Source organism: Nomascus leucogenys, chromosome 16, assembly GCF_006542625.1.
Source record: "Nomascus leucogenys isolate Asia chromosome 16, Asia_NLE_v1, whole genome shotgun sequence".
Lineage (NCBI taxonomy): Eukaryota > Metazoa > Chordata > Mammalia > Primates > Hylobatidae > Nomascus > Nomascus leucogenys.
Window position 1 is genome coordinate 41,756,059 of NC_044396.1, and position 144,179 is coordinate 41,900,237.

The 144,179-nt window shown below is 40.0% G+C and overlaps 1 pseudogene; it reads right to left on the reverse strand.

The window, feature by feature from the left end:
• Positions 1 to 18,306: 18,306 nt before the first annotated feature.
• LOC100598850 lies at positions 18,307 to 101,629 on the reverse strand (annotated as a pseudogene).
• Positions 101,630 to 144,179: the final 42,550 nt, after the last annotated feature.

A 144,179-nucleotide genomic window follows, 5' to 3' on the forward strand; every position in this document is an offset into this window, starting at 1 on the left:
TCATACAAGAATTATTTCTTTGGCCTGCTGGTGTGTATTAAAAACTGTTTTTTTCCTTGCCATTAATATGTTGAAATATAAATAATCTCCCAAAATAAACATTTTCTCTGTGAGTAATAATTTATGCCCTGTAAGTAAACAAGAAAACTAGTTAAATTAATTCTATTTGTTATTCTCAGTAGGGGGAGAAAAACTGATAAAATAAATCTGCAAGAGTTATTGTATTTTCTATTTAAGGTGTTGGTAAAAAGTGGACTTGCTGCCACCTTAAGGATGACTGGTGCAGAAAAATAGAGCTTCGCAGTTGCAGCCATGCTAGTTTTTTTTAATAATAATGATAATAATCTTGACTTTTTCCCCACTTGCTGGGTTGCTATCATAACATTCCACAGAAAGTGAAAATGTAATAATAGTCTTTGCCATTTCTCTACTGCAGTTTGTTCCTTTACTATTGCTATTTTATTTTATCTTATTTTATTTTTTGGAGATGGAGTCTTGTTCTGTTGCCCAGGCTGGAGTGCAGTGGCACTATCTCAGCTCACTGCAACCCCTGCCTTCCAGGTTCAAGGGATTCTCCTACCTCAGCCTCCTGAGTAGCTGGGATTACAGCTGTGCTCCACCACACCTGGCTAATTTTTGTATTTTTAGTAGAGATGGGGTTTTTCCATGTTGTCCAGGCTGGTCTCAAACTCCTGACCTCAAGTGATCCACCCGCTTTGGCCTCCCAAAATGCTGGGATTACAGGCATGAGCCACCTCCCCCAGACTACTATTGCTATTTTAGACATTTTTTTCTTATTACTGTAATGGGATCTTCACACATGTGTTTTAGCTTGTTTTTAAAATCATTTCCTTAGGGTATGCCTAAATGTGGAATTATTCCTTCACTTTCTCACAGTGAAGACTCTAAACCCCACATCCCCCTCCACCCTTTTGTCATATGAAAGAGATGTCTCTCCAACCAAACATCAACTGCATTCGGTGGCTCTTGATTCCTTTTCTTCTCACCTTCTCAAGGGCTTCTTTCTTTTGGCTCCCTCTTCTCTTCTAAATTATACACATCCACATACTGCATAATATTTATTAGCATTTGTAGGAGATCAAAATATACCACTCCAAAATATGGTACTTTTATTATTTTATTATTTTTTGTTTATTTATTTTTTTGAGATGGAGTCTTTCTTTGTTGCCCAGGCTGGAGTGCAGTGGTGCGGTCTCAGCTCACTACAACCTCTGCCTCCCCAGTTCAAGCAATTCTCCTATCTCAGCCCCCAAGTAGGTGGGATTACAGGCAGGCGCCACCATGGCCAGCTAATTTTTGTATTTTTAGTAGAGATGGGATTTCATCATATTGGCCAAGCTGGTCTTGAACTCCTGACCTCAAGTAATCTGCTGCCTCAGCTTCCCAAAGTTCTGGGATTACAGGTGTGAGCCACTGCGCCTGGCCTCAAAATATGCTACTTTGGCATGAGGATTATTTTGAGCTGAAGACAACTGAGAAACATTGGATACCAATTCAAAAAGGGTCTCTGGCCGGGCACAGTGGCTCACGCCTGTAATCCCAGCACTTTGGGAGGCCGAGGCAGGCAGATCACCTGAGGTCAGGAGCTCAAGACCAGCTTTGCCAACATGGTGAAACCCTGTCTCTACTGAAAATATACAAACTAGGCAGGCATGGTGGTAGACGCCTGTAATCCCAGCTACTCAGGAGGCTGAGGCAGGAGAATTGCTTGAACCCAGGAGGCAGAGGTTGCAGTGAGCCGAGATCGCGCCATTGCACTCTAGCCTTGAGGACAAGAGCAAGACTTCGTCTCAAACAAAACAAAACAAACAAACAAAAAAACACAACTCTCTGCCTCCCCTCCCATTTGCTTAAAAGCAGGCTGTCCCTTAATCACCGGAGACAACAGTAGACTCGTAGCCCAGAAATGACACCAAGAGGAATCTGCACAGCAAACCTTGCTTAAACAAGTCTTTTCTTCCATTAGTTTCCCTCTTATATTTACTTTCCCATAGTTTACTGCCCCTAAAAGCCTAAACTCATTTTTTTTTTTTTTTGAGATGGAGGCTGGCTCTGTTGCCCAGGCTGGAGTGCAGTGGTGCAATCTCGGCTCACTGCAAGCTCCGCCTCCCAGGTTCATGCCATTCTCCTGCCTCAGCCTCCCCAGTAGCTGGGACTACAGGCCCACGCCACTACGCCCGGCTAATTTTTTTGTATTTTTAGTAGAGAAGGGGTTTCACTGTGTTAGCCAGGATGGTCTTGATCTCCTGACCTCGTGATCCACCCGCCTCGGCCTCCCAAAGTGCTGGGATTACAGGTGTGAGCCACTGCGCCTGGCCGCCTAAACCCATTTTTTAAATCTTGTCACTTCTCTGTAAGTTTATTGTTCTTTGTTGAGATGGTACGTAAGCCCAAGTTCTAATCACCCTTCAGTTACTCTTCACTGAGTTTCTCCACATGTATGCATGCTGCACGTGTTAATAAACTCTATTTTTCTCTTGTTAATCTGTTTTCCGTTGGTTTAATTTCCAGGGCCACATTCAGATAACCTAGGAGGGTAAAAGAAAAGTGCCCCCTCCCTAAACATTCAAACACTCTAATATATTCAACTTCAGTGGTTAATTAAAAAGAACTCCTTAAACTCTCCTCTGCAGATGAATGCCAGCTAATAAATGTAGAAACAAATGAAAGAATTTGAAAAATCACCATTTTGCTGTTAGAATATCAACCACATTGTAATAATTGATTTAAGGAAGGTTTATCAATGGATACAAAACTATTGGGTGGAAGGTTTACTGGGAGCAAGGATATTTGCATAGTGCCAAGATAGCACACCAAAGATCATTTGCTAATTGTAAGGGTAAAAGATATACCTTTATAAAATATAAATCTGGTTGGATTACCAAATAATCCAATGTAATGTGACTAATGACAAGGCAACCTGGGATTATGTGCCATCTGGTATCATGTAATATAACATATATGGTACCACATATGGGATGTTCTTGCCCAAGATGTTTAACTGTAACCTAATCAAATATTTGACTAATTTCTGGTTAACAGAAAATCTGGGGATATAAGAATAAGAAAAAAAATGAGGAAACAATAAACACAAATCTAGAATGTGAGCAATTCCATTAAGACTGAGAGGTGACAGCGTGCTGGCAGCCCTCGTTTGCTCTTGGCATCTCCTCGGCTTCGGCTCCCACTCTGGCCCACTCTGGGCTGGCCGAGGCTGGAGCTGGCTTCCTCTGCTTGTGGGGAGGTGTGGAGGGACAGGTGTGGGTGGTAACTGGGGCTGTGTGCAGTGCTTGTGGGCCAGAGCGAGTTCCAGGTGGGCCTGGGCTTGGCAGGCCCTGCACTCAAAGCGGCCGGCTGGCGCCCACAGCCCTGGGCAGTGATGGGCTTAGCACCCGGGCCAGCAGCTGCGGAGGGTGTGCCGGGTCCCCTGGCAGTGCCGGCCCACCACGTTGCATTCGAATTCTCACAGGGCCTCAGCTGCCTCCCCACAGGGCAGGGCTCGGGACCTGCAGCCCGCCATGCCCGAGCCTCCCCCCTGCCATGGGCTCCTGAGCAGCTGAGCCTCCCTGAAGAGCACTGCCCCCTACCCTGTGGTGCCTGGTTCCATCAACCACCCAAGGGCTGAGGAGTACAGGCACAGGGCATGGGACTGGCGGGGGCTGAGGAGTGCAGGCGCATGGCGTGGGACTGGTGGGCAGCTCTGCCTGTGGCCCTGGTGCAGGGATCCACTTGGTGAAGCCAGCTGGGCTCCTGAGTCTAGTGGGGACTTGGAGAACCTTTATGTCTAGCTAAGGGATTGTAAATACACCAATCAGCACTCTATGTCTAGCTCAAGGTTTGTCAATGCACCAATCAGCACTCTGTATCTAGCTAATCTGGTGGGGACTTAGAGGACCTTTATGTCTAGCTAAGAGATTGTAAATATGCCAATCAGCACTCTGTGTCTAGCTCAAGGTTTGTAAATGCACCAATCAGTGCTCTGTGTCTAGCTAATCTAGTGGGGACTTGGAGAACTTTTGTGTCTAGCTCAGGGATTGTAAACACACAAACAGCACCCTGTCAAAACGGACCAATCAGCTCTCTGTAAAATGGACCAATCAGCAGGATGTGGGTGGGGCCAGATAAGGAAATAAAAGCAGGCTGCCCAAGCCAGCAGTGGCAACCCGTTTGGGTCCCCTTCCACACTGTGGAAGCTTTGTTCTTTTGCTCTTAGCAATAAATCTTGCTGCTGCTCCCTCTTTGGGTCTGCACTGCCTTTATGAGCTGTAACACTCACCATGAAGGTTTGCAGCTTCACTCCTGAGGCAAGCGAGACCACAAACCCACCAGAAAGAATAAACAACTCTGGATGGGAGGAATGAACAACTCCAGACGTGCCAACTTAAGAGCTGTAACACCCACCGCAAAGTTCGGCAGCTTCACTCCTAAAGCCAGCGAGGCCACGAACCCACCAGAAGGAAGAAACTCCGAACATGCCCAAACATCAGAAGGAACAAACTCCAGACACACCGTCTTTAAGAACTGTAACACTCACTGCGAGGGTCTGCAGCTTCATTCTTGAAGTCAGTGAGACCAAGAACCCACCAATTTTGGACACATTTTGGCGACCACGAAGGGACCATCACCTATCGCCAAGCAGTGAGACTATCACCAAGTGGTGAGACCATTGCCTATCGCTGAGCAGTAAGACTGTTGCTTATCGCCAAGCAGTGAGTACCATCAGACCCCTTTCACTTGCTATTTTGTCCTATTTTTCCTTAGAATTTGGGGGCTAAATACCGGGCATGTGTGGGCCAGTTAAAAGTGACTAGCATGGCCACTGGACCTAAAACATGGGTGTCAGGCTTTCTGGGAAAGGGGTCTCTAACAACCCCTGACTCTTCAGAGTTGGGAGTGTTGGTTTGCCTAGAACAAGCTTCAGCTTTTCCTGTACTTCTGGGCTGAGCTGAGGGTCGACAGAGAGGAAAGCCATGCAGCTCCAGGGTCCCGACAACAAGTTGGTTGACCCTGTGGCCATGAGTGGAACTCTCAAAGGCATGTCAACCAAGTGAGACTCACCCATCTATCCTATCTATCCTGACCCTTGCCCCCTGGGTCCTAATGCCTGCCAGACAAACTTCCTCTTGCCTCTCTTCTCCAAAGTTGGTTGCACTTCTAAAAATTGCTCCCTGTCTCTGGTGCTTTTCTAGTGTCTCCTATAAGAATGACTTCTAGTATAAACTCCAAAACTCTGTTACCTTTTTTGGCACCCTGGCTCACCAATCATAAAGACATAATTTTTGCCCAAAGCCCCATCATAGGGGGTACTACCTGGAATTTTAGGATCCCTCCTCAGACTAACAGTCCTGACAAAAGCTATTCCTGAAGCTAGGATATGGGGAGCCTCAGAAATTGTATCCTTCCTATTCATGTAAGTGAGGAAAAAAGGAGTCACTATTCCAACCCTGGAGATCCCTTCCCTCCTTCAGGGTATGGCCCTCCACTTAATTTTAGGGGTATAATATCTTTATAGGACAGGGGTAAAGTCCCATTACTAACAGGAAAATGCTTAGGACTCTAACATGTTTTTGAGAATGCATCAGTAAGGGCCACTAAATCCGATTTTTCTTGGTCCTCCATGTGGTCTAGGAGGACAGGCAAGGGTGCAGGTTTTTAAGAATGTGTTGGTAAAGGCCACTAAATCTGACCTTCTTTGGTCCTCCATGTGGTCTGGGAGGAAAACTAGTGTTTCTGCTGCTGTGTTGGTGAGCACAACTATTCTGATCAGCAGGGTGCAAGGACCCTTGCAGGTTCTTGGGCAGGAGGAGAAACAAAACAAAACAAAACCACAGGCGATTTTGTCTTTCAGATGGGAAGCACTCAGGCATCAACAGGCTCACTCTTGAAATGCATCCTAAGCCATGGGGACCAATTTGACCCACAAACTCTGAAAAAGAGGTGGCTCATTTTTTTCCACACTGTGGCTTGGCCCCAATATTCTCTCTCTGATGGGGAAAAATGGCCACCTGAGGGAAGTACAAATTACAAAACTAACCTGCAGCTTGATCTTTTCTGTAAGAGGGAATGCAAGTGGAGTGAAATACCTTATGTCCAAGCTTTCTTTTCATTGAGGGAGAATACACAACTATGCAAAGCTTACAATTTACATCCCACAGTAGGACCTCTCAGCTTACCTCCATATCCTAGCCTCCCTATAAATGATAATCCTCCTCTAATCTCCCCTGCCCAGAAGGAAATAGGCAAAGAAATCTCCAAAGGACCACAACCCCCCCACCGGGCTATCAGTTATGTCCCCTTCAAGCTGCAGGGGGAGAGGAATTTGGCTCAACCCAGGTACATGTCCCTTTCTCCCTCTCTGACTTAAAGCAGATCAAGGCAGACCTGGGGAAGTTTTCAGATGATCCTGATAGGTACATAGACGTCCTACAGGGTCTAGGGCAAACCTTCGACCTCACTTGGAGAGATGTCATGCTACTGTTAGATCAAACCCTGGCCTTCAATGAAAAGAATGTGGCTTTAGCTGCAGCCTGAGAGTTTGGAGATACTTGGTATCTTAGTCAAGTAAATGATAGAATGACAGCCAAAAAAAGGGAAATATTCCCTACCAGTCAGCAAGCCATCCCCAGTATGGATCCCCACTGGGACCTCGACTCAGATCATGGGGACTGGAGTCATAAACATCTGTTGACCTGTGTTCTAGAAGGACTAAGGAGAATTAAGAAAAAGCCCACGAGTTATTCAATGGTGTCCACCATAATTCAGGGAAAGGAAGAAAATCCTTCTGTCTTCCTTGAGCAGCTATGGGAGGCCTTAAGAAAATATACTCCCCTGTCACCCGAATCACTTGAGGGTCAATTGATTCTGAAAGATAAGTTTATTAACCAGTCAGCCGCAGCTGCAGATATCAGGAGAAAGCTCCAAAAGCAAGCCCTGGGCCCTGAACAAAATGTGGAGGTATTAGTAAATCTGGCAACCTAGGTGTTCTATAATAGGGACCAAGAGGAATAGGCCCCAAAGGAAAAACGAGATCAGAGAAAGGCCACAGCCTTAGTTATGGCCCTCAGACAAACAAACCTTGGTGGTTCAGGGAGGATGGAAAATGGAGCATGCCAATCACCTGGTAGGGCTTGTTATCAGCATTGTTTACTAGGACACCTTAAAAACGATTGTCCAATGAGAAACAAGCTGGCCCCTCGTTCATGTCCACTATGCTGAGGCAATCACTGGAAGGTGCACTGCCCCAGAGGACAAAGGTTCTCTGGGTCAGAAGTCCCCAACCAGATGATCCAACAACAGGACTGAGGGTGCCTGGGGCAAGCGCCAGATCATGTCATCACCTTCACTGAGCCCTGGGTACGTTCAACCATTAAGGGCCAGGAAATTGACTTCCTCCTGGACACTGGCAAAGCCTTCTGAGCGTTAATCTCCTGTCCTGGACAATTGTCCTCAAGGTCTGTTACCATCTGAGGAATCCTGGGACAGCCTGTAACCAGGTATTTCTCCCACCTCCTCAGTTGTAATTGGGAGACTTTGCTCTTTTCACATGCCTTTCTTGTTATGCCTGAAAGTCCCACACCCTTATTAGGGAGGGATATATTAGCCAAGGCTGAGCTATTATCTACATGAATATGGGGAATGAGTTACCCATTTGTTGTCCCCTACTTGAAGAGGGAATCAACCCTGAAGTCTGGGCTTTGGAAGGACAATTTGGAAGGGCAAAAAATGCCCACCCAGTCCAAATCATGTTAAAAGATCCCACCATTTTTCCTTATCAAAGGCAATATTCCCTAAGGCCTGAAGCTCATAAAGGATTACAGAATATTGTTAAACATTTAAAAGCTCAAGGCTTAGTAAGGAAATGCAGCAGTCCCTGCAACACCCCAATTCTAGGAGTACAAAAGCTGAATGGTCAGTGGAGACTAGTGCAAGATCTTAGACTCATCAATGAGGTAGTAATTCCTCTATATCCAGTTGTACCCAACCCCTATACCCTGCTCTCTCAAATACCAGAGGAAGCAGAATGGTTCACTGTTCTGGACCTCAAGGATGCCTTCTTCTGTATCCCCTGCACTCTGACTCCCAGTTCCTCTTTGCCTTTGAGGATCCCACAGACCACACATCCCAACTTACGTGGACGGTCTTGCCCCAAGGGTTTAGGGATCGCCCTCACCTGTTTGTTCAGGCACTGGCCCAAGGTCTAGGCCACTTCTCAAGTCCAGGCAGTCTGGTCCTTCAGTAGGTGGATGATTTACTTTTGGCTAACAGTTTGGAAGCCATGTGCCAGCAGGCTACTCTAGATCTCTTGAACTTTCTAGCTAATCAAGGGTACAAGGTGTCTAGGTCCAAGGCCCAGCTTTGCCTACAGCAGGTCAAATATCTAGGCCTAATCTTAGCCAGCAGGACCAGGGCCATCAGCAAGGAATGAATACAGCCTATACTGGCTTATCCTTGCCCTAAGACATTAAAACAGTTGTGGGGGTTCCTTGAAATTACCAGCTTCTGCCTACTATGGATCCCCAGATACAGCGAGATAGCCAGGCCCTTCTATACTCTAATCAAGGAAACCCAGAGGGCAAATACTCATCTAGTAGAATGGGAACCAGAGGCAGAAACAGCCTTCAAAACCTTAAAGCAGGCCCTAGTACAAGCTTCAGCTTTAAGCCTTCTTACAGGACAAAACTTCTCTTTATACATCACAGAGAGAGCAGGGATAGCTCTTGGAGTCCTTACTCAGACTCGTGGGACAACTCCACAACCAGTGGCATATCTAAGTAAGGAAATTGATGTAGTAGCAAAAGGCTGGCCTCACTGTTTATGGGTAGTTGCAGTGGTGATCATCTTAGTGTCAGAGGCTATCAAAATAATACACGGAAAGGATCTCACTGTCTGGACTACTCATGATGTAAATGGCATACTAGGTGCAAAAGGAAGTTTATGGCTATCAGACAACCACCTACTTAGATACCAGGCGCTATACCTTGAGGGACCCGTGCTTCAAATACACACGTGCTTGGCCCTCAACCCTGCCACGTTTCTCCCAGAGGATGGGGAACCAATCCAGCATGACTGCCAACAAATTATACTCCAGACTTATGCCGCCTGAGATGATCTCTTAAAAGTCCCCTTAGCTAATCCTGACTTTAACCTATATACTGATGGAAGTTCATTTGTGGAGAATGGGATATGAAGGACAGGTTATGCCATAGTTAGTGATGTAACCATACTTGAAAGTAAGCCTCTTCCCCCAGGGACCAGTGCCCAGTTAGCAGAACTGGTGACACTTACCCGAGCCTTAGAACTAGGAAAGGGAAAAAGAATAAGTGTGCATACAGACAGCAATTATGCTTATCTAATCCTACATGCCCATGCTGAATATAGAAAGAAAGGGATTTCCTGACTTCTGGGGGAACCCCCATTCAGTATCACAAGGAAACTGTGGAGTTATTGAACGTAATGCCAAAATCCAAGGAGGTGGCAGTCTTACACTGCCAAAGCCAACAAAAAGGGGAAGGAGACAGGAGAACAGCAGCATGAGCAGCTGGCAGAAGCAGCAGAAAGGAAAGAGACAGAAAGTCAAAGAGAGAGAGGAAGAAACAGACAAAGAAAAGGAGATAGAGAGAGACAGACACAGAAAGTCAAAGAGAAAGTCAAGGAGAGAGTCAAAAAGAGAGAAAGAGACAAAGAAGAAGTCAAAGAGAAATGTACCCCTCAAAGCTCAAGTCCATCAGCGCAGGGCCATACAACTAATACCCCTACTTATAGGGTTAGAAATGGCTACTGCTACAGGAACTGGAATAGCTGGCTTATCTACTTCATTATCCTACACACTCTCAAAGGATTTCTCAGACAGTTTGCAAGAGATAATAAAATCTATCCTTACTCTACAATCCCAAATAGACTCTTTGGCAGCAGTGACTCTCCAAAACTGCCAAGGCCTAGATATCCTCACTGCTGAGAAAGGAGGACTCTGCACCTTCTTAGGGGAAGAGTGTTGTTTTTACGCTAACCAGTCAGGGATAGTATGAGATGCTGCCTGGCATTTACAGGAAAAGGTTTCTGAAATCAGGCAACGCCTTTCAAATTCTTATACCAACCTCTGGAGTTGGGCAATGTGGCTTCTCCCCTTGCTAGGTCCCGTGGCACCCATCTTGCTGTTACTCACCTTTGGACTCTGTATTTTTAACCTTCTTGTCAAATTTGTTTCCTCTAGAATTGAGGCCATCAACCTACAGATGGTCTTACAAATGGAACACCAAGTGAGTTCAACTAACGACTTCTACCGAAGACCCCTGGACTGACTCGTGGGCACTTTCACTGCCCTAGAGAGCTCCCCTCTGGAGGACACTACAACTGCAGGGCCCCTTCATCACCCCTATCCAGCAGGAATTAGCTAGAGTGGTCATCAGCCAAATTCCCAACAGCAGTTGGGGTGTCTTGTTTAGAGGGTGGATTGAGAGGTGACAGCGTGCTGGCAGCCCTCGCTCACTCTCATGCCTCCTTGGCATTGGCACCCACTCTGGCTGCACTTGAGGAGCTCTTCAGCACACCGCTGCACTGTGGGAAACCCTCTCTGGACTGGCCAAGGCTGGAGCCAGCTCCCTCTGCTTGTGGGGAGGTGTGGAGGGAGAGGCATGGGCGATACCAGGGCTGCGCACAGTGCTTGTGGGCCAGCGTGAGTTTGGGGTGGGCATGGGCTCGGCGGGCCCCACACTCAGAGCAGCCGGCCAGTGCCACTGGCCCCGGGCAGTGAGGGACTTAGCACCCAGGCCAGCAGCTGCAGAGGGTGCACCAGGTCCCCCAGCAGTGCCGGCCTGCTGGCGCTGTGCTTGAATTCTCACTGGGCCTCAGCTGCCTCCCCACAGGGCAGGGCTCGGGACCTGCAGCCTGCCATCCCCAAGCCTCCCCCCTGCTGTGGGCTCCTGCAGGGCCAAGCCTCACTGATGATCACTGCCACCTGCTCCACGGCGCCCGGTCCCATCAACCACCCAAGGGCTGAGGAATGCGGGTGCACGGCGTGGGACTGGTGGGCAGCTCCACCTGCGGCTCTAGTGCGGGATCCACTAGGTGAAGCCAGCTGAGCTCCTGAGTCTAGTGGGGACTTGGAGAACCTTTATGTCTAGCTAAGGGATTGTAAACACACCAATCAGCACCCTGTGTCTAGCTCAAGGTTTATAAATGCACCAATCAGTGCTCTGTGTCTAGCTAATCTAGTGGGGACTTGGAGAACTTTTGTGTCTAGCTCAGGGACTGTAAATGCACCAATCAGCACCTTGTCAAAATGGATCAATTAGCTCTCTGTAAAATGGACCAATCAGCAGGATGTGGGTAGGGCCAGATAGGGGAATAAAAGGCTGCCTGAGCCAGCAGTAGCAACCTGTTCGGGTCCCCTTCCACACTGTGGAAGTTTTGTTCTTTTGCTCTTAGCAATAAATCTTGCTGCTGCTCCCTCTTTGGGTCCGCACAGCCTTCATAGGCTGTAACATTCACCGTGAAAGTCTGCAGCTTCACTCCTGAGGCCAGCGAGACCATGAACCAACTAGGAGGAATAAACAACTCCGGACGGGAGGAACGAACAACTCCAGACGTGCCACTTTAAGAGCTGTAACACTCACTGCGAAGGTCTGCAGCTTCACTCCTGAAGCCAGCGAGACCACGAACCCACCAGAAGGAAGAAACTCTGAACACGTCCGAACATCAGAAGGAACAAACTCCAGACACACCATCTTTAAGAACTGTAACACACACCACGAGTGTCCGCGGCTTCATTCTTGAAGTCAGTGAGACCAAGAACCCACCAATTTTGGACACAAGACAACTGTCTTGCTGATCTCTCCAAAAAAGTCCATGTAACACACATATACCCAAAAGAGATGGAGGAAATGTTAAAATAGACTAGAGAAAAATAATAACCAAATGCAATGCATGCACCTTGACTGCATCCTGATTTGAAATGCCAGCTCTAAAAGAGCTTTCAGAGACAACTAGGGAAATCTGAATGTGGATTAGATTTTAGAAGTTATTAAATTTTTTTGGTAAATTTTTGCTTATAGAAAAGATATTTTGCTATATAGGAGATTTTCTCTATTAGGATATGAAGGTGTAAATGCAAGGGGTGAAGTGTTACGATATTTGTAGTTTACTTTTAGATTATTTGGCAAAATATATGTGTATTTATCTTTAGAAAGCATGTACATCAAAAGAGTTAAAATTAGAGGAAATACAGGTGCTCTTCGCACTTTTCTTTCAACTTTTCTCCATGTTAGAACACTTTCTTAATAAAATTTGGAAGCAAAATTAGAAACTTATAAAGCAGAAATAGTCCTTGACCACATGTTTCCCCTAAATCTTTAGATGTAGATTCTTTATCCACATCTTTCTATGGTCAAAGACTTGAGAGAATTGTACCATTTTGTCTCCACTTCCTCCCTGTTGTCTACTCTGCAGGGCATTCAAATCTTCCCTGTCTTTGTCTGCCCAGGCTGCTAAAACAAAATACCATGGGCTGGCTGGCTTGTAAACAGCAGACATCTCTTTCTCACCATTTTGGAGGCTGGGAAGATCAACATAAGGGAATGAGACATTTGGTGTCTGGTTGAGGTTCATAGACACCTGTCTTTTTTTTTCTGTGCTCTCATTTGACAGGAAGAGGTGAGGTGAGGGAGCTCTCTTGGGCCTTTGTTCTTTTTTTTAAATAGAAAGGCACTAATTTAATTCACGACATGGCCTAATCACCTCCCAAAGACACCACCACCTCTTGATATCATCACCCTGGGGGTTAGGACTTCAATATTTGGATTTGGGGGAGCCATAAACATTTTGACCGTGTCATCCTCACAACTGCTAATCAACTCAAACAAGCTTTGTGTTTCTACCAGGATAACAACATTCTCATCTTACCCAACTTCTCAGCAGTTCCACCTGAAAAAGGATCTTCTACGGTATCAGTTTTTCCCTCTATCTCACTCATTGTCTCTTTTTAGGATTCCTGATTCCTCCTCCTTTATTGGACCTCAAAGTGTTAGTGTTCCTCAGTTCTGGCTTCTCTGTCTTTCCACATCCTCTGTGGGTGATCTGAACAGATCTGAGGTGTCTACCTTGAATTCACTGATGATGCCTCGATTTCCTGTCCAGAAAACATTTCCTCTAATCTTTAGACCTGTGTGTCTAGTTTCTACTTAACATCTTTCCTTGGATGTCCCAAAGCCATCTCAAGTGTGACAAGGCACTGTAGGAGACCAGAATATGCTGTCCCAAAATACGAAGTATTGCTGACCTGAAGACAATGAAGGAGCATGTGCAGGAAAGCTCTCTGCTCTCCCTTGATTAGCTGAAAAGCAGGATATAGATTTACAAGGGCAAAAGGTATCCTGCACCCCTTCTACCAGGGAGAGCAAAGGTTAACTACTGAAGACAATATTTTTTAAAAATTATTATTTCAATAGTTTTTGGGGTACATATGTCTTTTGGTTACATAAATAAATTCTTTAGTGGTGATTTCTGGGATTTTGGTGCACCTGTCAACTAAGCAGTGTACACTGTACCCAATATGTAGGTCTTTTATCCCTTACTCACTTCTACCTTTCCCCCGAGTCCCCAAAGTCCATTATATCATTCCGATGCCTTTGCATCCTCATAACTTAGCTCCCACTTAAGTGAGAATATACAATATTTGGTTTTCTTTTCTTGTCTTTTTTTTTTTTTTTTTTTTTTTGAGACGGAATCTCCCTCTGTCACCCAGGCTGGAGTGCAGTGGTGCGATCTCGGCTCACTGCAAGTTCCGCCTCCCGGGTTCACGCCATTCTTCTGCCTCAGCCTCTCCGAGTAGCTGGGACTACAGGCGCCCGCCACCACGCCCGGCTAATTTTTTTTTGTATTTTTAGTAGAGACGGGGTTTCACCGTGGTCTCAATCTCATGACCTCATGATCTGCCTGCCTCGGCCTCCCAAAGTGCTGGGATTACAAGCGTGAGCCGCCGCGCCCGGCCTCAATATTTGGTTTTCAATTCCTGAATTATTTCACTGAGAGTAATAGCCTCCAGCTCCATCCAAATTGTTGCAAAAGACATTATTTTCTTCCTTTTTATGACTGAGTAGTACTCCATGGTGTATATATTTCACATTTTCTTTATCCACTCATTGGCTGATGGGCACTTAGGTTGGTTCCATATTTTTGCAATTGTGAATTGTGCTGCTATAAACGTGTGTGTATGTGCCGAAGGCAACTTTGGATGCTTGTTGGCCTGGAGATGATACCAGAGGAAACAACATGAGCAAAGCCTTACTAACTAGTTTTTATCTGCCAGTTACTTGACTTTCTGCAAACTGCCAGCCCAAGAGACTCCACGTCCTTTTCCTTTAACTTGTCACTTCTCTAAACATTTACTGTTCTTTATTGAAGATGCTATATATCCTGGAATTCAAAGCCACCTGTTGGAGAACTACTCATTTCCTGGGTGGCTCCCATAATATATGAAATATACCCATTAATAGACTTCTGTATTTTTCTCTTATTCCACATTTTATAATGGGATCAGTTGCCAGTAAGAGCCTATAGGAGTTATTCCCTCGCCGCACTAAACAGAACATTTGTTCTCTCCTAGCCTCACTTCCAAACTGTGCACTGCTACCTTCTCCTTATCTATATGGAGCTCTGTCTAGATGTTTGTTTTTAGTTTATTTTTCTATATCTAGTTTATCAGCTGGGGCTTCTGATTCCACCTCCAAAGTAGATCTTGAATAAGTTCTCAGTGCCTCTCCCTCACTCCCACTGTATTCCCCTAGTGGGAATCCTGCCATCTCTTGCCTGCACAACTGAAACAGCCTTGTGAACTGATATGCTTCCCTCCAACCCATTCTCCTTGGAGCAGCAAGAGTTATCTTATTAAAGAATAAATTGTTTCACTCACTGTCTTGCAAATGTCTCTTAAATAGATTTTCACTATAGTTTGAATAGAATCCAAATGTCTTACCATGTTTACCATGCTCTTTAGGGAACTGCCTGGCTCCACCCTGCTTTGCTCCCCAGACTCTTCACATGGCTACTTTCCCTGGGCTCACCATGCCCCAGGGGCCATGGCCGCCCAGACCCAGGCTTCTGCACCACAGTGTCTCCGCATCTGCTCTGTGCTTGACCAGCAATGCCACCTCAGTTCTCGTAAGGTCAACTCCTTCTTATCCTCCAGGTCAACTTATCTACTCAGAAGGAAGACTTCAGCTTACTACTCAGTGCTCTTCTGTATTTTGACTCCTTGTTCCGGCTAGAATTTCTAGGTATTTTATTTCTTCGCTTCCTTGACTTTGTCATTCCCACTGCACGTGAGCCGCCTGCGGGCAGGCACGGTGCTTCCTGAGCCTTTGACACCCAAAGCAGAATCTGACGCAGTAAGTACCCAATGAATGGTTTTGAATACAGGGGTAGGTAAATGAATATCTTTAATCCTAGGCATTTATGTTTCAGGCAGCTTCGCTGCTAATTTTACCATTTACACCAATAATTTAGAGTTTTGGTAAATTTTCTTTGAAATTTTAAGCCCTGGAAACGACTTTGGAGAACAGACGAGTCAATTTTCCAGAGAAGCCACCAGAGGGAGCACTGAGACAATTTTTGTAAGAAAAAAAAACCCAGTATTATTAATTATTCAAGTCAGTTGGGTCTTTTATATAACTTCACCAAGTTTTACTCAGAAATGGCAATTTTTCTCATGACTATGTAACCACATCTTGCATATTAAAATAAAAATTACGAATTAAAGTTAAACCCACAAAATTAGAAATATTGATAGTTATAGATTCACTCTTAAACCAGAATTAAGAATTAAGAAACCACAATTAAGATAATTTTGACCAGAAACAATTTCAATAATTGTGTTAGTCTTCTGTATTGTTTAGATTTTGATGATATGTTTGCACACAATTGTTAGGAAATTTAAATTTAAATTCTATGCTTATGTTTACATGATGAAGATATCAGGATTTTAATTTCACAATAGCTTCATTTGTATGTTATTTTCATATTATCCCATACATTTGAATTTCTCCAAATACAATCAATTTAAGCATAACATACTTTTTTCTTTTCTTTCCTTTTTTTGAGACAGTCTCTCTCTGTCGCCCAGGCTGGAGTGCAGTGGAGCATCTTGGCTCACTGCCACCTGCGCCTCCCGGGTTCAAGCGATTCTCCCGCCTCAGTCTCCCAAGTAGCTGGGATTACAGGCGCCTGCTACCATACCCAGCTAATTTTTTTGTATTTTTAGTAGAGACGGGGTTTCACCATATTGGCCAGGCTGGTCTCAAATTCCCAACCTCAGGTGATCCACCCGGCTCGGCCTCCCAAAGTGCTGGGATTACAGGTGTAATTTGGGATATGACAAATTTTACATTTGTTGACTTTAGTGCAACCATGATGATATAACTGTTTTTAGTTTAATTCTCATAGAGGAAACTCTTTGGGAAAAAATAACAATAACAACCCTATAAGGTTTGTTATATTAATAACTCTTTTGTCCTGAAGAGAACAACATGCTTCTTCCATATTCTTTGCGTGTGTGTGATAAAGCAAAACAAATGCCTATTAATGCACTAAACAGGATCTAGTGTTGGGTCCAATCATATACTACAGTTTTGAAGTAGTAATAATAAACCATGCTTTGAGAATTCTGCAATGCCTGTACTGAGTTATGAACATTCCTCTCATTATTCTTGGTGACAAAGCCTTAGGTACTCCTAATTCTACTAGAGTTTGTTGCCGTGTTCATAATAGAAATGCAAAATTTTAGTTATAGATTAGAGAACCTTTTTTTTTCCTTTAATCCAAGTTCATAGATTGCCAGATTCTTTCTTTTTTCTTCTTTATGTCTCTTTTTATTAACTTTTAGGTTCAGGGGTACATGTGCAGATTTGTTATATAGGAAATTGCGTGTCACAGGAGTTTGTTTTACGGATTATTTCATCTCCCAGGTAATAAGCATAGTCCCTGAAAGGTAGTTTTTCGGTCATCACCCTCCTCCCACCCTCCACCTTCATGTAGGTCCCGGGGTTTGTTGTTCTTGTGTATTCTTAGCCACTGCTCGTTTGGCTCAGTTTAGCTCACAGTGCTGACAGTGATTCTATTTGGGAACAGTATCTGTGGGAACCTTTGCTTTTGATGCCAATTTTAAATCTTCTATTCAAATACGTAAGCTAGTAACCAAACTAAAGTCTAGAATTGGCTTACTGATAACAAAGGAAAATTTCCCTTTCAAAGAAAACAACTTTGGAAAGCCTCCATAAGCCAAGCTGAGAATCAAGAGACTCTTGTCAAAGAATATTGTAAGTAAATGCACAGTAATAAGAAATTCGAGCTTTGGATTTCCTAAAATATTTCTGATGGGAGAGGAAATTCTTGGCAAGGTGGATGTGAGAAGTTTACCAGAACTCAAACATTTTCACATTTATCACACAGAAAATAACTTTGATTATCTGTATATGTTGACTTTATCCACTCTATTAATCAGAACTTTCTGGCAGCCAGAAAATGGGTCTCTTAGGGAATGTGACATAAAACAAAAGCAGATTTAGTTAGCATTAATAACAATAATTATTGGTCAACAAAATATATATACCATGTATATTTAGTAATCTTCTGTCACTTTTTCCTATACCTTGACTTAGTCATAGCTTTGGCATTTGTCATAATAGCAGCCAAATATTTGGTCCAAAGTTACAAATGAAAATGTGCACAAATCTTTTTAAATAGAAGCAAATATGCCAGAAATGATTTATATTATAAGTAGTTGAAAAAAATGGAGATATTTGACTATACATATTCAACAGTTTATACTACATTTTTTGAAAAATTTAAGACTTTGACTAAACATGTTTATCTTTGTCTGCTTATATCTGTGTATCCATCCACACACAATAGTTTATACTCTAGTATTTTTTTTTTTAATTAGACTTTGGCTAAAACAGAGTATGCCTAATACCTAAAGAATTCTATAATAATATGTTTTCTATGATTCTGAAGATACTTCAGATTTCCCAATGTCTCCAGTCAGTGTTAGAATTTTGCATATCTACCATTCCTTTTTTTAGTTATACTGGCCTGACAGTTAATAAAATATAGATGCTAAAATATCTGATAAGCAAGTTTTAAATATATGTCAATGTAAAAAGTCATGCTTTAAATACAAAAAGACTGCACTTTTCCCTGCTTACTTTTATTATTGTTTCCAAAAAGCGAAAAGGACATTGCTTTTATAATGGTTTAGTACAGCATATGAACATTTCTGTCCAAAAGAAATTTACTTTAGAGGCATGAAACCAGGCCCCAGCCATGCTTGATGACACAAAGTTCTGAGAGGTAAATCATGAGCAGCAATTTCAGGTCATTTCCCCGAGCAGGAGGGCATTTCGGCTAAGAAAGAACAGCAGAAAAATCAGGTACACTCAGCATGCTGATTTACCCAGTGCAGAATGGCTCTTGTCTAGAAAGGAGCTAGATTAGAAGTCTAATTTTTTAAGTTTCATATAAAGGAGAATTAACAAATAGTGCTCACAAAGAAAATGGTTGAAAATGCTTGTACTGAACCACGTTGAAGTATCTAAAGAAGTATTATATGCAGTCACCCAGGTTCATAGTATTACACATCTAGATATATCCACCATGAAGATGTTTGGCAAAATACAGGCAAAATGTCCAAATGGCCCTTTTTTAAAGCTTCTATTTGGAAATTTTAATACTGGAAGAGGGCTCTAAGAAATAAAAATAGCTGAATATCTGCATCCCATAATTAACCTATTATTCATTCATTCATTCACTCAACAAACACATATTTGAGGTCTTACTATGTGCTACATCTGAACTATGTATTGAAGGCACAACAGTGAGCAAGGCATGCAGTCTCTGACCTCATGAGCCACAGACGGAGTTCATATTCATTAACTGAACATTTCCTCTGTGTCTCTGTGCTGTGCTGACCACTGGTACTGCAGAAATATAGGAAAAAGTTCCTACTTTCAGAGGGCTCATGGTCTAATGGCGGAGATGAACACATTCACTACAGGTGAGGCGTCCTGGCATGAAATACACGAGGTGTTATGAGAATGCAGTAAGAAATAGATTTATGACAGTGTTTCTTCTCTAATAGCTGCTAAAGATGGTTCACTCAGTCATAGAGAAGTCGCCTTGCAGTCCTAAGCTGAGTGTTTTTTTATTGATCTATTAGTTTATAGACCATATTGGCCATTTCATTTATCTTGAAAATGAGAGTTTATCACTGAGATCCCATGGGGCTTTATATTAATTGAGTATTTAAAGAAAATTAAAAAAAAGAAACAAAATAGAGAAGTAAATGATTAGGTGTCGTGATGTGGCTTTTGACTTATAAACCTGAATTTGAGGTAAAAAAAAAACCAGGTTTCCTACTCTGCAGCCCATCAATTCCCGGCAGGTGGCCCCATGTGGCTGGAGGCAGGGCTTCCATGAAGTGTTGAGACCTTAAAGCTGTGGCCTTTGCTCTCCTTCCTCTTTCCTCTCCTTTGTAGCAGTCTTTGTCTATTCAAGGGCAAAAATGTGAATCATTTGAGGCGTAAACTGCACAAATGTAGAGCAATTTTAGAAATCCAGTATAACTTAACAGATACAGGGCTTTCTGTTGTCTGAGTTCCCAGAAGTCTGCCTTCATCTTTAGTTTCACTGAAATGTTGTCTCAGGTTGCCTGAGTCTTAAGAAAACAGGATCTTGATCCCTCTGTTTCATGTGAAAGGGGCAAACGCCTGTTCAGGCCTCACTTCCTGCCAAGCAATCTTCTGCCATCACAGGCCACCACTTGGCTGCCTCTGACTCATTTTCTCTGCCTCTAGCACTGCTCTTCTCTCTTATCTCACTCTTCTTATTTATTGTACATACTTCTTCATGCTACCTTCAGGTCATCATAGATTAACGTTTTCAAAACCTGTTACTATCTCAGTCACCCATAAAATGATTCTTGTTTAAAGACCGAAAGGGGCTCTGTGATCATACACAACTGAATGCAGGCAGAACTAGTCATTATGTTTGCCAATTTCATTAAGTGGGGGAAAAATAAAAAAACATAGCCTTGGCAGTTGGGGAGCTTCATTTAGACAAGTCGATTGAATGCTCTACTTCCTAACAGGGTGCTTTGATCTTGGATAAACACATACATTAGAAATTAATTATCCTAAAATGTTAGGTTTGCTTTTAAGAAATATTTTATGAAATGTTTCCAGTTATTTATAGGATATAATCTAAAGCCTTTATCTTATCATTCAAGGTTCATCAAAGTTGAGCTCCAGTTAAATTTTTAATTTTTTTTTATTGAAGTGAAACTCATATAACATAAACACTTTTAAAACGAAAAATTTAGTGACATTTAGTACATTCAAAAAGTTTGGCCACCACCACTTCTATCTAGTTCCAAACATTTTTATTACCCCTAAATAAACCCTGTACCCATAGGCAGTCACTCCCCATTCCTCTTTCCCCCAGCCGCTGGCAACCACCAATCTGCTTTCTGTCTGTAAAGATTTGTCTGTTCTGAATATTTCATATAAATAGATTCACACGACATGTGACCTGCTGTGACTGATTGCTTTGACTTAGCATAATGTTTTCGAGGTTCATTCATCGTGTGGTGTGAGAGGAAAACCTTTTCGCCTACCAATTTAGATTCAGTGACTGGGGCCTGCTAATTTAACTGACAATGGACAGATCAACAGGAGAAAAGATACATTTATTCATATGTAGAACACAAAAGAAGTGGCTCCTGAACTGCTAAAGATAGAGGTTTATATGGCAGCTTTCACAGGGGAAGAGGAGAGGGGAAAACGGGCTTCTTTGGGGAGATCCAATGGTTTCCTTATGAAAGACAAATCAATTTTTAGGGGAACAAACAGAAGATAAGAAAATTTGTGGCCGGGCGCGGTGGCTCACGCTTGTAATCCCAGCACTTTGGGAGGCCGAGGTGGGCGGATCACGAGGTCAGGAGATCGAGACCACGGTGAAACCACGTCTCTACTAAAAATACAAAAAAATTAGCCGGGCGTGGTGGTGGGCGCCTGTAGTCCCAGCTACTGGGAGAGGCTGAGGCAGGAGAATGGCGTGAAGCCAGGAGGCGGAGCTTGCAGTGAGAAGAGATTACGCCACTGCACTCCAGCCTGGGCGACAGAGCAAGACTCCGTCTCAAAAAAAAAAAAAAAAAAAAGAAAATTTGTTTATGTAGGTACAAGTGGCCTTCATCTTTTTCTGGGCTGTAAAACTCCCTGGAGAGGGATTTTGTGGCAGCCTCACTCCTAGAAGTTTCTGCTTCTAGTAGGATAAGGGAAGCTCCAAAAAAGCTGCTTTCTACATCTGTTGAATCTCAAATGACTTCATTTTAAAACAATCTTCATACCAACTCTGGGGGCCGAGTGTGTCCCCACAGCAGCATGTCTAGCACTTTGCTGCTTTCTACAGTTGAAAAACATTACATCCACTTGTTCATGGTTGATGGACATTTATTTTCTACATTTGGCTATTACAAATAATGCTACTATGAACATTCATGTACAAGATTCTGTGTGGGCTTTTCTCATTTCTCGAGTGGAAGTGATTGGGTCATAGATTAACTCAATGTTTAACTTTTTGAGGCACTGCCAGACTATTTTCCAAAGGGGCCACACCATTTTACATTCACATCCTAACCAGACTTGCTATTATCGGTTTTTTTTTTTTTTTTTAATTGTAGCCCTTCTAGTGGGTATCAAGTGTTATCACACAGTGGTTTTGATTTGCATTTCCTTAGTGACTAATAGTGTTGAGCATCCTTCCATGTGCTTTTTGGCCATTTGTATATCTTCTCTGGAGAAATGTCTGTTCAAGTCATTTATCCCTTTTTTAATTGGCTTGTCTTTTTAAAATTGTTTTTAGAGTTTTTAAAAAATATGTTCTGGCTTCTAGACCTTTATTAGACATGACTTGCGAGTACTTTCTCTCATTCTTTAGGTTGTTGTTTCACTTTCTTGACAATGTCTTTTAACATACCAAAGTTTTTAAGTTTGATAAAGTCCAGTCTGTTTTTTCTTTTGTTGCTCATGCTTTTTGTGTTAATTTTTAAATTTTAAATTCAAAAACAAGATGAAGAACTAGAAAAAGCATCTCTTTGGCTCAGTGTTATTTGAATGCCTTCAAAAAACTTATAGGGAAGTGGAATGCTGAATTCTGCTTCACTTTACTGTCTCTTCACTATATTTACTAGCTTGAAGAATAAATAAGAGGATTTTTTTTATATTTTGAAAAGATGAAACTTTCTGAGAACTCACCACTTATCAGAAACACCATTTTTATTTCAAGAGGCAAATATCTATCCTAAGAAATAAAGTACAGATTGCTCTGTTTACCATCAAAGGGCTATTTTCTGGAATTCTGCATATTATATATTTTCTTAGAAAATACTACAAAAGTTTTCCCATACCAAATAACAAAATCCTAATTCTAACATACATATAAAAAGTGTCTTGTGGAAAATATTAGTATTTATTGGCTAAGTGTCGATATTAGCCAGGTGTCAAGTATGCAGGAGACCTTTACTTCTCTGTGGTAGTTAATTTTATGTCAGTTTGGCTGGGTTAAGGCACACCCAGATAGCTGGTAAAGCATTCTTTCCAGGTGTGTCTGTGAGGGTGTTTCTGGAAGAGACTGGCATTCAACTGGGTGGGCTGAGGAAAGAGGACCTGCCATCACCAGTGTGGGATGGGTACCATCCAATCTATTGAGGGCCCAAGTAGAACAGAAAGATCTCTTTTTTAGAGCTGAGTCATCCATCTTCTGCACTTGTACATCAGAGCTCCAGGTTCTTGGGCCTTCGGACTCTGGGACTTAACACTGTTGGCCCTTTGTGTTCTCAGGCCTTCATCCTTAAACTGGGAGTCACACTCTCAGCTGCTTTGGTGTTCTGACCTTCAGACTCAGACTGAATGACACCCCTGGCTCCCCTGGGTCTCCAGCTTGCAGAGGGCAAATCATGGGGCTTCTCAGCTTCCATAATTGCATAAGCCAATCCCCATCATAAATCCCCACTTCTATGTCTGTGTATGTCCTACTGGTTTTGTTTCTCTGGAGAACCCTGACTGATACATTCTCTAACACTTCATAAATAGACTGTATTATCCATATTATTATGACACTCTAGGGCTAAGGGAAATTTTATAAAATTGGCCCTAAGTCATTCAATTTGTAGTTCATAAATGTAACACGAGCTAGACAATTTCAGTTTACAGCCTGATGACAACAGATGCAACATTCCAAAGTGATGTCACTTTTTTGAAAAGTGAATGATCCTACCTTTCCCCTGCCTATAACCTTTCAGTGGATTCCTATCATTTTTAGACTGAAGTATAAGGCTTACAAGGCCTTTCCAATTCTTTGCCTTTCTCCCCTGCCTCATTTTTTCAGCCCTCCCTCTTCTTTCCCTTTCTCACCTGATGGCCTTATCTTGCATCCCTAACATTCAGCCTGTTGCTCCTATAGCCAAGAGCTGAAAGGCTTTATGATGTGTTCTTTACCAAATGTATTATCTACAGTAAGGAGAGTGGAGAAACCTAGAAAGCAGGATTTTGGTTAGAATTCTATAAAACCCTCAGATATCCCATCTAGAGTTGACTTTTTAAGATGTGTGGGATGTGTCATTCCTCTGGCCTACATATTGATGCCAGCAAATTGATAAATGGTCTCCCAGCCCCCATGATCCTGGCAACCGCATGTGTCCCCTGATTGCCAGCTGCCATAGGCAAGAGTAAAGGGCCAGAGAGCTGTGTGATCTTGGCAGTTCCTTTCTCCTGCCACCCTTTCTCCTAATACCCATGATGTTAGCACTTCAATCTGCCTAGGAGAACATCATACATTGTAGTACAAGACCCCTTGTTTGTCTTTCTGTCAGTTGCTCAAAGAATCCCCAGACTCCTAGATCACCACTCAAGACTTGAACTCTTGGCCATATAGTCTGGTGATGCCAGCAGCCATGGTGTCTGATACTTGAGTTTTGCTCTGGCCGTGGTTCATCTGGTTTTATGCACCTTGGCTTCAAAGTTCTTCTAAAGCTAACCTCACAGTCAGATACCTGGATAAGTGATCAACAGCAGTGTTACCTGAAGTCTTTATGTATCTTATCTGTGCACTATCATCCTTTTCCATAAATGTGGGTTGAGGCCTGAATACTAATTCAATCTCACTAGCACCATCCATTTCTGAATCAATGGCAAATGTTGCATTGTCAATATCAAGCTCAAGCCCAGAATCAGCAGATGTTTTGGTCCATTTGTGACTATGGCCTGTTTCCTTGTTGTTCTGTGTGGATGCATCACTATAGTGCAAACCATCAGCATTCTCTTCTGCTCTGCTACCATTTTCAGTCTATTGTTTCTTGCCTCACTGTAATCTGCTCTTGACTGGTACCGTCAGTCCTTCTTCAGAGCTGAGACTGAGTGCTCACTGATTACTGTGCTTGTGGATGCTGGCTAATACTCTCTCTCCAAGAGCTTCATACTCATCATGACATGGGCAAATTTTGCTGATGAGTGCATCAAACATTTTAGACTAAAGTATAAGGCTTACAAGGCCTTCCCAATTCTTTGCCTACCACCCCACCTCATTTTTGTTAGCCCTAGCTCTTTTTTTCCTTTCTCACCCTGTGGCATTTTCTGGCATCCATAACATTGAGCCCATTGCTGCCATCACCAAGAGCTGAAGGATCCCCTTAGTGATCTTTTGGAAACTAGATTTTTTTTTGACAATTAGGATGTTTTTTGCTGTCATTGCTAAGGACTGTGATGATGCAGTCTGCACAAAAATGATGTAAACACTCCTTTATGGTCATGGTGTCTTTCAACACATCCAAACAAATTAGACCCATTATTTCACTCTGTAGACTTTGAGGTGAAGCCACAGTTTCTAAGCCATCTGTTACTTCCTCTTCAAGTGTTCGTTGTAATTCATATAAAGTGAACTCCTATGTTTTGGTTAATGGTTGAGATCCATTTGTTTGCACAGCCTGAGAAATTACAGCTCCTGCCCCCAGCCTAATTTTCTTTTTGACCTAGACTGGTTTACACTATTCAAATATTTTCCCCTTAATTTATGATTTTCTTTTTGGAAGGGACTCCATTTTCAGTACTTTTTTTTTCTCTTAAAAATATGTCTAAGTTTGGCCGGGCGCAGTGGCTCTTGCCTGTAATCTTAGTACTTTGGGAGGCCGAGGCAGGCAGATCACTTGAGGTTAGGAGTTCGAGACTAGCCTGGACAACATGGTGAAACCCTGTATCTATTGAAGATACAAAAATTAGTCTTTCCTGGTGACATGCACGTGTAATCCCAGCTACTTGGGAGGTTGAGGCATCAGAATCTCTTGAACCTGAAAGTGGAGGTTGCAGTGAGTCAAGATAGTGCCACTGCACTCCAGCCTGGGCAACAGAGAGAGACTCTGTTTCAGAAAAAATAAATTAATTAATTAAAACAAATCTATATATATATATATATGTTCTTTTCCACAAAGCTTGGTTCCATTTGAAGTACACTTCTGGCCCAGAAATTTTTCATAGTTCTGTACTGTTAAGTAAAGATTCAATTGGCCATCCTTTCCCCTTTCCCCCTCAAAAGGTCTTTAGGCCTGCAGAATGTTATATAATATGTATTCTGACTTTTTTCCCTACAGTCTTGTATATTTTCTTTTCTATATAAACTGCAGTATCTTCATGAAGACTAAGGGTCAAATTTACTATGCTTAAAGACAATTCTCATAGGATTATTCTTTCCATAGTATTTTCTTCCATAATTTTCTTATTTTAGAAACAAGTGTTTATTGAGTTAGTGTCCATTGTAATGCAATGTTATTTTTTTTAATTCCATTCTTTTCCCTTGTAATTTTGGAATTTCTGGTCCTGGAAAGAGAATCAAACAAAATCTTAATGTTAATCTATGAGAAATTGGTTCAGTGACAGATTTTGCTGAAGAAAGAAAAATTAAATTGGTTGTGAAATGTAGTCTTCAAGCGTATATTTGAGAGTGCTTTTGTCCAGGTGGGGTGGCTCATGCCTGTAATCTCAGCACTTCGGAAGGCCAGGGTGGGCTGATCACCTGAGCTCAGGAGTTTGAGACCAGCCTGGCCAACATGGTGAAACCCCATCTCTACTAAAAATACAAAAAAAAAAAAAAAAAATCCGGGAGTGATGGCGGGTGCCTATAGACCCAGCTACTCCAGATCCGGCTGAGGCAGGAGAATCAGTTGAACCCAGGAGGCGAAGGTTGCAGTGAGCCAGGGATGGTGCTACTGCACTCTAGTCTGGCAACAGAGGGAGACTCCATCTCAAAAAAAAAAATAATAATAATAATAATAATAATATGGTACATAGAATGAACCACAGAAAAAAATCCAGTTTGCTTCCATTAGAAAATGTGTTTAGCATTTCGAGTTGCCACATCAGCTTATAAATTTGGTGCACTCTGCTAATTACACCTTGTGGAAGCAGATGAATGAAACTTGAGCCCTGCTTTGATACGTAGTGAAAGATTATTCTGTAGAAGAATGTCAGCTAGTAGGGTAAAGTCATTCTACTTTTAATTTGTATACTGAGGGACAATGTTGGGTGTTTGGGAGCCAGAAGGCTTTATGCTAACAGGTTAGAAATAAGGTTGATTTGTGTGTTATTTTTCATCTCTCTCCTGACTCTAGGTATGTTTCCAAGTTTATATTATCGCACTATTTACAAACATATGTTTTCGTTGAGAAATTAATCCCAAAGGATTTTTGATAGATAGACCTCCAGTACCATTATAACTAAAGTCTGTCTAGTTATTGTACATATTTATCCATCAGTTTCAACAGACTGGGGCTGGCTTGGTGTTCTAAATGTATTTAAAATCTGTTTCTACAGGGTTTATTTTTTGTTTTGTTTTGTTTTGTTTTTAATCTGTGCTGTGAAATTTAAAAACCACTAAAAATGGAGGGAGCTTTTTTTTTTTTTGAGACAAAGTCTCATTCTGTTGCCCAGGCTGGGGTGCAGTGGTGCAATCTTGGCTCACTGCAACCTCTGCCTCCTGCGTTCAAGTGATTCCCATGCCTCACTCTGCTGGGTAGCTAGGATTACAGGCACGTGCCACTATGCCAAGCTAATTTTTGTATAAAAATCAAGGGAAATATTCAATTCCTTTTCTGATGTAATGTAAGTTGTATAGATTACTAATGCATGTCCCTGGTTTTGTGATAAAACTTCTTAGGTTTTATTGATGATGTTTTAGATTCATAGTTGTGTTAAATCAGTTAAATAGATTCCCATTGTGAATATTAATTGAAATTTTGTCTTTAGGTAGAGAGTTATTCATAAATACAAGCTCTGTGCCTAGAGAATGTATGTGTTTTTATCTGTTAGTATGGAAGGATATAAACTACATCATTAGTGAAAAAAAAAAAGACTTGAACGCTTTTCCCTGTCTCCTATCCTTCCTGAACTACCGAAAATCCTCTCTTGCAGCCTCTGGAGCTCATGGTGCATCACCAGTAAATTCCTTAGGGACTTCCTCTGACCCTCTTCCTTCTTGCTCTGACCAAAATCATGATCTTATCTGAGAATACTGCCTCCCTTGTAGCTCTATCAGTTGGCATTTATTTTCATTTCATTAAGCTCTGTAACACTAGGCCTGGGGGTAGAGTACCTGCTCACCTTGCTCACTGCCACATCCAGACTAGTGTCTCTTTCTCCTTCTGAAAATGCCCTGGCTTTGCAGCTCATGCCATTAGTCTATATTACTCACTAGCCTTCCTTAGCACAGTTGTCTCCAGGCCCTGTCCTGCTCTCCACGTTAATGGAAGATGTTAGCACCTGCCCTGCCACTCTGTCCAACACTCCTGTTATAATTCTAGATCTTTCAGTATCGACACAGATAATCCTTCCAATATTTGGCTTCTTTTTTCCTTGTCTGCCTCTCCTACATTGACCTTGTGCCAAGACCAGCTCAGTCATGGAGACCCTAACCCAGCAGCAGTAGAGAAATTAAAGACACAAACACAGAAATATAGAGTGTGGAGTGGGAAATCAGGGGTCTCACAGCCTTCAGAGCTGAGAACCTCAAACAGGGATTTACCCACATATTTATTGACAGCAAGCCAGTCATAAGATTTCCTAAAAGTATTCCTTACGGGAAATAAAGGGATGGGCTGAAATAAAGGGATGGGCTCTGGCTAGTTATCTGCAGCATGAACATGTCCTTAAGGCACAGATCACTCATTGTTTGTGGTTTAAGAATGCCTTAAGCGGTTTTCCACCCTGGGTAGGCCAGGTGTTCCTTGCCCTCATTCTGGTAAACCGATAACCTTCCAGCATGGGCGTCAAGGCCATCACGAACATGTCACACTGCTGCAGAGATTTTGTTTATGGCCAGTTTTGGGACCAGTTTATGGCCAGATTTTGGGGCCTGTTCCCAACATGTTTCCCTTCTTTGTTTTGCAAAGCAATAAAAGCAAAGACAGCTTTGTCACGATGAGCTACTTCTTGCAGGAGGCAGGATCTGCATCTGCAGAGGCAATGGTGATCACTGCTATCATAGCTACCATTAAATTACTCATTGTGACTGGTTGTCCTGCTTTCCTCAGGTTTTCTTCCACCATCTGTGATAGCTTCTTGATCTGTCCCCAGGTGGATGGCTGTGTTCGACGGGTGTTGCTTGTGACAGTTGGGGTCCTCCGCATAGTCAGTCTCAACATGGCTGCAACTGAGGGGAGCTCAGGATCCTCCCAGAATCTCTTCCTCAGCATCTGTTTCATGGTAAGGTTTCAGGTGTCTCGATGGTATCCAAATTGGCTGTTGATTTTGGCCTGGAGAAACACAAGCATAACTTCTACCCCAAGTTATTATTTTACCTATTTCCCAACTTTTTGTTATTGGATCTCTCCACCAAACCAGTTCTGCTTCTGTCTTTGCAGCTGGTTTCTGTAGATGCTGTTAGCATCTGGCCTTGAGGCAGGCAGGCTCAAAAAATTTAAAGTTAATAATGCTAGATTCAGTTGCATATGCGGTGTTCCATAGTCCCTGTTTTCCCCTCTCTGCTTTTGCAACTTCTGTTTCATGGAGAGTTTCATTCTTTCCACTATGGCTTGTCCTTGAGAATTATATGGGATACCAGCAATGTGTTTAATCCATATAGAGAAAAATGTAGCTAGAGCTTGGCTAGTATAGCCTGGGGCATTATCTGTTTTAATAGAAGCTGGAATGCCAGTCACCACAAAACACTGCAAAAGGTGACGTTTAACACAGGCAGAAGACTCTTGATTGGCATGTAGCCCAGACAAAGTGAGAAAAGGTGTCCACACATACATGTACATAAGCTAGACTCCCAAATGAGGGAACATGTGTGACATCCATTTGCCAAAGAGAATTAGGTTCCAATCCTCTAGGATTAACTCCTGTAAAAGATGAGTAAGTTACCATTTGGCAAGTTGGGCATCACTGGATAATAGCTTTAGCTTCTTTCCAGGTAATTCTGTATCTGCATTTGAGACCAGAGGCATTAACATGGGTTAAATTGTGAAAGTGTCTAGCATTAGATATCACATTAGCAGCTAGGTGATCAGCCACTTGATTCCCTTCAGTCAAATGTCCTGGAGGAGGTGTATGAGCCCCAATGTGAGTGATGTAGAAAGGGTGCATTCCACTCCTAACTGCTGTTTGCAATTGGGTAAATAAAGTCATCAGTTGTTCATCTGTATGAAATAGTAACTGAGCATTTTCAATTAACTGTGTGGAATGAATCACATATGAAGAATCAGAAATCACATTAACAGGCATATTAAAAGCAGTCAATGCCTCAATTACAGCTACAAGCTCCATTTTGAGCTGAAGTATAGGGTGTCTGGAAAACTTTACTTTTTAATCCAGAATAAGAAGCTTTACCATTACTAGACCCATCTGTAAAAACATTTTCAGCACCTTCAATTGGTTTAAATTTAGTTATTCTAGGGAAGATCCAATTAGTTAATTTCAAAAATTGAAACAGTTTCATTTTAGGAAAATGATTATCAAGAATTGTTCAGTAACCAAGTCCTCTAAAGCCTCCATTTTTCTCTTTACTCAGCAGCCATTGTTCTATCCAAATTGGCTTATATGTTAACCATTTTAAAGGTATAGGTTCTGGAGGCTTAACAATGGCCGCCATCAAAAATGATATCCTAAATCTTGGCGGGAACTTTGTCTTTCTGCTTGAAGCGGTTCCTTTAAACCTTGCAAATTTTTTCCTAGTCCCATACCAGGGACATACCCCATTTCATGCATCGTATGTTGACTGTGAGGGCTATATAATTGTTCAGCAATTAGAACTTGTGCTCCCCATTGTTGTAATAAATCTCTCCCCCATAAATTTATAGGTACAGAAGTTATAATTGGTTGAATAGTCCCATTTGTCCATCAGGCCCTTCACAATGCAAAATATAACTACTTTAATTACTTCAGGGCCTTTACCAACTCCAACTATGTTAAATTGAGCAGGTTGAATTGGCCACACAGATGGGCAGTGCTGTAGAGAAATGATTGAAATGTCTGCTCCCGTGTCTACCAAATCTTTAACTTTCTTTCCCTGAATAGTTGTTGCACAGGTAGGATGTTTATCAGTGATTTGATTCACCCAGTAAGCTGCTTTGCCTTGTTTATTTGTGCTTCCAAATCCTCCTGCTCATTTAATTTCACTTTTCCCCATTTCCACATACAGTATAATCAGGAGCTGTGATATATGCTCTCCTGGCTCTGCTTTCCAGGGAACAGAAGTAGATATAACAATTTGAATTTCCCCATTGTAGTCTGAATCAATGATTCCTGTTTGTACTTAAATTTAAACTAGACCTTCCTAGAAGTAATCCTATCATCCCCGCTGGCGAGGGTCCACAGACCCCTGTTGGAACTTTTTGCGGGGGCTCCCCAGGCAGAAGGCTCACAGCTTTTGTGCAGCATAAATCTACTGCAGCACTACCAGCTGTGGCGGGGGACAGACATTGTACAGGGATGAGGAAATGGCCTGACACAGAAATGCCCCGGTTTAGAATGGGGCCCGGGATGGGCCCCTCATGACATTTCCCAAATTTAAAAGGAAAAGGCTCAAATGTAGCTACAATATTCCCCTGTTAATTGGGTGGGTGTATCCTAACAGGGAACTGCCAAGCCTCTAAATCACCCTCTCTTCTAGCTTGCTGGACTCCCGCCTGAATAGAACTGAGAGCAGTCATTCAAGGTGCTGTTCAAACAGTCACTGGGGCAACTACTTTTTGCCCAGTGTCCTCTGGAAAAGAAAGATCTGGAGGGTCAGGCCACTCTTTTTCTTCAGAATACCGAAGGGGTGCAGAAGTGTAGGGATGAACCTCTTTCTCCTTTGCCATTTTAGCTTTAGCTGGCAAACAAACCTGCTCTGATACTTCTTCTGTTACCTTGTTATACTCTCCTTCCTCATCATTAGTGTGAAAAGTTTCCAAGGTGGAACAAACCAGAGCCCACATTTGTCCCATTGTTACCCTGATGCTTCCAAGATCCCCTTCTTACTCACCATGGGGATTGCTTTAAGAGTACTGGGGTGTCCTCCAGTTTACTTCCATGTTCTCCAACGGTTGCTCTGGTGACCCTTCAACCTGGGCTTGAGCCCCCATGTATGGACGCCACTTGCCGAGACCAGCTTGGTCGTGGAGACCCTAACCCAGCGGTGCTAGACAAATTAAAGACACACACACACAGAAATATAGTGTGGAGTGAGAAATCAGGGATCACGTGGCCTTCAGAGCTGAGAGCCCCAAACAGAGATTTACCCACATGTTTATTGACAGCAAGCCAGTCATAAGATTTACTGAAAGTATTCCTTATGGGAAATAAAGGGATGGGCTGAAATAAAGGGATGGGCTCTGGCTAGTTATCTGCAGCATGAACATGTCCTTAAGGCACAGATCACTCTTGCTATTATTTGTGGTTTAAGAACACCTTAGGCAGTTTTCCACCCTGGATGGGCCAGGTGTCCCTTGCCCTCATTCCAGTAAACTGACAACCTTCCAGCGTGGGTGTCAAGGCCATCATGAGCTTGTCACAGTGGTGCAGAGATTTTGTTTATGGACAATTTTGGGGCCAGTTTACGGCCAGATTTTGGGGCTGTTCCCAACAACCTTGTCCCTCACATAATCTCTGCTGCTTATAACTCTAGTTATATTCTACATCCGTCTTTAGAAATATCTTGTTTCCTCTCCATAATGTCAATTTTAACAATGCCACTCTTTGACCAATGCTTCCTACCCATCTAAATCAACTTCCCTCATGTCTGAGCTCCCAACACTTCTTTGACCTCACTGGGGTTTACAGTCCTTTCAATTTCCTATAGTCGTTCATGTTCTCACTTTCTGTGTCACCCCATTTAGATGTCGTGTTGTGTGATGGTAATTACTCCTTTGCCTATACTCTCAACTACCTTGCCTCCTTTTCCTCCTCTGCAGACAATTGACTGAGGTTGGAGAAAAATGCTGACTGGCTTTGTTTTAAGTTGACAATCACTAACCCCAAGTAAATTTTAGTGCTGCCTGGTAATCCCACTCTCTTTTCCAGTACTCATCACTTTCCCACTCTCCTGGATGATTATTTTCCCTTCCTTGCTCTCCTAAAACCACCGCCATCTCCATCATTATTGTTCTCAGTTGGCAACCTTGGTCTCTAATCCACTGAGAAAATGGAATCAACCATTGAGTCTCTACCAGCTGGATGGTACTCTAACACTTGGCTGCTATTGGGATGAGTGTGGGTCAACTGTTTGCTTTCCCAGCTAACACCAAACCCTTCACTTGTCTACCGGACTCTATCCCCCGTCATCAACTCAGTGATGCCGCTTCTGTTTTCTGATTCTTTCTCCTGCTTCAACATGTTTTCGCCACTGTATAAGATTATTCACACTGGCATACAGAAATGTTGGATGTCTTTCAACATTTATTGAAAACTTCCCTTGATGCCATTTTTCCCTTACCATTAATTGTGAAGTCAGGTGTAGATACTCTTTACTGAGTTGAGGAAGCGCCCTCTGTTCTTAGTTTCCTAAGGGTTTTTACTGTGAATGGCTGTGGGATTTTGCCAAATGCCTTTTCTGCATCAATAGAGATGATCAATTGATATGACCTTCTCTTTTTTCAATCTTTCACATCTTGGCAAATGGCAACTTAATCTCTCCAGCCACTCAAGTTAAAGAACTTTAGTGTCACAGTTGACTTTAGTTTTTCTCCCGTGTTCTATGTCCGGTTTGTTGGCAAAGCCTATTATCTTTAACTTCAAAATATATCCAAGGCTTGTCATGTCTCAGCCACTCCATGGCTACCATCCCAGTCAAAACTACCACCACCTCTTATGTAATGGTATCTCTGCCCTATCTCTTTCTTTCATCTGAGTTTCGCACTGTCAATTTTTCAGTCTGGAAAATTAAGTCTGGAACTCTCAGTAAACACTCTTGTTCTACTTTCTTCATTTATATAGCATAAATAAATGTTAGGACTTGTGGCATCTGAAATTTTCATGTGCTTAAAATTCTAAATTTCATAATTTTCTACTTTAATGGCTTCCTAAAGCAATCTGACTCTCATGGCACACGTTCTTAAAATTCACTTTAAACTAGAACAATCTTTCAAGTGCTCAAATTCATACTTTTAGTTCAATGACATTGCCTTTCAGTGAAAAAGTAAATTTAAAACAATTTAAGTGAAAGCAACAGAGGTTGAATGAGGCTTTTGATGAATTCATTCACAGTTTGTGACAGTGTATGATTGTTCTCATGAATTTTGTTCATTCAAGTTTTGGGAAAAGGGTAATGAAAATGCCCTGCAAGGTCAGCCAATCCATTATCCATATCAGGGCAAAATATTTCTCTTCCAAATGAGCCCATCAAGCCTCTGCCATGCTGAGGCATCCATCCTGGATCTCAGCATGGCAGGGATCATTCAGGCCGTGGGAGCTGTCAGACCTTTTGATCTAAAGGCGGTTAAAAAAAACCCCACAGCAGCCCCACTCAACAAAGGCCATTTGTCTGCTTGACATCAAAATAGTCTAAGTTACAAGGATTGTAGTTTATCATCTTCATGGAGGGACTTTTTTCCCTTAGTTTGTCATTCCTCACATCCAGCCAGCCATCTTACTAATATATCCAGGGTTTATCTGAGCATTGTATAGTTTTTGTTTGTTTGTGCTTAACTTTTCTGATGTTTGAGTGCTTCCTTTCACTCATGCTGCCTCAAGAAGGAAGCCTGACTTCCCCTTTTCTGAGGCTATTAAAATTAAGTGAAAGGCACCTGACGTGATCCTGCTTTCACTGCTGAGATGACAGCTTTTTGTTGGGAAGTAATTTTTAAATTCTGTAAAGTCTATCATAAAAAAGCACCAATTTATGCAACATAGAAAATTAAGAAATATTCTTATTTTGTAAGAGTTCTTAACTTTTTAAAGAAAAAAGTGAAAATTCATCATAAACTCAAAATTGTCTTTGTAACTCCCAAAGCCATGCCCCTCCCTCCTCTCTGGAGCATTTATGTAAGTTTAACATGAATCTTTCTAAGTCTCCTTTTTGTTCTATTTGTCTATCTATCAGCAGTAGATATCCTGAAGTGTCTATATTAGTTTGCTGATCTTTTTGTTTGTCCCTGTGCCTATTCTGTGTTTTATTACTTAGTTTCCTGTCTTTTCCTCCTTCCTTTCTTCCTTCCTTCCTTCCTTGCTTGCTTTCTTGCTTTCTTTCTCTTTCCTTCTTTTCTTTTACTTTTTCTTTTTTTTTTTCAAGAGTCTTGCTCTGTCACCCAGGCTGGAGTGCAGTGATGCAATCATAGCTCGTTGCAGCCTCAACCTCCTGGGCTCAAGCAATCCTCCCACCTCAGCCTCCCAAGTAGCAGGGATTACAGGCCTGCACCATCATGCCTAAATAGTTTTTGTATTTTTTAAAAGACAGGGTTTCACCATGTTGCCCAGGCTGATCTCAAACTCCTGGGCTCAAGCAATCCACCTGCCTTGGCCTCTCAAACTGTTAGGATTATAGGCATGAGCCACCACACCTGGCAAGTTCCCTACTTTTTTTTTTTAAACTGTTCTTGATGTCAAGCAGGATCATTTTCTGTTTGTTTGTTTTCTTTCCAATAACTTAACTATTCTTAGGACTTTATTTTTTAAATAAAATTTTAGAATCTGTCAAGTTCTACAGAATTTTGATGGAAATATCACTGATTAAATAGTTTAAATTGCCTTCCTAGTCAAGAGCATAACGTATCTCATGACTTGCTCAGATCTTTTTGTCCTTCCTAATGATTAACATCTTCATTTTATTCATAAAGTTTTATTTGTTTACTTTTAAAAAAAGGATTTATGCCCTTTTATAGCAAGTCCCATTTACAGCATTGTTTCTGTAGGGGAAATTCACCTCAAGTTCCAAACAACCTAGCTAAAAAGCAACTTTGGGAATATGTGCTGCATGGAAGCTGGAAATGCTTCACTAGTGATGGTCTACCCACTGTGGGCTCTGTTTTGTAAAGGTCATTTTCAGCTCATTCTGCTTTAGAAATTTTTTCTGTTGGTATGTCTCTATATTATATAGATAGCTATTTGCCTGTGTGGTTATTAGGAGAAGATGAAAGCTTAATTCACTGAAATCTCTCCTTCCTTCCCTTCCTCCTTTCATCATCCCTCCTTTCCCCCTTTTCACCTTCCTCTTTCAGCCCTTCATCTCCGCTGTGAGGCAGGCAGTGGAGTGAAGGCCATGGGCTCCGTGGAGCCTCACCCCATCATGTCTGACTGCTCAGAGCCCTCCGTGTCGTTAGGAGCCCAGGACAGTCCCTCCTGAAGCACATGGGCTTTCAGAATGAGTTCTCTCTGCTAACAAGGCTTATTCTTTCATCATCAAAATGTTCCTTAAATTATCCTGGGCCAAAGCCTTAAATATAAAGCTAGCTGGTGCAACTTTATTATAACACGTAGTTTGAATTTAAGCACCTGGATTTGAAATGTTGGAAAATAAGTGTGATTGAGTTTTAGTTGTGTATTCATAAACAGTTGGTGAGGTGTTTATATCTAGGCAGCTCAACCCTAACTCTGGAGAGGGTCAAGTGCTTGGCCTCAGAGATGGAGAGGACAGGGCTCAGTGGCCGCACCTACGGCAGAGTAGTGCAGCAGGCCCCTTCTGTCGCTGTTGGTCACTGGAGTGCCCTTTCTCTGGGCCAGTGATGGAGGCTGGGCTTCTTTGGAGACCCACAGTCTTTCAGGGCCTCCACTTCCTTTCCCTGCCACCTGTGTCCTTGTATCTGGAATGGGGAAATGGTAGGGAACCCTTTACTGTAATCCTCCAGGAATAGAACAAGAGGTTTATTATTATTATTATTTGAGACAGAGTTTTGCTCTTGTTGCCCAGGCTGGAGTGCAATGGCGTGATCTTGGCTCACTACAACCTCCGCCTTGAAAGAGTCCTTTCTCTTTTAACCTACAATGACCCCACCCTAGGACAGAGATATGCATACCTGAAATGGGATATGGATTCAAAGGATGGCCATCATGGCCTTGGAATCTCTCTTCCCCATATATCCCAGCTCCTGGCATAGGCTCATTCTCCACTAAAGGGGGTGCCACTCCAAGAATGCCTGACTCTCCAATATCATCCTGCTAGTGTTGGCCTACTGGGTCTATCCTACCTGCTCACCAAACACATCCAGACATGTTTCAATCCTACCAATGGACATGCTACAGGCTCAGGCTGCAAACTGGCAGGTTCAAGCAGTTCTCCTGCCTCAGCCTCCTGAATAGCTGGGATTACAGGCATGCACCACCACGCCCGGCTAATTTTGTATTTTTATTAGAGATGGGCTCCATGTTGGTCAGGCTGGTCTTGAACTCCTGACCTTAGGTGATCTGTCAGCCTTGGCCTCCCAAAGTGCTGGGATTACAGGCATGAGCCACTGCGCCCGGCCAAGAGGTGGTATTAAGCTTATTAACATTTAATCATGCTTCATGAATTTTTCAAAGGCTCACTCATTCAGAGCAAAAATAACTTGTGTATAGTTTCACCTCTGGACCTAGAAAGCCAGCCCTTAATCAGGTGAGCAGTCTCACATATACTTGGCTGATAGCACTGGGTATACATTTGAATCTTCTACTTTGTGAGTAATTAGTCTCCTATGGCTTGTTATGAAAAAATTAAGTGAAAGGTCAACTTGAAAGAAAAATATCTCACAGTCTGCCAAAACTTGGAATTGGTTGGCACAGAAATGCATGATTAAAACATCAAAGTGTAGGTACGTTATGGTTTCAGCTTTTTTTCTTGTATAGACACAAGGCTATTATTGTGCATAACGAACATGTAAGACCTTAGCTTTTATAAGTGTGGAAAATAAGGTCAACATTTTTTCTTTAATATACATCTGGCTAATTATGTTGAGTTTTACCTTTCAGAATAAGGAGAAAAATATTTCTAAAGAAAGAAACGTAAGAAGCAGCCAGAGTGAGTAGAAAGGCCCAGGGGGTTGCCGTAATGGAGTCCTTCCTCTCATGCAGACACTGGGCCATGCGCCGCCCTTTGTTATCTCAGGGAAAAAGGAGAGCAGGGACTGAAAAGCCTTAGGAAGGAAATGGCCCTCTCTCAGTTGCAATCCATTCTTTCCACTGAGAATCTTGCATTACCCAATAACCTATCATCTTCACAGGCCAATAACAAGGCAGACTGGAGGAGGGTATACATTGTCCTCTTTTTTTTTTTTTTGAGACAGAGTCTCACTCTGTTACCCAGGCTAGAGTGCAATGGTGCAATCTCTGATCACTGCAACCTCCATTTCCCAGATTCAAGTGATTCTTCTGCCTCAGCCTCCCAAGGAGCTGGGATTACAGGCACCCACCACCATGCCCGTCTAATGTTGTGTTTTTAGTAGAGACAGAGTTTCACCATGTTGGCCAGGCTGGTCTTGAACTCCTGACCTCAAGTGATCCACCTGCATCAGCCTCCCAAAGTGCTGGGGTTACAGGCGTGAGCCACCGTGCCCAGCCTGTACTCATTTTAAATAAAAGGGAAAAAGCATAGACCATGTGCTTAGAGGAGAATTCCAGGCTGATTATGGGCCTCAAACTTGATTTCCCTGGTTTGCCCAGGCTCTTCATACCTGTAATGAGAAAACATGTGAATCTGCTTTTCCTATTATGAAATATTCACGTTAATTAAAAGAATAGTTATGGAGTACACTTTAGGTGCAATATGAGGTGGCAGGTGAGAGAGAGGATTGAGGATGATCTCTGTGCTCAGGACATAGACATCTATTGGAGGATAAATGCAATGACCCGCCCTACCAAGAATAAGATGAGATATGCCCAAACAGGGCCAAATGCTAATGCTGAGGAAGGACTTACAGAGAGCTTCCAGGAAGGGCCCTGGTGGGTAGGAGATGAGGAACAGTGACTTCAGACAAAAGGACTAAAGAAATGCAAGAAGGCACAGAAGTTCAAGGCTTTGCCATGGAGTTGTGACAGACAGGTCCGGCTGGTGGGCCACCTGGGAATGTTGGTTGAAATAGGCTGGAAAGGCATCTGCATTTGGACTTTAGCGGGCTTTGAATGCCAAGAAGAGCAGAAGTGAGAATTTCAGTAAAGACTTTCAAACAGGGGAGTGGCATAACTACATTTTGTGATTAAGGAACTAATTCTGGAGTCAGTGTAAAGGATGGATTGGAGAAGAGACAGACTGGAAGCAGAGGACCTGTCAAGAGGCCATTGTTGTCAACAGTGACGGTGAGAAGCTCTATGGAAACAAAGCAGATACGAACAGGGAAGCAAGCATGATCTTTGGAAAAACATGTCAAGGCTGGTAGAAAGAGCTTTGGGCATGGGCATTGGACACCTAGATTCTGCCACTTCCCAGCCATGAGATTAGGGCATGTTTCTTAAGTTGCTGAAATCAGTTTCTTCATTGGTAAAATGGAAGTGATATCTACCTTATGAGAGAAGTTTTGGGAGAGTGCTTTGTACATTCTAAACTGCAATACCCATTGTGATATTCTTAGGTTTTTAGAATGTTGAGAGTGTCTTATTGAATTACTTAACAGATACTTATTGAGTGCCTTTTGTAGGCTGGGCATTGTTTTAGCTTTTGGGGACTCAGCAGTGAATAAAACAAGTAAAATGGCCTGCGCTTATGGAACTTATACATCATGGGGGGATAGAAGAGAAACAAAAGATATAAAATATATAGCCTGTTGAGAGAAATGAGTGGTTAGGAGAAAAAAATGAAGATAAAAATGGGGATACAACATGATGAGACAGCATGACGAAATTTCACATAAGTTGCCCTGGGAAGGTCCTTACTGTGACAGACTGGAAGGAAGTGAAGAAGGCAGAGTGCAGATGTCTGGGAAAGAGGCTTCAAGAAAGAGGAAACAGGAAGTGCAAGGTCCTGAGGCAAGAGTGTGCTCGGAGTATTGAGGAATAATAAGAAAATGCGTTTGACTGGAGCAGAGAGCTGAGAAGGCAGATCATGTAGAGTTTGTGGGACAGAGTAAGTGCTTTGGCTTTCACCTCGCTGAAAGAAGGAACTTCTGGAGGGTTTTGAGCAGAAGGATGATGAGGTCTGAGGTAGGTTTTAACTAGATACCTCTGACAGTAAGTTGAAAAGAGATGCAGGAGGTAAACATTAAAAAAAAGAGACCAGTTTGGAAGCTTTAAAAATGATCCAGGGCACATGTTATGGTGTTTGAACCAGGGTGGTGGCATGAGGGTAGGGTGTGAGAAGTGTTCAAATCCCTGGTATGTATTGAAGATGAGCTCACAGTATTTGCTGGTAGACTCCAGATAAAGTGTAAGAGAAAGAAAAGCCAAGAATGACTCCAAGATTAATTGTTCAGGGAAAACTGCAGAGGGAGCTGCATTGGGTAGGAATCTTAGCAGCTCCACACTGAATTTATTCTAACTGAGATCCTGAGCAGACATATGTGGCAGGCAGTTGACCATGAGTCTGGAGTTGGGGGAAAGTTCTTGAATGGTGATGTAGAATTGAGGGTCTTTAGCACAGAGCTACTAAAAGGAGAAGTGAATTTAGCCAAAACAGTTTTATTGACCAAGAATATAAAAGTGGTTTTTCAACTCACCAAGATTCTGAATACACAGGCAATGGCCAAACCATATGTAAAAATGAAACCAACCCAATTGTCCCATAGATTTTTTTTTATAAACATAGAAGTTGACCATTTTGATCTTACAGCTTGAAACTTACATTTTTTTTATCAGAGTTCTTTCCTCAAGAAATGACCTCCCAGGCCTCTCAAAAAGTATCAAAGAACAGAAACTCACCAGATCATCACATGCAGACAATGAGACGGCAGGCCCCTCATTTATTGTGATTGCTTCTTTACCCCTACCTAGTTCCTGTTTTCTTATACATTGTTACATTTCTTCCCTGCTATATAAACCCCTAATTTTAGTCAGTCTGGGTGGTGGATTTGATACTGATCTCCCATCTCTTGGCTGTAGCACCTGATTAAACCTTCTTCCTTGGCAATACTCATTGTCTCAGTGATTGGCTTTCTGTGTGGTGAGCAGCAGGACCTAGACTAAGCCCCTGGTGTTTCAGCAACAAAAATAGAAGTCTGGCCTATAATCTGTAGCAATCAGCCCAGGAAGCCAGCCTGCTATTATGTCAGATTTATGTAAGTCAGATGACTGTTTCTGGTAACAATCCAGAATGCCAAACAATAGTCTGTAACCATCAGTCCCAAATGGCAAGAACTTGATGAATAACTGCCAGTTTTCCCAATTATTGTCTCTAATTCCAACTTATGACCACCAGAGAAAGCCAAATATTCTCCCCTACCCAATCACATAGGATGACCCTTCTAGTCAGCTGCCTCCATCTCTCTCAGGCCAACACCTCCACTCAGGGCACACCTGAAGCTTTCCTTTCCTCCACTATACAGCTTCTCCACCTTTCTGCCTAAATTTGAGTCTCTGCTAAAGCAAGTGATACAAGTGGCTGAATTCCTTGCTACAGCAAGCTCAGAATAAATAGCCTTTGCTTTTCTCATTTGGGTGGTCTGTATCTCCTATAATAGCTGTACACCACAGAGGAATGACCATTCTGGTAAAGAGATTATACAGAATAAACATAGATCTATTTGGGACTACTTAGTGTATTAAATTCCCTCCAAAAAGAACACCGTAATATCTTTAGAAATCCCCTCCCCTTCCTTTTGTGGCTTCCTATATATTTCCCTAAACTATCATAGTTTAAAATGTTTAAACTTATTATGTGCATCAAAGAACAAATACAATGTTAAATTGGGTCTTTTCTACTATGAAACAGCTGAATACAAGCAATTAATCATATGGTTAAGGAGTTGCCTTAATTTGGGTTATTTGTACAGAAATAACTAGAACAGTATGGTCTATTTACTTCGTGCTAATAAAGAGTTAAATTTGGCTTGGTCTAAATAATTTGTTAAAAATAGTTTTATCATGACAGAGGATATGTTTATTTTTTTGAAACAGATAATTAGGCAGCATATCTGTTATGAAAAGCTTGTAAATATTACAGTAAAAAATTATGATTAGAGTAGTTACATGGTTCATATATTAAACATTTTTTTCCAAATAGTTATCCAAATTATTGAACTTTCTTTCATTGTCATTCCCTTTCCATCCCAGATTTTAAGGTAAAGAAGCTGAGATTTTATTGCCACTGAAAAGAATCATGCTTTGAAATCAGACTGGGACAAAAAAAAACTCCTTATTTGGTTTGAGGAGATTTTGTCAGAGCCTTTGTTTCACTAAAAGCAAATAAATCCAGTGAGATAATGTACATCAAATAATTTTACAAGCTAAATGCTAATAACAATTTATCTCACTGGATCTACAAGTCAGTCTTGTGATCTACAGAAGGCAGATACTATGATCTCTGCCTCAAGAGGGAGGGGATTGAGAGTGAGAGAAGTTACAAGTTACAAGATTAGCCCAAAGAGAATTTGCCTCTAGTGGAACAAAACTCTAACCCAAATCTCCTGAAACCAAGTAAACAATATTTTTCTTTGTCCCACTCTGATTTCAAACCATGATCCTTTTCAATGGCAATAAAATCTCAGCTTCTTTTTAATGTTAAGATATGATATGGAGGCCAGGTGCGGTGGCTCGCTCCTGTAATCCCAGCACTTTGGGAGGCTGAGGCGGGCAGATCACCTGAGGTCGGGAGTTCGAGACCAGTCTGACCAAGATGGAGAAACCCCGTCTCTACTAAAAATATAAAAATTAGCCGGGTGTGGTGGCGCATGCCTGTAATCCCAGCTACTCAAGAGGCTGAGGCAGGAGAATCGCTTGAACCTGGGAGGCGGAGGTTGCAGTGAGCAGAGATCATGCCATTGCACTCCGGCCTGGGCAACAAGAACGAAACTCTGTCTCTCTCTCTCTCTCTCTCTCTCTCTCTATATATATATATATATATATATATATGGTATGGAAATGTAAGGATAAGGATAGAGTCAAATAATTTGGATAAGTGTTTGGAAAAACATGTTTAACATATGAACTTTGTAATTATCCTATTCATAACTTTTGGCTATAACATTTGCAATTCATCATCATCATCAAAAGACAGTGTCTGAAGATTCTAATTGGCTTTTCTTTTTGATTCTAGAATCAAGCAGTATCTTATTATATGAAACAGAGTAAGTTTCCTAATGAGCTAAGCAGAGGTGGGTGGCTTTATAGGCAGAAAGGACTGAAGAAAACAGAAATAAACAATGAAAAGCAGATTGGCCATTTCAGTTACTTTCCCTATAGGGTTAAAACAGAGTGATTTTTCTTATCAGGCCAACTCAGGCAAACTGGGCCCCTTCTGATTGCTTGCTGTGAATCTCCTGTGCTTTTTTTTTTTCTTTTTCTTTTTGAGGCAGTCTCGGCTCTGTCACCCAGGCTGGAGTGCTCTTGCTTGATCTCTGCTCACTGCAACCTACACCTCCTGAGTTCAAGTGATTCTCGTGCTTCAGCCTCCCAAGTAGCTGGGATTACAGGCACCCACCACCAAGCCTGGCTAATTTTTGTATTTTTAGTACAGACACGGTTTCACCATATTGTCCAGGCTGGTCTCAAACTCCTGACCTCAGGTGATCCACCCACCTCAACCTCCCAAAGTGCTGGGATTCCAGGCGTGAGTCACCGCACCTGGCACTGGCCTCTTTTGCTACTGTTTGTTTGTTTTTTGAAAAACTGGCCCATTTCACAGTTTCAGAGTTAGTTTAATTATGTGGCAATTTGCATGAATGACTTTCTTCGTCATTCTCCCACTGACCTGATGAATAGAACCTGGCTTCTTTCTAGCCATACTAATCTCCTTATCCAAGGATGCTTAGCCACATCCTTAGGTTTGTCTCCTAAACATACATTTTTATTCTTTACATGACCAGGCTGAGAATTTTCCAAATCTTTATGTTCTGCTTCCTTTTTGAATACTAATTCTGTCTTTAACTTATTTCTTCTCACACTTCACAGCAAGCAGTTAAGAAAAGCCACACAGCATCCTGGACACACTGCTTAATTATTTCTTCTACCGATGTCCTATTGATGTAGGAGTTAAGAAGAAATTATTTAGGCAGATCTTGAGGGTATGGGAGTCTTTGGTAAGGTTTTCCTTTTAATGAAAAGCAGCCCCAGAATTGTTTTCTTTTCTAACAAAAAGCAGCCTGTAAAATCGAGCTGCAGCCATAGACAAGCAAGCTGGAAGTTTCCACGGGTGAATGCCAGCAGTTGTGCCAATAGGAAAAGTCTACCTGGGACTAGGCATGTTCAAAACGGGGCTCCATGTTCCCCTCTCTTTGCCAGCCATGTGTACAGTAAAGAGCAGACAACATGGCTCCCGCCAAGTGGAAAGCCCATTTGCATAATAAGATTAGGGTGGGGTGGCCTGCCTTCCCCATAAGCTATGTAAATTTCACACTTGGTCAAACCAATCTGTGGGCCCTATGTAATCAGACACAGCCTCCTCAAGCCTGTCTATAAAATCCAGTGTACTCTGCTGCTGGCTGGAATTCCAATTCAGGCACCCCTCTCTTGCGAGGGAGAGCTGTTCTTTCTTTCTTTCTTTCTTTCCTTCTTTCTGTCTCTCTCCCTTCCTTTTTTCCTTTCTTTCTTTCTTTTTCTTTCTTTCTTCCTCCCTTCCTTCCTCCCTCCCTCCCTTTCTTCTTTCTTTCTTTCTTTCTTCTTTCTTTCTTTCTTTCTTTCTTTGTTTCTTCTTTCTTTCTTTCTTTCTTTCTTTCTTTCTTTCTTTCTTTCTTTCTTTCTTTCTTCTCTTTCTTTCTTTCTTTCTTTCTCTTTTCTTTTCTTCTTTTCTTTTCTTTTCATTAGCTTTTTTTGAGATGGAGTCCTGCTCTGTTGCCTAGGCTGGAGTGCAGTGGTGCAATCTTGGCTCACTGCAAGCTCTGCCTCCAAGGTTCACACTATCCTACTGCCTCAGCCTCCTGAGTAGCTGGGCTACAGGTGCCCTCCTCCACGCCCAGCTAATTTTTTTGTATTTTTAGTAGAGACAGGGTTTCACCGTGTTGGCCAGGATGGTCTTGATCTCCTGACCTTGTGATCTGCCCGCCTCGGCCTCCCAAAGTGCTGGGGTTACAGGCATGAGCCAGTGTGCCAGGCCCTTTCTCTTTCTTTTGCTTATTAAACCTCCGCTCCTAGACTCACTCTGTGTGTGTCTGTATCCTTAATTTTCTTGACACCAGATGATGAAACTCAGGTACTTACCCCAGTCAACAAGGCCACTTCACTAGCTCATCCCTCTGAAATTCTGCCTTTTACAAAGCATTAGAACACAGACACAATTCAGCGAAATCCTTTGCCACTTTATAACAAGGATGGTCTTTCCAGCAGTTTACAGTAAGATATCCCTCATTTTGAAATAAGACTTCATCAGAATGGCCTTTATTGTTTATATTTCTACCAGCATTTTGATGACCACTTAGCTAATCACTAAGAAGACAGAGGCTCTCTCTACAGCTCTCCTCTTCTTCTGAGCCTCACTAGAATCACCCTTAATTTCCGTTCATGGAAATATAGGCTTATTCTAACATGCACTTCAAAACTGTTTCAGCCTCTACCCATTACTCAGCTTCAAAGTCGCATCCATGCTTTTAGGTATTTGTTATAGAAATACTCTACTTGTTGGTACCAATTTTTTAGCCTGTTTGTGGTGCTATAAAAAATGTCCAAGACTGGATCATTTATAAAGAACAGAAATTTATTTCTCATGGTTCTGGAGTTGGGGCATCCAAGATCAAGGTGCCGGCAATGGTTTATGGAGAGGGCTGCCCTCTGCTTCCAAGACAGTACATGGCAGAAAGCAGAAGGGCAAGAGGCTAAATGCTGTGTGAAGCCTCTTTTATTTATTTAAGTTTCGGGATACCTGTGCAGAATGTGCATGTTTGTTACATAGATATACATGTGCCATGGTCGTTTGCTACACCTATCAACCCATCATCTAGGTTTTAAGCCCCGCATGCATTAGGTATTTGTCCTAATGCTCTCCCTCCCCTTCCCACCCACCCCCCGACAGGCCCTGGTGTGTGTTGTTCCCCTCCCTGTGTCCATGCGTTCTCATTGTTCAACTCTCACTTATGAGTGAGAACATTCGGTGTTTGTTTATCTATTCCTGTGTTAGTTTGCTGAGAATGATGGGGCAAAGCCTCTTTTATAAAGACCTTAATCCCATTCACTAGGGCTCTGCCCTCATGACTTAATCACCTCTTAAAGGCCCTACCGCTTAAGGTATCATCTTAGTGATGAAATTTCAACACATGAATTTTTGAGGGGACATAAACATTCAAAGCATAGCAGACTGCATTCTGGTTTGGTCTAGCATACTGGGGCCCACTGCAGGATGCTAGTCCAAAACTAGCCTCCCATAAACTTTGTTTAACATCACTGCTAGTTTCTGTTCACATGCTGCACCTCAAAGAGCCCTAGACATATTTTAAACATGTCTTGTCCTCATGGGGCATAAGAGATGCCCAAGTACCTTTGTTGTCCTTGGCAGCAGCCTCACGTATCCCTTTGTTTGGTTGCTGGTTAGAAGCAGGTGAATGCTGGCCTGCAGAGATTTCCCCTTGTGCTGAGAAACCTACAGAGCATGTACTGAGTCAGACTAATGAGATCAGAAAACACCCAATGCACGAAGACAGGAACAAAAGACTATTAAGAGCTACATACACCATAATGTCCAAAAACAAAATTTGAGAAGTGAAACCACTGCATTTATGAAGGGCTGAGTGTACCTGTGCATTGTCTCCAGAGCCTCCCAACTCAAGCTAGTACCCCACTCCGACATTTATGGGGGGTTAGAACGTGCCCTCTGGGAGAAAACAGCCTGTCTCCTCTGTCAAAGGCATGCACTTAATGGGAGACCTTTCAGTGTTCCTTTATGTATAAAAACCATTGAGATTCACCAAAACAAAGAATGTTCTTTCACTAATTAGGGCTTACGTTGCCAACATTTCTGCAAAGCTGGAGATCGTGTTTTCCCCCTAATTAGTGGCCTTCAGATGGGTTTGCAGTTGGAGCCTCTAGAATTGTGAGAAGCTCCAGTGCTTTGTGTCTTTCTGGAGGCACGCCATGAGTCAAGGGTGCCCTGGTGTCTGTTTTCTCGGAGCTGTGTGGCTTCCATCATGGACACAAAGTAAAATAAGGCAAAAAAAATTCTTCAGCATCTTGCAGAATCTACAAATGACAGCTTCTAACTGATCCTGTTTATCATCCCCCAAATGAGTTAGCAACACTTCTAGTTAACTGTCTACTATAAAATTATCTAAAGACATAAACACATCTCATGTGGACACTTATGCAGCCATTTTATTTTATGAATACTTAACTCCTGACCTGGGGAAAATGTTGATGCATGATCTAGAATGCAGTATAATCTTTAAGCTAGCTTTTAAAATCTTAGCTTTCATTATGCATAATCACATACATCTTTTTAACACAGATTTTGGCCTAGAATTGTGCTGCTAAATATACTTTGCTGCAGAGAGACCCTATTGCATAATTACTCCATTGTTCTTATAAATGACAGATTTACTTCAAAAGGCAATAAATAAATGTTAAAATAAAATCATAATGAGTCTTGTTTTGAAGTGGTATCAGTATCTTTAATACTAAAAGTAACTTCTAGATGTTATCTTATTATCCCTTGTTTAAAAATTACTTGGGAGGCCATTAGACTGTGGTTGTTCTAACTCCTAGTTTGTTTGTACACAAATTGAATATTTAGTAAGAATGGTCATATTCCGGGTGAGTCTGAATACACCAACTAGCCTCAAACTAGGAGCTTTCCACTGGAGTGATCCAAATACATCTACTGTTCCACTCTAACTAATTGAATATACTCTTTTTTGCTTCTGTGTTCACCTTATAAAAGCCGATCTTCCCCCACCCCACCCCCTCACTGTAGCCCTGAGCTACTTATGGTCTAGCACTGCCTGATTTATGAATCACTGTTTGCTCAAATAAACTCTTTAATATATTAATATGCCTCAGTTTATCCTTTAACACTTTCATGAAAATGCACAAATATAATGCCCTCATTAAAAAGTGGAACACAATGGCATTTTATGGTAGCAGTGAAACAAAAACAGTATCATTTGTTTTTCAATTTTTGTACCTGACTTGCTGGAAGTTGGTTGTGAGTTATTTTGAATTGCTGATGTGAAATGTGGTATACAAAATAGTGTCACTCTGGTTCAGAGATCTAAAGTGGAGTTGGGAAGCCATTCTAAGAACTGCCTGCACATTCTGCAAACTTGCAACAAACAAACAAACAAATATAAAAAACCAGGAATTTGCCTTGTACCCTTGAATTGGGCCAAACTGCAATGATACAACATTGTAGAAAACTGCTGGATTTTTCCAGCACTGCAACTTCTGAAAAACAACCAATGAACTATGGACTTGTGTACTGGCCAGCCGCTGCCATCAATGACAATTCTTTGAAAACAGCTTGTATAATCATACTTAGCTTCCTTTTCGTTTCTCTTAGAAATCCCTACTGTCCTCCATCTCTTTGGAACACATTTTGGCATCTAGCTGAATCTGTGTCTTCTGAATTGCGATAAATTCTTGTCTTACTGCATCGCAGCTTGTTTTTTTGCCTCTTATTAGTTGACAGTGGAATTATGATTGCTCCAATAGTTCAACCAAAATAGGCATTACTAAGAATATTGAGTAAGGTTTGTGAGTTAGTTTTTTTCTTATCTGAATAGTTACTTATTTTTGGATTTTATAATTATTTGAATATTTTTTGTCCTTGATTTTTGCAGGCACAGACCACATGAAGCCATTTTAAAAATGTCAGAACTTCTGTAGGTCTTTATCTAGTCCTTAGAGATCACAAATCAGAAGAGGGTGAGAGACTGACTGTACAAATGGAAAATGGCCAGACTACATATAAACATAAAACTTTGACCTGCAACCTGCAACTACCTCCCCAGAATATCAATTCCTGATCTACAATAAATAACCCTGTTATAAGTCATGAAGAGGACTCAAATATGCCACCCCAAAATATGTCACTTTTGCACAAGGATTATTTTAAGCTGAAAGAAACTGAGAAAGTGGACACAAAAGAGCTCTTTACCTTTTCCCATCTGCCTAAAATCAGAGCATAAATTTCCTTTTGTGAAGGTATCTCCCTTTCCATCAAAAAGAGAACAACTCTTAATTGCCAGGAAGGACTCATCACTAGAGATGGCATGGCCTTTAGTCTGCATAAACAGAACTAACTCAAATAACACTTATATTCCATGAGATTTTACCACATATTTACCATCCCACAATTTACTATCCCAAAAGCCCAAACCTCTTTTTCTTTGTCTAGTCACATCTCCTCAATTTATGCCTCTTTGTTAAAATGGTACATAGTTCCCAGGTCTAACTGCCTCTGGGTTTTCACTTCTTTTCTGTGACACCTCTATATGCCTTTGAAATAAACCTTTTCTCCTGTTAATCCATCTCTTATGAGTTTATTTCACAGGACCCAGACACTGAACTGAAGAATGAAGGTAGAGGAAAGGACTTTTTCCTCTCCTATAGTCCGATTTGTTGTAACCCAGACCTCTATCTTTAGTGACAAGCAGAAAACTAAACAATGACTTCTGCAACAATTGGCCTAAAATGATCAGGACTTGATTAATTACTCACAGGTCCCCTAATTTTTTTCTCTGCTTCCAACTTAGGACCTCAGAAAAGGAACATATGCATCTTTAACCAATTACATAGAATGTCCTCTCGAGTTAGCTTCTTCCAGCTTCCCCAGGCCAGCAGCCTCCACTCCTGGCACACCTGAAGCCTTCTTTTTTTCCACTATGAAGCTTTACTACTCCTTTGTCTCCTTTTCAGTTTCTGTTGAAACACAAGTTATGGTGGCTAACTCCCTTGCTATGTAGCAAGCTCAGAATAAATAACATTTGTTTTCCTCATTTGGTAGGTCTTCCTCTATTTACACAAGAGTTTTGAAGGCATCAGAATTGCTGGCTAATTTAATTTTAAAATGTAGCCTCTCAGTCTTTCAGAAAGGAAAAAAAGTGTTATTTTGTTGTAAGTTCATTGGCCTACAGATGAGAAGCCAATTGGCTGGTGTGCCACTTTAAATAGGACAACTGGCTGAATTCAGCCCGATAAAAACTGTGATCAGCATGGAAAATTTAATTAAAAAAAATTCTTTGAATATGGAATATTAAATCTTCAAGTGTTTAAGATTTTTTCCAGCTTTTTGAGGTATTATTGACAAAAATTGGATATATTTACAATGTATAACATGATGTTCTGATATATGTATACATTGTGAAATGATTACCACAATCATTACCACAATCAGGCTAATTAACGTATCCACCTCCTCACACAGTTACGTGTATGTATGTGCGTGTGTGTGTGTGTGTGTGTGTGTATGTGTGTGTGGTGAGAACCTTCCAACTATACTCTCTTAGCAATTTTCTTTATTTTTTAATTTTAATTTTACTTTTTTAGACAAGTCTCACTATTTCACCCAGGCTGGGGTGCAGTTATGTGATCATAGTTCACTGCAGCCTTGAACTCCTGGGTTCAAGCAATCCTTTTTTCTCAGCCTGACAGACAGCTAGGACTACAGGCATGCTCCACCATACCTAGCTAATTTTTAAAATTTTTGGTAAAGATGGCATCTTGCTCTATTGCCCAGACTGGTCTCTAAGTCCTGGGCTCAAGTAATCCTTTCGACTTGTCCTCCCAAAATGCTGGCATTACAAACATGAGCCACCACACCCAGCCAGGAATTTTTAACTATATAATACATCAACTGTAGTCACTGTGCTGTACAACACATTGTCAGAACTTATTCATCCTAACTGAAATTTTGCAACATTTGGTTTTTTAGTCAGCCCCACATATTGAAATAAAGCATCTCATTGCTAAATCAGTCATTAATGTTAGAGTAGGTCTGGAACATTATTGCCTTTGCTGAGAGATGCTTAACGGACCAAGGGGGTGATGCAGGTTGGTTAACAGATTGGGCAAACATTGGTCTTTGGGATTCTACAGAGTCTTGGTGAGCTGTGAGCTTGGATGAGAAAACCATTCTCATGAAATGGGAAGTGCTCCTTTTTCTCAAGAGAAAATGAAGAAGCCTTATCCACAAAAACCAACCTGGTCATTTTTCACAGGGAGAGTGTTGAACTCTGGGTCAAATTTTCTTAGCCATTCATTCATTCATTCAGTTATTTCTTTTCTTTTCTTTTTTTTTTTTTTTTTTTTTTTTTTTTTTTTTGAGACGGAGTCTCGCTCTGTCGCCCAGGCTGGAGTGCAGTGGTGCAATCTCGGCTCACTGCAAGCTCTGCCTCCTGGGTTCACGCCATTCTTCTGCCTCAGCCTCTCCGAGTAGCTGGGACTACAGGCGCCCGCCACCACGCCCGGCTAATTTTTTTGTATTTTTAGTAGAGACGGGGTTTCACCGTGGTCTCGATCTCCTGACCTCGTGATCCGCCCGCCTCGGCCTCCCAAATTGCTGGGATTACAAGCGTGAGCCACCACGCCCGGCCTCATTCACTTATTTCATAGTTATCTGTGAAGTATTTAATGCACGCCAGGCACTATGAGAATTTCTGTGAGCCTATAGAGAAATGAGTTACACTTTAGTAAAGAAAACATGCATGTGGACTACTGTATAAATAACAGTGGTGCAGAGTGCTTAAGAATACAGAGCTAGTTGTGAGTCTAGCCCTGCTGCCATCTAGGCCAATACAGCACAGAACCTTCAGTAGCCAGAAGACCCTGTGGAGGTCAGCTTTTACCTACCTTCTGCTCTCCCTGATCTAAATGCATTAGGGTCCCTCAGACCAGAACTACACAGAGCCGAGTTAGAAGAGAGTTTGCTACACTTTTTTCAATCATTCACATAGTTTAGATGCCACAGAGTTTCTTTTGCTATAACAGCCATCTAAATGGTCCTGCTTCTATAACCTTCATCTCATTGTCATAATTGTTTATTTTCAAACATAAATTTGTTCAACAAGTATCTATCAAGGTACTTCATTTTTGAGGAGTCGAAGAGCTGAAAAGAGTGGAAAGCTTGCTCTCAGTTGGAATGAAGGAAGGAAAGTATCCAGTCCTTCTGTATTTTCAAACACAACTATTTTAACCTAAAATAATATAATTTTGAAGATGCAATAATAACAATAATAAAGATTAGCCCTTCGATATTTTGAAAATACTGAAAAAGTGGCTTTCTTAAGTCGGCCAACAAAACATGCAGCCCAGACTTCAAGCCAGACCCCTGGATTCCTGTTCCAGTTCTCCCACCATGAGGAAATACTGGCCTCGTGGAGGTTGTATTAAGGGAGTCATAATTAATCGTGTATCAGGATTCTGATTTGCAATGGAATTACCAAGTTAGCCATGATCATTTTGTTTTTAATGTTCATGATTATTTGTTTGCAGTGCTCCTCTATTTTGCTCTTGCAGCTATTGGGTCTTTATTTAGCTGAATTACTCAGTAGCCTTTGTTTTCTTAATTGCTCTTCAGTAGCTTGTGATTTTATACCTTTCTGAACAATTTAAGTTACATTTTATTAAGCTTTACAGAGGTCCAGTTCTATACTGTCTCATGGGGGCAGACACTTGCACCTGGTTAAAGGACTTGCTTTGTCAGGATGTGTAAAATCATGGGCAAATCAGAGGATTTCATAATTTAACAAACTGGAGAAGTGAGCCAATAATATCTCCAACTCTGTCATCTAGCCAGCTAACTCTACCCACCTACCATCTATCTATCTCAGTGATTCTCAACCAGTGACTGTTTTACCCCTAGCTCCACAAGGGACAATTTGGCAGTGTCTGAAAACGTTTTTTTTGTCACAACTGGGACATTGTCACCAGGTGGATGGGAGTCAGGGATGCCGCTAAGCATCTGACAATGCACAGAACACCTCCCCATCATAGAGGACTGTCTGGCCCAAAGTTTCAACAATGCCAAGACTGAGAAATGTCTATCTATATCTATCTAATTTTGTCTATCTATCATCTATCTATCTATCTATCTATCTATCTATCTATCTATCTATCTATCCATCATCTACCTCTCTATCTTTTCTCTATATATAGTTTTCTATCTTTATAGAAAATGTGTTACATTCTATTAAATGGAGTATAGTAAAGCAATGAACAGTAAGTAAACTAGGTAAGGGGAAAGTGTATTATTTTGTCAGGAAACATCAATTAAAGTCCCATTTTGGATTTGGAAAGTTAACTGTGGCTTGATTAATCTGTTTTAAGATCCTAGCTCATTACATGAAGCTGCAAAGACAGGGCCGGGAAACATTTTTCAATTTTTCTTAGAACATTTGTGCTCAGTTCCAGTTAAGAATGTACACTGATAAGAAGTATATCTGGACTGGCCGTGGTGGCTCATGCCTGTAATCCCAGCACTTTGGGAGGCCAAGGGGAGTGGATCACAAGGTCAAGAGTTCAAGACCACCCTGGCCAATATGGTGAAACCCTGTCTCTATTAAAAATAGAAAAATTAGCCAGGCATGGTGGTGGGCGCCTGTAGTCCCAGCTACTTAGGAGGCTGAGGCAGCAGAATTGCTTGAACCCGGGAGGCAGAGGTTGCAGTGAGCCGAGATTGTGCCACTGCACTCCAGCAGCCTGGGTGATAGAGCAAGACTCCGTCTCAAAAAGAAAAAAAAAAAAGTGGCCATTTCTAATAGCTAAACATGAATTGGTTTACATTTATCTTTATAAATGGATAAATTATACATTTCTCCCCAAAATTACCTTCTAACTTGATTTGCCTCCTTTTCCATTGTTACATCAATTTTGGTTGTCAAAAACCAATGATCTCAAATAAATAAACAGAAAGACAGAATTTTGTCATCAAAAGTTCTAATTATGAAATCTAAGGTAAATATAATAAACAGAAAAAGACCATTAGAACTGCACCATCATCTCTGTTGCCATCAAGACCCAGTATCCAATGTTAAGAGGGGGGATAGCATTTGGAGATATACCTAATGTTAAATGACGAGTTACTGGGTGTAGCACACCAACATGGCACATGTATGTATACATATGTAACTAACCTGCACGTTGTGCACGTGTACCCTAAAACTTAAAGTATAATAAAAAAATTAATGAGAAAAATTTTATAGAGAAAAGGGATATTTGAATAGTTTCAAATAATATTTCCCTAAATATTTCTCAATCGCAAAGGATCAGATAGTGCTTGTGTTCATTATCTCTTGCAACATAACAAATGATCATGCACTTTGTAGCTTGGCAGCACATCTGTGGGCCAGGAGCCCAGGAAGGATGTTCTGCTCAGAGTCTTATGGGTTGAAATCAGGAGGACCACAAGTTGTATTCTTATTTGCAGCTCAGGGTTCAGACTGCTGGCAGAACCAGTTCTGGTGCTGCAGAATGGAGGACCCGCATGTTTGCAGGCGGCCACCCAGCACCTTCTCAGCTCCTGGCTGCTGTTCCCCATTCCCTGCCACAGGACCTGCAACATGCAGTTGTTCCTTCAGGCCAGCAGGAGAATCTCCCCCCATGTCCACTTCCCCCACCTGTTTTGAGGCATTTCATTAGTTCAGGCCCACCCAGGAGGATCTCTCTTTGATTTACCCAGAATAAACTGATCAGGGACTCTAATTAAACCGGTAAAATCCCTTTGGCAGTATAAAAACACAATCACAGGAACTCTCTGTTTCATTTTTTGCAGATTTTATGTTAAGTCTAAAATTATTCCAGAATAAAATATTTTTAAAAAATCAGCGATCTTCCATGGCAGTTGGTTAAGTAGAGATATAATGATTTGGAGTTAAACATTCCCCCTATAGTGGTATAAGTGCTTACAGGAGAGTGAAATTTATCACTTGCTCTTTTAGGAAATGACAGGAACCTTAGTTGAAGTCAGGTTTAGAAGGGACCCGGACACAAACATTAGGAGTTAGCAAACAACCCATACCTAAGATGGAGGGAAGGAGATCACCAGACATTAAGCATCTAGAGTAGACCAAGTATTTCTATGCTAGGTCCTTCCATACCCATTAGCTCAGGGGGCAACTATGATACCTATTTTACTGATTAGAAAATGACTGAGGCTCAGAATTATTAAAGACATACAGGAGTAAACTCAAAAGTTGAACAGAGGTAATTTTAGTGAACCTCAAAGCTCAGGTTCTTTTCTTATATGTTGTGCTGCATCACCAACATCTCAACAGATGGATTAAAGTAAAATAATATTGGAAAATATACAGAGAAAACAATGAGCACAGTGTCCTACTTATTCAAGTGCAGAACTGAGTTGCAGCTGGTGTTCAACAAGGGAAGGAGGTGGTGTGAGGGCATAGCAAACTCAAGTACTATTCAGGAAACCATCATTTTGAAGAAAATAAAACAGTGGATAGGGCAGGACAAAGACAATGCCACACCTCTGTTCAATTCTGAACTTGGACAAGATGGCTGGTGCTGGAAGACCAAGATCCAGTGCAAGGAAGATACCTTAGGGGAGCAAGGCAGGATTGCCAGAATTCCTGCCCAAGGAAGGGCCAGGCAGGGGCAGCTGAACAGATACGGCATCCGGGAAACAGTTCAGGGAAACTCAGGCAGCAGCTCATCTCTGGAATGAGCCAGCATTGGAGATGGGCAGGAAATGGGGAGCAGGGTTGATTCATGGACTGATTCTGTCTTGAAGGCACAGAGGCTGTTAGCTGTGGTCAGCAGCAAAGACCAGTGGGGCTGTGTTAGTGAGAGGACGGTGCGTAAGGCTTCCTGCTTCTGTTAGGGTTTGCATAGAACTGAGCTTATGGTAGCAAATATTACCAAAACAAACTCTGATGAACAGAGAAAACTGAGGCTGAGGAAAGGTGTTGCAATGTTCACTGAAAAAGAGTCACGCCAAACTAATTTCTTCTACTGGTTTGACATATGTACTGAATTTCAGACATTGATTGACAGAGTATATCTAGCGTTAGCAAGGCCTTTGACTAGGTCCCCCTTGATATTCTTACGTATAATTCATTCATTTTGATACTTGCAGAAGGCTATGGAGGAATGTTAGTACAATTTCGTGAATGAACTAAATATTATCAATCAATTGTTTGTGATCAATGTCCAGCAGAGTGTCAAAAGGCTGCTTTCTTACTTCTGTCCTAGCGAATTTTCTCCCCAATGACACAATCCAGAGAGAGACCATTTCTAGGGTGGCATACCTTCACAAAGAGCCAGGATGCAATTCAGCTCTCAACAGGGGACTGTGATTAGCTGTTTGCCCAGGAGGAGGCAAGACAAAATGAGACCTGGGGACATGTTACCAGGGAAGGCACAGTCAGAAGAGGACAGAATGGTGCTCACTCTTCTTCCTGGCAGTGGGACTCCTGTGTGGATTTTTAATCAGGTCTATTTTTCTTACCCTCATTTCAGAAACCTTTTTAAAGAAGCTAATTGCATTTATAAAAATGTTGGTAATACTCTTTCTTAAAATACTGAGACAATTTACCTATAAACTGTGTTTTTTGACCGGAGGATATTGGCATCATGTAAATGTTAGCAACAAATGTTGTTTCATGCAGAGACCAGATATTTTTTTCTTTTGCTATTATTGGTTTCTCATTATAATGGGAAAAAAAGCAAGGCCTATTTTATCTGTTTCACCCTTTTTCTATCTTCAACATCTTTAATTATTTCCAACACTCTGTCTTTAATTCATAAAGAGGTGGGTGAAATCTACCTTAATGTACTACCAGGATCAGGAGTTTAACACTTTATTTAACCAATAGCCAATTTTCTTATCTTCACTCTCTACCACTTACAATCTTTTTTCTTTCTTTCTTTCTTTCTTTCTTTCTTTCTTTCTTTCTTTCTTTCTTCTTTCTTTCTTTCTTTCTTTCTTTCTTTATTTCTTTCTTTCTTTCTTCTTTCTTCCTTACCTTCTCTCTCCTTCCTTCCTTCCTTCCTTCCTTCTTTCTTTCTTATTTTCTTTCTTTCTTTCTTCCTTCCTTCCTTCCCTTTCTTTCTTTCTTTCTTTCTTTCTTTCTTTCTTTCTTTCTTTCTTTCTTCTTCCTTCCTTCCTTCCTTCCTTCCTTCCTTCCTTCCTTCCTTCCTTTCTTTCTTTCTTTCGGATGGGGATCTCACTCTGTCAGCCAGGCTGGAGCATGCTGGAACAATCATAGTTCACTGCAGCTTTCAACTCCTGGACTCAAGTGATCCTCCTGCCTCAGCCTCCTAAGTAGCTGGAACTATAGGCATGTACCACTATATCCGGCCAATTTTTAAAATATTTTTAGAGATGAGGGTCTCATTATGTTTCCCAGGCTCATCTGGAACTTCTGGGCTTAAGAAATCCTCCCACCCTGGCTGGGATTACAGGTGTGAGCCACCACACCCAGCCTATACACTTTTTGAAACAACAGTTTTATTGAGGTACAATTGACATACCATACAGTTTGCCTGTTTAAAAAGTAAAATTCATTCTTCCTATCCATGAGCATGGAATGTTTTTCCATTTGTTTGTGTCCTCTCTTATTTCCTTGAGCAGTGGTTTGTAGTTCTTCTTGAAGAGGTCCTTCACATTCCTTGTAAGTTGTATTCCTAGGTATTTTATTCTTCTGTAGCAATTGTGAATGGGAGTTCACTCATGATTTGGCTCTCTGCTTGTCTATTGTTGGTGTATACGAATGCTTGTGATTTTTGCACATTGATTTTGTATCCTGAGACTTTGCTGAAGTTGCTTATCAGCTTAAGGAGTTTTTGAACTGAGACAATGGGGTTTTCTAAATATACACTCATGTCATCTGCAAACAGAGACAATTTGACTTCCTCTTTTCCTATTTGAATATATTTTATTTATTTCTCTTGCCTGATTGCCCTGGCCAGAACTTGTTGCATGCGGGGCTTAAAGCCTAGATGATGGGTTGGTAGGTTCAGCAAACCACCATGGCACATGTATACCTATGTAACAAACCTGCACGTTCTGCCCATGTATTCAAGAACTTAAAGTAAAAAAAAAAGTTATAAGAAAAAAAGTACAATTCATAATTCTTAGTACATGTATAGAATTGTGCATCTAGCATCACAAGCTATTTAGAACATTTTCATCATTCCCCAAAGAAGCTCTGTGCTCTGTAGCCATCTCCTTTTCCCCTAGCCTCTCTATTTCCAGCAGTCCTAGGTGACACTAATCTACTTTCTGTCTCAATAGATTTGCATATTCTGGGCATTTCATATACATGGAATCATTTGGTCTTTTATGAGTGAGTTTTTTTCACTTAGTGCAGTGTTTGAAAGATTTGTCCATGGCTCAGCATGTATTCATATTTAATTCCTTTTTGTTGACAAATAATAGTTTATTGTATAGATGTATCACATTTTGTTTACCCTTACATCCATGCATGGACATGTGGGTTGTTTCCACTTTTTGGCTGTAATGCATAATGCTGCTTACATAACACTTGTATACAAGATTTTGTGTGCACATATGTTTTCATTTCCTTTGGATGTGTACCTAAGCATTGACATGCCAGGCCATATGGTAATTCTATGTTTAGCTTTTCAAGGAATTGCCAGGCTGTTTTCTTAAGTGGCTGCACCATTTTACATTCCAACCAGCAGTGTATGAGGTCTCCAATTTCTCCATATTCTCGCCAACATTTGTTACTGTTTTTTTGATTATAGTCATCTTCGTGGGTGTGAAGTGATTTCTCACTGTGGTTTTTATTTGCATTTTACTAATGACTAATGATCTTGAGCATCTTTTCATGCACTTATTGGACATTTATGTATCTTATTTGGAGAAATGTCTATTCAGATCCTTTGCTCATTTAAAAAAATTGGGTTATTTTTCTCTTCTTTATTGGATTGTAGAAGTTTTAAAAAAATATATTCTAGATACAAGGCCATTATCAGAAATACAATTTATAAACATTTCCTCTGATTCTATAGATTATCTTTTAATCTTTGATGGGCTTACTTGTAGGAACAAAGTTTAATTTTTGGTAGTTTCCAATTTATCTATTTTTTCTTTTGTTGCTTGTGTTTTTGGTGTCATATCCAAAAAAAATCATTGCCTAAATTCAAGGTCACTGACATTTAAGCCTATGCTTTTTTCCTGATACTTTCACAGTTTTAGCTCTTACATTTAGCTCTTTGATCCCTTTCAAGTTAATTTTTGGTGTGAGGTAGGGGTCTTTTTTATTCTTTTGCATGTGGATAGTCGATTATCCTAGAATTTTTGTTGAAAAGGCCATTTTTTTTTCTCCCATTGAATTGTCTTGGCACCATTGTTGAAAATCAATTAACTGTAAATGTGGGACTTATTACTGGGCTTTCAATTTTATTCCATTGGTCTGTATGTCTAATTTTATGCCAGCCCCACATTCTCTTAATTGCTGTAGCTTTTTAGTAGGTATTGAAATTGGGAAGTGTGAGTCATGCAACTTTGTTATTCATTTTCAATATTATTTTGACTATTTGAGGTCCTAGAATTTCCATATGAATTTATGATCATTTTGTCCATTTCTGCAACTAGGAAGTTGGATTGAAATTGCATTGAATATACAGGTTAATCTGCCATCTTAACATTAGGTGGCCTCTCAATCCATGAACTTCTTTCCATTTATTTAGATTTGCTACCAGGATTTAGAGACTGTTAGGATGCTAGCTTGGAGGACTCCATCAGACGCACTCAGGGCGTTCATAAGATTAGCCTTTCCAGCCCTGCTCCCTCTCCCAACCATCTCACTCAGATCTATCTAGTCAGAATCTGTACATGCCACTCAGGGAATCTGTTTCTTTAATAAGCATTCTTGGGTGATTCTAAAGTTTTAACCAGTTTTGGAGCTACTAAACTTTTCCAGTTTCTCTGTGTTATAGAAGACAGCATGGTATAACCCTAAACTGTCAGAAAATGTTGCAGAGGTTTTCAGTGATGTGCTAAGGTCACTCAGCTATTCAGCGACAGCCCCGTTCTCTGGTCCTGGTTAAGAGCTTTGCCTCTTCCCATGGTCTAGAGGAGGCTGAGGTCTCTGTTGCAGCTGCACCACAATGCAGCTTCTCTCTCTGCCCACTCCTGCTTTCTTCACTTCCCAGCCACCTCCTGCACACAAACCTCTTCCTCAGAATAGGTATTTTTTTTTTTGGAAATTCAGCCTGACACATAGGTCTGCTGGCAGATGCGCACATCTCTGCCCTGCTCAAGCATCCGTCAGTGTATTTCTCCAGCGTGCCACTGGAAATGTTGATCCCACTTTTTCTTAAGTTTTGCAATAAAATTCAGGGGGGAGAAAAGAAGAGGAGAGGGGGAGGCAACATGGAGGGCAAACTGGTTTTTATAGTTCCAGTGCTAAGTGGCGTACCTTATCACTTCTCAAACTAATCTGAAAGCGACCAACAGTAATGGGCAAAATAGCTTGCATAGGAATTCCTATGTATTTGTGAAAGTTGTCAGAATCAAAACCAAGCCACTTGTGTTAAAAAAATAAATAAATAAAAATAAAAAGCCTGACAAATAGAGCCAGGGAAGGCCATGAAAGAAAGGGTCTGATAACAAGGTAACTGTCACAAAAGACTCCAAAAGCTGCAAACTAGTACAGAGGCTATTGGAACCTTACACACACATGCAAAAATACTTCTTCAAGGACTTCTGCCCAGCAACTGCCTGTCCAACCTCAGACTGGTGCTGCTCTTGTTATTGATCCCCATTGCCAAGGATAATTATCTCAAAAACAATTATGTAATCCTCCTCATCTTTCCTTTAAGAAACTTTGCCTTCCTTTACCTTCTTGCACACGTAGGTTACTATGGCATGTGTCTTCCCATTGTAATGCCTATTCCTGCAGAAGCATCATTTTTTCTTAGAGAATCTCTCTTCGTTGTTATTTAGAATATTGCATTAAGATTATAATTTGCATCAACGTTACATATTCTCAAGTAGAGTATTTTTATTTCTGAATTTTAGTTCATGTTCAGAAATTCTGGAAAAATGGCTGTGAATTGTTAGTGCAAAAATGTAATTCTTCCACAGATATTCAATACATACTTGGAGAATGATTTCATCAAGTGATTTGATAAGTGAAGTTCTTAGAAAAAAATTCTGCAAATATGGGAACTTTTCTTAGGCACCATTAGGACAAAAGGTTAGATTACTAAATTATTATAGAAACAAATTCATTCTATTATCCTGTTAGAAAAGAAAATCTGTTAGAAAAGATATCTAAGGTGAATTTTTAACACTAAAATGTTGTTTCCTTAAGAACAATTGCATTTTGCATTTACCCAACTGCATAACAACAACTTTAAGAAAAGAAAATTTTACGTATATTCATCTATCATCCAGCTGCTTTAGATGTGATAGCTCATTTACCTTGAAGGATCGTGTATGCTTTATAAATATAATATTTATATATACTTACATTGCATTAGAATTTTCAATTTTTCCTTATGATTTCTTTTAAACAAATCTGACTTTTACCAAATAGTCTCAGTAGAGGATAGTAAAAATAGGAATGTATCTTCTATCTCATTAAGTTATTTAAATACTTTGTTGAAGTTTTAGGCCTTCTTTCTCAGTGCACTGTTGGAATACATTCTTTCTATATTTCAAAATTGCAGTTTAAAATAAAAGGTTGATTAAGTTATTTCAGTGAATCTGAATTGATGCTGTCATTAATTAAAATTACATTTATTAAAATTCAGGTAAAATGAGGAAAATATATTGAAGTAAGCTTTTCATAGGAAAGTCTGAAACATTTTAAGATAAATGCTCATTGTACCTGATCTAAAATAACACTATTCAGAACTAGCATTTATTTCTACTTACAATTTTAATTCTGTTCAAGGCAAAAACTATGAAATCCTATAATACAGAATTTGTAAGTCTAGATACTTTACGAAAAATCATTATCCATTCAAGAGATTAACTGAATGCTTGCGATATGCCAGCTTATATCTTTGGTACAAGATAAATATGATTTGGTTTCTTCTACCAAGAAACTCACAATTTGGTAGAAAGATGGATGTAAAGCAGATAAATTCATTATTTCATAAATACTATAATGTCAGCAACTTCATTATAGCTACTTACTATGGAACTTAACATAAATAAGCACCAAACATTTTTGGTTATCCTTAGTTAAAATTATAGTTAATCCCATAGCCCCACGTTTTCATTTTAGTTGGTGACCAACTGTGAATGACAAAAATGTTGACATGAGTTGTTCTGAAACTTTAAAACACTGGGAACCTTTTTTTAAGATAAATTTCACATAACAAAATATTAATTATTTTTCAAATAAATTGTTCAGTAGCATTTTGTACATTCACAATGTTGTACAACCACTGCCTCTAATTCCAAAACATTTTCATCACTCTCCAAAAACCTTGTACCCAGGAAGCAGTTTCTCCTTATTCCCCTTCTCCCCAGCTCCTGGAAATGACCAATCATATGTACTCTGTCTGTATGGATTTACCTATGATAGATATTTCATATAAACAAAGTCATACAATGTGTGATCATTTCTGTCTGGTTTCTTTCACTTAACATGTTTTTCAGATTCATCAGCATTGTAGCATGAAATATTCCATTATGTGGATATACTATAATTTGTTTATCCATTCATAGGTTGATGAACAGTTCAACTGTTTCAGCCATTTAGCTATTGTGAATAGCACTGCACTATTTTACAATCCCACCAACAACGTATGAGGGTTCCAATTTCTCCATATCCTCACCAGCACTGGTTATTTTCCTTTTTTGTTTAAGTTTTTTTTTTTTAAATTATAGCCATCCTAATGAGTGTGAAGGGCTATCTCATTGTTGCTTTGATTTGCATTTCCCTAATGACTAATGATTTCAAGCATCTTTTCTTGTGCTTTTTGGCCATTTGTGTGTCTTTTTTGGAGAAATATCTAAGTCCTTTGCCTATTTTTAATCAGGTTGTTTGTCTTTTGCTGTTGAGTTGTAAAATTTCTTTATGTATTCTGGATCCTAGACCCTTATTGGTTATACGATTTGCAAATAATTCTCATTCTAGTAAAACTTTCTTCTTTTGTGTTCCCAAAGAGATAAATGTCCTGGCCAGGTGTGGTGGCTCACGCCTATAATCCCAGCACTGTGGGAGGCTGAGGCGGGTGGATCACCTGAGGTCGGGAGTTTGAGACCAGCCTGGCCAACATGGAGAAACAGCACCTTTACTAAAAATACAAAATTAGCCAGGTGTGGTGTTGCATGCCTGGAATCCCAGCTACTCGGGAAGCTGAGGCAGAAGAATTGCTTGAACCTGGGAGGCGGAGGTTGCGGTGAGCCGAGATCACACCACTTCACTCCAGCCTGGGCAACAGGAGTGAAACTCCAACTCAAAAGAAAAAAAAAAGATAAATGTCCTTAATTATCTCTTCCACGAACCCTTCTTTGACTCTCCCCAGTGCTCTCTGTCTGCTTTGTTTCATGTATACTTTTATGCTTCTCATATTTATCTGGTGGCTTGGTGGAAAGGGAAAAAGTTTAAAATTCTGGTTAATTATATGCCAATCCCCATAATCTCACATGGCTGCCCACTTAATATTCTCCCTCAGAATAATGAGTGGAAGAGCAGAGCTATTTTTACATCTATAAATTGTGATTTTTCTTTAATGTTCCATAGGAAAAGGTCTAAGTTGTTCTCTGTGAACTTGAGGAATGGTGAATAACTATTTAGCTAGCCAGCCTAGCCACAGCTCCAATATACTAGCCTGGGTGATCTAGTTTACACTGTATCAATCCTATTATACTAGGATAACATTTTATTTGGAGGAAGTAAGAAATGCCCATTTCTAGAGGGCCAAATCAAGTATGTGGTAATTGTTGATCATTGTTTTAATATGTACAAAATGCTGTTGACTTTCCTTTTATTTGGTATGTCATGTTTATTGTTTTTGTTAAAAATGCAAAAGGGGGGACAGGGCCAAGATGGCCCACTAGGAACAACAACAATCAGAGGCTCCCATTGAAAAGAACCATATTTAGCATGTGAATCCTTCACCGGCAACCAACATACTCAAGTTCTCTTGTCAGAATTGACCAGGCAGCTGACGTGATCCACGGAAAGGAAGGAAGAGCAGTGTGGTGCAGCAGCCCACCTGAGAGCCACATGGGGCAGGGGAGCGCCCGCTTCCCAGGCAAGGGAGGCAGTGAGTGAGCATGCTACTAGCTAGGGAAACCATGTTTTATCCACGGAACTGTGCAACCCATGGATCAAAGATTCCACTTGCAAACCCACATCTCTGGGGCCCAGGGTCCCAACCCACAACCCTGGAGCCCTGCAGATTCTCAGTAGCCTCTCAGCTGAAACCTGCCTAAGCCTACTGTGCCCCTTGGGGCGGGGTGGGGGTGGGCGACCAACACCACAGCTGCAGCTGCCTGCTACCTAAGCTGTTTGAGCTCCTTGGGGGAGGGGCAGCAGCCAATACTGAGACTGATAGCCACCTAATACATTAAGCTCCCAGGGTTGGGGACGGGCAGCAGCTCTGTCTATAGCTCTAGGCCACATTTTCCCCTGCTGAAGCCAGGGAGGCTGGACGGCTTGGTCTCCAAGAGGTGTCTTCCACAGCCCAACACACCAGCTGTGGCAGACTGCAGCCAGAGCACCTCTTCAGGCCTGACCCTGACACACCCTTCCTCACTGGGTGGTGCTTCCCTGCAGTAACTCCAACAACTCCAGCCAGAAGCTCAGGGACAGAACCCCGATCTCCCTGGGCCTGAGCACTTAGAGGGAGAGGTGGCTGCAGTCTCTGCAGACCAGCAGACTTAGCCTTTCCTCCTGGTAGTTCTGAGAAATCCCAGCAGTCCGGATGAGTGGGTTTTCCCCCCAGCGAAGCACACCTCCACCAAGGGAAAGTCAAAGTGCTTCATTAAATGGGTCATGTTCCCCGTGCCACCCAACTGGGTGAGACCCTGTCTGTTGTCAGACATCCTATACAGGAGCATTCCTACTGGCATCAGGTGAGTACCCCTCAAGGTAGAAGATCCCAGAAGAAGGAGCAGGCACTCATCTTTGCTGTTCTGGAAACCACCAATCGTGTGTACTCTGTCTCTATGGATTTACCTGTCATAGATATTTCATATAAACAAAGTCATACAATGTGTGATCATTTTTGTACGGTTTCTTTCACTTAACGTGTTTTTAAGATTCATCAGCATTGTAGCATGAAATATTCCATTGTGTGGATATACTACAATGTATTTATCCACTCATGGGTTGACATCTCCATGTGCGGGAGTGAACCAGATGAATAGGGCCTGAAGTGAAACCCCCACAAACCAAAGCAGCCCTACAGAAGAGGGACCTGACCATTGAAAGAAAAGAAAAACAAACAAACAGAAAGCAACAACAACAGCATCAACAACAAAAAAGTCCCCACAAAAACCCCATTCAAGGGTCAGCAGCCTCAAGAATCGAAACTAGACACACTCATGAAGATGAGAAAGAATCAAAGAAGAAACACTGAAAACCCAAAAGGCCAGAGTGCTTCTTCTCCTCAAATTATTGAAATCTCTCTCTAGCAAGGACTCAGAACTAGACAGAGGATGAGATGGACGAATTGACAGAATTATGCTTCAGAAGATGGGTAATAAAAAACTCTGCTGAGCTAAAGGAGCATGTTCTAACCCAAAGCAAAGAAGCTAAGAACCTTGATAAAAGGCTAGAGGAGCTACAAAGTAGAATAACCAGTTTAGAGAAGAAAATGAATGACCTGATGGAGCTGAAAAACACAGCACAAGAACTTTGTGAAGCATACACAAATATCCATAGCTGAATTGACCAAGTGAAAGAAAGGATATCAGAATTTGAAGACCACCTTGCTGAAATAAGGCATGCAGATAAGATTAGAGAAAAAAGAATGAAAAGGAACGAACAAAGCCTCCAAGAAATATGGGAGTTCATAAAAAGACTGAATCTATGATTGATTGGGATACCTGAAGGAGACAGGGAGAATGGAACCAAGCTGGAAAACACACTTCAGGACATTGTCCAGGAGAACTCCCCCAATCTAGCAAGATAGGCCAAGATGCAAATTCAAGAAATACAGAGAACGCCACTAAGATACTCCACAACAAGATCAACCCCAAGACACATAATCGTCAGATTCTCCAAGGTCAAAATGAAGGAAAAAATGTTAAGGGCAGGCCAGAGAGAAAGGCCAGGTCACCTACAAAGAGAAGCCCATCAGACTAACAGTGGACCTCTCAGCAGAAACCCTACAAGCCAGAAGAGATTGGGGGCCAATATTCAACATGCTTAAAGAAAAGAATTTTCAGTCCAGAATTTTATATTCAGCCAAACTAAGCTTCATAAGTGAAGGAGAAATAAAATTCTTTCCAGACAAGCAAATGCTGAGGGATTTTGTTAGCACCAGGCCTGCCTTGCAAAAGCTCCTGAAAGAAGCACTAAATATGGAAAGGAAAAACTGGTACCAGCCACTGCAAAAGCACACCAAAATATAAAGACCAATGACACTATGAAGAAACTGCATCAACTAGTGTGCAAAATAACCAGCTAGCATCATGATGACTGGATCAAATTTACACATAACAATGCTAACCTTAAATGTAAATGGGCTAAAACACAGACTGGAAAATTGGATAAAGAGTCAAGACTCATTGGTGTGCTGTATTCAGAAGGCCCACCTGAAGTGCAAAGACACACATAGGCTCAAAATACAGGATGGAGAAAAATTTACCAAGCAAATAGAAAGTTAAAAAAAAAAAAAAGCAGAGATTGCAATCCCACTCTTTGAAAAAACAGACTTTAAACTAACAAATATAAAAAATGACAAAGAAGGGCATTACATAATGGTAAAGGGAACAATTCAACGAGAAGAGCTAACTATTCTAAATATACATGCACCCAATACAGGAGCACCCAGATTCATAAAAAAAGGTTGTTAGAGACCTACAAAGAGACTTAGACTCCCACACAATAATAGTGGGAGACTTTAACACCCCACTGTCAATATTAGATAGATTAACAAGACATAAAATTAACAAGGATATTCAGACTTGAACTCAGCTCTGGATCAAGTGGACCTAGTAGACATTTCCAGAACTCTCCACCCCAAATCAACAGAATATATAATATATTCTTCTCAGTGCTACAAGGAACTTATCCTAAAATGGACCACATAATTGGAAGTAAAACACTTGTCAGCAAATGCAAAAGAACAGAAATCATAACAGTCTCTCAGACAACAGCTCAATCAAATTAAAACCCAGGATTAAGAAACTCACTCAGAACCACACAATTACATGGAAACTGAACAACCTGCTCCTGAATGACTCCTGGGTAAATAATGAAATTAAGGCAGAAATCACGAATTTCTTTGAAACCAATAAGTACAAAGAGACAACCAGAATCTCTGGGACACAGCTAAAGCAGTGTTAAAAGGGAAATTTATAACACTGAATGCCCACATCAGAAAGCTAGAAAGATCTGAAATTGACACCCTAACATCACAAATAAAAGAGTTAGAGAGGCAAGAGCCAACTAATCAAAAAGCTAGCAGAAGACAAGAAATAACTAAGATTTCAGTAAATCCAGGAGCTGGTTTTTTGAAAAAATTAACAAGATAGACCACTAGCTAGATTAATAAAGAAGAAAAGAGAGAAGAATCAAATAGAAACAATAAAAAATGATAAAGTGGATACCACCACTGACCCCACAGAAATACAAACTACCATCAGAGAATACTATATAAGCACCTCTATGCAAATAAACTAGAAAATCCAAAAGAAATGGATAAATTCCTGGACACACACACCCTCCCAAGACTAAACCAGGAAGTAGTCGAATCTGTGAATAGACCAATAACAAATTCTGAAATTGAGGCAGTAATTAATAGCCTACCAACCAAACAAAAATGCACAAGGGCTCACTTATATCCATTAAGTTCCACTTGTAACCTCAATCCCTTAAGTCTGCTTTTCTCAGTTGGCAAATGCTGGATTGGAACACAGCATAAACTACTTACAACTTGTAGTGGTTGTTAGTGGTGAAGCGAATACTGAAGTGAAGATCAGGAGGTCAGTTTTGAGTCTGAACTCTGCCACTGATGAGCTGTGTGTCCCAGGGCAGGTTGTTTCCACCCTCTGTGTCAGCATCAATATGAGAAGGGGGTGTAATCGCCCCCATGAGCTCCTCCCTCCTCAGAGATTGCGGCTTCAGTTATTATGCATCTGGTTGTATAGACTGTCTTGGAAATTACTTTCTGTTTTGTTTATTTGTTTGCTTGTTTTTTGAGTGTCAAGATTTTGGCAGTGTTTCATAGTAGATTGAAATCTTCTAAGGGTGGGGGCATAGAACCTATCTCTTTCTTGTATCTTTCAATAAAGCCCAATGCAGTTCTGTGCATGGTGCAAGATCTTTGTTGAATAAATGGGTTTGAAGAATTAAAAATGTCAGAAAGCTAAGTATCATTAGTACTAGAGACCTACATGGTTATAGATATCACTTCATTTAAGAAATGTACATAGGAGCCATCTAACTTCTGTGAGGTAAGTTACTGCCACCAGGAAACTGGATCACAGGAAACTGGATTACAGAGAGTACAATGACATCTCTTAAGCCTCTAATTTCCTCTGTCTCCCTTTTCTTAAGTATAAGGATATGTTGTCCTTCTTACAGTCATGAGGATCTCAAATCAGATATGTGTCCTCTTAGCACATCAATCCCAGGCAAATTAGAATTAGAGGAAACCTAGACTGGAAAGGGAAACTAAGTCTGGTGAATGGCAGAGCAGAAATGGAAGGCTTTTCAAATTTGGCTTTGGGAGAGATAACAAGGGGTTGGAGAAGATGAAACATGAATTATATTACACATGCATTAGTGAGGAGGAAGGGGACTGATGTGCTAGAGGATTTGTCTGCGACTTCTCTAGCATCAATGATGCAAAAGTGGCATGAGAAAGAGGTAAGTAGAGACAGAGTCCCTGAGTCTTAATGGTATTTGTTAAGTAAAAATCACCCAATGCTCCATCCTTCTCAAACATTGAAGTTTTTGCACATCTTTGGAATAATGATGAGATTTGGAAAGAGGAAGTCAACAATGGAGTCTTAATACTCTAATGCACTTGAAAGAAGGTCAAAAAATGTTCTTAAATTTATATTGTCTGCCATAGTGACACTCTGGGGAATAGTGATCCTTCAAAATCTCTAATTAACAAGAGATGGAAAATGGAAATTAATTATGCAGTACCCTCATTATTGTTTTCAAATGTGCAAAATGTTGCTGATTGTTTTCTTGTTGTTCTATGTGTCGCATTTAATTGCTTTGTTTCATTAATGTATAAGGGTTTTCTTCGGTCCACTTGAGACTTATATTTCTTAGGCCTATTTTTCTCCAAACGACTAGTTCTCTCCCATAGGGGTGATTTTTATGTTCAGGTTTTATAAGCACACATTTTAAGGTTGCCAAGGGAGTACAGTGTATTTGTTGTTTATAAATGTCTATTATTCTAAAATAAGTAGCCTGGTCTCTGAGTGTAGGTCACTTTGCTTATGATGGCTGAAGGGTGCAGAGTGTTCTCAGCAGGCTTTATTGTCTTCGCTTCACCTCCTCCCTGCAAGCTCTGATCCCCAAGGGTGTCCAGAGGTGGCTCCTGGCGGGGGGCCTTAACTCCCTACTATTATGAGACCAGAAAACAGCTCAGTGGTTTGTGGAAATCCTCAGCTGAACCTGGACTTCCTTGTTTATTCTGAAACTGAAATGTCAGAGACAAAACGCTGATAGATTCCACTGAAGGTGAGAAACTAAGAAGCTCACATTTATGATGCACACACACACAGTCTGAGCACTGTAAGTGATTATACAAATATAATCTCCCTTCTTTACAACCATGCAACGAGATTCCATTGTCACCATTTGGAACTGAGGATGCAAAGGCCGAGTACACATGAGGGGCTGGCCAAAGACTCTCAGCCTGCACCTAAGCTGTTTCGTTTCCTTTCTTGCAATTGCCCTTTCCTCTGCTCTCCAAACTGTCAAGTCCTGAGGTACAAGACCTCAGGTGTTGACTCCTCCTTCCCTCTCTCCCCAGTCCTTAGGACCCTAGCTGGCTGTGGCTCTTCCACACCACACACGCCCCACATGCCCTCTGACCTGCATCTCATTCGATCATGCATCCTCCCTGAGCTTACCTGCTCAGGTTAATTTGCATTTATATTACTCTTTGCAGAGGATTTTTTTCAAACAGGTAAAATTAAAGATAGTCCTTAAAATGTTCCCATAAGTTAATGTTTAACAATATAAATGATTTAATTCCCTATTTTCTTCTATTATTTTAAGTATGTGAAAATACTGAGTGCATCACAACTACTTATACACTTTACTTCCACAGTATTTAGCTCTTAATTGACTCTACAAACCATTATATTGGAGAGAAAATGCATTTTCAAAGATGGAAACATTAACATAATTGGTAGATAGCTGACTCTTAGATGCGAGTATATCATCTCATATAATATAGAAAATTATTTTTACTAATTCATCATTGTCTGTCTCTGTGTGCCAACGTTAGGGATCTTAAAATGTCTTTGTAGGTCTAAGGAAGTCCTTATACCTTAATCAAGGAGGACTGGAGTAGTGATGTGTTTGCAAAGCGGAGCAGGACGTTTATAGAATCTGCTTATACAATAGGAACTGTTTTTCTGTTTGTTTGTTTGTTTTTTAGAGACAGGGTCTTTCTCTGTCACCCAGACTGGAACACAGTGGCATGATCATAGTTAACTGCAGCCTCTATCTTCTGGGCTCAAGGGACCCTCCCCCGTCATCTTCTTAGAGGATCTGACTTGGTCCAAGTTGGCTGATAAGAGCATTTCCAGGGAGGCTGGGTTAACAATCATGCCCATTCCCTCGTGGTTACCTCTGCCCACCACACATTACTCCTGGATATCAGATCCAGAATTTTGCCTATTGTCCCTGCTCAAGGGAATCAAATGTAGCAACATTTCCTCCCCTGATTCACTCACAAATATCATCATCTTCCCACCCTGACCATGTTTTGAGTATGTCCTAATATGATGTTTCTCAACCTTGAGAATTGCCTGCCTAAGATACCTTAAAAGTGCTAAGGCTCTTGACTTGTGCAGTATCATTATATAAATGCTATGGCTATGAGTCATAGATAATTCATAGATTTATTAGCCTTGAGTTGTGGGCTGGGAGAAGGCTTGAAATGGAAAACTTAGCTCTCTTAGTATTTGCCACTGATTATCAGGAAAATTCATTTGAATTTCAAGATCAGACACACCTGATGCATCTAGAATCTCTTAGTTGTCCACTAAATATCTGAGTGAAAATGCAGACACTGTGGTAGTCATGACATCGAAAACCTTAATATAGGAAGGGCCCTAGAAATATTCTGGCTCAGGCTCCTCCTTGCTGCTAAGAGTGTGACTTGCCTAAAGTCACCTACTAGGTGATGGAGAAGAGTTCCAGCCTTCGTCTTATTACTCACATCATTGCCTTTCAGATGATCAGGGCAATTTAATAGCAGAAGCATGGTACTCAATAAAAAAGGGGGAGTTTGTTTAATCTTTTTGGTTTTTTATACATATAATGCAAATTAATTTGGTAATTAATTTGTTTTTAATTGGTATTTCCATTTTGTACTTTTAAATATCATATAATTATGACCACATGCCAACAATAGATAGGTTTTGTTCATACTATAAAATAACAGACAATATACAAAAGTAGACCACTGATAGAAACAAAGAGTAACTTGCAGCAGCAATTTATTATAAGACTGGTTTCTGTTTTTATATTTTTACAACACCTGAGTTGGGAGAGAAATGTAATAATAGAGTTAAACTTGGGAACAGTCTAACACATTTGTGAGCACATTCACACTTGCTGGAAAGAGTGATTTATATGCACTTAAGGTAACAGAGGAAATAGCAAAGTCAAAATTTTAAAATGACCCATGACTTTTCATAAACATACAAGTTTATTTCTTATTTTTAATGCCTTTGGTTTGTCTCAGGGGAAAATAATAAAATTTGTTTCTTGAGTTATTTTTTGTTCAGCTGCACATTCCCTAGGGTTAGATTTTAGAGTGTATTCTAAGAATATTCTCTGGTGCCTGGGGTTTGCTGCATTTGAAAACCTGGTGTTTTAAACAAATGTTTTTTTCAATTAATACGGGACAGAAAATATTGAACCAATTAGCATAGAAGAATGTAGCTTGTTGCATTTAAAGACCAAATCTATCATTTATTAATTCTGTGAGCTTTGGTTTCTTTTTACTCATCAGCAAATTTGGGAAGATTATAATATTAATATTATTGGACTGTCAGGATGATTAGCACTTTTAATGTAAGGAGTGTACCACATAGCAGGTATTTAGTTCATTTTACATTGGAGAGCTTAGTCTGTACAACCGGGAGGGCTTCCCAGGGGTCTGGAAGGGCAGGGAAGGATGGAGGTGCAGTTCTGTGCCTACCAGCCCTCTCGGTCCAGCCTCTGCAGTCAGAAAGGCAGAGTGGCAGGAGGGAAGGCTGAGTCTTCCCTCACACACACGTTCTCTGAACTTCCCTACCACGCTGTGCTCTAGAGTCCCAGGCAATGTGAAGTGTATTTCACACAATACCATGCAGTTTTACTTTCCCAACATCAGTGCAGCAGGGGCAAAGAAGGGGAACACGGGTCCTGGCGGGATTGGGTCTCCAAGACAAAGGGAGCCTCTGCTTCAATGACCCCACCAGCTGGCGTTCTTCACAGATAAACCTTGAAGCCCAAGGCAAGGTTCTGTCTTGGGCACCTGCTCCCCTGCATTGACTGGAGTGATATGGAGGTGTTTCATCAGGGTATTAGAATGTTTCCTGATGCTTGGTCTTTAAGGACAGATGTTGCATTGGGAAGTACAGATGCATCTAGTCACTGTGTTTTTCTCATGCACTCACAATCCATGCAATTACACAACTTGAAGTATTTAAATTTTTCCCATTGGTGGGAAGTTTCAGCAGCAAACTTAGCATTGCCAGATTTTAATCATTTTAATCATTTCATGCAGACTTGTTATTGTTTCATGTTTAATTCTTGCCAGTACACAATTTATCATGACTTCACAATATATTAGATGATGATTTATAGGCTTATTTAGTGCCTGCACCTCCATGTTGATGTCTGGGAAAACACCACAAAGTCTCTTGCCAAAGGCAAACTGATCTTCCTAAGGGTCACCTTGAGAGGGTACTCACAGCACCATCTATAATTTTTGTTGCATAAAATATATTTTCTAAAATTATTGTTGAACAGCTTGAATGGCTTCATACCACACAATAGCTCAAAACACCTCTCTCGATCCCCCCTCCCTTTCTCTCTTTTATTTAATATTTATGAAGCATCTACTTTGCCCCAAAGTAATAGGCAATTCTAAGATGAATAAGGTAGTTTCAGGAGCTCCACTGTGAAGTCACAACGGTATTATCAGCACTTCTCTAGGGCTGCACCATTATAGATAACTGAAATGCAGACAAACTTGGGTCTCTCTTAGAGGATGACAGCTGGCTAGGTCCTCCAGCCACACATTCAAAGGCAAATGGATGGGAATGCTGAGAGATGAGATGGAGACAGCTTTCTCCCATTGCTGGTTATAAATGACAACCATGGGAGATTCTTTTGCAATATTAGCTTTAATGAAAACCAAAATTAAATAAAGTGGAGGCTGATAAATGAGCTGAGTAAGCGTCTCAGTGTAGAATACAATTCATCAGACCCAGTCAGGACCTAAACTACAATAAAATACCACCTTTGCCAACAGAAAGGGTATTGAATGACTCAGACCATCTGTGTGATGCCTTCAGCTGCCCATTTTACTTTTGCTATATAGATACATTCAGAAGTTATCCAATAACTTAAAAACTTTTTTATGAAACTAGACTTCAAAGTTATTATCTTCAAGATAGTTAAGCCCATAGAGCACAGCAATAATCAAAGATAAAGACTTTAAGATTCAAATTCAAATCCATTTGACTAGCTAAAGTTTCAACACAGAACAAAAGCCAAAGTAAGGAGTGAATTCAATGATGAATTTACTGGAAACTAGAGAAGTTTCCCCTGGACTTCTGTTACAGACCTAGAGAACAATGATGAAATCATTCAAATTTCAGTTTCAGTTTTTAATCCTACCATGAGCCACATGATTCTTAGGGAGATTAGATGTGCAGAGAGCTACAGGCAATGAAAGGGAATTGGAAAAATGCTGGATAATATTAATACAATCTATCACTTCTTGAGTTTTTCATAGATATGTTGCAGATTCTCCAGAATCTTCTTTAATTTTTACTCAATCATTCCACAAATATTTAATGGGCCCAGCTATGTTCCAGGCACATTGGGACCAGTAAAGTAATAGAAGCCAAGGTCTCAGGTTTAGGATAATTAAAATATGAGTTTGGATGGAATCTCGGTGCATAAATTTGCTGAGACAACTAGCCAAGGAATGTCTGTGCCTATTGAAAAGGTAATAACATAATGAAAGGAGAGAGAGGGATTGCTGACTCCACTGAGCCTGCTAATACCTGGGGCAGAAACTGTGACAAGGAAAGGTGTGAAGATACATGATTGTAGAATACTTTCTAGTGAGAAAAAAATTTTTAAATAAACTTTTGAGGATAAATTCAGTATAACAATAATTATGGCATCTCCATCTTTGAAAACCTTATTTGAAGTCATTTTCCCCCAAAGCGTAAGTCATCAACTACGGTCTTTTTCATGTTTTATTAGGTTGGTACAAAAGTAATCGCACCAACCTAAAAGTAATGGCAAAAGCCGCGATTACTTTTGCACCAATGTAACTGCAATTACTTTTGCACCAAAAGTGAAACTACATTTCACTTTTATTTGATTTTATTTCAATAGTTTTTGGAGAACAGGTGGGTAGGTTTTTGTTATATGGATAAGCTCTTAAGTGGTGATTACTGAGATTTTGGTGCACCTGTCACCTGAACAGTATACACTGCACCCAATATATAATCTTTTATTCTTCACCCCCTTCCCACCTTTTCTCCAGAGTCCCCAAATTCCATTATATCATTCTGCCTTTGCATCCTCATAGCTTACCTCCAAATCCTCATACTGTCTCACTTATAAGTGGGAAGACATGATATTTTGTTGTCCATTTCTGAGCTACTTCACTTAGAATAATGGTCTCCAACCCCATCCAGGTTGTTGTGAATGCCATTATTTGTTCACTTTTATGCTGAGTAGTATTCCATTGTGTGTGTGTGTGTGTATGTGTGTATATATATATATATTTTTTTTTCTGTATCCACTCATTGGTTGATGGGCATTTAGGCTGGTTCCAAATTTTTGCAATTGCAAATTGGGCTGCTAGAAATTACATTTCATTTTGAATGAAAGTGCTTGTTTGTCATCCTCTCTCTAAGCCAACCATCTTCTTGATGATAAAGAACAAGAGGATCTTGGCCTGGAGCCTCAGAGGCAGATACATTAAAGTACTTACTCCATGAATAGTTTTTAATTACTTTTTCTGCATACTCCAGGGAAAGATTTGGGACCAAAGCAAATGAAAACAAAACAAAGACATTTATTTTCAGCTTAAATTATTTAGATTATTGCTCAAACTGTCCATTGGGTACCAGGTGTTATTTATGCTCTTTTTTAGCAGGAGTTCAGAGGCTTGCTTGACAACCTGAATATCAAACATTGCCGGTTTATAAATGTTTATTCAACTTTGGGTAATGATTTTAATTTTGAATAATAAAAAGTTATTTCAATTCTGTATCAAACTGGGGATTATTTTTTTCTAATTGGTAAAGTACAATCTATACTACATAATAAATCTCATGAATACCTACTACAAGTGCTAGTCTCCTATGAATAACCCATCAATAAACTGTACCATATTTAAATATAAAATTTAAATTCTTTATTATTTTAAAGTAGGTGATAAATTAGCACAATTTAAATTGACTTGGTAGCAAAAAAGCAATCCTGATTTTCATTAGCTGAGAATAAGGAAGAACATGATATTTGTACTATAACTACAGGCAACTAAGCTATTCCTTGGAAGGGCAATGTAATTTATATTGATTGGTGACTGGGGGTGTGTGGAGGTAGGCACAGGCAAAGGAATATGTGAACCCAAACTCCTGTTATTGTTTATCCTTTCTTTTAGAACAATCCTCAAGTATTTTTGGATTATTAACTTGCTGAGTCTCATAGTATTTCTTTGGAGTAGAAAGTGGAGCACATTTTATAGGTGGAAAATTTACAAATCATAAATAGTCATTGGCAGAGGAATTTGCTATGTCTATCTTTAATCCTACCTACTCTTCCTGTTTACATTTTGGTTACATGGATAAGTTCTTTAGTGGTGATTTCTGAGATTTTGGTGCACTTGCCACCCGAGCAGTGATGTGTGATTAGAAATGTTCAGAAATTCAAATCAGTTTTTGATGTGTTTCTCCTCTTTGTTAAATATATTGATATGAGTCAGTTAGGGTGCCAAAATATAGTGTAAAGAAAGAATGAAACTAATAGGATAATGTAGTCAGTAATACATACTTATTCCTTTTCACATGTTACTTCTGATATAAATTATTTAAAAAGAGTTCAGAATGTTGCCATAGAAAAGGAATCTCTAGCATACTAGAGACAAATGAAGTTATTACAGACCTATACTCAAATTACATGATACCCAGAACAAGTGAGGGATACATTAGACTAGAAAGTTGTTGGCAATATATTGAAATTATTGAAATTTCTCATCTTAGTATCTGTCTCTAGAGCTCTAGGCAATGTCTAATATATAGTAGGGGAACAAAAATATTCTTAGAAGCTATGTGGATAGTAAAATGCATTAAAGCTTTATTCATCTTTGTGGTCTTTAAAAGAAATATGGAAGTCTCTAAAGAAGCAGCAGATATCCTTAAGGGAAATTAAGGGTTTGCTGGAATTATGCACGACCCTAAATAAAGATACTAAGCATTCATCAGTCATGCAAATTATTTTGCAAGGGGTAGGAAGGAGGGGTGGACTTGAACCCAGTGTTTCTCTCTAGGGCCATACATGGTATTGCTGGTAGATCAAGTGTTTATGGGGGGGACTGCCCCAAGTCTTGCAGACATTTAGCATCCTTCACCCGCTGAAAGCCAGCTGTGTTCCCCAGCAACAGTGGCCATCCAAACTATTTTTTTTTAACATTTCCAAATGCTGACGTAAGTGGGCTGGAGTGGTATCATTCCATATTCTTATCCTCTTTGTTGCAATGAAGGGCAAGGTCCTTGCAGAACAGACTCTGGCTAGGGAGCTTTGTACCCTCAGCATTTGTTCTCACCAGCTGAGCAGAAGGAGCCAAAGACAGATTCCCTTCCCTAGTTCTGGATAACTCTAAATTTATACCCCATACCACGACATGTGGAAAGAAAAGAAGACTGACAAAATGAGAAAAACAAAGATAATTTGTTCTTCACTTGTTGTAGCAAGGGAGCCAGCTACCTTCACTTGCATTTAGGCAGACTCACTGCAGGCAGAGGAGTGGAAAAGCTTCATAGTGGAAAAAGGGAAGGCTCCAGGCGTGCTCTCAATGGAGGCTGTGGGCCTGGGGAGGCTGGAGGCTACCAACTGGAAGCACAACATCCTGTGATTTGGTGGTGGTGGTGGGGTGTATTTGACTTTCTCTGATCTTAAGTTGGAAGTGGGGACAAAAATTAGAGAAGCTGTCGGTTGTTAATTAAGTCCTGATCATTTTGGGTTAACTGCCACAGAAGTTATTGTTGAGTTTCCTGAATTGTCACTAGAGAGAGCAGTCTGGCCCCCTGCAAGTCTGATTTATGGCAGGCTGGCTGCCTGGGCTGTTACAGATCAGAAGGTTGGCTTCCTGGAGGTTGCTGCAGATTGTGGGTCACAGTTCTGTCTTATATGTAACATGACCATTGTCCATTCGTATCTTCAATCTCTCACTACAAATAGAAACAGCAATTTCCCCAAGGGAAATATCAGTCAAAATGATGACAAAAGTAACATAGTGATTGAAATGGACAAGAAAAGAATTTTATGTCTTTCTTAGTCATATGTGTTAGAGTAGAGTTATACCCTGGGATTAATATACACTTGTGCACTGCACGACATTCTTTTGGTCAACAACCCTGACTGCATGTATGATGGCAATCCCATAAAATTATAATGCCATGTTTTTACCTACCATTTCTGTTTAGATACAAAAATACTTAACATTGCATTCTTTTTTTTTTTTTTTTTTTGAGACAGAGTCTTACTCTGTCACTCAGACTGGAGTGTAAGGGCATGATTTTGGCTCACTCCAACATCTGTCTCCTGGGTTCAAGAGATTCTCCAGCCTCAGCCTCCTGAGTAGCTGGGACTATAGGTGTGTGCTACCACGCTCCACTAATTTTTGCATTTTTAGTAAAGATGGAGTTTCACCATGTTGGTCACACTGATCTGGAACTCCTGACCTCAGGCAATCCACTTGCCTTGGCCTCCCAAAGTCCTGGGATTACAGGTGTGAGCTACCGCACCTGGCCAACACTGTGTTCTAATTGTCTACAGTATTCAGTGCAGTAATATGTTGTACAAGTTTGTAGCCCAGGAGAAAAACGCAATACTATGTAGCCTAAGTGTGTAGTAGGCTATGCCATCTAGGTTTGTGTTAGCATGCTCTATGATGTTCACACAACTACAAAATTGGCTAACCATGCTTTTTAAGAACATATCTTTGTGGTTAAGCAACATGTGACTATACATTTAAACAGTCCTTGAGGTTTGTCTGTTTTAATTCTCATTTTATTATTTGTTTTTCTTTTTAATTCGTGCTAAAAGTCACATTTAAATGTTGCAAAAATCTCCTCTCTGTAATTTTAAGGTAAATTTGTCCTATACTTTGATGTAGCCTTATAAAAATTCATTTTGTAAGCTATTACAGTGGTTAAAAGGATCTTTTCCTCAGAATTCCTGGGAATAGCAGAAATATTAGAAATATGCAGGGTAATTGCTTTGTCACTTAATTAATACAGTAAATTACTCTAAAATGACAGTTTGTAAAACTGATATTTGTGTAAGCATTAGAACACAATTGAGTTTGAAAGATTTATGTTTCTGGAGTTGGCTGTCAACCCAACCAAGGATGCTGTGAGGCTTTCTTCCAGATATGTTATTAAATTCATGTGGAGGGCAGAAGCTCCAAATTGTAATTGCAGTTTCAGGACATGCTGGTTGACATAGACTGAAACACTAAAATAAATGTGAAAGTAATAATAATGATCAAGATGTCAGTATTTTAGTCAATTAATATTTTCAGAAGAGCATGAAAAATGACTATCTTTCAAAACACACAAAATCTGCTTGATAATCAATGGTTTGATTTAAACATTAAAAAGAAAAATAATACTTAAAAAAACAATTAAGCCAAATGGTGATTTTGCAAACTTGCGACTCAGAGGAAAAATTAATTCTTCAATGATTAGAATACCTTTGAATTAAGTTGAAGCCTACCATTGACTCTAATTCCTACCCTTAGCCCAACATTAATCCTTACCCTATAAAATAATATTTACATATTATTATACTTCCTCTTGTGCTTGCTTTCCTTTCTATTTCTCCTCAGAAGTGAAGAAACACTTCCGTGTAGGGAGCCGCTTGAAATATTTACTATGTATACTTACTCAATAAAATAACTTAAAAATAGCACTCCTCTACTATAATGCGTAGCTTATAAAATCTTTAGCATTACTCCCAAATGTTGCAACCACTCTTGTGATCAAGTACACAGTTATTGGAAAGAGTTTTGATGTTCTGGTCTGAAGAGCAGACATTTGGGGGAAGCTGTGACTTTCAACAATGCTCCAAGGTTTCCTTTTATTGTGTCCCCCACTACCGCTGTCCCTAGGCACCGTGCATCTATTTTTGAAATGCTATGTAGCCAGTGCCTCTAATTTTAGTGGAACTTCAGAATGTAGGAAGGGTCCTCCAAAGCAAGAGGAATCCTGTTAGGCAGTTAGCATCCTGGAGGGCTTCTAAAATTATGCCGCAGTAGCCAGCTTCCCATGGTCCCTATGAATAGAGTTTGCAAAATGAATACATTGCCTTTTGGAACCCACCATTTACCTCTCAAGAGGTGATTTGCCAAGACAGTAACGCTAGTTTTCTCTCTTGGCTGTTCATTGGAGGACTGCCATCTCAAAGTTGCCATCTCAGAACTGGCCCACAGTTGCTAGAGTATTTTAAAGTAATGCTTTTACGTGCAATCAATAGAACTGCCTTTCCTTGGAGCCTAATCTTCGATGCCGCTTGACGGTCTGCGATTATGAGTCGCCTGGTGATGGCTGTTGGCCCCGATCAGACAGTCTGTCCGATGAGCAAGTGCACTTCACTCGTGCTGGAAGCCCCCAGCTAAGTGAAGTCAATTAGTTTCCCAACTAATTGGCCTGAAAAATGCTGCATTTTCATTCAACATTGCATGTAATGGGAATAAATTACCCCTTTCTGTGCACCACAAAAAGAACTTTTTAATCTCAATTTAGCATTTCTGTTATCCTGTCTTAAATCATATCTAGTTATTTGTACACGTAACTTACCGTTTAACCCCTCAATTTCTCAAAAGTATTGATGTTCATTATTATGTCTCCGACACCTAGCACATGGTGCCTGGTATATAGCAAACGTTGCTTAATTATTGCATACTATAGAAAAAATAACTTTATAAAAAGGCAGACTAATTTAAGAGGCTTATGTGCATCTGGTGCTATATGGAGATATATTTAAAATTTCATGTGTTTTAAGAATTAAATTAAAAGATGTTCTTATGCATATAGGTGAGGAGAAGGGTTGGAGTGAGACGAGCTACCAGGAGAAAGACTTCTCTGGTTATTCCATACACTGGAAATGAAGAAGAGCTGGAAGCAATCCAGCACGACTAACTTGGTGGGTGTCCCAAACAGAGGTACATTAGAAGTAAACAAAAGGTTTTCACTGTTAGGTTGACCTGTGCCTCCTTAAAGAGCTTCAGGTAGCAAGACCTCTAGGATCACTTCAACAATCCTCGTTCCCTAAAGCAGCTACAGCAGATCCTAGCTTATATACGGACTAAGTCAAGCATCTCTGTAACTAGACACAGTCTTCACAACCTGCTAACTCAACAACACAGGATAGGGGTTCGTGGTAAGTCTTCCTCCAGACTATAGAGACTGCTAGGAGAAGGAAGGATTGAAAATTTAAAACAAGGTAGCTTCAAACTCAAGGAAGCTGAGATTTTGTAGTAAGTTCAGTGCATGGACTTTATTGTCTGACAAATCGTGGTTGAACATCATTCTACTACTTAGTAGATTTTGACCTAAAGCAAGTTTATTGTCTTCTTTTCCTCATTTAGAAAATAAAATGATGGCTGGGTGCAGTGGCTCATGCCTGTAGTCCCAGCACATTGGGAGGTTGAGGTAGGTGGATTACCTGAGGTCAGGAGTTCAAGACCAGCCTGGCCAACATGGTCAAACCCCATTTCTACTAAAAAAAAATACAAAAATTAGCTGGGTGTGGTGGCAGGCTCCCGTAATCCCAGCTACTTGGGGACGCTGAGGCAGGAGAATTGCTTGAACCCAGGAGGCGGAGGTTGCAGTGATCAAAGATCATGCCATTGCACTCCAGCCTGGGAGACAAGAGCAAAACTCTGTCTCAAAAAAAAGAAAAGAAAAGAAAAGAAAAGACATCTAGCACAAAGCATGAACTAGCGACTTTTTTTTTTTTTTTTTTTTTTTTTGTCTGAGTCTCGCTCTGTCGCCCAGGCTGGAATGCAGTGGCGCTATCTCCGCTCACTGCAAGCTCCGCCTCCCGGGTGCACGCTGTTCTCCTGCCTCAGTCTCCTGAGTAGCTGGGATTACAGATGCCCGCCACCACGCCCGGCTAATTTTTTTGTATTTTTTAGTAGAGACGGGGTTTCATCGTGTTAGCCAGGATGGTCTCAATCTCCTGACCTCGTGATCCGCCCGCTTTGGCCTCCCAAAGTGCTGGGATTACAGGCATGAGCAACCGTGCCTGGCGGAAATAGTGACTTTAAGTCGCTGTCAACTCACACGCAAAGCCCCTATCAATTTAAATTGCAAGATAGGGCTCAGCTTAGCAGCCAGATGATATTGATGAACTGGGCCAGAATAGAGAGCTATCCGGAAGGAATGGGCTCCAAAAAAGGCAAGAATGTCTTCGTCACTTCAGCCTGTTCTCTAAACCAGAGAGAAAGAATTGCTGAGAAAGACATGTGGCCTAGCCAGTCCTGGCGTGCTCTAGATGATCCTGGGAGATGGCATATTCTAATCCTCTCATTAAAGGAAGTAAAACAACACCTAAGTATCTGTTTTAGCATTTATATCTTCAAAGACATTTTTAAATACAGTGACAAAAAAAACTTTGTCATATTATGTTTCCCGAAACTTTGCAAGCTTTAATTCCCTTACCTCATATTATGAACACGCAACATTGCGTTGTTAACTAGATTGCATTCCTGCAATCGGACTTTTCCAAGCAATAATAATGATGATGATGATGACAATGGCAAAAACTTATTCTGCAGGCAATAAATTGAGTATGTTTTTATTATGAATACGTCTCTGTAATGAATCACAGGCCATTAAGAAGCACATACAATTCAGCACTCAGATGAAAAGGAATTTTCTTCTTTGGGAAGTTTTATTTCAGAATATGACACTTTCTATGACATTCTTCACATGTGAAGGATGAAAGAGCAGAATAGGTAGGAAGCTAGGTTCATATCCTAGAATTGCTAGCTAAAATATAAAACATCCCAGTGAAATTTGAATTTCAAAAAAAAAAAAAATAATTTTTAGTATAAGTATGTCCCAAATATTGCATGGGACATCCGTAAACTAAAAAAGAAGTGTTGTTTCTCTGAAATTCAAATTTAACTGGGTTGTATTGTTTGCTTGTTTAAAAGCCATCAAATTATCTAATAAAACTAGCAAAACCAAAGGACAAAATAGAGCAAAAATAGTCTTCCTCCAGCCTGTGTTTAGTTGAAGTGAGCTGTTTGTAGAAGGCATATGGCTGAGTCATTTTTTAAAATAAACTTTTTATTTCGGAACAGCTTTAGGGGAATGGGGAAGATGGTACAGAGAGTTTCTATATAACCCACACTGAGTTTTCCCCATTACTCTATGAGTATGACACCTTCGTTACAATTCATGCGTCAATATCAATAAATTAGTATTATCTAAGGTCCATAATCTATTCAGATTTCCTTGGTTTTAACCTAAGCCTCCTTTTATGTTCCAGGATCCTATCTAGTACATCACACCATGTTACATTTAGTCATCTTGTCTCCTAAGACTTCTCTTGCCTGTGACAATTTCGCAGAGTTCCATCCTTTTGATGACTTTGAAATTGTTAAGGAATGTTGTTCAGATATTTTGTAAAATGTCACCTAATTAAGATTTGTGTGATAGTTTTCTCATGATTAGACTGGGGTAATGTGTTTTAGGGAGGAAGACCCCAGGAGTAGAGTGCCATTTTCATCACATGATAGTAAGGAGACATACTATCAAAATGACTTACCATAGGTTTTTTTTTTTCTATTCTAATTTTAACTTCTATTTTAGGCTCAAGGGTACATGTGCAGGTTTGTTATACAGGTTAACTCGTGTCACAGGGGTTTGTTGTACAGATTATTTTATCACACAGGTATGAAGCCTAGTACCCAATAGTATTTTTTCTGCTCCTCTTCCTTCTCCCACCCTCCACCCTCAAGTAGACCCCAGTGTCTTTTGTTCCCTTCTTTGTGTTCATGAGTTCTCCTCATTCAGCTCCCACCTTATAAGTGAGAGCATTTGGTATTTGCTTTTTTGTGCCTGTGTTACTTTGCTAAGGATAATAACCTCCAGCTCCATCCATGTTCCTGCTAACGACACGATCTTGTTCTTTTTTAATGGCTGCATAATATGCCATGGTGTATATGTACCACATTTTCTTTACCCAATGTCATTGATTGGCATTTAGGTTGATTCCATGTCTTTGCTATTGTGAATAGTGCTGCAATGAACATACATACACATGCATGTGTCTTTATGGTAGAATGATTTATATTCCTTTGGGTATGTATCCAGTAACGGGATTTCTGGGTTGAATGGTCGTTCTGCTTTTAGCTCTGTGAAGAATCGCCATACTGCTTCCACAATGGTTGAACTAATTTACACTCCCACTGTTAGTGGGAGTGTAAACTGGTTTCTCTGCACCCTCACCAGCATCTGTAAATTTGTTTAAGTTCCTTATAGATGCTAGATGTCAGATGCGTTGTTTGTGAATATTTTCTCCCATTCTGTAGGTTGTCTGTTTACTCTGTTGGTAGTTTCTTTTGCTGTTCAGAAACTCTTAAGTTTAATTAGATCCTATTTGTTGATTTTTGCTTTTGTTGTGTTTGCTTTGGGACTTACCACTATTGATGTTAGCCTTGATCATCTGACTGAGGTAGAATTTGTCAGTGTCTCCCACTATAAAATTATCCTTCCCCCCAACTCCTTAAATGCTCTGTCAATCTTGTAATTGTTTTATTTAGGTTATTTACTTTTGATGTAATTATTGATATTTAAGGCAAAGTCTGCCATTTCTTTTTATTTTTTGTTCTGTTTTTCCTTTCCTGGTTTTCGTTTTCCTGCCATCCTATGGACAACACAAGCAGTGTTTAGCATTTAATGTTAATTTATCTATAATTTTTAAGTGTATCTCTTTGCAAAGCAGTTGTACTGGTTGCTCTAGGCATTACATTATGAATAACTTATTGCAATCCACTGGTGCCAATATTTTACCAATTCGAGTGTGGAAAACTTCCTTCATTTTATATCCTTTAGTATCCCTAATTTATAATATAATCCATTTTAAATATTTCCCCTACATACATCGACAACAACACTACATGGTTTTATAATTTTTACTTCAACCATCAGACATAGAAAGCTCAGAAGGAGAAGGACAACATATTGTGTTTACTCATGTTTTTGGTCTTTCTTCTAAATTTGTATTTTTCCTTCTTTATGACATTCCAAGATTTCTTTTTAAAAAACTTTTATTTTAGGTTCAGGGGTATATATGCAGGTTTGTTATATGGGTGAATTGTGTCATGGGTGTTTGGAGTACAGATTATTTTGTCACCCAGGTAATAAGCATAAGTACCTGATGGGTGGTTTTTCCATCCTTACCCCCCTCCTAACCTCCATCCTCGAGTAGGGTCTGGGATCTGTTTTTTCTTTCTTTGTGTCCATGTGTTCTCAATGTTTAGCTCCCACTTAGGTTTTCTGTTCCTGTGTTAGTTTGCTTCGGATAATGGCCTCCAGCTGCATCAATGTTCCTGCAAAGGACATGATCTCATTTTTTTTATGGCTGCGTAGTATTTTGAGGTATATAGGTACCACATTTTCTTTATCCATCCTACCATTGATGGGCAGAACGGTTGATTCCATGTCTTTGCCACTGTGAATAGTGCTATGAACATACACATTTATGTTTCTTTATGGGAGAATTTCTATTCCTTTGGGTATATAGGTAGTAATGGAACAGCTGGGTCAAATGGTAGTTCTGTTTTAAGATCTTTGAGAAATATTCAAATTGCTTTCCACAATGGCTGAACTAATTTACATTCCCACCAGCAGTGTATAAGTATTCTTATTTCTCTACAACCTCATCAGCATCTGTTATTTTTTGACTTTTTAATAATAGTCATTCTGACTGCTATAAGATGGTATCTCATCATGGTTTTGACTGGCATTTCTCTAATGATTAGTGATGTTGATAATTGTTATATGCTTGTTGGTCACATATATATCTTCTATTAAAAATATCTGTTCATGTCTTTTGCCGACTTTTTAATGGAGTTGTTTGTTGCTTTTTAATTTGTTTAAGTTCTTTATAGATTCTGGACATTAGATCTTTGTTGGTTTCAGAGTTTGCGAATATTTTCTCTCATTCTGCAGATTGTCTGTTTACTCTGTTGATAGTTGATTTTGCTGTGCAGAAACTCCTTGGTTTAAATAGGTCTCATTTGTCAATTTTTGTTTTTGTTACACTTGCTTTTGGTGTCTTAATCATTAAATCTTTGCTGGGGCCTATGTCCAGAATGGTATTGCCTGTTATCTTCCAGGGTTTTTATAGTTTTGGATTTTATATTTAGGTCTTTAATTCATTTTGAGATGATTGTTGTACATGGTGTAAGGAAAAGGTCCAGTGTCAATATTTTGCATATGGCTAGCCAGTTTTCCCAGCACCATTTATTGAATAGGGAGTCTTTCTCCATTGCTTGTTTTTGTTGACTTTGTCAAAGATCAAATGGTTGTAGGTGTGCAGCATGATTTCTGGGCTCTCTATTCTATTTGTCTATATGTATGTTTTTGTACCAGTACCATGCTGTTTTAGTTACTGTAACCTTGTAGTATAGATTGAAGTCAGGTAATGTGATGCCTCCATCTTTGTTCTTTTTGCTTAGGATTGCTTGGTTATTCTGGCTTTTTGTTGTTGTTCCATAGGAGTTTTTAAATAGTCTTTTTAATTCTGGGAAGAATGTCATTGGTAGTTTGATAGGAATAATTTTTTAACACTCTTTTCCCATTTTCATATCTCATTTCATTCCTGACATGTGAGATCATTTTCTACATAAAAACTTGGCTTAAAAATCTCATGGAAATGCTATTTTCTTGAAATGGCCAAGTTCAAGAAGACGGTGAAAGGGTGTTTTCCCCTCTAATTAAGTTGTTTTCATCTGTCCAAAAACTGATCCCAAAGACTTTGTACAGGTTCTCCTTCTTCTTCTCCTCATAGGAAGATTGTTTGCAAATGGCATATGATTTGCAAACTGGCTACAGAAACCATATGTGTAAATACTTCCAAACCAAAACTGAATCTTTTTCAGGGTTGAATTTAGATTTTTATTTTTATATTTTGTTCCTGAAATCTAATAAACTTGAAACAGCTAGCACAAGAAGATAACCCTGTTTAACAAAGCTTTTGATGGGGAAGGTTTCATGTTTTCTGGTTACAGAATAGTCCTCTCTGGTGCTCACAGGTGTTAGTTAAAGTAATGAAAACAGATTTTATTCAGTAATGGTAACCATAAGGGAAAGAGCTGAGCTCCATTTCAATCTGCAAATTGCACAAAGGGAACTAGGCTTTTTAAAGAGAGACTGAGGGAGTAGGGCAGGGCTCTGCTGGGTCATGGAAGTGAAAAAGTACAAGGGCTGGGTCCGTGGAAATGCTATTGAGATGTGGGGCTGGGCTTCTAGGTCAGGTGGGGACTTGGAGAACTTTTCTGTCTAGCTAAAGGATTGTAAATGCACCAATCAGTGCTCTGTGTCTAACTAAAGGTTTGTAAATGCATCAATCAGCACTTGGTAAAAACAGACCAATCAGCACTCTGTAAAATGGACTAATCAGCTCTCTGTAAAATGGACCAATCAGCAGAATGTGGGTGGGGCCAAATAAGGGAATAAAAGCAGGCCACCGGAGCCAGCAGGGCAACCCACTTGGGTCGCCTTCCACGATGTGGAAGCTTTGTTCTTTTGCTCTTCCTCAATAAATCTTGCTGCTGCTCACTCTTTGGGTCTGCACTACCTTTATGAGCTGTCACACTCACCATGAAGGTCTGAAGCTTCACTCCTGATGCCAGTGAGACCACAAACCCACCGGGAGGAATGGACAACTCTGGATGCGCCACCTTTAAGAGCTGTAACACTGCGAAGGTCTGCAGCTTCACTCCTGAAGCCAGGGAGACCACGAACCCACCAGAAGGAAGAAACTCCAAACACTGCTGAACATCTGAAGGAACAAACTCCCGACACACCATCTTTAAGAACTGTAACACTCACCACGAGGGTCCGTGGCTTCATTCATCGAGACCAGGAACCCACTGGAAGGAACCAATTCCGGACACACCATTAGACCAGCTGTGTCTGCTAGATGGCAGTATGGAAGTTAGGATTTATCCTCCTGCCGACTGGGAGACCTAGGCTCTGTCCGCCCTGATGATTACATCTCAAAGGAATGACTTCCAGGTCCTTGAGAAAGACACTGCTGAGGTATGGGGGATGCATATTCACAAGTGTAATCCCCTTTTAGTAAACACTCAAAGAAGAGCTGTCAGATGTCTGTCAGGTGTTGGCTGGAACAAAGAGTAAATTATTTGGACAGCCCTGAGCTTTTCTAGACCAGAACTCAAAAGGGAGCTGGGTCATCCCAGCGACGTGACCTCATACTGCTAGAAGCCATAACTAGGGTTGGTTAAGTATCTTATTTGGATAAGTTGCTACATCAGTTCTCAATTTCTCCTGCAAGAACTCAACATTTAGTGTAGATGCATGTAAAAGAAATCATTTTACAGTACTATAAATCTGAGATCCTTAGTTTTGAATTGCATGAATATCTTTTAGTTACTTTGATATTGTAAACAGTATTAAAATAAGCACAATTTGTAGTTTACTGGCATATGTTTATTTGAATATTTTTATAAAGTTTTAGAAGCACTTTGACCTCTGAACTCTGGGGAAAAATAGAATTAAAAAGTATGTTTCACTCAACAAGTTTGGACTAAATTCAGTTATATCTGCTTTCTATCAGTGATCAGAGTATTGACTTAAAATGTAGGGTTTATCTTTTTTCACAATTTTGTCAATGTCCAAAATTGAACTGATTCACTATTGCTTCGTTATACTCTTTAAAACTATTCTTTGAAATGATTCTTCTGTCTTGTAATTTACATAAACTCAATAGATTTGTAAACTCTCTTTGATTAGTTTTGTAGAAAATCAATCACCTCTGGACTTGGACCAGCCCTTAGCCTGATACCTCAAAATTATTTATTACTCAATTACAAGATTCTGAAACAAATGTAAATGGCTCCAGAATTTTAAAATATGTTGATGATGATAATGACTCCCCATGAGACAAGCTGTCAAAGGAATGACTGTCACCTAAAATAAATTCTTACTCAGGGGCATTTCAAATCACCAGACTGAGATGCTGCATTTCACACACAGACTATTCCAAAGTGCAATGTTTGGAAAAGCAAGTTTCACTTTTAGACAGCCAGAGGTTCTACATCACTTTCAGAAGAGCCATGTTTTAGGGCACTGTTAATGATCTTTAAAAGTCGATTTGCAATCACAGAAGGCAACAAATGACATTTATTTTGTAAATTAACAAGATGGTTTTACTGCTCAAGCATGCATGAATGTGCCTCTCTTTCTCTGTGTGTGTGTGTGTGTATGTGTGTGTGTGAGAGAGAGAGAGACAGAGAGAGAGAGATAAAGGCAGAAAGACAGAAAGACATAAGAAGGAGGAGGGGAAGCAGAGGGAATATGTGTCACTACAAATCCTTCCCTCTTCAGGATATTCTCCACCTCTGGTCCTTGCAGATCCTTTCTACCTTCTCCATGTCACTCTATAACCTGGCATTAACCTGACTTGCCTCCTCTGGCTTTTGGCTGGGTCAGCTCATGTGACCCATGACAGATTACAGGCTGCTAGGTGAGAGGTGTCAGAGTCTTCATGCCCTGATTCCCTCCCTGCTTGGATATAGATTAGCAGAGTACTTGGCGAAGGCCACAGCAAAGCCATGAAGAAAGGCTTGGGTTACCTCACAAACTAAAGAATTCTTTTCAGCTCAGGTCCTGGCAGAGAGTAATGGGAAGATGCAGTGGAGGAAAACAGCAGTCATGATGACACACATCAGTCTCATGATGAACTACAAAATCAGGGACAAGGTGGTAAAACCTTACATTAATTATGTTCTCCCTTGCCACCTTATTTTATGAGTATCATGGGTGGTTGTTAACGTTTCAGGTTTCAGGAGAAAATATATTTGAATAGACATTAGCCCATGATGGTACATCAGATAATGCTGAGATTTGTGTGGCCCCTGTATTCGGGACTCAATATTTTCACCCATTTAAAGGCCTTTGACATCCCAGTCAAAAGACAGGAGCAGACACTGAGGTGCAAAGGAGGGACTGTCCTGTTTGGCCTCTGTTTGCCCTGCCTTGTTTACTCACCTTCTCTATCCTTCTCTTTCAGATTCTGCCTGAGCTCCTCACTGGGATCCTTGACTTCTGGCTTCTAGGTTTTGTCAGTAGGAAGCCCCAGCAGTCAAGAGTCAGCAGTGAGAATGCCAAGATGCTGACTCGTGGCTCCACCCCAGTGGCCCTGTGGTTTGACAGCAGCTGATGCCTCCTTGACCAAGGCCCACAGCGGCAATCAGGAGGGTCAGGGCTCCAGCCGCAGCCACCGCTCTTCCATCCACCACTTGCCCCTTCCCACCCAAGCCAAGCCTGAGGGCTCCAGACTCCTGTGTGCTGTCCTCAAGCTGCCCACACCCTGTGGGTGGGCCACACAGCCAGCCTGGTGTGTCTGCTGCTTATTCCCAGGGAATATATTCCTAGTCCACAGAGTCCCTGTAGTGGAAAGACATGTAAGAGGAAAATAAGTCTATTTTAAAGATCTCCAAATTGACTTTCTCCAATAAAAGAGAAAAAAACATTTCCAAGAACTAGACTTACAGTGAGGAAAATATCTGTGAAAGTCACTTAAAAATTTCAGACTCTTATCAATCAATAGGATGTGACCTTTCCTATCCACAAAGTCTCATGTTTGCTCCTTCTCCAGGTGTCATGAATCATATTAGAAAAATCCATTCATGTTTCAAGTATTCACTCATGCAGGCAAGTGTAGAGAATGCAGAAGTAATGAGATCATTCCATCTAGTGTCATCCAATGTTGCAGTTCCTGGGACTCTTCAAAGTTAACCATGTCAGTCAACTACAAACACTTTTTAAAGTGTGACATAAACCATCATTTGCCATGGGAAGTCATGTGGCAACATACGGAGGACATTTTAAAACACAAAATTTACTTCTGAATTTTTTTTAAAGATGTGACTTACAATACCTCATGAATGAATATAATTATGAAAGCACTTCAGGCTGTATTATTGTAATGCCCTGTGACAAATACCATCTTTTTACCACATATTTTATCTTAAAAAATCTTATATCCCTTAGTTTTAAGTAGACTGTTACTAATCTCCATGAAAAAAGGCTTATTAATCTTTGTTAGGTAGAGACACTATCTATGTAGCATGAAATGGATCGCTTTGATTAAATTATCCAAAAACCTAGAGCTAATTGACAGTAATACCTGATTTATTTAGATTCCTAAAATGCAGTATTGAAATCTAAATTAGCTTTTTTTTTTTTTTATCAAACTGGTCTTCCTACTTTTGCCACCAAAGCTACTGTCTTGATAGCTGCTAAGAAAAATTGCCCTTTCCTTCTAAATCCCATCCCCACCCTCAGCTTCTCCCATCTCCCTATGCTCCATTCCCCTGTGTGTTTGTTGTTACTGTTGTTTGTTTGTCAGCCTGTGTCACCCAGGCTGGAGTGTGGTGGCATGATCTCAGCTCACTGCAGCCTCAGCTTCCAGGTTCAGGGGATCCTCCTACCTCAGCCTCCCAAGTATCTGGGATGACAGGTCCCAGCTAATTTTTGTGTTGTTTTTGTAGGGATGGGGCCTTGCCATATTGCCCAGGCTGGTCTTGAGCTCCTGGGTTTAAGTGATCCTCCTGCCTCTGCCTCCCAAAGTACTGGGATTATAGGCATGAGACACTGTGCCTAGCCCTGTTCCCCTTAATGGTATCTTAGAGTTCACTTCCTCCAACACAGCTGATCCCTGTCTGGGGTCTTCCTTATATATCAGCGCCTCTGTTATTGCACTTCTCATCTGACACTTAGCATAATCACTTACTGAGTAAGTTATCTTGTTTGATGGACTCTTTATCAGACTAAGTGACAAGTCCTCCATAAGCAGAAAGCCTCTTCTAATTCACATGTAGGATCCAGTAAGAACTCCCCTATAGAAAATGCTCAGTAAATGTTTGTGATAACTGAGGGACAAGTAAACAGCTTCATTTGCAGTTTTTCTTTACTTTTTGTCCTTGTGAGCCTGCATAAGAACAAGCTACACTGGGCAGTATCACTTCTGCTGAGTATCTTTTTTTGTTTTCTTTAACTTTTATTTTAAGTTTTGGGGTATATGTGCAGGATGTGCAGGTTTCTTACATAGGCAAATGTGTGCCATGGTGATTGCTACACGGATCAACCCATCACCTAGGTATTAAGCCCAGCATCCATTAGCTACTCTTCCTGATGCTCTCCCTCCCCCAACAACCCCTCTGCGACAGGCCCCAGTGTGTTTTGTTTCCCACCATGTATCCATGTATTCTCATCATTCAGCTCCCACTTACAAGTGAGAACATGTGGCGTTTTGTTTTCTGTTCCTGCATTAGTTTGTTGATGGCTTCCAGCTTTATCCATGTCTTTGGAAAGGACATGATCTCATTCCTTTTTATGACTGCGTAGTATTCCATGGTGTATATGTACGACATTTTCTTTATCCAGTCTATCATTGATGGGCATTCGGGTTGATTCCATGTCTTTGCTATTGTGAATAGTGCTGCAATGAACATACACGTGCATTTATCTATATAATATAATTGTTTATATTCCTTTAGGCATATACCAAGTAATGTGATTGCTGGGTCAAATGGCATTTCTGCCTCTAGGTTTCTGAGGAATCACCACACTGTCTTCCACAATGGTTGAACTAATTTACACTCCCATCAACAGTGTAAAAGTGTTGCGTTTTCTCTACAATCTTGCCAGTATCTGTTTTTTTGACTTCTTAGTAGTAGTCATTCTGACTGGTGTGAGATGGCATCACATTTTGGTTTGGATTTGCATTTCTCTAATGATCAGTGATGTTGAGCTTTTTTCATATGTTTGTTGGTCACATGTGTGTGTGTGTCTTCTTTTGAAAAGTATCTGTTCATGTCTTTTGCCCACTTTTTATTGGGTTTTATTTTCTTATACATTTGTTTAAGTTCCTTGTAGACTCTGGATATTAGATAGATAGATTGCAAAAATTTTCTCCCATTCTGCAGGTTGTCTGTTTATTCTGATGATAGTTTCTTTTGCTGTGCAGAAGCTCTTTAGTTTAATTAGATCCCATTTATTACTTTTTGCTTTTGTTGCCATTGCTTTTGGTGTTTTCATCATGAAAGCTTTGCCTGTGCCTATGTTCTAAATGGTATTGCCTAGATTTTCTTCTAGGGTTTTTATAGTTTTGGATTTTATAATACATTTAAGTATTTAATCCATCTTGAGTTGATTTTTATATATCGTATACAGAAGGAGTCCAGTTTCAATTTTCTGCATATGGCTAGCAGGACTACGAGCACATTTATTAAATAGGGAGTCCTTTCCTCATTGCTTTTGTCAAGTTTGTCAAAGATCAGATGGTTGTAGATGGATGGTCTTATTTCTGAGTTCTCTAGTCTGTTCCATTGATCTATGTGTCTGTTCTTGTACTAGTACTATGCTGTTTTGGTTACTGTAAACTGTATCTTTAACTGGGTACTGAATGTTCATACATGTAGGAGAGCACTAACCTAACACTGAAGAGACCCAGAATCTCATCCTGACGTAGTCACTAGCACAGTGTGAAAACTGGCTATTGTCTCTGCCTATTTCCTTTTCTGCATCATAGGAATTGAGATAACTTCCCAACCACAGAGAACTGTGTTGAGACTTAAATTATATAATAGATAGGTAACTGCCAAAAAAAAAAAAAGGACCATTAGTTAGAGTTGGATTTATGTCTCTCCTCTGGGGAGCTGTACTTCCAATCTATTGTGGTACAACCAGAAAGAATGAATTTTATATTCAGCAACTTATTCCCAAATTGACTGCTCCTGTCACTTCCAATCCTTAGTCTGTGTAACTCTCTTCCAAAGGCTGTTCACTGATTAGATGTTCTGATTGCAGTACTTTAAACTCAACCTGACTTCAGTCTATGATAGAATGATTGGCAGGTAATCAAGAGGCCAGAGATTCATAGAGGCAATATTTTCTTTGTAATCTGAGGCTAATAAAATCATCAGATACAGCAGCAATTGTGTGCTTAAGCCTTCATGACTAGAGATACAGTTGTGTCTTATCATTAGAAAAATGACTGTAGTATCTTCTAATCACACAGTGAACTAACACTAACAAAATAAAAAATCATTTTTGTTTTGGTTTATTTTTCTATAAAGGCTGGGATGTGCTTCATACCTGAAATACATGAGGCTGTGAAACTTACACTAAAAAATCCAGGACAGAAAAGAAACTAGGGGCTGTGTTCCTCTCCAAATTGGCTGGACTCCAGCCTGTGCTTTGCAAACATTTCCACATCTTTGCATTTGTGGAATTTTATTTTATTTTATTTTTTGCTTACATTTTAAGAAGTTTCCTTCTGGAAAATTCTAATCTCATGGAAACACGAGGACTAGAGAAATTTTAAAACCCAGAAAATGGCAGAGCTGAACAGAGAAAGTGGGCTCCAAGTGAGGGCAGAGACAGATGTTATTTCTCCCTCAGCCTGCTCTTGAAACTACAGAGAAACATTTTTTTACTCTCCTTTTAGAATTGTCATCTTGCTTTGCTGCTCATATTGAAGTGCAGTGGTCTCTAGAGTGTTATTTGTCACGTAAAATTGTTTTTCTCTGTTTTGTCTACATTTGCATGCCTCCTCTGCTCAGCAACTGGCCTAAGAACTTAGGATAGATGAAAAGAGATCTTGTCCACGTGTAGTGCCCCAGACACATGTCCACTCTGCACGTCTCTCACCTACTGCCTGGGATCTCTTTCTTAGGAGATGTTTATTGATCTAGAATCTGTTTAGTACCCATGTATGTACAATCTGGGAGTCTAGGTAAGTTAACATTCCTCAGAGTAAATACTTGGCTGGTGGGAGGTGGAGACTAGCAGATGAATTTTTCTCCCTTCCTGCTGTGGTGCAGCTGTTGTCAGACACAGTAGCTCAGATGGCTGTAGGGAAACAGGTGCACCTGGTCCCACTGTGTCTAGAATTGGTGGGTTCTTTGTCTTACTGACTTCAAGAATGAAGCCACAGACCCTCGTGGTGAGTGTTACAGTTCTTAAAGGTGGTGTGTCCGGAGTTTTTTCCTTCTGATGTTTGGATGTGTCCAGTTTCTTCCTTCTGGGGGGTTCGTGGTCTCGCTGGCTTCAGGAGTGAACCTGCAGACCTTTGTGGTGAGTGTTGCAGCCCTTAAGGTGGCGCGTCTGGAGTTGTTCATTCCTCCCATCTGGTGTTGTTCATTCCTCCTAGTGGGTTCATGGTCTCCTTGGCCTCAGGAGTGAAGCTGCAGACCTTCCGGTATTACAGCTCATAAAGGCAGTGCAGACCCAAAGAGTGAGCAGCAGCAAGATTTATTGCAAAGAGCAAAAGAACAAAGCTTCCATAGTATGGAAGGGGACCCAAGTGGGTTGCTGCTGCTGGCTCAGGTAGCCTGCTTTTATTCCCTTATCTCACCCCACCCACATCCTGCTGATTGGCCCATTTTAGAGAGCTGGTTGGTCCTTTTTGATGGGGTGCTGATTGGTGCATTTACAATCCCTGAGCTAGACACAGAGTGCTGATTGGTGTGTTTACAATCCTCTAGCTAGACGTAAAAGTTCTCCAAGTCTCCATTAGATTAGCTAGACACAGAGCACTGATTGGTGCATTTACAAACCTTGAGCGAGACAGAGTGCTGATTGGTGCATTTACAAAACTTGAGCTAGACAGAGTGCTGATTGGTGCATTTATAAACCTTGAGCTAGACACAGAGTGCTGATTGGTGCATATACAATCCTCCAGCTAGACATAAAAGTTCTCCAAGTCCCCACCCAACTCAGTAGCCCAACTGGCTTCACCTAGTGGATCCCATGCCAGGGCTGTGGGCAAGCTGCCTGCCAGTCCCACGCCATCCACCTGCACTCCTCAGCCCTTGGACGGTTGATGGGACCAGGTGCCATGGAGCAGGGGGCAGCACCCATTGGGGAAGCTGGGGCTACGTGGGAGCCCACCGTGAGGGTCTCAGGCATGGTGGGCTGCAGGTCCTGAGCCCTGCCCTGTGGGAAGGTGGCTGAGGCCTGGCAAGAATTCGAGCATGGAGCTGGCAGGCCGGCAATGTTGGAGGACTTGGCACCCCCACCACAGCTGCTGGCCCAGTTGCTAAGCCCCTCACTGCCTGGGACTGGCGGTGTCGGCTGACTGCTCCAAGTGCAGGGCCCACCAAGCCTCCACCCACCTGGAACTCATGCTGGCCCATGAGCACCACATGCAGTGCCGGTTCCAACCCACGCCTCTCCCTCCACACCTCCCTGCAAGCAGAGGGAGCTGGCTCCAGCCTCAGCCAGCCCAGAGAGGGGCTCTCACAGTGCAGTGGTGGGCTAAAGGGCTCCTCAAACATGGCCAGAGTGGATGCTGAGGCCAAGGAGGTGCCAAGAATGAGTGAGGGCTGCTAGCAAGTTGACACCTCTCAATCCTCACTCTAAACAGCACACTCCAACTGATGGGAATGTGGCCAATGACTGCTTTAGCTACTTCCTGCTGGATAGGGGTGAAGAAGTGGCCCTGCAGTTGTAGTGTCCTCCAGAGGGGAATTCTTTAGGCCAGTGGAAGGGCCAGTGGGTCAGTCCAGGGATCCTCAGTAGAAGTTGTTAATTGAGCTCATTTGTGGTTCCATTGGCAAGGCCATCTGTAGCTTGATGGCCTCGATTCTGGAGGAAATAAATTTGACAAGAAGTTTAAAAATACAGGGCCAAAGGCGAGTAAAAGCAAGATGGCTGCCAAGGGACCTAGAAAGGGGAGAAGCCATGTTGCCCACCTCCAGAGGTTGGTATAAGAGTATGAAAGGCATTGTCTGATTTTAGAAGTCTTTTCCTATAAACACCGGGCGGCATCTCGTACTATCCCTGCTAAGAGATCATCTCGGGTGGCATAAGTCTGGACTATAATTTGTTGGCTGTCATGCTCAATTGGTTCCCCATCCTCCAGAGAAAAGTGGCAGAGTTGAGGGCCACACACATGTATATTTGAAGCACTGGTCCCTCAAGGAGTAGCACCTGGTATCTAAGTAGGCAGTTGTCTGATAGCCATAAACTTCCTTTGGCACCTAGTATGCCATTTACATCATGAATAGTCCAGACAGTGAGATCCTTTCCGTGTATTATTTTGATAGCCTCTGACACTAAGATGGCCACTGCCACAAGTACCCATAAACAGTGAAACATCAATTTCCTTACTTAGGTATGACATGGTTGTGCGGTTGTCCCACAAGTCTGAGTAAGGACTCCAAGAGCTATCCCTGCTCTCTCTGTGATGTATAAAGACAAGTTTTGTCCTGTCAGAAGGCTTAAAGCTGGAGCTTGTACTAGGGGCATGCTTTAAGGTTTCGAAGGCTGTTTCTGCCTCTGGTTCCCATTCTACTAGATGAGTATTTACCCTCTGGGTTTCCTTGATTAGAGTATAGAGGGGCCTGGCTATCTCGCTGTATTCAGGGATCCATAGTCAGCAAAAGCTGGTAATTCCAAGGAACCCCCACAACTGTTTTAATGTCTTAGGGTGAGGATAAGCCAGTATAGGCTGTATTCATTCTTTGATGATGGCCCTGGTCTCTCTGGCTAAGATTAGGCCTAGATATTTGACTTGCTGTAGGTAAACCTGGGTCTTCATCCTAGACACCTTGTACCCTTGATTAGTGAGAAAGTTCAAGAGATCTAGAGTAGCCTGCTGGCATGAGGCTTCTAAACTGGTAGCCAAAAGTAAATCATCCACATACTGAAGGACCAGAATGCCTGGACTTGAGAAGTGGCCTAGATCTTGGGCCAGTGCCTGACCAAGCAGGTGAGGGCGATCCCTAAACCCTTGGGGCAAGACCGTCCACGTAAGTTGGGACGTGTGGTCTGTGGGATCCTAAAGGCAAAGAGAAACTGGGAGTCAGAGTGCAGGGGATACAGAAGAAGGCATCCTTGAGGTCCAGAACAGTGAACCATTCTGCTTCCTCTGGTATTTGAGAGAGCAGGGTATAGGGGTTGGGTACAACTGGATACAGAGGAATTATTGCCTCATTGATGAGTCTAAGATCTTGCACTAGTTTCCAGTGACCACTGGATTTTTGTACTCCAAGAATTGGAGTGTTTCAGGGACCGCTGTATTTCCTTACTAAGCCTTGAGCTTTTAAATGTTTAACGATATCCTGTAATCTTTTATGAGATTCAGCCCTTAAGGGATATCGCCTTTGATAAGGAGAAGTGGTGGGATCTTTTAACCTGATTTGGACTGGGCAGGCATTTTTTGCCCTTCCAAATTGTCCTTCCAATGTCCAGACTTCAGGGTTGATTCTCTTCTCAAGTAGGGGACAACAAATGGGTAACTTGTTCCTCATATTCATGTGGATAATAGCTCAGCCTTGGCTAATATGTCTATCCCTAATAAGGGTGTGGGACTTTCAGGCATAACAAGAAAGGCATGTGAAAAGAGCAAAGTCTCCCAATTACAACTGAGGAGGTGGGAGAAATACCTGGTTACAGGCTGTCCCGGGATTCCTTGGATGGTAACGGACCTTGAGGACAGCTGTCCAGGACAGGAGATTAACACTGAGAAGGCTGCACCAGTGTCCAGGAGGAAGTCAAATTTCCTGGCCCTCAAGGGTTAAATGTACCCAGGGCTCAGTGAGGGTGATGACATGAACTGGCACTTGCCCTGGGCACCCTCAGTCCTGTTGTTGGATCATCTGGTTGAGGGCTTCTGACCCAGAGAAACTTCATCCTCTGGGGCAGTGCACCTTCCAGTGATCGCCTTGGCACAGTGGACACGGATGAAGGGGCAGCTTATTTCTCATTGGACAATCTTTTTTAAAGTGTCCTAGTAAACCACACTGATAACAAGCCCTACTGGGTGATTGGCCTGCTCCATTTTCTGTCCTCTCTGAACCACCAAGATTTGTTTGTCTAAGGGCCATAACTAAGGCTGCGGCCTTTCTCTTATCTCACTTTTCCTTTTGGGCGTGTTCCTCATGGTCCCTATTATAGAACACCGAGGTTGCCAGGCTTAATAATGCCTCCAAATTTTGTCCAGGGCTCAGGGCTTGCTTTTGGAGCTTTCTCCTGATATCTGTGGTTGATTAGGTCATAAACTTGTGTTTTAGAATCAATTGACCCTTGAGTGATTCAGGTGACAGGGGAGTATATTTTCTTAAGGCCTCCCATAGCCACTCAAGGAAGGCAGAAGGATTTTCTTCCTTTCCCTGAGTTACGGTGGACATCATTGAATAATTCATGGGCTTTTTTCTAATTAGTCCTTCAAAACACAGGTCAACAGATGTTTACAACTCCAGTCCCCATGATCTGAGTTGATCTGAGTTGAAGTCCCAGTGGGGATCCATACTGGGGACGACTTGTTGACCAGTATGGAATTTGTCCTTCTTCAGCTGTCATTCTATCACTTATTTGACTAAGATACCAGGTATCTCTAAACTCTTGGGCTGAAGCTAAAGCCACATTCTTTTCATTAAGGGCCAGGGTTTGATCTAACAGCAGCATGACATCTCTCCAAGTGAGGTTGAAGGTGTGCCCTAGACCCTGTAGGACATCTATGTACCTATCAGGATTATCTGAAAACTTCCCCAGATCTACCTTGATCTGCTTTAAATCAGAGAGGGAGAAGGGGACAGGTACCCAGGTTGAGCCAAATTTCCCTCCCCCTACAGCTTGAAGAGGACATAACCAATAGCCTGGGGGCTTTTGTGGTCCTTTGGAGATTCGTTTGCTTATTTCCTTCTGGGCAGGAGAGATTAGAGGAGGATTATCATTAATAGGAAGGAGAGCTATAGGGAGGCTAGGATATGGAGGTAAGATGAGAGGTCCTCCTGTGGGATGTAAATTGCAAGCTTTGCATAGTTGTGTATTCTCCTTCAATGAAAAGAAAGCTTGGACATAAGGTATTTCACTCCATTTGCCTTCCCTCTTACAGAAAAGGTCAAGTTGCAAGATAGTATTGTAATTTATGCTTCCCTTGGGTGGCCATTTTTCCCTATCAGAAAGAGAATATTGGGGCCAGCCCATAGTGCAGAAAAAAATGAGCCACCTCTTTTTCAGGGTTTGTGGGTCCAATTGGTCCCAATGGCTTAGGATGCATTTCAAGGGTGAGCCTGTTGATGCCTGAGTGTTTCCCACCTGAGAGACAAAACTGTCCACGGTTTTGGTTTGTTTTGTTTCTCCCCCTGCCCAAGAACCCGCAACAGTCCCTGGACCCTGCTGATTGGAATAGTTGCACTCACCAACGCAGCAGCAGAAACAACCCCTGCCCAAGAACCTGCAACGGTCCCTGGACCTTGCTGATCAGAATAGTTGTGCTCATGGGAAGCCACCTCTCAAATCAGAGTGACCTGGATGTGAGACATGGAGTCAAAGGCGATCATTGTGGAACTTTAAGATTTGACTGCCCTGCTGGATTTCAAACTTGCATGGGGCCTGTAGCTTCTTCATTTTGGCCATTTTCTTTTTTCATTTGGAAAGGCTGTATTTACCCAATGCATGTACCCCCATCGTATCTAGGAAGTAACTAATTGCTTTTGATTTTACTGGCTCACAGGTGAAAGGTGCTTGCCTTGTCTTGGATGAGACTTTTGACTGTGGACTTTTGAGTTAATGCTGAAATGAGTTGAGACTTTGGGGGACTGTTGGGAAGGCATGATTAGCTTTGAAATGTGAAGATATGAAATTTGGGAGGGGCCAAGGGAAAATGATATGGTCTGGCTCTGTGTCCCCACCCAAATCTCATCTTGTAGCTCCCATAATTCCCATGTGTTGTGGGAAGGACCTGGTGGGAGATGATTGAATCACAGGGGTGGGTCTTTCTCATGTTGTTCTTGTGATAGTGAATGGGTCTCATAAGATCTGATGGTTTTAAAAATGGGAGTTTCCCTGCATAAGGTCTCTCTTTGCCTGCTGCCATCTATGTAAGATGTGACTTGCTCCTCCTTGCCTTCTGCCATGATTGTGAGGCCTTCCCAGCCATGTGGAATTGTAAGTCCAATAAACCTCCTTCTTTTGTAAATTTCCCAGTCTTGAGTAAGTCTTTATCAGCTGTGTGAAAATGGACTAATACAATGACTCATCATCATTATTGTTCAAAATCACATTATTGCTCAGCTTGGAGGGTCCAAATCACATTGACAATCTGAATTGTAGGAAATGGCCTGTCCATCCCTTTGATCAGGCACACCAGAATCGGGAAGACTTTATAATAGCCGTGCTGTGCACTTGGCACTCAAAGTTAGTCTAGGCCAGGGGGAAAGCAGAAATAGGTCTGCTGGCTGCTATATTAGTGACAGAGGACCAGGCTTACACTGGAAAATGGAGGTGCAAAATCAAAGTCTTTATCTGGAGAACCCAGGGAGTAAAACACACTTCCAAAGTCACCTTCTAGAGGGTGGCCAGATCCAGAGGCCTGACAGCAGGATTCTAGACTATTGGGTGAAAGACAAGCTTCAAAACTGGCTGCTTACTGATGGGATCAAACAATCAGTATTCACCTTTTTAATCTTGCATGCTTTGTATTTTTCATGCCTTTTAGAAAAAAGTAAAAATTATCGTGAGTGCTCACCACCCCATAGAAACTCTTTCCAGTATTTCTACCACTGTTCTCTAAAGGGAATTAATGGTCAGGATAAAAAACTCTAAGCTAAGCTACTAAAACTGCTCTGGCTTCTTTGAGTCGGTATGTAGACCACTTGGGGTTCCTAACATGTTGCGTTTTCTACTTCACTTTTTGTTTATCTTTGCAATTAGACATTAATCACAAAAATACGGGGCAGATACACAGAAAAATAAAAGAAGAAAGCCAAGTTTTTTTGAGTATCAAAAGTAGTTTGAATGAAAAGTGGTTTTGTTTTATTTTATAGTTTTACTTGCACAATTAATTTTTATTTTTCAGGGCTGAGCTTTTCAAAGGGATGAATGTGAATGTATTTATATTCCACATGTCTGAAAATCACACACACAAAGACTTGGAAAAGCTGACCGCTTTCTTCTGGCAATGACACGGTGTCCCAGAAAGGATCCAGGTGGAAGTGGGGCCCATGAGGACGTCAATGGGCAGCCCTCCAATCTCAATGTCACAGGGTTCCAGCGGAGATGAAAAAGGCTCCTGACTCATTGATGATCTGACGTCAAATTTGATTACTATAAGGCAATCCTATTTAAAAGAAAACTCAACTTGTATATAGCTTTTCTCACTGGTTCCAGCCTATCATTTGTTTAGAAAATGCAAAATCAAATTAGAAGATTCTGCCTTGTATCTTATTATTTGAATCAACATTGATAATTGCTTTATTTTCTTAAAGGAAGTGATGGTAGGTTTGTTTACAGAAAAGAATAGATTGGAGGTGTCTAAGGGTCCTTCACAGGGCCCTGGGGAGACCACAAGAAAGAATCACAGTGGTGGCCATGCAGTATCATGGTCATTTAAGAACATCTCAATAGGAAGTGGGTGTAGCACGGAGAGTAATGAAGAATCTGGAAATGTGAAGTGGCCGTATTTTAGGTAGGGGTGAAATCGACTTGAATTAGGTAAACATTCATTTAGTACTTTGTTCAAACAAATATTTATAGACCACATTTTCACTGCTTGGCACTGTGCCAGAAGTTGGTATTATAACTTGTATGATACCATTCCTATCCTTGTCCATTTTACAATCTAATGGGACGGGGTTGAGGCAACAATAAGCAAACAATCATTGCACTGGAGGGTGGTAAGTGTTCAGACAAAATTAGGTTCAAAGCATAAGGGGGCACAAGAACTGGAATATTCAAAAAAGAAGAAAACATAGTGATTGCTGTTGTTAGTATTTGAGGTGGGGCAATCTCAGATAAGGATTGTGAAAAATTTATCACGGGATTCTTTTTTTGTTGTTGCTTTTTTTCACCAAGGGACAATTTGCCTTCTTTCTGTGCTTTTCCCCGTAGAGATGTTTAGACTCTGCTGCTTGGATCCATCCCGCAGGAAAGCAATCTTAAAAACTCATAAGGTTTGATGCTTCAGTGTCTTACTGTTCTCATAAGTATTTGCTTCATATACTTCAACCAAAACAACATATTGCAGCAGATAGAATGCAGAGTAATAAGCCAGGTGTTAAAGGGATTTGCACAAATGTGAAACTGTGCTACTCTTCCCACTGTTTTGTTTTATTTTGGAAAACAGATTTTTTAAAATATATGATTTATGTTCTCATGCAGTGGATTTATAATTGTTATTTTTAAACAAATTAACAAATGTTTTCAGAAGCCTCAGGTTCTTTTTCTAATATGGTAAATATAGATAAATATAACCCACATAAGCAAAAGCTCTTAGGAATCTTCAATATTTTGTAATAGTGTAAAGAGTTCTTGAGACAAAAAGTTTGAGAACCACTGTTATTAGAACAGCAGGATTTGAATTTTTTCTAACCATCTAACAGGAATGTGACCTCGGGCCAATTATTTAACATCCAAGAATCTCAGTTTGCTCATCTGTAACTTGGGCTTTTGAACATAGCTATCTCACAGCCTTGTTGTGAAGATTAAAAACAGTATCTTTGCAAATTATGCAGATAATGTTTAGTATATGTTATCTTCAGGAAGAATCCATACCTGGGAAGCATGAGACTTCTGGTCACAAGTTTCTTCTGTGATAAGTGTCATTCTCCACAGTTTTGTCATGCCCTCATGGAGAAATCCTTAGGACAATCCCATTCATTTTGATCTCTGTGCAGGCTCATTTAGCTACTTTCAGATTACGATTTCAGTCTCCCAGCTATTCAAGGGAAGAAAGTTTCTTGGACATTGGAGAAGACCAAATATATATAACAGCTGTACATTAATAGCAGTAGTTCTTATTTCTACATCAATCTTTTATGAATTTATGTGCCTTAAAATAAAACCTGCAACTGAGCTGTACTCTGGCAGAGCCTGTGCTAAGCCTATGGACATAAGCCCCAGAGTCCCGAAGCATTTTAATGGTGATCAAATTGTGTCTAGGAGCTGAAAATTTAGGCAAAAAAGTAGCAACAAAAAATATAGTATGCTTCCAACACACCCAAGGTACTGCTACCACATGAAAAATGCCCCTTCCCTCCCTCTAGGGTGTTTTTAACTATTACTTTTAATGCCAAAAACCACAACTACTTTTGCAGCAGCCTAATACTTCTCTCTACCTATTACTTAGTTGTGAGTATATTGGACACTTCTAGAAACATCCTACTGTAAACGCATGCTATTGCTATTAATGTTTCAAAAATTCTTTTTATTCAGTTAACTTTCTCTTGTAAAATAGAATTATGTTCATAAATTTAAAAATCTTAAAGTATATTACATTATTTGCAACAGATGTTATGCATACATAGTACTTTCTAGAAGAGTATTACTGCCAGTTGAAAAATATTTATTCCTCAAAACAACAAATTAGAAATCATGGACTATCAAACCACCACCTTCTTTTTATGGTAGTTAAGAAATTAGGATTTTATGAAGCATCAACTTTTCCATCCTGTGCTGGAGTTACTGTCCTTTGGGGACTAAATTTATGTGGAAAAAGCAAGCCAAGAATTTTGCCTTAGGATTTTTAATGTAATCACCAAGGCTGTTTTATTTTTCCCAAATAGTGCTCAATGTAGCAACATAACCCTTTAGTATCAAATAAAGGAAGGCAATTAGTCCAATAAAAACTTTAGAATGATTCCTTGAGTAAGTATATTCAAAAGTTGAGTAATTTACTTTAAAAACTCCAGGAAATTTTCTTCTTTTATATAAACCATTGACGTTCCAAGCTTGCCTGCAATGTATTCCTCACATTTCTATCCCATATGGAATACCAGAAATTGAATCATTTATACCTATCCTCTAAAAAATAACTTTTTTACCCAATATTTTTGGAGATTTATCCAAGTTATATTTGTAGTTTGTTTTTATTTTTCATTTTAATTTTGGATTAGTATTTCAGGGAATGAATATATCACATGTTGTCTGTTCATTCTGTTCATGGACATTCAGGTCAGTTTGAACATTACAAATAATGCTGTGGTGCACCCTTTTGTACCTGTCTTCTTAGCACATGGGCCAGTGTTTCTCTTAAACATGAGGCCAGAATTCGAATATGTGGGTCTTAGGACATATACACACCCCTGGAACATGCTTATGATCTCTCCTAAGTATTGGGAGTTCCCACTTCTTTACATGCTTCTCCATGTTTGATATTAAAAATATATTATTAATAAAATATATGTGAATTGTTATTTTCATTGAGGTTCTTTTTTTTTTTCTTTCTTCCTTTTTTTTTTTCTTGAGATGGAGTTTCACTCTTGTTGCCCAGGTTGGAGTGCAATGGTGCAATCTCAGCCCCCTGCAACCTCCGCTTCCTGGGTTCAAGTGATTCTCCTGCCTCAGCCTCCCAAGTAACTGGGATTACAGGCACCCACCACCATGCCCGGCTAATTTTTTTTATTTAGTAGAGATGGGGTTTCACCATGTTGGTCAGGCTGGTCCCAAACCCCTGACCTCAGGTGACCCATCTGCCTAGGCCTCCCAAAGTGCTGGGATTCCAGGCATGAGCCACTGCACCCTGCCTTCATTGAGATTTAAGTTTATATTTCCCTAATAGTTAGGATGAATATTTTTTCCCATGTGTTTAATGGCTGTTTGAGTGTCTTTTTTTTTTTTTTTTTTTTTTTTTTTTTTTGAGACGGAGTCTTGCTCTTGCCCCAGCTGGAGTGCAGTGGCGCGATCTCCGCTCACTGCAGCTTAGCCTCCCGTTCACGCCATTCTCCTGCCTCAGCCTCCGAGTAGCTGGGACTACAGGCGCCCCCACACGCCCGGCTAATTTTAACTTTATTTTTACATTAATTTGCACAAGTTCTTCAGATACATGCAAGAACCATTGCATTTGTTGACAATATTTCTCTGTGTGGGCTTGGTTTTTCACTCTCATTATAAAAATCTTTTATTGTACAGGAATTCAAAATGTTGATAATCTAATTCATTCATCTTTTTTTAATTTTTTATTTTGTGGTGTGTGTCTTGCTTAAGAAATCCTTCTCTAATCTAACTTCATAAAGGTATACTCCTATATTTTCTTCTAAAAGTTTTACTTTTCACATTTATAACTTTAACCTACATTAGAATTACTTTATGTATGTATGGTACACTGACTTGCAATGCCTCCTCCAGTATATATCAAGTTTTCTAATACGCGTGAGTCTTTCTGGTTCTATGGTTTGTAGCATTGATGTATTTGTGTATCCCTCCATAAGTATTGTACTATCCCAACAGCTTTCACAACATTAGTATAATTTTGCTGTCTTGTAAGGCAGCCCTTTGCCGTAGTTATTGTTACTGTTGTTCTTCAATACTCTATTGACTTTTTTTGACCCTTTGATGGTCTATATTGTTTTCTAACCACTTGTTACAAAAATCACAAGAAATTCTGTTGATAGGTTAAGAAGTATCATATGGGATGTATACATTAATTTTGGAAAAACTGACATTTTTAAAATTTTATTTTAAGTTCAGGAGTACATGTGCAGATCCTCTCCCTCCTCCCACCCTCCACCTTCCAGTAGGCCTCCATCACTGTTGTGCCCCTCTATGTGTCCATTACTCTCATCATTTAGCTCAACCTTATAAGTGTGAATATGTGGTATTTGGTTTTCTGTTCCCGCATTAGTTTGCTAAAGATAATGGGCTCCAGCTTCATCCATGTTGCTGCAAAGGTCATGATCTTTTTCTTTTTATGGCTGCATAGTATTCCATGGTGTATATGTATCACATTCTCTTTATCGAGTCTATCATTGATCAGCATTTAGGTTAATTTTATGTCTTTGCTATTGTGAATAGTGTTGTGATGAACGTACACATGCATGCGTCTTCATGGTAGAACAATTTCTATGTCTTTGGGTCTATACCCAGAAATGGGATTGCTGGGTCAAATGGTAGTTCTATTTTTATGTCTTTGAGACATCACAAACTTGTTTTACACAATGGTTAAACTAATTTACAGTCCCACCAACAGTGTATAAGCATTCCTTTTTCTCTGCAACCTCACTGGCGTCTGTTATTTTTTGACTTTTTAATAGTAGCCATTCTGACTAGTGTGAGATGGTATCTCATTGTGGTTTTGATTTGCATTTCTCTAATGATCAATGATGTTGAGCTTTTTTTCATACACTTATTGGCTACATGTATGTCTTCTTTTGAAAAGTGTCTGTTTTTGCCCACTTTTTTAATGGGGTTGTTTGTTTTTTTCTTGTAAATGTGTTTAAGTTCCTTATAGATGTTGGATGTCAGACCTTTGTCAATGCATAGTTTGCAAAAATGTTCTTCCATTGTGTAGGTTGTCTGTTTACTGTGTTAATAGTTTCCTTTGCTGTGCAGAAGCTCTTTAGTTTAATTAGACCCCATTTGTCAATTTGTGCTTTTGTTACAATTGCTTTTGGTATCTTTGTCATGAAATCTTTGCCTGTTCCTATGTCTAGAATGATATTGCCTAGGTTGTCTTCCAGGGTTTTCATAGTTTTGGGTTTTACATTTAAGTATTTTATCCATCTTTAGTTGATTTTTGTATGTGGTGTAAGAAAGTGGTCCAGTTTAAATCTTCTGCATATGGCTAGCTAGTTATCCCAGGACCATTTATTGAATATGGTGTTGACTTTTTCAAAGATCAGATAACTGTGGGTGTGCAACCTTATTTCTGGGCTCTCTATTCTGCTCCATTGGTCTGTGTGCCTGTTTTTGTACCAGCATTGTTTTGGTTATTGTAGCCCTGCAGTATAGTTTGATGTCGGCTAGTGTGATGCCTTTAGCTTTATTCTTTTTGTTTAGGCTTGCCTTGGCTATTTGGGCTCTTTTTTGGTTCCAGATGAATTTTATTTTATTTATTTTTTCTGTCAGGGTGATTTTTATTTTTTAATTTTTTTGCTGTGTTTAAATTTTTTTTTAAAATTTAAGTAGGTTTTTGGAAAACAGGTGAGGTTTGGTTGTATGAATAAGTTCTTTAGTGTTGATTTCTGAGATTTTGGTGGACCCATCACACAAGTAGTGTATGCTGTACCCAATGTGTAGTCTTTTATCCCTCATCCTCCTCCCACCCTTTCCCTCAGGTCCCCAAAGTCCATCGTATCATCCTTCTGTCTTTGTTTCCTTATAGCTTAGCTCCCACTTATAAGTGAGAACATACAATGGTTTTCCATTCCTGAGTTACTTCACTTAGAATAATGGTCTCCAATTCCATCCAGGTTGCTGTGAATGCCATTATTTCATTCCTTTTTATGGCTGAATAATATACCACAGTGTATATATATTCCACATTTTTGTTATCCACTCGTTGACTGATTGGCATTTGGGCTGGTTCCATATTTTTGCAATTGTGAATTGTCCTGCTATAAACATGCGTGTGCAGGTATCTTTTTCATATGATGACTTATTTTCCTCTGGGTAGATACCCAGGAATGGGATTGCTGGATCAAATGGTAGAACTACTTTTACTTCTTTAAGAAATCTCCACACTGTTTTCCATAGGGGTTGTAGTAGTTTATATTCCCATCAACAGTGTAAAAGTTTTCCCTTTTCATCACATCCATGCCAACATCTATTATTTTTTTCTTTTTTGATTATGGCTATTCTTTCAGGAGTGAGGTAGTATCACATGGTGGTTGTGATTGGCCTTTCCCTGATCATTAGTGACGTTGAGAATTTTTTCCATATGTCTATTGGTCATTAGTTTATCTTCTTTTGAGAATTGTCTATTCATGTCCTGAGCTCACTTTTTGGTGGGATTGTTTGTTGTTTTTTTCTTGCTGATTTATTTGAGTTCCTTGTAGATTCTGGAAATTAGTCCTTTGTTGGATGTATAGATTGTGAAGATCTTCTCCCAATCTGTGGGCTGTTTATTTACTATGCTGATTATTTCTTTTTCTGTGCAGAAGCTTTTTAGTTTAAGTCCCATCTATTTATCTTTGTTTTTGGTGCATTTGCTTTGGGGTTCTTTATCATGAAGTCTTTGCCTAAGCCAATGTCTAGAAGAGTTTCTCCAATGTTATGATCTAGAATCTTTATGGTTTCAAGTCTTAGATTTAAGTGTTTGATGGACCTTGAGTTGATTTTTGTATAGGGTGACAGATGAGGGTCCAGTTTCATTCTTTTACATGTAGCTTGTTAATTATCCCAGCTCCATTTGTTGAATAGGGTGTCTTTCCTCACTTTATGTTTTTGTTTGCTTTGTCAAAGATCAGTTAGCTGCAAGTATTTGGCTTTATTTCTGGATTCTCTATTCTGTTTTATTGGTCTTCTAGCCTATTTTTATACCAGTGTAATGCTGTTTTGGTGACTGTGGCCTTATAGTATCATTTGAAGTCAGGTAATGTAATGCCTCCAGATTTGTTCTTTTTGTGTAGTCTTTCTTTGGCTACGTGGGCTCTTTTTTAGTTCTATATGAATTTTAGGATGGTTTTTCCTAGTTCTGTGAAGAATGATGTTTTCACAGGAATTGCATTGAATTTGTAGACTGCTTTTGTCAATATAGTCATTTTCACAATGTTGATCCTACCCGTCCATGAACATGGGATATGTTTCCATTTGTTTGTGTTGTCTACGATTTCTTTCAATAGTGTTTTGTAATTTTGCTTGTAGAGATCTTTCACTTACTTCGTTAAGTATATTACTAAGTATTTTATTTTAGTTTTTTGCAGCTATTGTGAAAGGGGTTGTTTTTTATTTGATTCTCAGTTTGATCTCTGTTGTTGTATAGCAGAACTACTGATTTGGATACATTAATTTTGTATCCTGAAACTTTGCTGAATTCATTTACCAGTTCAATGAACTTTTTCAAGGTGTCTTTGGGGTTTTCTAGGTATACAATCATGTCATCACCAAACAGCAACAGTTTGACTTCCTCATTACCAATTTGGATGCCCTGTATTTCTTTCTCTTGTCTAATTGCTCTGGCTAAGACTTCCAATATTGTGTTGAATAGAAGTGGTGAAAGTGAGCATCCTTGTCTTGTTCCAGTTCTCAGGAGGACTGCTTTCAACTTTTCCTTGTTTAGTATAATGTTGGCTGTGGGTTTGTTATAGATGGCTTTTATTACCTTAAGGTATGTCCCTTCTATGCTGATTTTGCTAAGGATTTTAATCATGAAGGATGCTGGATTTTTTCAAATGCTTTTTCTGTGTTTATTGAGATGATCATGTAATTTTTGTTTTTAATTCTGTTTATATGGTGTATCACATGTATTGACTTGTGGATGTTAAAACATCCCTGCACCGCTGGCATGAAACTCACTGTCAAAAGACAGAATGGCTGAATGGATTTTTAAAAACGAAGATGCAACTATTTGCTGTCTACAAGAAACTTAACTTGGAGTTGAACAACACATAAAGGCTGAAAGTGAAAGGATGGAAGAAGATGTTTCACATAAATGGTAACAAAAAGAGAGCAAGGGTGCTCATTCTTATATTAGACAAAATAGACTTTAATTTATAAACTGTCACAAGAGACAAAGAAGGACTTTATATAATAATGAGTCAATTTATCAGAAAGATATAATAGTTGCAAATGCATGTTCACTTAACATCAGAGCACTGAAATGCGTAAATATTGATTAATTAAAGGAAGAAATAAATAGTAACACAAAAATAGTAGAAGGGTTAAGTACCTTACTTTCAATAAGGAATAGAACAAACAAACAGAAGATCAACAAGGAATTAAGGGACTTGAATGAATAATATAGATGAATTAAACCTAACAAACTTGTACAGAACATTCTACCCAAAAGTAATATTATACACATTCTTCTCAAGCACACATGAAACATTATTCCGAGTAGATCATGTGTTAGGCCACAAAACAAGTCTTAATAAATTTAAGAAGACTGAAATCATACCAAATGTCTCTTCCAACCACAATGGAATAAAACTAGAAATCCCTAGCATTAGAAAAACTGGGAAACTCACAAATATGTGGAAATTTAATAGCACACTCTTGAACAACCAATGGGTCAAAGAAGAAATCCCAAGAGATATTAGAACATATCTTGAGACAAATGAAAACAGCAATATAGCACAACTTACAGGATATAACCAAAGCAGTACTAGGAAGAAAGTTTATAGTGGTAAATGTCCACCAAAAAAAGAGAGGGGAAGAAGAAGAAAAGAAGAAGGAGAAGGAGAAGGAGAGGAAGAAGAAGAAGAAGAAGAAGAAGAAGAAGAAAGAAGAAGAAGAAGAAGAAGAAGAAGAAGAAGAAGAAGAAGAAGAAGAAAGAAGAAGAAGAAGAAGAAGAAGAAGAAGAAGAAGAAGAAGAAGAAGAAGAAGAAGAAGAAGAAGAAGAAGAAGAAGAAGAAGAAGAAAGAGGAGGAGGAGAAAGAGGAGGAGGAGGATCTCAAATCAACAACATTATGTTTATACTTGAATGAGCTGGAAAAAGAAAAAAAGATTAAAACTAAACAGAAGAAAGAAAAATATAAGATTAAAGCATAAATACACACTATAGAGAAAAAAGGGGAGAAATGACCACCAATGACACAGAAGTAAAAAGATTATAACAGACAACTCTGAATAATTATACATTGTTATGCACTGAATGTATCCACTCAAATTATATGATGACATACTCACCCCCAATGTGATACTATTAGAAGGTGGGGCCTTTGGAAGGTAGTCAGGTGATAAGGATTGAACCCTCATAAATTAGTGCCCTTATGAAAGTGATGCTACTTTCATAATACTGAAAGAGAGCTTTGTTTCTCTTTCTATTATGTGAGCATACAATGAGAAATTGGCAGTCTATGACCCAGAAGAGGGTCCTCACCAGAAACTGATCATGCTGACACCATGATTTCAGACTTACAGCCTCCATAACTAAAAGAAATACATTTCTGTTGTCTATAAGCCATTAATTCTATAATATTTTGTTATAGCAGCCTGAAATAACTAAGTCATCCACCAAAAACTTGGATAAGCTAAAGGAAATGTATAAATTCCCAGAAACATACAACTTATAAAGATTAAATTATGAAGAAACAGAAAAATTTGAATAGCCCTATAAATAGTAAGGAGATTGAATTGGTAATCAAAACTTTCAAGCAAAGAAAAGCTGAGGACCAGATGGCATCAATGAAGAATTCTACAGAACATGTGCAGAAGAATTAATGTCAATCTTTCTCAAATTCTTCTAAAAAATTGAAGAGAAGGAGACACTTCCAAACTTCTCTTATAAGGCAAGCATTATCCTGATAACAAAGCTAGACAAAGATACCACAAGAAAACTACAGAGCAATATCCCTGGTGGATATTGATGGGAAAAAAATCCTCAACAAAATACCAGCAAAATAAATTCAACTGGCATAAAGACAGACATATAGACCAATAGAACAAAATAGAGAGCCCAGAAATAAACTCTTGTGTATATGGTCAAGTGATCTTCATCAAGAGTGTGAAGAGTACACAGTGAAGAAAAGATACTCTCTTCAGCAAAAAACATGGAGACAACTGGATATCCATTTGGAAAAGAATGATAATAGGCCCTTCTCTTACACTATATATACAATTAACTCAAAATGAATTAAAGACCTAAATGTACTACCTGATACTATAAAACTTCTATAAGAAAATGGAAAAATGTTCATGACATTGGAATGGGCAATGATTTCTTGACTATAACCTCCAAAGCACAAACAAGAAAAGCAATAGACAAATAGGACTACTTCTAACTGTAAGCCTTCTGTACATTAAAGGAAAAAATCAACAGAATGCAAAGGCAATCTACATAATGGGAGAAAATATTTGCAAGCCACATATCAGAGAAGGGGTGAATATCCAGAATATTAAAAAAAAGTCCTACAAGTCAACAACAATAACAAAGCCTTAAAAAATATGCAAAGAGGTTGAATATCCATTTCTGCAAAGAAGATGCATCAATGACCAACAAGCTTATGAACAAATGCTCTATATCACTAATCATTAGAGAAATGCAAATCAAATCAACAATAACCCATCACCTCACACCCACTGGAATAACCACTATAAAAACAAACAAACAGAAGGTTTGTGTGTGGTAAGGGAATGGGAAAATTGAAACACTTGCACTCTGTTGGTGAGATTATAAAATGGTGCAGATACTATTGGAAACCATATGGAGGTTTCTGAAAAAGTTCAAAATAAGACTACCATATGATCCAGCAATCCCACTTCTGGGTATGTTATACTCAAAAGAATTAAAAACAGGATCTTGAAGTGATATGTGCATCTTCATCTTCATTGCATCATTATTCCCAATAGCCAAGATGTAGAAGCAGCCTAAATGTGCATGCATACACGAATGGATAAAGAAAATGTGGCATATGCACACAATGGTATATCATTCAGCCTTAAACAGGAAGGACATCCTGACACACGCTGCAGCATGGATGAAACTTGAGAACATCACGCTAAGTGAAATACATCAATCACAAAAACATAAATATTTCATTATTTCACTTACATATGGTATATAAAGTAACCACAAATGGAAGCTGTTTGGTACAGAGTTTCAGTCATACAACATGAAAAATGTTCTAGAGGTCTATTGTACAACAAAGTGCATGTAGGCGAGCTTGTAGTCCCAGCTACTTGGGAGGCTGAGGCAGGAGAATCACTTGAACCTGGGAGGCGGAGGTTGCAGTGAGCCAAGATCACACCACTGCACTCCAGCCTTGGTGACAGAGCAAGACTCTGTCTCAAAAAAAAGAAAAAAAGCTATACCATATACTTTAAGTTGTTAGGAGGGTAAATTTATGCTATGTGTTTTTACCACAATAAAATATATATAAATATAATTGTTCTGGAAAGGCTATGTACTATATTATTCCAACTATATAGGACTCTGGAAAAGGCAAAGCTATGGAGACAGTAAAAAGATCTGTGATCCCCAGGAGATTGCAGGGGAGGGAGGGATAAATAGAGAAGTTTTAGGGTAGTGAATCTACTCTGTATGATACTGTAATAATGGCTACACTTGCCAAAACCATAGAACTTACAACACCAAAAGAAAACCCTAATGTAAACCCTAAGCTTTGGGTGATAATGATGTGGCAATGTGGTTTCACTAATTGCAGCAAATGTACCACTTTGGTGCAGGTTGTTGACAGCGGAGGAGGCTGTGTATTTGTGGGGTAAGGAGGATAGAGGAAATCTCTGTACTTTCTGCCTCATTTTGCTGTGAACCTAAAACTACTCTAAAAAAAAGTCTATTTAAAATGTAAAAACAATAGCAAAATTTAGCCAGAATTAAGTCTGTTTTCCTGAAGCCCCTTCTCTGCCAGGTTGTCAGTCACCCTGAGGGTGTGACAAACTAGCTGGCTTGGGGTTGCTCTTAAGAGAAAGAATGGTACATCATGCCCAGGAATGATAACGGAGAATCCCCAGTTTTTGAAATTTTCCAGATAAGTCCATATCACATTCTACACCATCCATCCTCACAGTGACCCAGTAAACAGCCTGGATGATATAATTCCCTTTTGGGGACAGCTCTTGTAATAGTCAGGTGTGTGGACCAGCAGAAAATGAGGGAAGCAGAGTCAGATGAGCAGGTCAGTACTGAGTATCTTCTGCCATGAAGGCAAGTCATTAACAAACTGATTGGGAAAGCCAAGCACATCACAGAAGTCAAAGGAAACCAGATTCATTCTTGGGTAAAGGAGACTTCATTCAGTAAGTAAGGGGACTACTGCAAAAGAGAAAATGAAGACCTGCAAGCATCTCAAAGGCCAGGTGGAAGATGGCTTTTTTTTTTTTCATGGGGTGGAGTAATCACGGCTAGAACGAACTAGCAGTGGCAGGTGGGATTAGCAGTGGCAGGTGGGATGAACCCGTGGCCTGAGGGGACCGTTTGTCTGGGAATGTTTTAGGGTTGTTCTGTGTTCATTGCTCAATGGTGGGACAGAGTTCAGGGCTGGGGGAAGGAGAGAAGCCTGACCACAGATTGAGCCAGTCAAGTTCACCAGTACTGTGTTCACCCAGATTGTCAGCAGGACAAACAGTTCAGCTAATCATGCCCAACCGATGGACATGGTGAGGGGCTGTGTCCAGCCTTGTCATGGGTACACAAGGGGGACATTGAGTCTTATCTGAGTCACATGGGAAGGGGGGCATTTTATAGTAACCCGTTTCTCTCAACACAAAAGGGTGGGCAGGGTGGGGGTGGGTTCTTTCTAAAGGCGCAGGGTTCAGGTAAAGCTCAACATTGTCACAGGTTAGTATCAAAAGCCACATCAGCATGGCTGAGCCTTCTAACCAGCAACCAGGGTCGGTGGTGGTCACAGAGCTCTGACAGCGTGTGGGCAGGACATACCCTCCACACCATGTGGATTTCCCCAGCTGGAGGCAAGCAGTGATTGTCTCAGTCTGGCATGCAGCGATAGCCTCTGTGTCAAAAACTCCAAGCCTTCCTTTGTGCCCATGTCCAGGGCAGGGACAAATCCAGGAGTGATGGCAGCAATTAGTAGTAGTGCAGATCTTAGCAGGTGTGATTCCAACCAGTCCCCTACAGCATGAGCCTCACTGAGGGCAGCTATGTGAGTGATCCAGACAGTGGTTGGTAGTCACAATCCAGTTCCACAGTCTATGGCCCAGAAAGTGGTATTGTTAACCTGCAGCAGTCAATCCAGAAGTCTGAGCTCTGCCCGCTGAGCAAAGCAAATATATCTTCCTTCAGCTTGATGTTGCTAGACAACTGGAGCATTCACATGGCATTTCAGCTTAGCCAAATGTAATTATACCGAGCCTACCCATTTAGGGGACCTCTGTGAACTAAGGATCCCATTGAGTCAGAATCTTTGCTTCAGGCAAAGGAGTAAAAGATTAAGTTTCCCCACAGGAAAAGCTATGCCTCTCTAATGAAAAGCTGAGATGCCGCTGGGGACAGGCCATCAGATTCTTAACTGTACCACGCCCAATTGACAGGTAGGGTTCTTTGAACCCTTTCCACCTATCAGAAGTAGAGTCCAAAAAGAGCCATCTCAAAAATGGCATGGCAGGCCAGAGTCACCCAATCTCTGAGTTAGGCATCCATTTTCCCATGAGCTCTGAGTCAAGCCATGGCTGCTTTCCAAGAGTGAATCTAGTGGCTGTGTTGGATCCCTAAGTCCAGAACTCCAATGAAGTTCCTCCACCTGGAGACTGCCTGCTTTTGCACGCTGCCCACTTTGTCCAAAGACTCAGATCAACAAAGATCCTCATCAGTTACAGACGTGTTCTGTTTCCAGTACTCATGGTCCAAGATGGTGAGATGGATAAGGTAGACTTGACCATCTACCATGGCAAATGGCTGAAAGGCCATAGCTCAAACCCTATAGGTTACATTCAGCATTTCTGGGGTTACAACCACAGTTTCCAGAGGTCTGGTTGTCTCTGAGCAGGAGGTAAGGGAATGGGTGGCTGGGGTTTCTGGAGCAGCCACTGAGACTCTGTTCTTTATGCCTCCTCATCTGTGTACTTCCAAGTGTCTAGAGAATACCTGGGCCCACAGACTCTTCCATGGACCCCATTACATCCCTCCCTGTCCCATCCTATATTCCTCCACCTCTCTACCCACAGTATCTTTTTTTTTTTGGATGCCTGTATTCAACATATGTATAAACATCCTAGTCTCTCCACTTCCCACAGTTAAACAGCATACATGGATGGGTATGTTGGTCTTCTTGGGGTTAGGAGACCTTGACCAGACCTAGCCCTAATCTTTCCAGCAACGGAGATCAGGGTGGAGGAAGAGCGCAGTTCTGGGGGGATGGGAGAGTGTCTCTCCACACCATTGACCTGTGGAGCAAGGTGCAGCCCTGCTGTGGGAACTCCTGGACCCTTCTTCACGACTCCTGAGTGATAGGCAACAAGCAAAGGGATTCCATTGTTTTCAGTCCACTCAGAACTCAACTCTGGGGACACTTGGACCTATCCTCCTCTTGCCTGGAAGAGAGAGCAAAAACAAAAAGGACCATTTTTGGTCCCAGGAACTGGGAGCTGTTTCAACCCTTCTCCCAGTTCCTGGGCAATCACCTTATAACAGGCATCTTTTCATATCATGCTAGGTGGGAGGGAGACAGCAAGGAAAAAAATGGGATTCTGGGATTCTACTGATGAAAAATAAGAAATCAAGGAATGCAATTTTATTCCATCAAGGTTCGTTAGTGCCCAGAATGTATAATAGTGCTGTCTGGAGTTTTCCATCCTCTTAAAGTGGATGGAGACAGATGTTGCAGCAGGAAAGCAGACAAAAGTGAGTGGAGTCTTGGGTAACCCGCAGGGCTCATGCTTTCCTTGGGCCTAAGATAGCTTTGAAAGACTTTGATTCTATTTCTTCACAAGTCGCACAAACTCTTTGCAGGGTGCTGGCAAGGAGGAGGATAGTGGGTGAAGAAGAGCAAAGTTAACACAGTATAGCTTTCAGAGGAAGAAATTTTATTTGAAGATTCAAAAAGTAAAGTGTTCATTTAACTAGAAAGCAATGCAATGTTAGTTTTTTTTTTTTTACTTATTATTTTAAACACTCCTAGAAGAAATGGGTATGCACTTTTGGGATTAGACATGAACTGTCTAAGGAATTTCCTGCTTGTAGGAAGTTTTCTATTATTCTTGGACCTGCTTGGATACTTTTAGCTGATGTTACAAACAAACTATTAGAAAATTTGAGACTCTCAGCTTTAAAATGGCTCATTTATTTACTAAAGAAATATTTCATGTGACAAATCCACATGAAACAACCATGTACATTAAATATTAAGGTACTGACTGTGATTTTTTTAAAGATACAAACAGTAAATCATCTTATTGTGTGCCAAATCCTGTTTCTAGGAAATGCCATGTGGAATTTGTACTTGTAGAGTAACTTTATATACAATACCTCCTCCTACAAGTGGAATATAGGCACAACAAGGTGAGACTAATTACCCATAAACAAGTCTTTCCCTGAGTCGCTATCCTATTAAAAAAAAACAAAATATCTGGGTGCTGTGGCTCATGCCTGTAATCCAGCACTTTGGGTGGCTGAGGCAAGAGGATCCCTTTAACTCAAGAGTTCAAGACCAGCCTGGGCAATATAGCAAGACTCTCTCTAAAAAAAATTAAAAATTATCTAGGCATGGTGGTGCATGCCTGTAGTCCCAGCTACTCAAGAGGCTGAGGCAGGAGGATCACTTGAGCCCAGGAGGTGAAGGCTGCAGTGATTGTGCCACTGCACTCCAGCCTGGGAGAGACAGTGAGATTCTGTCTCTAAAACAAAAACAAAACAAAGCAAAAAATCCAAATGACTCTTTTCCTTTCTTTTCATGTATTAAATTCCAAACTTTTCTGCCTATTTTTCAGGCAACCATCTAAAATCTACTCTGTGCGATCTTTTACCAAACCATATATTTTATTCTGCCTCTGTCCTGGACAAAGTAAAATCCTTATTGCTCCACATCTGGTATATTAATGACTACCTACAGTCATATGGGGGTCCTCTGTCTCCTCTTAAACACAATTGCCTACTAGATTTGAGTGAAATCCTGTTTAATGTTTATTTCAACCCATGTATTATCTCTCACTCCTCTGAACAAAGAGATGGCTTACAGTTTGTATCTTTAAAAAATTGCAGTCTGTTATTAAAATTTAATATACCTGGTTGTTTTGCATGTATTTGTCTTGCCTTTCCTGAGAACGAACACAGATCACAGACTATGTATGAACTTTTCTTTAGAGCTTACAAATAATCAGGTGATTTAGGTAGATCACTCTCCACTGATCATAGGCACAGAAAATTTAAACACTATTTCACAGTTTAAGGGGGGCAGCCCTGGTCTTTTTAGTCCTTTTATCACATTATGACTTTGTTACTCGCATCCAATAACAGTGACCATAGTTTCTAATTCAAAAATTAAAGCTCCTGGCTTGATAAATGGCTTATGTGCCACATTGGGGACTGAGAGGCAATTGAGTCATAAAATAGTGGAAATTCTAGTACATCTAGTACATATTTATGTCTTATGGGGACAATGCGGTAACACATTTCAACTTCAAACTGCTCCCAATAGAAAACTTGCACTTGGTAATTGCTAAATATACTTGAATGAAATTGAATGAAATCAAAATAGATAAGGACAATCTGGGCTGTGGCCTCTGGTTTTCCACAGTTACCATAACTCTGTTGCCTCCAGCATCAGCACCCAGATTAGAGTGCAGTCCCCTAACAGTGGGTAGGAAGGAAAACACAGTCAGCTATGACTTACACACCCAAGATTAGATTTTTCCAGCACAACTCGGTGGTTCCAGCATTCTCTGCTCACTTGTCTTTATGATTCTTATTTCAACATTTCCTCCCAGGGGCTCTGGTTTCTGCTAACGTCCTGGGCACTGAGCTCTGAGGATTCCACAGACAGAATCCTACAGAAGCCAAGTGCTCTAACATGCACAGATCACTGGGAGAAGAGAGTTGGAATGTTAAGAAAATCTCTCATGAGGCCTCTGGGAGATGAGCATGGCAGTAATTGTGTGCAATGACCAAGTCTAACTGCCTCCCAGCAGTGACTGAAGCTTCTCAAATGGGAGACTGGAGCGTCCAGCCCAAGGCTGAAGCACCAGAGTTCTTCTAAGGATAGTAAACTCACTCACTGAAGCACCAGAGTTCTGCTAAGGATAATGAACTCACTCACTTAGTCTCATTGGAGAGAAGGTTTGTGATTATGAACAATTTCCCCTGACATTTAGCCACAAAACGATGTCCAAATATTTATGAAGGTTGTGTTTCCCATTACATAGTTCCTATCACAAAAATGTACTCTAACAATATGTCCAGGAATACCTGTAAGTCTGCAGAAAGATCTAACAATGTTTTCTATTCACGCAGCCTCAATAAAGGGGAGACTTAAGGTCAACAATCTGATTTCAGTCTGTTGAAATTCTTTGCATTACAAACTTTAAAATTCTCTTTATATTTTCTCTTCTTTTTCCATTTATTTCTTTTGTAAGAAAGTAATCATGATTTGAGTATGACAACTTAACTTTATGCTTTTTGAGGACTATTCATCAAGGCTGAATTCCAGATATAATATGCTTGGAGGAAAACATCATTTAAATCCTTCTATGAGTCATCTTATAATTTAAAAGTATTAATAATCTTTATTGTAATTCATTTACTGTTTTATGCCTTGTCATATGATGGTAGAACATTCAGGCCAGCAGGCTAAACTATGGCAGAGATTATTCAAAATGCAACAGTTTCCAGATAATAATTAACTAACCATGCCAATGCTAAATTACTTTTTCTTTTAAGGTTTTACCAGTTTGGCCACATATGAGGAATGAGTGAGCATAGTTATGAGGACGATAGATCAAATCACCTGAGCATATGGAAAGCTTATTATTTTTGGCACCAGCTGATTCACTAGTGTATAAATTTCAGTCTTCACTCTGTTTCATAATGGAGAGTGATATGTCCCAGAGAGATAGTCATCACAAATCATCTTTTCTTGACCTACAAAAATAAACTTGATTTTAGAAAAATTTAAGAGGGCTAAATCTGTAAATATTACCATTTTGCCTTCCCTGTATATTCTGTATGTTCACATCAATACAAAGCATTTGACTCTGTGGCTTGTGCTGTTGTAATGTTCTTGACCATGCTAATGCACTTATGGCAATCTAAAACCACAGCTTCCATGTTGAAATTTCACAGTGTATTTTGGGGAGAAGATAAATGTAACATGGTCCCCTGAACCGAGTTTATACGATGCCATATTAATTGATCCTTTCAGACATTGAGAAAACTTAAGTAATAAACAGAAACTATTACATTGCTACTAAAGGACTATAAATTCAAATGAGATGATAATCACTGGATAGTGAATTACTTAATTTCTTTTTTTATTATAATACTTTAAGTTCTGGGGCACATGTGCACAACGTGCAGGCTTGTTACATAAGTATACATGTGCCATGGTGATTTGCTGCATCCATCAACCCGTCATCTACATTAGGTATTTCTCTTAATGCTATCCCTCCCCTAGCCTCCCACCTCCTGACATACCCCGGTGTGTGATCTTCCTCTCCCTGTGTCCATGTATTCACATTGTTCAACTCCCACTTCTGAGTGACAACATGTGGTGTTTTGTTTTCTGTTCCTGTGTTAGTCTGCTGAGAATGATGGTTTCCAGCTTCATCCATGTCCCTGCAAAGGATATGAATTCATCCTTTTTTATGGCTGCATAGTATTCCATGGTGTATATGTGCCACATTTGCTTTATCCAGCTTATCACTGATGGGCATTTGGGCTGGTTCCAAGTCTTTGCTATTGTGAATAGTGCTGCAATAAACATACACGTGCATGTGTCTTTATACTAGAATGATTTCTAATCCTTTGGGTATATACCCAGTAGTGTGATTGCTGGGTCAAATGGTATTTCTGGTTCTAGATCCTTGAGGAATTGCCACGTTGTCTTCCACAATGGTTGAACTAATTTACACTCCCACCAACAGTGTAAAGTGTTTCTATTTCTCCACATCCTCTCCAGCATCTGTTGTTTCCAGACTTTTTAATGATCGCCATTCTAACTGGAGTGAGATGGTATCTCATTGTGATTTTGATTTGCATTTCTCTAATGACCAATGATGATGAGCTTTTTTTCATACGTTTGTTGGCTACATAAATGTCTTCTTTTGAGAAGTGTCTGTTCACATACTTTGCCCACTTTTTGATGAGGTTGTTTGTTTTTATCTTGTAAATTTATTTAAGCTCCTTGTAGATTCTGGATATTAGCACTTTGTCAGATGGATAGATTGCAAAAATTTCTCCCATTCTGTAGGTTGCCTGTTCACTCTGATGATTGTTTCTTTTGCTGACCAGAAGCTCTTTAGTTTAATTAGATCCATTTTGTCTATTTTGGTTTTTATTGCAACTGCTTTTGGTGTTTTAGTCATGAAGTGTTTGCCCATGCCTATGTCCTGAATGGTATTGCCTAGGTTTTCTTCTAGGGTTTTTATGGTTTTAGCTCTTATGTTTAAGTCTTTAATCCATCTTGAGTTAATTTTTGTATGAGGTGTAAAGAAAGGGTCCAGTTTCAGTTTTCTGCTTATGGCTAGCCAGTTTTCCCAACACCATTTATTAAACAGGGAATCCTTTCCCCATTGGTTGTTTTTGTTAGGTTGGTCAAAGATCAGATGTTTGTAGATGTGTAGTCTTATTTCTGAGGCCTCTGTTCTGTTCCATTGGTCTATGTATCTGTTTTAGTACCACTACCATGCTGTTTTGGTTACTGTAGCCTTGTAGTATGGTTTGAAGTCAGGTAGCGTGATGCCTCCAGCTTTGTTCCTTTTGCTTAGGATTGCCTTGGCTATACATTCTCTTTTTTGGTTCCATATGAAATTTAAAGTAGTTTTTTTCCAATTCTATGAAGAAAGTCAATGGTAGCTTGATGGGAATAGCATTGAATCTATATATTACTTTAGGATGTATGGCCATTTTCATGATATCGATTCTTCCTATCCATGAGCATGAAATGATTTTCCACTTATTTGTGTCCTCTCTTATTTCCTTGAGCAGTGTTTTGTAGTTCTCCTTGAAGAGGTCCTTCATGTTCCTTGTAAGTTGGATTCCTAGGTATTTTATTCTCTTTGCAGCAATTTTGAATAGGAGTTCACTCATGATTTGGCTCTCTGTTTGTCTGTTATTTGTGTATAGGAATGCTTGTGATTTTTGCACATTGATTTTGCATCCTGAGACTTTGCTGAAGTTGCTTATCCCCTTAAGGAGATTTTGGGCTGAGATGATGGGATTTTCTAAATATACAATCATGTCATCTGCAAACAGACAATTTGGCTTCATCTATTCCTATATGAATACCCTTTATTTCTTTCTCTTGCCTGATTGCCTTGGCCAGAACTTCAAATACTATGTTGAATAGGAGTGGTGAGAGAGGACATCCTTGTCTTGTGCTGGTTTTCAAAGGGAATGCTTCTAGTTTTGGCCCTTTCAGTATGATATTGGCTGTGGGATTGTCATAAATAGCTCCTATTATTTTGAGATACGTTCCATCAATGTGTAGTTTATTGAGAGTTTTTAGCATGAAGGGTTGTTGAATTTTGTCAAAGGCCTTTTTGGCATCTATTGAGATAATCATGTGTTTTTGTCATTGGTTGTATTTATGTGATGGATTATATTTATTGATTTGCATATGTTGAACCAGCCTTGCATCCCAGGGATGAAGCCAACTTGATTGTGGTGGATAAGCTTTTTCATGTGCTGCTGGATTCAGTTTGCTGGTATTTTACTGAGGATTTTTACATTGATGTTCATCAGAAATATTGGGTTGAAGTTTTCTTTTTTATTGTTGTGTCTCTGCCAGGTTTTGGTGTCAGGATGGTGCTGGCCTCATAAAATGAGTCAGGGAAGATTCCCTCTTTTTCTATTGTTTGGAATAGTTTCAGAAGGAAAGGTACCAGCTCCTCCTTGTATGTCTGGTAGAATTCAGCTGTGAATCCTTCTGGTCCTGGACTTTTTTTGGTTGGTAGGCTATTAATTACTGCCTCAATTTCAGAATTTGTTATTGGTCTATTCAGGGATTTGCTTTCTTCCTGTTTTAGTCTTGGGAGGGAGTATGTGTCCAAGAATTTATCCATTTCTTCTAGATTTTCTCATTTATTTGCATAGAGGGGTTTATAGTATTCTCTGAAAGTAGTTTGGATTTCTCTGGGATGGGCAATGATATCCCCTTTATCATTTTTTATTGCCTCTATTTGATTCTTTGCTCTTTTCTTCTTTATTAGTCTGGTTGGTGGTCTATCTATTTTGTTGATTTTTTTCAAAAAAACAGCTCCTGGATTCATTGATTTTCTGAAGGGTTTTTCATGTCTCCATCTTCTTCATTTCTGCTCTGATCTTCGTTATTTCTTGTCTTCTGCTAGTTTTTGAATTTGTTTGCTCTTGCTTCTCTAGTTCTTTCAATTGTGGTATTAGGGTGTTGATTTTGGATCTTTCCTGCTTTCTCTTGTGGGCATTGAGTTTTATAAATTTCCCTCTACACACTGCTTTAAATGTGCCCCAGACATTCTGGTACATTGCGTCTTTGTTCTCATTAGTTTCAAAGAGCATCTTTATTTCTGCCTTAATTTTGCTATTTACCCAGGAGTCATCCAGGAGCAGGTTGTTCAGTTTCCACGTAGTTGTGTGGTTTTGAGTGAGTTTTTTAATCCTGAATTCTAATTTGATTGCACTGTGGTCTGAGAGACTGTTATGATTTCCGTTCTTTTGCATTTGCTGAGGAGTGTTTTACTTCCAATTATGTGGTCAGTTTTAGAATAAGTGTGATGAAGTGCTGAGAAGAATATATATTCTGTTGATTTGGGGTGGAGAGTTCTGTAGATGTCTATTAGGTCTGCTTGGTTCAGAGCTGAATTCAAGTCCTGAATATCCTTCTTAATTTTCTGTCTCATTGAACTGTCTAATGTTGATGGTGGGATGTTAAAGTCTCCCACTATTATTGTGTGGGAGTCTAAGTCTCTTCGTAGGCCTCTAACTTGCTTTATGAATCTGTGTGATCATGTATTGGGTGCATATATATTTAGGATAGTTAGCTCTTCCTGTTGCATTGATTCCTTTACCATTATGTAATGCCTTTCTTCGTTTATTGATCTTTGTTGGTTTAAAGTCTGTCTTATAAGAGACTAGGATTGCAACTCCTGCTTTTTCTTGCTTTCCATTTGCTTGGTAAATATTCCTCTATCCCTTTATTTTGAGCCTATGTGTGTCTTTGCACATGAGATGGGTCTCCTAAATACAGCACACTGATGCTGACTTGACACTTTATCCAATTTGCCAGTCTGTGTCTTTTAATTGGGGCATTTAGGCCATTTACGTTTAAGGTTAATATTGTTATCTGTGAATTTGATCCTGTCATTATGATGCTAGCTGATTATTTTGCCTGTTAGTTGATGCAGTTTCTTCATAGTGTCTCTGGTCTTTACAATGTGGTATGTTTTTGCAGTGGCTGATACCAGTTATTCCTTTCCATGTTTAGTGCTTCCTTTAGGAGCTCTTGTAGGGCAGGCCTGTTGATGACAAAATCTCTCAGTCTTTCCTTGTCTCTAAAGGATTTTATTTGTCCTTTGCTTATGAAACTTAGTTTGGCTGGATATGAAATTCTGGGTTGAAAATTCTTTTCTTTAAGAGTGTTTAATATTGGCCTCACTCTCTTCTGGCTTGTAGGGTTTCTATAGAGAGATCCACTGTTATCCTGATGGGCTTCCCTTTGTGGGTAAGCCAACCTTTCTCTCTGACTGCCTTAACATTTTTTCCCGCATTTCAACCTTGGTGAATTTGACAATTATGTGTCTTGGGGTTGCTCTTCTCGAGGAGTATCTTTGTGGTGTTCTCTGTATTTCCTGATTTGAATGTTGGCCTGTCTTGCTAGGTTGTGGAAGTTCTCCTGGATAATATCCTGAAGAGTGTATTCCAACTTGGTTCCATTCTCTCCATCACTTTTAGGTACACCAATTAAACATAGATTTGGTTTTTTCACATAGTCTCACATTTCTTTGAGGCTTTGTTCATTCCTTTTCATTCTTTTTTCTCTAATCTTGTCTTCATGCTTTATTTCATTCTGTTGATCTTCAATCTCTGATATCCTTTTTTCTGGTTGATTGATTTGGCTATTGATACTTGTGTATGCTTCACAAAGTTCTCATGCTGTGTTTTTCAGCTCCATCAGGTCATTTATGCTCTTCTCTAAACTGGTTATTCTAGTTAGCAATTCATCTAATCTTTTTTCAACGTTCTTAACTTCCTTGCATTGGGTTAGAACATGTTCCTTCGCTCAGAGGAGTTTGCTATTACCCACCTTCTGAATCCTATTTCTGTCAATTCATCAAACTTATCCTCTGTTCAGTTTTGTTCCCTTACTGGCGAGGAGTTGTGACCCTTTGAAGTAGAGGCATTCTGGTTTTTGGAATTTTCAGCCTCTTTTGGCTAGGTTATCCTCATCTTTGTGGATTTATCTACTTTTGGTCTTTGATGTTGGTGAACTTTGTATGGGGTCTCTGAGTGGACTTCCTTTTTGTTGATATTGATGCTATACCTTTCTGTTTGTTAGTGTTCCTTCTAACAGTCCAGCACCTCTGCTGCTGGTCTGCTGGAGTTTGCTGGAGGTCCACTCCACACCCTGTTTGCCTGGGTATCACCAGTGGAGGCTGCAGAACAGCATATATTTTACTGCCTGCTCCTTCCTCTGGAAGCTTCATCCCAGAGGGGCACCCACCAGATGCCAGCCAGAGCTCTTCTGTATGAGGTATCTGTCAGCCCCTACTGGGAGTTGTCTCCCAGTCAGGATACATGGGTGTCAGGGACCAACTTGAGGAGGCAGTCTGACCCTTAGCAGAGCTCGAGTGCTGTGCGGGGAAATCTGCTGCTCTCTTCCGAGCTGGCAGGCAGGGATGTTTAAGTCAGCTGAAGCTGCGCCCACAGCCACTCCTTCCTCCAGGTGCTCTGTCCCAAGGAGATGGGGGTTTTATCTGTAAGCCCTTGACTGAGGCTGCTGCCTTTTTGTCAGAGATGCCCTGCCCAGAGAGGAGGAATCTAGGCAGACAGTCTGGCTACAGCAGCCTTGCTGAGCTGTGGTGGTCTCTGCACAGTTCAAACTTCCTGGTGGCTTTGTTTACACTGTGAGGGTAAAACTGCCTACTCAAGCCTCAGCAATGGCGGACTCCCCTCCCCCACCAAGCTCGAGCATCCCAGGTCAACCTCAGACTGCTGTGCTGGCAGTGAGAATTTCAAGCCAGTGGATCTTAGCTTGCTGGACTCCATGGGGGTGGTACCTGGTGAGCCAGACTACTTGGCTCCCTGCCTTCAGCCCCCTTTCCAGGGGAGTGAAGAGTTCTGTCTTGCTGGCATTCCAGGAGCCACTGGGGTATGGAAAAGAAACCTCCTGCAGCTAGCTCAGTGTCTGCCCAAACGGCCGCCCAGTTTTGTGCCTGAAACCCTGGGCCCTGGTGGCATAGGCACCAGAGGGAATCTTCTGGTCTGCAGGTTGTGAAGACTGTGGGAAAAGCACAGTATTTGGGCTGGAGTGCACCGTTGCTGGTGACATAGTCCCTCATAGCTTCCCTTGGGTAGGGGAGAGAATTCCTCGACCCCTTGCACTTCATGTGTGAAGCAATGCCCCATCTTGCTTCAGCTCACCCTCTGTGGGCTTCACCCACTATCCAACTAGTCTTAGTAAGATGAACTGGGTACCTCAGTTGGAAATGCAGAAATCACCCACCTTCTGTATCGATCTCGCTGGGAGCTGCAGGCTGGAGCTGTTCCTATTTGGCTATCTTCTACTTAATTTCAGTCTTTGAAATTGGCTTTATTTTAGATCTTTGTAAGTAGGTGGTACTATAGGAGACTTTTTTTTTTTTCTTACGGGAGCATTTATTTCAAGCTACCGATGGCAAAGCTGAAACAGCAGAAATATAGGAGACTCTTAATGGCTTGAGAAAAGAAAGGAAGCACGGACAGAAAACTACAGCTCTCCTGTTACCATTAAAGATTGTAGTCCACATGACTTTCCTTCACTAGATAATATTTCTGAGATCAGGGACTCTAAGCTATTTATGACAGAGGTGTGTGTGTGATGTGTGGTGATCCCCAAGTGTGCATGCTCAGTCACCTGAAGACTGTACATGCTGAAAAATTATACAGTCCCACCCCTTAACCTGTTATGTAAGATGATACAGGGCTTGTGACACAACAAGAAATATGTGTATTTGGTCTTTGCCCTGTTGTTGACACACAGCTTCTAAAACCTTTGGGATCTTGTAAGTGATTAGAATGTCTTTTACATGCTAATGAGATAACTGGTGGTTGGGTCTCCTAGATAACTTCAGGATGGGGGCTGGTTGCCAAAGGAATCAATCCTTGGAGAGGAGAAAGGCTGTAGATAGATCACTCACCAATGGCCAATGACTTAACCAATCATTTTTACACAATAAAATCACACACACAAAAAAACCCTATACGGCAAGATTCAGAGCAATTCTGGGTTGGTGAACACATGGAGGTGCTGGGAGGGTGCTGTGCCGGGAAGGAAAACAGCAGCTCTGCAGCTCTCTCCCTCCCATAGCTGGTCCTATGCATCTCTTCCATTTGGCTGGTTCTGAGTTGTATTTTTTAAATAATAAATCAGTAATAACCAGTGCACTGTTTTCCTGAGTTCTGTGAGCCATTCTAGCAAATTATTGAACCTGGGGAGGGCATCATGGGATTGATAGCCAAGATTTTACCCAATTTATAATTGGTTGGTCAGAAATAGGAGAGGCCCGGAACTAGCTATTGACATCTGAAGCAGGGGCAGCCTTGCGGGGCCTTTAACTTGTGGGATCTGATGTTAACTCCAGGTAGACTGTGTCAGAACTAGATTGAATTGTAGGACACCAGCTGGTGTCTGTAGAGTAGGTGAATTGATTGATGTAAGAAAAATGCCACACATTGGGTGTGAGAGGTGTGGTGATGAAAAACAGTCATAGGGGTGAAATGGGGAATCTGCACTTTAAGATGTCCCTTTGTGAGCCCCCTGAGAACCCCAGACTTATGGAACAAGCATACAAAATCAATCTGAGTTTGTTTAAATCCTGCCTTGTCTTTTGCTATGTGTCCCTGTACTCATCACTTACATGCCCCATGACTAGAACACGCAGAGAGACTTTGCACAGCTACATAAAATAGAACCAGGTCCTTATTTATTAATGATTTAGGGCATCATATTTTGTCATTCCTTTGGATCTGCAAACACACTTTTCTCCTGGAAGATCCTGGATGAATGCTGGAAGCCTATTTAATTGATAATGTGATATTCTCCTGGGGATTTTCTCAATATTTGATTATTAGCACATTCCAGATGATGTCCAGAAAGCAGAAAAAGAGTCTGCTACTTGGTATTGTCCAGACTAATGTTGTTTTTTTAATAGTGAAATCCAGACTAGATGCTGATTCCCAAGAAAACCCTCCAATTTAGGAGATTCCATAAACAGACCATTTATTCCATACCGATCCATAAGTAGAAATCTGTGCTGCCTCTTCCATGAGCCTTCTGGAAGAATGACACATTTGCCTTTATTAAATGGAGAATGAAAGGAGATCGGGAAAAATTTGTAAAACTACTTGTTCAAAGAATCAAATATATGTGTCTGTATATGTTTGATAAAAATAAAAAAAAATTTAAAGAGAAAAAAAAAGATAATGTTGCATTGCATGGCCTAGTGCTGAAACTTGGGGCTGCTGAAGACACGGCTGACCCTCTGAATGCTCCCAGGTGCCAGCAGGGTTCTGCCCACGACTATGCTGGCTGCCTCCACTGCACAGGGCATCCAGCCCCCAGCCCACTGCCCACACAGACCCTCCTAGTGCGGACCAGCTCTGCCTGGGGAATGGAAAGTGAGTGCTCTCTTTCTTTCCTCACCCCAAACAGTGGGTTAACAAATATTTGATCTTTGCAATTTAATATGTTAGAAATAGTATCTCAGTATAGTTTTCACATGCATTCATCTTATAGTCAACAAAATTAAGCATTTTTTCATATGTTGAAGAGCCATTTTTGTTTCCTTGCCCGTTACTGTTGTAAACAAAAAAGTGACTGAGGCAAGTCTCAATTGATTTGAGGTTTATTTAGTCAAGGTTGAGGAGGAACCCAGGAAAAATACAAACCACAGGAGCATCCGTGTTATGTGCTTTCTCCAAAGATAGTTTGGGGAACTTCAGTATTTAAAGAGGAAAGAGCAAGCAGGAGGGTAATTCTTCTTCTTCTTCTTTTTTTTTTTTTTTTTGAGACGGAGTGTCGCTCTGTCGCCCAGGCTGGAGTGCAATGGCGTGATCTCAACTCACTGCAACCTCTGCCTCCTGGGTTCAAGCGATTCTCCTGCCTCAGCCTCCTGAATAGCTGGGACTACAGGTGCCCGCCACCATGCCTGGCTAATTTTTTGTATTTTTAGTAGAGATGGGTTTTCACCATGTTAGCCAGGATGGTCTCAATCTCCTGACCTCGTGATCCGCCTGCCTCAGCCTCCCAAAGTGCTGGGATTACAGTCATGAGCCACCGCCCCCGGCCAGCAATTCTTGAAAAGGAGGGAGGGTAGGCAATGAGGCAGGTGGTTATTCTTGTGAGGCTCTGATTAGTGCTTAGTGAATCTGCATTTTACAAGTGAAAGGAAGGGGTAGAGGAAAAAGTCAGTTATGTGTTCATCTTGAGATAGGCACAGGAATGATTTCTGTTCTTGCCCTTCTCCTCTACCTGAGAAAATAAGCTGGTAATTGGCATTGTCAGGGTGAGATTTAACAGAACTTGGTTTTAGGGCTAATTTGTAGGAGGCTTAGTGCTGAAACCTGGGGGTGCTGAAGACACTGCTGACCTTCTGAATGCTCCCAGGTGCCAGCAATGCTCTGCCCGTGACTGTGCCAGCTGCCCCCACTGCACAGGACACCCAGCCCCCAGCCCACTGTCCACCCAGAACCAGCTCTGCCTGGGGAAGGAAAAGTGCTTTCTTCCTTTCCTCACCCAAACAGTGGGTTATATATCCTGAAAGAGGTAGAGCCCACTAGGGAAAACGCTACCTTCTTTCCTTGCAGGAATCTGGCTTATGGATAAGGCTATGACACAGGGTTGTGAAATTACAGCTCTCTGCTTGGGAGCAAAAGGAAGGCAGCTTTGCATGACTCAGTTCCCACCTTTGGCACAGTGAGTTTGGGGTACTGAGAGTCTATTTTTTTTCACACTATCCATTACTTTTATCTATTTTTCTGTTGGCTTATTGATCTCTATTGATTTTTAGGAACACTACATGGAGCTGTTTAAAATATAGTTCTTTGAGAGACAAGCTTAAAATATTTTCCACAGTTTCACATTTCTTGTTCCAACAATTTTGTGTTTCTCAAGTCTTCTTGTGGGGTGTGTGTGTGTGTGTGTGTGTGTGTGTGTTGCTTTGTTTTTCTCCTTAGAATTGTTTTCTTGTTTTCTGGATCGGTCTTGTTTTCTGTTTTGTTTTGTTTGCAGTTTCTGGAGTTGTGGTTGTATTTTAAGAGTTATTTTCTTCTGTGGGTTATCAAGCTCAGGTCTGGTACTGGGAGGAGCTGAATTTCACTTGTTCTGAAAGGCAGAGGAGCCTTTTGCTGTTCATCTGCAGCTTTGTGTTTCTCAGCAATCCTTCAGCCTGGGAATGATTTAGCCCACCTGTGCTCCTCCCTCCTGATCCTTTGAAGGTCAGGTGAATTTAGCATAATCACACTGGTCAACACCAAACTTCTTCCCGCCAGGGTCCTGGGAGCATGAAACATCCAGCATTTTCTGGGATTTACTAGCATCACACCCTTGTCCTGGGCTCTTTGCTAAGTCTCTCAGCAGAGCTTGAGGCCTGCAAGTCAGTAGCCACCTGCCTAGGAGAGGCTGGTAGCTGGTAGCCGGAAGTTGAGATGGAGGGATCTGGAGTCAGGCTCCATGCTAAATTCATAGATTAATCAGGCAGAATAACAGCTTTATATATTTAATCTTTCTCTCCAAGAACATAGCCTTTCATTTGTTTAAATCTCCACTTTTGTCTTTTGGGCACATTTAGAGTTTTCTCCTATAGTTCTTGCACATCTGTTGTTAATGTCTAAGTATTTTATTTATTCCTCTGTATCCCTAAGCAAGTTGACCCCTAAGTGTTTTATTATCTTTGTCGATATTGTAAATGAATTATTTGCTTCTAGTGTATTGTATTATTATTACTTCAATTGTTATTTGTAAAGGGCTTTCAGTTGATTTGAGGAGATTTCACGGTACATTATCAATTTATTTGCAAATGATATCCAAAGTTGAGTAATATCAAATGACAGTAGATATGCTTGTCTTGATTCTGATGTTAATGGGATTGCTTCCAGTTTTTTCATTGTGCACAATGGTTAAGTTAATAGGTAGGTATTATCAACTTTTAAATGTTCTTAATATTCATGTGTTAAGATTTTTTTATTAAAATGGATGTTGAATTTTTCAAAAATATTTAACGTGAAACTCTACAAATCAATATTCTTTTTAATTTAATATGAGTCTATGATAAATCTTACTCATACATTTAAAAATGGAAATATCTTGATATCCTACAAATAAAGCCTACTTATTCTTGGTATATTATTTTAAAAATATGTTTTAGGATTCTGTTTTTTGTGTTTCATTTGGGATTTTTTATCTGTAATTTTATGTGTGTGTGTGTTTTCTTATTGGATGTACAGTTTATTATTTTCCTCATTTCATGAGGAATTTAAAGAATATACTTTTAAATATTCTGAAACAGTTTAAATAGCATTAGAACCATTAGTTTTCTAAAGATTTTGGTAGCATCTCACTCTGAACCTGTATCTGTTATGATATGGTAATGATATTTTAGGGGTGTGTGTGTGTGTGTGTGTGTGTGTGTGTGGTAGGGAGAAGGGTTGGTTAGATTAATGACAATCGTCTTATCTCTTGTAAGTATCTAATCATGCAATTTATATTTTCCTGTTCTTTCTTTGTGCTGTTCAGAATATATTTTGTCCTGATAAATATTCCTTTACTTCTATTATTCATCTTATGAGCTTTAAACAATATAGATGGACTGCAATTTTTTTAAATGAAATTAGCATATTTTCATCACCTCCCACATTTCCTTCCGCTACTTCTTCAAAATATTGATTTGGGACATTTATTTTTACCTGATAGTCTCTAATCCTTACATTTGTTTTAGTCTGGTGTATTCAATTAATTCGATTCAGGGCTTAGTTTTCCATTTGTAGGTGGGCTAGTATTCACGCTATGGTCTTTCAAGATGAATGCATGATGACAATATTGTCTATCTCTTTTTAATATTATCAAATGTTTTGTCTCTTGCTTTCACACTTGAATGAGAGTTCAGGTGGGTATAAAAATAGGGGAATCTTGTCTTCTTTCTCAAACACTTTGCTCAGTTCTGCTCATGTTCCACTGAATGCTTCTGTGGAGACAATTTTTTCCCTTTAAAGCATCTTAATGTTTTTGTCTTGTTGCCCCAAAATCTCTTTCTTATTTTTGATGTCTAGAAACATTACCACAATATGTCTTGCTGTAGAATTCTTGGTGTAATTTTTCCTGGAATTGAATATTTTCTTTAAATCTGCATATTCATGTCTTTATTTCTTGAAAGTTTTATTGATTTATAAACTTTTGATAACTTTATTAAGTTTTACTTACATTGGACTTATTTTAAATGAGGATGTGGGGGAATTCATTACATTGGACTTATTTTGGATGAGAATGTGGAGGGATTCAATTATGCATGTTTTGAGTCTTATTTGCTCCTCTTCTTTCTATTTATTTTTCTGTATTTAGTTACTTATTTCTGTTCTATTTGGTTCACTTTAATCATCTTCATCTTCTTTGTTTTTTGTGATGTTTATATTCTAGTGTTCGCAGCTTTCAATTTTGCCTTCATTTCTATGATCCATTTTTGCTTCAAATTTTTCCCCTTTATGCTTCTAATTTTTCTGCCAACTCTTATTTCATCGTCTTTTGTAGTTTTGCAATTTCTATTCTGACTTTTTGAATCTTGTCTTTTTGATGTCTTTTTTATAAAAGGGGATTATTTCAGATTTTAAAAATTCATTGCAAAAAGCTGATCAAATTCTTATCTGCTTCAATCAACAGACTAAGCTTTTTTTTTTTTTTTTCTGTTGAGTGCTCCTTGTCATTCTTATGTTCCAGGTCCTTTTCTCTTTTCTTTATCCTCAAAAATTTCATAGATCTTATACTGGCCTTTTTTTGAGAATTCATATTTGAATAAGTCATACTCAAAAGGGAGAAAACAGCCTCCACAGCAGCATGAAACAGAACATGAGAAGAGAGCGGAGTAAAGTGCTTGAGAAAGGAGACAAGGTTCCCAGACTATATACCCATTTAAATTTTCGTTCAAATGTGAAAGCAAACACTGTGGAAACCGTGGAATCATGGGCAAGCTAATCACAGAATACATGTAAAAGGTGGAGGTCAGACACTTGTTCCAAGCTAGCATTGTTTCTTATGATGCAAATATAGATGTTCTCTTTTAATCTTTCTTTACTTCTGCATAGCCAATTAAGATAAACAGCCACGTAGTGTCCACAGTGAACATCTCTCTCCTTCTCTCACATCAGGCCCAACCGGTAGATGTTTCCTGCAAATACAACTTGACTATGGGATTTTTCATGCAGTTGAAACTTCTCTACTTCTTGGAGCCATAAGTGTGTCCAAAAGAATATCCTAGTCTCATTTTTGCATCCAAGAGACTTTGGATTCTCACCTCGCATATAGCCCTCCTCCAGGGTGTCAACATTGCCAGTTTGTTCTGGGATCTATGAAACACTTGTGCTATTGTGACATCTTGTCATACTTCTAAACCATCTTCACACTTTTTGCATAATTTTTCAGGGATTCAAACATTTTCTAGTTTTTCAAAGAAAGTTTCTTCTTTTATTTTTGCTTTTTAGTTGTTTTCAAGTGAATAACACAACTCATGAGTATGTCTTAAGCAACATTAGAGTATATAATTAATTCTTTGGTACTATCAAATTTAAAATCAATGTGTAGAAAATAAGGATAAATTTCATTCCTATAAACGACAGGAAAACTTATAATTAAGTTCCACGGGGGACAGCTAATTAAAATGTTATTTTGACACTAGCTGTTTCAGATTCTGTCACCAGTCTCTCTTGTCAGCAAAAGGTACATTTTTAAGTAAGTTCACTTTTCTCAAAGGCCTCATTAAGTGAGCTGATTTCTGGACACAAAGATAAGCCCAAATATTTGGTTGTGATGTTCTGTGTCCTGACACCAATAAATTTAACCTAAATTCCCAGAGATGTTGCCAAGGCAGTTTCCGATTACCATCCTTATGAGAATAGTTGATGGCTCCCAGGAAAATGAGATGATTTTGAAATATGAATCTTTTTATTGATATACTGAAACTTTATCATTGGGAAAACACATTCAGGGACTTTTAAATACAACTAATAATAAGTCTAATCTTTGTTTTGACGTTTGTTGGGAGGTTGATGAAAAGACAATGGATGTGGAATAAGGATATCCAACTAAAGCTATATTGAATGTTAAGAAGGACAACCTCTCCACCACAAAATGTTATACTCTTATTTAAGAGGCAATAAACGTTACCTATTACTTCTTGCTCTAAAAGTTAACTACTACCTTTAACCAGTGTGGAAATAATTCTTGACCTTCTTGGCCATTAACCTTTGAGACTTAAACCTTATTATAATATGCACAACTTGATAAACAATTTTATAATTCATTTATTTTCAAGCAAAAGGGGAACTGTTGAAAGAAAATTTATCTAGTTCATAAATTATGCAGATAAAATGCAAATAGACATAGTATGTTCCCATCAGTTGACTTACTAATGAACACTCTGACATCTGAAAAATAAATGGCTAGAAAATGTACAGGTAGGACATACAGAAAGAGCAAATTGATAGAGGGCTGAGCCCTGGCGCTCCATCTGAGTGCTTCTTTATTGAACCATGGCCCTCCACAGGTAAGGGGTTTTATGTCATTAATCTGGTGTTTACAGAGTCCATCAGAACACTGTTTTTTTAATAGGTGGTTTCATCACTTGTTTGCTTGCTTTTTGGTTTTTGCTTTGTCTGAATATATTTAAGCCATGTGAAATGCAAATTTGGCTAATTAATTAGCTTCTTTGGTCCAAATAGCTAAGTAGTAACTTCAGATCTCAACCATTTCAATGTAGTCAATAAATCTTTCCTTTTTGGGCAAAAAGTAGCATATATCTGTACCTATCTCTATCTCTGTATCTGTATGTTTAGGATCTTGAAGGGCCAATTTGACTGGATTTATAAGTTGAGATAATGTGCATAAGTTCTCAGTATTCAGGCCCTTAATCTGTATTTAAGTTTCTATTGTATGGTTTGCTCCTGAAGAAGTTTTGGGTCATGGTATGCTGGCTTCACTCCACTGCTGTTGTGTTCTTTGCATGTGTTTTGGGCCTCATGCATTTTCTCACTCTATATTTAGATAACAAATTCTAGGAATTAAGGTAGGTGTTGAGCAAATTCCTTTACTCTGTCTTTCATTCTTTCATTCAACAAATCCTTCCTTAAAGCTGGGCCCTGCAGTAGGACCTGGTGATACATCAGGAAGCCAGAATAGAGAAGGGCCTGTTTTTTGTCATTCTGCTTTGAAGCATTTACTGCAGGGGGTCTGATCATTTTGGTCCTTAAGGGAATGAAGGTAATGAAGCAGATTTTATGATACAGCCAGGAATCACTCCCATTCTCCTGATTTTTGACTAAGTTCCTTTGAAGATGTTCTGGCTTACAAAGTTGCTGTTGCTCGGAATTAAATACCTTTTAAGATAAAACCTGTCATGAATCCCACCCATTTTTTGCTCCTAGGAAACACCCAAGGAGGATATCTAACAGTTTAGCCAAATGTTTTTCTGAAAGTATATTCTTGAATAAAAAATAAACACAACTTTTTTTCATAGAAGGAAGAAGAGGGAAAAATATACTTTCCAGAAAGTGGATTGAAGAAGAGATAAAAATTACCAAGAAAAGTGGCTTTTTAAAAAATCAAAGTAAGAAACATCAGATTTAAATCATCTGCATGCTTAAATGGGTAAAGTACCCTCTTTTGGAATGTAGGACATATTTAATCTTTAGGTAGTTACAATTTAACTTATTTGCTTTTTATTAACTTGTTTGTTTAATGGAAATAGTAGAATGATATGGTAAAAGTTTCAAACACTGTACAAACATCTCTGTCAGCATGGCTGTCTCCCTCCCACATCAGGCCACTAACTTCTCAGGCTCCCTCCTCAGATGTGAACAATGTCTTTAGCTTTTTGTATTTATTTTTGAAGACACTCTGGGTATACACATGTCCAGATCCACCTTTTTACATTCATTTGTGAGAATACAAGTACATACTAATCTTCACCTTGCTTTTTCCACTTGACAATATTTCTTGGAGATTATGTCATATAACGTAAAGATATAGACTGATCAAATTTTTTATAGCTCTTTTTTTTTTTCAAATGCAATGCCAAATAATATTTGCTTCCCACTCTAGCTGAAAGGCTCAGAGTGTATATTTTTAAAGTGTTTTCATTTTATTCAGCTTTATTGAGGTATAAATGAAATACAAAAGCCTGTACATGTTTAATGTATACAGTTAGTTGAGTTTAGACATCTATATTCACTTGTGACACCATTACTACAATTAAAGTAATGAATATATCCATCACCTCTAAAAGTTTTCTTTTTTAAACTTTTTCATTTTTTTTTTGTGGTAAGAACACTCAGTGAGATCTTCCCTTTTAACAAATGTTTTAGTGCACTGCATGGCACTGTTAACTATAGGCACTATGTTGTAAAGCAAATATCTGTAACTTATTCACCTTGTATAACTGTAACTTTATTATTTACTTTTTAATGATATAGATGCAGTTTTAATATGGAAGGATGGCTGTGATGTAAGTAAACATACCTTTCAATGTCTGCATTATCTGGTTTTATGTCTTTTAAAATTTTCTTTTAACTGACAAAAATTATATATATACACATATATTTATTGTGTACAACATCTTGTGAAATATGTATACACTATGGAATGGCTTAATTGAACTAATTAACATATGCATTATATCACGCAATTGTCATCTTTTCATGGTGAGAGCACTCAAAATCTACTCTCTTAGCAGTTTTCAAGAATGCAATATTGTGTTTATAACTGGAACTTTATACACATTGAACGGCAGCCCCCCATTTCCCCCTCCCCACCCTTGGTGACCACCATGCTATTTTCTGCTATAGGTTTGACTACCGCAGGTCCCTCATACAAGGGGAAATCATGCAGTATTTGTTCTTCTCTGACTGACTTACTTTACTTAGCATAATGTCTTCCAGGTCTGTTTAGTTTTTATTTTTATTTTTTAGATTTTTTACTTTGATTATTAAGATACATAATAGCTGTACATATTCAGATCTATTGACATTGCTGCAAATGGTAGGATTTATTTCTTTTCTAAGGCTGAATAATATTTCATTGTATGTATATATCACAGTTTGTCCATTCATCTGTTAATAGATATTTGGATTATTTCCATATCTTGGCTATTGTGAATAATAATGCATGAACATTTATGCCAACCTTATAGTTAAATTGATAACTCAGTGTTGTTTAATTTGTCTTTCCTAAATGGCCTCTTCAAATGCTTTTGGGCCATTTGCATTTATTTTTTGTCTAACCTCTTGTCTACTTTTTAAATTGAATTATTGATTTTTTTCTTCCTCATTTGTAAGTTCTATGTATTAAAAAATATGTCTTCAGATATATTGCAAACATTTTTTCTTTTTTTATTTTTGAGACAGAGTCTTGCTCTATTGCCCAGGCTGGAGTGCAGTGACACAATCATGGCTCACTGGAGCCTTAACCTCTCAGGCTCAATTAATCCTCCTACCTCAGCTTCCTGAGCAGGTGGGATTACAGGCATATGCCACCACATCCTGCTAATTTTTTTTTGTAGGGAGGGGTCTTGATATGTTGCCCAGGCTGCTGTAGAACTCCTGGGCTCAAGCAATCCTCCTGTCTTGGCCTCCCAAAGTGCTGAGATTATAGGCATGAGCCATTGTGCCCAGCTTGCAAACAGTTTTTCTGTTGATTGTTTTACTTTTTATGCTAAAATTTCTGTACTCAAAATTATCAATTGCTTTATATATGGTTTCTGAATTTTATGTTTGCATAGAAGGGTCTTCCTGTCTCCAAGTTCATGAAAATAATTTTCCCTCATTATCTCACAGGTTTTTTTCAGTTTTTCATATTTCTTTAATTTAAATCATTGATTGATTTGGAATTGATTTTGGTGGATTTTTCCTTTAGCATTATTTATTGAATGATCCATTCCCAACCCCTTATATTAAGCATCACATTTACTATACCCTAAATTCCCACATGGTCTTTAGTACATTTCTAGCCTCTGTATTATTCCATTGATTTATTTATTAATATGTAAGAATCAGACTGGTTTGCATGTTAGAGAGAATAACATCCCCGGTCTCCAGAACCTGTGAATCTGTTAGCTGCACGTAGAGAGATGATTCACTTAAGGGTTCTGACACAAGGAGAATGTGCTGGATGACCCAGGTGAGCCCAATGTCATCAAGGGCAGGACAGTCAGAGTCAGGGAAGGAGATGAGGAAGCAATGGGCAGAGAGGAGGAAGCTGAAGGAGCCTCACTGCTGGTTTTGGGATGGAGGAAGGGCCGGGAGCCAAGGAATGCAGGCAGCCTCTGGAAGCTGGAAGAGGAAGAAATGGATTCTCCCATGAGCCTTTAGAAGGAGCCAGCACTGCTGACACATGTTGGGCTTCTGACCTCCAGAGCTGTAAGAGAATAAATTTGTGTTGTTTAAAGCCACTTAGTTTGTGGTAATTTGTTACAGCAGCCATAGGAAATATATTTTACTCTAAATTGAAAATAAAAAGCTGTTATACTTGTTAGCCTTTTCCCCCTTGTAGCACTTCTATTTCAAGATTTTTCTACCTCTTTTTATATGTCTGTTTTTCCAAACGAACTTTCCACATAGCTTGTTGTATTTCAAAACTATTCTATCACCATTTTTATTGCCATTACATTAAATTTTTCAATTTGATTAGGAAGAATGTATGTTTTTTACAAAATCGCATATCAAAGTCTTAACCAACTTTTGGATAGGTTAGTCAGTGACAGGTCATTCAGGACTTGGAAGTTATCAGGGAAAATAGTCAGGCACCCACATTGTCCTAAGGTGAAAACTGATCCCTTGACAAAGCAGAAGCAGAGTCACCATGGAAAGGAATAGAGTGTTTCCTGAGACAGGAGGCCTGACAGAGACTCCTGAATGACCTAGTGCCGAATCCTCTTTGCTTGTTGAAATATCTAAGCAGATTTCAGACAGGATTGGTGGGTTGGAGCCTTGGGCAAGCCTGTTCCATGGCATAGATAAAGTAGAGCCAGCTATGAAAAGGAAACCCAGTTCAGTCCTGATCCCACTTTCCTCCATGGGACCCCTTCACTAAGGCATAGGGAAGATCCAGAGCGTGGGGCGCTCTGCACCTTTATTAGGGAGAATCTTCAAAAATGTGGCGCATATACACCATGGAATACTGTGCAGCCATAAAAAATGATGAGTTCACATCCTTTATAGGGACATGGATGAAGCTGGAAACCATCATTCATAGCAAACTATCGCAAGGACAAAAAACCAAACACCGCATGTTCTCACTCATAGGTGGGAATTGAACAATGAGAACACACGGACACAGGAAGGGGAACATCACACACCAGGGCCTGTTGTGGGGTGGGGGGAGGGGGGAGGGATAGCATTAGAAGATATACCTAATGTAAATGACGAGTTAAGGGGTGCAGCACACCAACATATGTAACAAACCTGCACTTTGTGCACATGTACTCTAGAACTTAAAGTATAATAAAAAATATATATGTTAAAAAAAAGAATGTTGGCAAACCTAACTTTAACAGGAATACCATTAGCGCTCTTTGTGAACAGTTTATTTAAAACAAAGTTGCATGATTTTAGTGTATTAAAATGGTATATTTTACTTAAAATATGTTTTGATCACTGAATCAAAGTGTATAGTAAGTATACAAGCCAAAAGCAGTGCTTGCTGGAGGTAAGGTGCTGTGTCCTTCACTGCAATTGTCTTTCTTACATTACAATGTTTAAAAGACTGAAGAGAGAGCTTTGGAAGAACAAGAAAATAGAGGGCAAGTAAAGAAGTACTCATGTATGAAACGTGTGTTTAGTCATTGAGAAAGCACAAATTAGATATCAGGTGTTAAACATGCATAATCCAGATTTATTCTTTTTGCTTCATATTGCTTCAGCTATGCAGGGTCTTTTTTGGTTCCATATGAATTTTAGGATTATTTTTTCTAGTTCTATGAAGAATGATGATGGTACTTTGATGGGAATTGCATTGAATCTATAGATTGCTTTTGGCAATATGGTCATTTTTACAACATTGATTCTTTCCATCCATAAGCATGAGATATGTTTTTTTTGTTTGTGTCATCTATGATGAGATGTCATTTGTTTGTGTCATCTATAATTCCTTTCAGCAGTGTTTTGTAGTTTTCCTTGTAGAGATCTTTCCCCTCCTTGGTTAAGTATGTTCCCAGGTATTTTATTTTATTTTATTTTATTTTATTTTATTTTATTTATCTTATTTTACTTTATTATTTTGCAGCTGTTGCAAAAGGAATTGAGTTCTTGATTTGATTCTCAGCTTGGTGGTTGTTGGTATGTAGCCATTATTCTAAATCTCCATAAATGAGTCGTTATACCACACTAAGGCCCATTAATTTTGTCATAAAGTCTTTAATAACATTGTTTATATAGTTAGGAGCCCACCAAAAATATCTGCTAGGAAACTTGCAACCCTAGGAGCAGTGCTGTATGTGACCATGAGAGAGTTACTTAACTAGAAATTCCTCAGTTTTCTTATCTCCAGAATGGACTGAAAAATAATGCCATGATAGGTTGATTACAAAAAAAAATTGCTGAAATCTCCACTCCTTCCTGTATCCATACCTTTTGCCATGTGAATTTGAAATTTCTCCTGTTAAGAGGTGAAGTCTTTCCCTACCTTCCCACGCCTCCTTGAGATCCTTGAATATAAGCTAGACTTATGACTTGCATTGGCCAATGTGATGTGAAGGATGAGAGTGTGTCAGTTCTGAGACTAGGCTTCAAGAAACCTTGCACACTTTGCTTTCTCAGTGAGACCCCTACCAATATTATGAAGCAAGTCCAAGATAGCCTGCTGGAACATGAGAGACCATTGACTATAGTAAAATACTCATTTCCTAGCTGAGCCACCAGCTAACATCAGACACAGAGTAAGCGTACCCAAGATAAACCAAGCCTGGACCAGGTCAGAGACCCATCCAGCCAACTACAGACTTATGAGAAGTGATGAATATGTATTTTTTAAGCCACTGCATTTGGCAGGTTTTTTTTTTTTTTTTTTTTTTTTTTTTCAGACGGAGTCTTGCTCTGTCACCCAGGCTGGAGTGCAGCAGCATGATCTCAGCTCACTGCAACTTCCACTTCCAGGATTCAAGTGATTCTCCTGCCTCAGCCTCCCAAGTAGCTGAGACTACAGGTGCATGCCACCATGTCTGGCTAATTCTTTGTATTTTTGGTAAAGACGGGATTTCACCATGTTGGCCAGGCTGGTGGAGTCAGTAGAGTGAATTCCTGACCTCAAGTGATCCGCCCACCTCAGCCTCACACAGTGCTAGGATTACAGGCATGAGTCACTGTGCCGGGCCTTCATTTGGCAGTTTAAGCCACTGTGTTATTACACAGCATTAGCTAACTGATACAAGAGGTTGTGAATCTTAGACTAAGTGAATTAAATTAAAAGAATTGAATGAATTAAAACACATAAGGCACTTAGAATGATGCCTCCTACAAAATAAATGCATTTTTCTTATTGTCATTCTTATTATTATCAACAGTTATTTCAACAACTCTGTAACTTACCAAGATCTATGAGAACAGGGATTTCAGTAGAATTTCTCACATATCTGTGAGTTTGTATGTGGGCGTTCACTGTGCTTGGGACAGGGCAGCAGATGTTTGCCACAAAGTTTTATGAATAACCTAACTTTCTCAGTTTTTCCATGCCAGCCATGCCACTTGGGTTGGGTTGTTATAACTTCTCTGCCTGGTATGCAGAGATTGAGTATCAAGGCAGGAATATTTTAGTAGTTTGTGAACACAGGTCCTGTCAGCATTTTGTGCCTAAGGCTGAATTGTATTACATAGAGAAACCACAACACTTTAAAACTGTGTTACCTTTTTGTGTTACATAATATAGGGGTTTTAGGAGTTGATATCTCTGAATTTGATAGAATTCAGTCATTCTACAAAATGATCAAAATTTTGGCCATGTGAGAATATCACTTCTCTTATGTAAAACTGAGCTGATATCCACAAGAGTGTAAGAAATTAAAAACTGGAGGTGAAGGTGAGGAGAGGGTATACGTTCTTGCTCAGACTAAAGCTTTCCGGAGACTGGAGGTCCTAGAATGCCAGATAGAATGAAGAAGCTCTACACACTGAAACCTCAAAAGGCCTATGAAACTCTTGGGCTTTCAGCCAATATAATGTATTTTGTGTTAAATATCATTTGTACTGCCTGAGAACACAGATGCTTTTAAATGGGCGTATTGAAAATATTTTCCTACAGAAAAGTTTCTTTAAAGTAGGGCACAGTAGTTAGAAAATTTGTTCTTACTTAATTCTATGCTATAATTTTCTACAGATTCATAATCTTGGGTAATGTTAGGTATCTCTAATACATAACACAGGAAGCAAGTGACCCAATTTTTAAAATATTGCACATTCTAGTTGGCAAATATTATTAGAACCACACTGCCAAGGATTGGCATAGCTGGTTCATGATTACAGTTTTGGCTTGCGTAAACACAGAGGAGAGAAGAAGCTAGCAACTTCAGAACACTCAGAACATGTACCCTTTAATCAAGTATTATAAAAATTCTTGAAATAAAGTCCTAAGGGAAGATTGTGGAAAAACTAAAGTATTTGCTTTCATTTACTAGAGATTTTAACAGAATGCCATTTGAAGAGATGCAAGAATATCACCAATATTTCAACTGAAGTGGTAAAGGAAACCTATCTCTAGATGAATAAGGAGAACAGCTGGATGGATTTGGTAGGCTGAGACATCAAAGGCTGCGAGACGGGTGGTCACAGGGGTGTCAGCTGAGATGCCACTCCAGCTTGAAAGGTAAGAGGTTCTTGGGAAAATTAAGGGGCCACATATATATATTTTTTTCTTGTTCATCTTTTCTGGTCAGGCTTTTTAAAAATTTTATTTTATTTTAGGTTCAGGTTTTTTGTTTATTTAACTATTTATTGATTTTTTTTATTTCAATAGCTTCTGGGGTACGAGTCATTTTTAGTTACATGAATAAATTGTATAGGTGAAGTCTGAGATCTTAGCTCACCGATCACCTGACTAGTGTACATAGTACCCAATATGTAGTTTTTTATTTCTTGACCCTCTTACACCCTCCTGTTTCTGAGTCTCCAAAGTGCATTATACCACTCTGTATACCTTTGTGAACCCATAGCTTAGCTCCCACTTATAAGTGAGAATATATGGTACTTGGTTTTCCATGCTTGAGTTACTTCACTTAGAATAATGGCCTTCAGCTCCATCCAAGTTGCTGCAAAAGACATTATTTTGTTCTTTTTATGGCAGATTAGTATTCCATAATATATATACATATATAACAAAGTTTATTTATTCCCTCATTGGTTGATGGACACTTAGGTTGGTCCTATATCTTTGCAATTGTGAATTGTGCTGCAATAAATATATGCATACAAGTGTCTGATATAACGACTTCTTTTCATTTGGGAAGAGATCTAGTAGTAGGATCGTTGGATCAAATGGTAGATCTACTTTTAGTTATTTAAGGAATCTCCATATTGTTTTTCCATAGTGGTTATACTAATTTATATTCCCACCAGCAGTGTAAAAGCATTCCACTTTCACTGCATCCATGCCAACATCTATTGTTCTTTGACCTTATAATAATGGCTATTTTTGCAGGATTTAGGTGATATC